This window comes from Acartia tonsa, chromosome 6 (genome assembly GCF_053477335.1).
Source record: "Acartia tonsa isolate MP-2025a chromosome 6, ASM5347733v1, whole genome shotgun sequence".
In the NCBI taxonomy this organism is placed as follows: domain Eukaryota; kingdom Metazoa; phylum Arthropoda; class Copepoda; order Calanoida; family Acartiidae; genus Acartia; species Acartia tonsa.
This window is the reverse complement of record NC_137265.1, coordinates 28,194,088-28,304,792: the sequence shown is the minus strand read 5'-3', so window position 1 is coordinate 28,304,792 and position 110,705 is coordinate 28,194,088. Positions and strand designations below refer to the sequence as shown.

The 110,705-nt window shown below is 32.3% G+C and overlaps 6 protein-coding genes across 7 annotated transcripts; 2 read left to right on the top strand and 4 right to left on the bottom strand.

The window, feature by feature from the left end:
* The first annotated feature begins 11,566 nt into the window (after positions 1 to 11,566).
* Positions 11,567 to 13,455, top strand: LOC145322303 (uncharacterized). The gene is made up of 4 exons (XM_080164253.1): positions 11,567 to 11,699; positions 12,182 to 12,278; positions 12,465 to 12,890; positions 13,340 to 13,455. The coding sequence occupies exons 1-4, from the start codon at positions 11,628 to 11,630 to the stop codon at positions 13,345 to 13,347; spliced, it is 603 nt and encodes a 200-aa protein (XP_080020379.1). The 5' UTR covers positions 11,567 to 11,627; the 3' UTR covers positions 13,348 to 13,455.
* A 2,803-nt stretch (positions 13,456 to 16,258) lies between these two features.
* On the top strand, positions 16,259 to 32,625 carry LOC145322294 (uncharacterized). The gene is made up of 14 exons (XM_080164185.1): positions 16,259 to 16,334; positions 17,309 to 17,384; positions 17,848 to 17,940; positions 18,575 to 18,615; positions 19,867 to 19,934; positions 20,560 to 20,622; positions 21,094 to 21,191; positions 28,717 to 28,774; positions 29,136 to 29,232; positions 29,679 to 29,720; positions 29,996 to 30,052; positions 30,591 to 30,672; positions 30,891 to 31,019; positions 31,801 to 32,625. The coding sequence occupies exons 1-14, from the start codon at positions 16,294 to 16,296 to the stop codon at positions 31,876 to 31,878; spliced, it is 1,023 nt and encodes a 340-aa protein (XP_080020311.1). The 5' UTR covers positions 16,259 to 16,293; the 3' UTR covers positions 31,879 to 32,625.
* On the bottom strand, positions 21,834 to 25,215 carry LOC145322262 (betaine--homocysteine S-methyltransferase 1-like). Its single transcript, XM_080164136.1, has 4 exons — positions 25,095 to 25,215; positions 24,382 to 24,542; positions 23,546 to 23,631; positions 21,834 to 23,175 (listed from the first exon to the last, which is right to left on the bottom strand). Exons 1-4 carry the CDS (start codon positions 25,107 to 25,109, stop codon positions 22,310 to 22,312), a joined length of 1,128 nt encoding a protein of 375 aa, XP_080020262.1. The 5' UTR covers positions 25,110 to 25,215; the 3' UTR covers positions 21,834 to 22,309.
* An 844-nt stretch (positions 32,626 to 33,469) lies between the features above and the next one.
* Positions 33,470 to 52,965, bottom strand: LOC145323047 (uncharacterized). Its single transcript, XM_080165433.1, has 13 exons — positions 52,933 to 52,965; positions 52,148 to 52,211; positions 51,729 to 51,928; positions 51,416 to 51,473; positions 50,951 to 51,081; positions 50,367 to 50,627; positions 49,884 to 49,940; positions 44,534 to 44,809; positions 39,006 to 39,158; positions 37,818 to 37,895; positions 37,429 to 37,475; positions 36,952 to 37,036; positions 33,470 to 36,583 (listed from the first exon to the last, which is right to left on the bottom strand). Exons 1-13 carry the CDS (start codon positions 52,963 to 52,965, stop codon positions 35,822 to 35,824), a joined length of 2,205 nt encoding a protein of 734 aa, XP_080021559.1. The 3' UTR covers positions 33,470 to 35,821.
* Positions 52,966 to 54,797: 1,832 nt separating this feature from the next.
* LOC145322293 (uncharacterized) lies at positions 54,798 to 75,428 on the bottom strand. 2 transcript variants are annotated; one of them, XM_080164182.1, is made up of 22 exons: positions 75,153 to 75,428; positions 74,394 to 74,494; positions 73,947 to 74,058; positions 70,032 to 70,064; positions 69,380 to 69,462; positions 68,900 to 68,983; positions 68,519 to 68,585; positions 67,602 to 67,680; positions 61,641 to 61,774; positions 61,403 to 61,459; positions 61,215 to 61,273; positions 60,683 to 60,776; positions 60,464 to 60,546; positions 59,967 to 60,044; positions 59,728 to 59,819; positions 59,420 to 59,518; positions 58,688 to 58,758; positions 58,136 to 58,222; positions 57,226 to 57,330; positions 56,621 to 56,750; positions 55,537 to 56,154; positions 54,798 to 55,437 (listed from the first exon to the last, which is right to left on the bottom strand). In XM_080164182.1, the coding sequence occupies exons 1-20, from the start codon at positions 75,303 to 75,305 to the stop codon at positions 56,685 to 56,687; spliced, it is 1,737 nt and encodes a 578-aa protein (XP_080020308.1). In that variant the 5' UTR covers positions 75,306 to 75,428; the 3' UTR covers positions 54,798 to 55,437; positions 55,537 to 56,154; positions 56,621 to 56,684. The 2 variants fall into 2 exon arrangements, with proteins under 2 accessions (XP_080020308.1, XP_080020309.1); XM_080164183.1 differs by lacking the exons at positions 68,519 to 68,585; positions 68,900 to 68,983; positions 69,380 to 69,462; positions 70,032 to 70,064 and having other exon boundaries at positions 75,153 to 75,397.
* A 7,481-nt stretch (positions 75,429 to 82,909) lies between these two features.
* LOC145323046 (nucleolar protein 4-like) lies at positions 82,910 to 106,777 on the bottom strand. The gene is made up of 11 exons (XM_080165431.1): positions 106,670 to 106,777; positions 105,494 to 105,629; positions 104,679 to 104,912; positions 104,166 to 104,283; positions 101,335 to 101,403; positions 98,838 to 98,893; positions 95,888 to 95,952; positions 93,972 to 94,076; positions 88,480 to 88,530; positions 84,714 to 84,785; positions 82,910 to 83,002 (listed from the first exon to the last, which is right to left on the bottom strand). The coding sequence occupies exons 2-11, from the start codon at positions 105,510 to 105,512 to the stop codon at positions 82,910 to 82,912; spliced, it is 882 nt and encodes a 293-aa protein (XP_080021557.1). The 5' UTR covers positions 105,513 to 105,629; positions 106,670 to 106,777.
* Positions 106,778 to 110,705: the final 3,928 nt, after the last annotated feature.

The window sequence follows — 110,705 nt, the reverse complement described above, 5'->3', positions numbered from 1 at the left end:
AACAAGGATGACAACATCCATAATTAGCGAAGCACAAATAATGATAGAATGAACAAAAGAACAAAGTAAGATATTATGTAGGCATGCCCAAGAATAGAAAGAGAATATGCATAAACTCAAAGAAAATCACTAAATCTTTAAAATATAATGTTTATGTTTTTTGAAGCGTTTGAAACAGTTTCAACTGTCTACTTCAATAACAGCTGAGAAAATAATATTACCTCAATAGCCTTACGTTATAATATAAATAATTATAAGGTAGCTTAGCTACTAAAAAATAGCACGAATCCATCCAATATTTATCAATTCTGGAATTTTGATGGCAGCTACTCCATAACTCAGTCCGTTGAAGTATTAAGGTCTATAAATGAACTCGTTGTTCTGATTTTCTTTTACATTAAATGACATTGACATTAAAACAATACGGTCAGATTTAATATTTTCTTTGTTACGAATATATTGTTTATTGTTTTTTTTTTTATAATTATGTTGTTAGATTGGCATATCCTTGTTGTTTAACAGACATTTTTTCTATTCTGTCTCATTTTATTGCATGGAGTTTCCTCCGTTATTGATTTTAACAAAATTACTTTTCGTCTGTCTTAGAAAATAATATCAGAGAATAATGCAATGAAAAAAGTTACTTATTAGCTTACCAAGTAAAATCTCGATATTTTGTTCCACAATTTTTAGGGAAGCTTAGTATAATTCTAGAGCTGGTTTTAGGTTATTTTGCAGGAAGTGAAGTCAACCCGTCTACGAGAGGAAATGTGACAATCATGTTAGGGATCAAACTACCCCTTCTGTATTTTAAAATAATTGGTTGAATTGTTTGAAAACTCAAAAGTTGTTATGCCAACGAATAATAAAATGTTATTATAAAACTTTGGGGACTAATGTAACAAACAGCCCATTGTCCACGGCCCTCTTTCTCTGCAATTATATCCTACCTTTTAATTTTAAAAATAACTTCAATTTTTTAGAGGAGGGGGGGGGGAATGCGAATCAGCCTTTTTATTATACAAGGAAGTACAAATATAAAATGACATTTAAATATCACATTAAATAAATAAAACATTTAATAAAATCAATTAAAGTTAAATTTATCTAAGATTTCATCAATAAAAACAAACTTACTTTATATTTACTTTTTTGTGTGTTTAAGAATTATATTTTTTATCCAATTTTTTATATGCATAATGTTTCTAAAGCTTATCCAATTATATGCATGTTCAATAAGAATTAGACAAATTCACTAATTGAATATTTTTAATTTATGTCACACACAACAATATTATGTTATCAAATGTTAAAACCGTTATGACTGGCAGAAAACTAGAAGTCTACATATTTTTCTTCAGATAAATTATCCCTTTCTGGTAACATAAGTCTCGTATACCCTCGTTATTGCTCAATTTATTTACTAAAGAGCAAAAATGTGAAAAATTATGATTTATTACTCTCTTACATATAGAATATAGTTTGTATTTATAACTAAAAGGAAAGAAATGCCATTGCTGAACATAAAAGTACGAAAATTGCTAATATAATCTACCCTTAATTAAACAAGGATGATAACATCCATAGAGGCGAAGCTCTAAAACGGTAGAACAAACGGACATTAACACTTGTATAATGTCAGAACTGAATAATCAGAATGCGAATGTATAAGAGTCAAAGCAAAATTGTAAGTAAATTTGTTGAAAAACTGCTTGATACAGGATAATGAATATGGACATACTTACATTTTTAGGACTTGATTATAGAGTTGCTTCGCTTATAATATTGTACTTTGTTGTCCCAGGAATCAGTATACCAAAAATCAGACCAATCGAATAATTAGGTCACATACAAATTTGTTGTTAAAAATGTAAAAAAATCAACATGTTTAAATTGAACGTAAGGACATTCTGGTAATGATTATAGAGTTTCTACGCTTTCTAACTCGTACCTAACTATTACAGGAATCACCATGCAAAATTTGAAATCGATAGGACAATTCTAACATGCCTAAATTAACGAAAAAAGCTATTTAAAAAGTAAAAAAAATCAACATGTTTAAAATGGACGTACGGACATTTTGGTAATGATTATAGAGTTGCTAAAAAATTTGAAATCGACAGGACAATTCTAACATGTCTAAATTAACGAAAAAAGCTATCCGTGACGAACGGCCGGACGTACGGACGGACGGACGGACCGACCCTAATGATAGAAAAGCTTCGCTTTTAAAAATACAAGTAGATAGTGGATTATTAAACAATAACATTATGAACATATGGTAATGAAATATGAATTGAAGGAAAATTTCCTTCTTTTCTATTTATCTTTCCCTTTATTCTCTGTTATTTTACTTATTTTCTTTTTTTTAGATTTTGTATTTGTTGATAGTAATAAATTAAAAAACCTTTGGTGAATTATTTATTTGAGTAGCTTTCTTACCTGACAGTGACCTTAACCTTATTGTAATAATAACTTGTAAACATCAGAACAGAAAATAAAATTGACTACAAAAAACAATTATCAAGAAAGTAATTTGTTTTAATTCCCTAATTGAATTACATAATCTAAATACAATGTAAAAATATTCTAGGCTTGCATGTTAACAATTAATTGTAAAACCTCAGCCCCGCAAGAAAACAATATTTTACTTCAGTTTCCAATTTATTTCAATTGGACACATGCCCTCCCACCTTTACTTTTGTTTATATGAACTATTTTCATGGCCGGAGTTGCAGGATATATATCCAATTTTAGGCAAGAAACTTGGTAACTAAAACAAACAATAGTTTAATCTGAAGGCAATAATAGTATCTAATTGGGTCAGTTACGAAGTAATGGCCGATAAAAATGAATTAGTTCGTATTGTTTAAAAAAGCTTATTAATCGTACACAACACACAAAAGAACAACACATTTAAGTTTAATAAAAAGATGGTTTCTGCCTGGTAGAAAAGTTACAAACTAATTTTTTTGTAACTTTAAATTACACTGAATTTCCCCCAACAAATTTCAGAAACGAAGTAAAACTAGGATGACAACATCCATAAAAGCGAAGCTGTAAAGCAGAGAGTAGGATAAACGAATTTTATTACTTAGAGTGTCAGAATTCGATAAGCAGAATATATATTCATTTTTGTATGTAAATTTGTTCCTTCAATACGGGATACTATTTAACTACTTTATTATAGAGATGCCTCGCTTATAACATCGTACCTTGTTGTCCTTGGAATCCTTCTTTAAAAAATCAGACAAACAACCGGATAATTAAATCATATTAAAATTTATTATAAAAATAACCAACTGCCTTTCTAGTATCGATTATAGAATTGCAACACTTTCTAAGTCGTAAAAGTTAGAGGAAGTTTATAACAATTAACGAAGAGCTATCCGTTAAGGACGTACAGACCGATTTTAATAAAAGAAAAGCTTGGCTTTCAAAAAGAAAGAGTAAAAGCACAACTTTTCACGTAAAACAAACAATAAACTTTCTAAAAATAGTACAAACAAAGAAAACCAAACATTTCATATTTCTCATAATTTCAAATTATTACTATACCTAAACGGGATAACTGCATTAATTAAGACATATCAATTAAAACCCGTTCCGATCCATTTTAGGATGACACAACTTTGAATATTCAAATTTCTAATTCTCCCGCTAAAATGAACCATTAACGTTTCTGCTTTGCCAAAAGACATCCAATAATATGCTTGAATTTTGACAAGGATATATATGATTGGTTAATATTATCGGCAAATTCAAAATTCACAGTTCTGCCATCTATAAGTGTTCAGAATTGCAGACAAATATCTCTTTGGTCGTACTATATTTGTCTTAAAGTTCTTAATGAAAATTTTTTATTATTTGAGTCAATTATCCGAAGCATTTATCTTTCTTATATTGTTTAGTCATTCGCCTTGCAAAGCAGCACTAGAAACCATTTAATGCGGCTTCGGCTTAAATCCGAAAACCATCACTTTACAAATTTAAGCTGAAGTAGCGGGAATTAACATGGACATAATAGTCCATGTTAATTTGTAAATAGAAAGATAAAATTAATCTAAGCACATGTACACAAGTTACTGTGTTACTTTTACCAGAAATAAGCGAATAAGCCAATGAAGGAAAACAGATTTTTACAAGAAAGCTTAGTTCAGAAAATGACCCAAATATTTTTTAAATGCAGTACATGCAGAATTTAGGTAGGTTTTCATCTTAAATTAAAAATAAATTTTTCCCTCGATTGCCTTCATCGATTTTATTTTGTTTGTGGGTGCAGATCTTTATTATACATCAAAACTAAAAAGGCTGCGTATGCATAATTATTTACATTAATTACTATGACTTATGAACAATTCCAAGTTATAAAGTAGACCTTTATATAGTAAGAAAAGCTATAATAGCATTACATACAATAACCCCAATAATGATACACAAAATTACTCCTTAGTAGTTGAAACGTTAAGACAATCAACTAAATCAACAATCCAATCAAAATTCAGCGAACGATTAAGAAAACTAGAAAAACGATTGGGGACTGGTGTAATAAATGTCCACTTCCTCCCTGCTTTACTTAAAAGAATTTGTATTTTTTTCGATGAAATCGGAAAACTAGATATAAAATCTTATTTGACCAATGTCAAATTTCTAAATAATTTTCCAGTTCTTTTCTCCTAAGTATGGCTTGGTCATTTGCAAGAAATAAAAAGCTCCCAAGCTCTGTGCTAAATGTTTGTCGCATAACAACAAGAATATATTCATGCAAAGCAAAGCATCATTTAATAAAATAATTAATCATATTAAGAGAGTATTTCATATGCGTAGATAAGGTTAGGTTAGGTTATATTAGGTACAGGATAGACCCGCAGGGTTAAGTCGTCGGTTAAGACATCACACCAGCACACAGAAAAAAATACCCCCATAATTTTCAATTTCAAAATAGAAAAGAGGAGGTACTGTGCTTGATAGGCACTTTAAGGGAAAGCACCACCAAATTTCAAAGATATTAGCTAATACACAGAATTCCATAAAAATAATTTAATTTACATTTCACTGTCCTTTCTCCAAGACTGATACTATTTAGAGATTTAAAATAGACTTGTAGTCTTATATAAGACAAATGATAATAAAAGCACTCCTTAAAAGAGACCTTACTTTTGAATAATATCACATAATAAATATAAGAGTACATGGTATCAAATAAATATTTTTTATGATATTTGGTCTACATAATACCATTCAAGAAAATTTCTATTCTCATTCTCTTTTAATTAAATCCTTTTCGATGATCTATCTATCTTATAGGATTATACTACTATTACTACAGAAATTAAAGATTTAATTCACATTCTCAAGAAAATAAAACTTTTTTGCAATATCTTTTTTTTTCCAGTTGAAATGTTTTCTAATCAATCGAAAATTTATCTCAAATCAACATTGCAACATACTTTTCAAGAAAAAAATCAAACTAAAAGGTTATCACATATTTGCTGATTGAAATCAATTTGTGCAAATACGAAGCTGTACTAAGAGAATATACGTTCATGCTGAATAACCATCAACCTCCCCCCCCCCCACCCTCCCCCCTCTTATTTTTATCTCGTCCTTAAATTACTCTTTCTTTCTCTTTTTCGCTCTCTTTCATTCTCTTTCGCATAGATCTCTCTATTGCTCTCGGAGTATTGTAGTGTGCATACACTTTCGCGTATTTTTACATCTACTCAGTGTTTCATTTTACTAAAATGCGCAAGAATAATTTAAATAGATTTTTTATCCAAATGCAAAGCTAAAAAGAAGAAATATTTTGTGCTGTTATGATAAAATTTTGTTTTGGCGATTTGCTATACTTTGTGCGTAAATGATAGAACACCGAGAATGGTATCGTGTTCCTCTCGTAACTTGTGACTCAGCCAATCCTTGCGGCCTATCCTTCTACACACAGTGTAATAATTTGGTGGATTTTTACAAAGATTTTGCAAAAAGTCGAAGCATACTAAAGACCGTCGAAGTTTTCATTATTCATTTCATTTTTTTGGTGGGGTGGGGAATTTATTCTACCCCATATTTTGATAATGCAATATTTGATTTTGCTATTATTGGATTATGTTTAAAGAAAATTGGTATTGAATATTCCTATTTAAATCAATATTAATATTTTATTAAAAGGAATAAAAAAACTCTGGGTTGATTTAAATTGGGTATATTAAAAATATCGTTATTACTTTTAATTTCCAACTAATTAGGTCGGTCAATTACTAATATTAATTAATAACTAAACAATTTATATAATAGCTTCCTGAAGAAATTCATAGTGTCCTCGTTCCACTGAACTATACTGCCATACATATCTAACTCCAGGACAAAAATACCAGAAAGACGGTGGCACCAAAAAACAACAAATATGATATTTTACTGGTTATATTTTTTCACTTGTAGATTATTTCTGTATGGCATAGGAATGTTTTCTACTGCAATACATATCTTGAGTTAGGAATTTGATGCTAACCACAACATTACTATAACAAAATGCCAGGGGAAAATGTCTTAGCCACTAAACAGTTACAAATGCAATACCATGTTGTTGCTTCAAGAAACATATTGTAATATTTGAATTAGGATTGAAATCAAGCCTCTACTTTGGGCGGTAAAAAAAGGCTTTCACTGTTTTACTTTTTTAGCGGTATTATACGATGACTCTAGTCCTAGATATTTCCATTACGCATTTCTCTTCCTTATAAACTAAATTTATAGAAATATTTCAAATGTTATTAACTTATTCATGAATACATTTTTTTGGTCTGAAGTTGAGATCTCAATTACTATTGGATCAATGGGGTTCTCTATTCTAGGTAAGTTTTATATGATGGTTTTTGACTATTTTATCTTTAGATTTAAGTCTTGGGATTGATTCAAGCTATTTTATTTACAGGTCACCTAGATGCTAGGGACGTGACAATTTTTAATAAAACTTTGGTTTTCATTTTACTCAAATATTAATTTTGTGAGAAAAGAATACATGCCAAGGAGAAATATTAAGTTCTTTATTTCAAGAAATATAATAGGCTTACTACACTAGATACACTAGACCTATATTTAAGAAGAAAAATATATTTTGACTGTTTATATAGAAATGTATCTGCAGCTAATCCTATATTAAGTTTTATGCTAGGTAAAAGTGTCACGAAAAACATTTACCTTATTTATAAATTTAAACCTTTCGTTAGAGAATATAAAAGCTCTATTTTGTAAGTCTATTAAATGAAACTTGGCCGGGACATTAAATATTATGACTGACTCCATTTTGTAAATCTATTAACGGAAACCTTTGCCAATTTCTAGTTGCAAGATATCTACATTAGTTCTTTCCAGGAAGGTAAAGGATAATGGTGCTCAAAATAACCTGAACCACTTGCTTCTCCCAATAACTATAAACTTTCAATGAATATACATAAACAGGAATTCTATAAAACATAAATTAAAAGTTCATTGCCCTATCTTTGTAATCCCTGAACTGAAGATCTACACATTAGTTTCTTTATACATCCGGATTATATAATATTTCTCTGTTGTAGCGAAGCTACTACGTCTGAGTTTTGTTTGTTTGTCTTTTCTTTTGTCTTCTTTTAATATTTTTGTTTCATCTGGTATACTGAATTCATACTAAATTCTGTATTTATGTTCATATAGTGTCAAACTGTCTGTTGCTTTTAAGCTAGCTGCTAGTAGTACGTTTTTACTTCAATAGTTAAATTTTAAATCCCTTCTTTAATTTGAATTTGTTTGTCACATATTTATGATATATTTGTTCTTAGGCTGATTGTTTAAAGATCTCTGATTTAATTAGCTTTAATCTAGCCTTGTTAAAAATATATCTTTGTGATGTAATAAAACAAATTACTTGGTTAGATTTTGCATTTCTATATGGTAAGACAGTAGAGACTTTAAATACACTATTGTATATTAGAGGAGCTCTTCTGTAGTACATCAATATCTATTTTTAATGGTGTATATCAACACTATCGCATACGCCCCTAGAGGCCCTTTGGGGGCACTTAAAGTGGGGGGAGTTCGTAGTACCCTACCTAAAATAGCTAAGAACCTTCACAGGACCTATGAGAAGCTACACTGTAACGGAGAACCATATGGGTTAGGCGGTTAGCGAGATTCTTTGCTATAGACAAAAATTCCTTATTGCTTTATATTATAGGATTAATAACATATTTGTCATGACTGTCCACTCTATTTCATCAAAAATCACCCTAAAATCCTCAATGTAAGATGAGCTTGCCATTTAAAACTAGTTCAGGATTTAAAATAATTCATGAGAGTCAAAAATTGGGTAATGTACTTGGTAACTAAAGAAAGCTATACGAGTATATAGTTTACTAGCGTTTAGTGGCACTTTTTTTGTAAGGGGGGGGGGAGGATTCAACCCCCAAGAAAATAGCCTAAAACCACCACAGGACCAAGAGTTATATACCCTGAAGAGTAGAATCCGATCGGTTCAGTGTTTACCGAGATCCTAAGGGACAGACGGACAGACAGACAGACAGACATTGTTCTAGTTTGTATTATAGATAAACTAATATAGCGACTAAGTACATTGCCTAAAGGGACTTCAGAGATTGGGGAAGTTAGCCTGGACCTTTAAATATTTAAATCCCCCCCCCCCCCAACTACATTTTAAGAGCAGTTTGACAATATGTCCCTAAAATAATGAATCCAAACAGTCAAGTTTTCGCCAGATTTCATGGTACAGATAAACATTATAACTTATTAAAAGAAGGATTTTCTTAGAATTAACAATTTAGATATGAATTAAATCCACGAAAACGAGAAACAAAGATCTTTTCAAATTCTAGGCAATATTAGTTAAACTTGTTAAGAATAATAAAAAAATCTTACTAGACCGAAGTGGATAAAAAGAAGTTATAATTTTTTATGACATCGACCAATTATAAATTATGTATAGAATAAAACTATTTAGAAATATCAAAGAAAAAGACTGACAAAGTAAGTTAAAACGTAAATGCAAATTAATCAAAAAATAGTTATTCATCATTGTATTATAGACAGATATCCGCGGATATTAAAATGAAATATTATTATTAGAATAAAACCATCTTTTAAGCCCTTAGTGGCCGAAGGAACGTGCTAACTAAACTGTTACTATTATTATGATTTTTATTTCAATAATTATAGAAAACTGGTTATAATATGCTGCGATACATGATTTTTCGGTACACCGACAAACCTCCAAAAGGGATAAACGCATTAGGAGGTTTGTCCAGGGAGTAAGGGAGGGGACAATGGATCGAATATTCTATTTTTAGGAGTCTCAGACTTTGGGTACTGGCTTAAAGGGAATGTGCAAGAATTTAGCAGTTTCTGACTGACTTTGGGTACTAGCGCATAGAATGCCGCTAACTTTGCTAACTTTTGTTAATTTTGAATATTGCAGACAAGTATCAATAAACTTAATTTGTTATGATGTGGCTGGTTTTAACAATTTTTTTCTCTCCAGAAAATATCATTTCATTGATAAAAACTTTATTGTGATATTTGTTTAATAAACAATCTAAGAATCCAATTAAGTTTTTGGTTATGGGGCTATGGGTTGAATGGGTTCCAGGGAGATTTTTCTAGTTATTAATTACATAATGGTTACGTCAGTCTGATGTGCTGGTAATATAATTTTCAAATAAATGCTTTTTTCTTGGAACTTTCTTCTTATTTTATTGTTTCCTGTATTGTATTCCCTTTTAAAATTTCCTCCATATTTTCTTAATTAATCTGGATTTCAAGGTCTTTCAGCAAATACTCTTAAATTGAATTAATTGCCTTTTGTCCCCTCCCTTACTCCTTGGGTTTGTCGGTGTACCGATTTTTCAGTGATGCTGAGAATTGTTTCTTTTCCAGCGGATATTCATCGGTTTCAAAGCCATACTTCAGAAAAAAACTTCATACTAATGAAAATTACTGAACTTCAGAATCCCATTTAATTTAAATTACTTTTCCATAATAACTAAATGAAAATGTTTATGAAGCAACTTTAATTGAAATATTTTGACCAATGAGTTGCCATGTAAAGTAAAATCAAAGGTTTTCTTTCAGGGATAAAGGAATCTTAGTTAAATAAGAAAATGCATTTTTTTCAAAATTTGGCAAATTTTAAGTTAAAGAGTATAGCAGTTAGCGAGATCTTTAGACAGATGCCTTAACTTTTTTATAGTCTCTATATAGTTTCTTCAACCGGGAGGGATTACCCATTCTAATTGATATCAACAACCAGTTATTGGAAAAGCACAACTTTACTTGCTCAGTCCTTTAGGTTATATAAAACCTTCCCTGATTAGACATGATAAAATGAATCAACTAAAAAGGAGTGAAATATCAAGATGATTTAAGAATAGTGCATTAGTGTTCACATAAAACAGTGAAACATAAAATTAGCAAAAAACTAAATAAAAAATGTAATAGTAAAACATCAAAATGTCCCTTACAAAATTTTTATGCTTCCTTATGAATGGGAAATAAGTACACATACTTCTCCTATATTAAGTATTTTACATTAATATAAGTTTATAAAATGAATGAAAACTAATAAGCTAATAAGCTCAAAAAAGAGAAATCTTTTTTAAAGTACAACTTTGTTTAATACAGTCTGCGGAACATTAAATCGACTTAAGCTTTTAATACTGAGTTTAATCTTGCAAAAAATTAAAACAAGGCGAACTCAAAACTTATTAATTTCACCAAAATCTTGTGCTTTTGAAGAAACTCTAAGTATAATATTTTCTCTGAATGCTACAGCAGGGCACTAAATTGATTAGGAATTTGTAAAAATATATTACACAATTTTATTAAAATTATTTTTAACGCTACTTCTAAACTCGTATTTTAGACAGACAGCTTTCCGTGAGTAGTAATCCATACTGAATCGCATACCATTATTTTCGTGGTTGTTGAAATATTTTTTAACCAATTTTGGCTGACAGAAACGCTTTAGACACAATATTCATTTGTCCAGATGCAACATTCCTGCCTACCCTGAAATTGTTGCGCTGCACAGATATCAATAGATTTTCTCTGCCTCAACCAAATAACTAATTATTTTTAGCACTATCCTTCATCTTGGTAGTTTGGACCTAATAACACCCCTCCCGCCATCTTTGAAAACTAGATAAGAAGATGACACAAAAAGACAAATGCTTAGTTTAGTAAATATAAAAAGAACTAAAGCTTCTCTATAGCATTTAAATGTTTGTACGTCCATTAGTTGTTTTTACTTATTTGCAAATAGATAGGAAAAAAACATTTGTAGTTAACTGGACTTGTTGCGGCTCATATCACATATGGACTGAAAATATCTTTATAAAGGTGATAAAGATAGGGTTGAAAGGGATAGAGTCTCCTACCCCCTCCCTCCATGAACTAAAAGCATGTTGTTTTAAACAATTCAAAAAGGAATGTGAAGGGGGGTCGGAGGTCCATCTAAAGGCATGAGTGAAAGCATCTGATTTTGCAAATATTTTCTCTAGTGCAAGCAAAAGCAACAATTCCGTATCTGGTACTTCAACTCTACTATACTATGTCCAACACCACACCCAGATCCTGCTATAAAAATGCTTCCTGCACAATTTTTACTTCAGTATTCAGTTACTCAATTTATAATCAAAATGAAAGCTTTTGTTTTGGTAGGTTGCTTTTACCATTTTATTTATAGTTTATTTGATTTTTTTATATAACTTTTGTTTTGTTTGATACTGGTCAAAATTTATAGTAACCCAGCTGCGAATTTTTAACTTACAGACGGCTAAAGTTAAGAATACTTATATGAGGCTGCCGCTACTTAATGATTTGAATATACTGCCAACAATTGCTCAAAAATTGCATCTTGGCTGTTATGTGGATTATTGATTCACTTATAAAAGCAGCCAATAAAATAAATAGGATGTTCATCTGCGTTTGCGGCTTTGATTTATCAGAAAATGGTCTGCAGGATTCAGTTTCCATCTTAAACTTAATTTACTTTTAACTTTTCTACATTTATTTTCCCTTTTTCTTATCCTTTATTCGTTTTCTGCAAATTTTTTTCTATTATCTTTTTTCTTCCCTTTTAATGTCGGTTACAAACTATTATTTCTATTGGAAATAATTGTTCTTGATTTTTTTGCAGGCCTTGAGCGTGATTGCCAGCTGCAACGCAGCTCCTTGGCTCGGAGCATACGGGTTGTATGGATATCCTTATGCCGCTTATCATGTTGGAGGAGCAGGTATACCTTTATTTTTTCCGCCTGTCAAAAAAAACTTTTCTTTTTAATTAGTCTCATAGTTAGATTTCTGAAAATTTATTATAGACAAATTTCAAGATGAAATTATTTTGGGATGTATAATTGAAATTTTATTTACATTAAAAAATACTTTAAAGTATCCTCAATAAAAATTGTTGAATATTTTAGTTCACTCCTCCATCGGCGGTTACAAGGCTGTAGCCGGAGAGGGCGGAGCCGTTCATGAGGTTCCCGGCATTCTTCCTGCCCCTGCCCTCCTCAAGCAAGAGAGTGCGGGAGGTGTCACTCTTACTTCTGGAGCTGGTGTTGGTGTCCACTACATTGGCAAGCGTGAAGCTGAGGCTGAAGCCGGTCTTGTCCTCGGCGGTTACAGTTATGGCCTCCCCTACGCCCTGCCCTACGCCTACCACGCCCCTGCTCTTGTTGCCACTGGTGGTGCTGTGCCCGTTGCTGTTGGCGGCTACAAGGCTGTTGCCGGCGAGGGTGGTGCTGTCCACGAGGTTCCCGCCCTGTTTGGTGCTCCCGCTCTGGCCAAGCAAGAGTCTGATGGTGGTGTGAGTCTTACTACTGGTACCGGTGGTGTTCTTGTCTATGGTAAGTAACATTACATTTTTTACTTTAGAGTTGTTATTATAAAAACATACTAACAGCTGTGTTCCTAGAAGAGGCGATCTGTATTGAAAGGGTTAAGAGAGGGCAAAAAAAGACCCTAAAACCATCTCAGGACAAATAGAAAGCTTCTCTTAAATGAATAACTCAACCTGTTATTGAAATCTAAGCTTCAGATAAAAAATTGCTACTTTATACAATAGGTCTAGCGGCTTCGCCCCTAACATTTAGGAGCTTTGCAATTGATAGGTTATCACTATTATAAAGTTTTTATAGAAGGCTGTCAACTTTTTTAATAGTTAAAAGGAGCAATTTTTTCTGTAAAGATTTTTGACTAAAAAAGTAAAATTGTTGCGCGCGACAAGTATAAAACAAAACAGTTAATCTAGAATATTTTAAAGAATCATATTATTATATTAAACTTTTTATTTTAGGAAAGTAAACTGCAACTGCAAGAAAACAACACAATAAAAGAAAAAGACTGCCTCGTTTTATCATTCATTCTTCATTCATGAGCTGAACAAAATTTTAATAAATAATTGTAACAGAACTTGTATTTTCTTTATTATTTTTAAAAGCGAAGCTTTTCTATAATTAGGCTCCGTCCGTACGTTCATACTCACTCTATATAGCAAAGCAACCGTAATCGTAACCAGAAAGTCCTACGTTTTATGTGCGGAATCTAGTTATAGAGTGTAAAAGAAAACAACTCTCTCCACCCACCCAAAAAATGATAAAATTGTCGTCAATTTAGGTTGCTATTATGGACAGTATTTATTGGCCAGTTCGTTCATCTAGTAGGAGGGGAGGAGATATGGCAAAGAAAGTGGATTGAGGGATCGTTATTTTAGCCAGCTACAAGTTTCACTTTATTAGAGGAACTAATAATCTTGTAAGATCCAAGTAATAATAAATCAATTTACACACATCATATGTCTGACAGTCCTGTACAACTTAGAACGATTAAATTTCTTTTTAAAAATTAAATGCTCTTATTGCGTAGTTACGTAGTTATGATCTGATTTTTGCGTAGATAGAGGGAAATTTGATATATTATGATTAATGTCCTTCTTCTTCTTACCCTGACATTATAAGAAAGAAAGTCTTTAAAAATATTTTTTGTTGCAAACTTCGATTGTATGACTTATACGTCCTTAATGAATTGGATAGCTCATAATGAATCGTGTATTGTTTTTAACCTTTAATAAAGATTCCTGTAAAAAATAGGTATCATATGAAAGCGATGCATCAAAAAACGCTACCAGAATGTGTGAACCAAAAGAAGGGGTTATCTTTTAAAGTCGGAGAGTCTTAAACATCTCATGAACAAATCAAAAAATTTCTTGAAAGCTGTTTTTTGTATCTCATTCTCACTGAAAATACAAACTACTTCTTAGTCTACAAAATGTAATTGTAATTAGCTAGCGATAAGAAAATATTAAAAATTTGCTCAAAGATTAGGTAAAATAGTTTTCCTTGAGATGAATCATCCCTTATCTATTTCGAGTCACCCTAAAAATAAAATTAGGAAAAGGTAATAATAATTTGTATAAAAATTGTCCTTGTTATCTATAAACAGAGCTCCGCACACAGAAAGAGCCCACATCACAATTTTTAATTGCAAGTCTTTTAGTTGGGGGGAAAGTTTTCTGTTATTTTTATCAAACACACACGAGAGCCTTGCATAATGTATATAACATATATGTACGTGCGTCAGGAAAGCCCCTCCGGCTTGAATAGCCCAAATGTATGCTTTTAAGTAGCGATGCTACTCTATAATTCTTATATTGTTAGGTTTATTTGTCTATTTGCATGGAGCAGATATAGTATAATCAAAATCCGAGGGAGCGGGAGGATATTAGTCCGCAAGTTATTCTGTTACCAAAGTTCTCTTATTCGTTGGCTTAAAAACTCTGGGGGCTTTTATTACACCTTGATCGGTTATTTCTAACTAGCAATAATTTTATCTACTGAAAATTTGTCATCATTTGGGGTTTTTCTGCAATAAATCCTCTATTATCTTATCTTTAGATCCCTGGTTATCAACAAAGAGCGCAGCATTAATTAATGGGAACAGTGATTCTAATAAAAATAATGTACGGACGTACGAAAGATCATTACCTAATTATAGATGTGCTACGACACTCTAAATAGTGCAAGTTTTATCAATTTATGCAATTTAAAAAAGTGTTAGAGGACGAATATAACAATTAATTTTCCATACTTAGCTACTACAGGTGACTGCTAAGTTATTAAAGTTTAGTACAATTTTGTGCACACTTCTACAAACATTGTTAAAAAGCATACATAAACAAAAGCTTTTCATATTCCGTTTCTCAAAATCTTGTGATAAAGGCGCGAAGTAAAACCCTGAATAGAAAAATTTAAAATTGTTAATGACATATCTGCCATTCAGGACAAAAAAACACAAAAAAAGTTTTCAATTTTCCCTGTTAACTTTTAACTTAGTGTTGACGATAGAAATTTACTTTGGAAAACATTCCTCGTTTTTAATCCGTATCTATCATATTTAACTTTTTTATACTGATTCCTATTACAACAAGGTACAATGATATAAGCAAAGCATCTCTATAAACAAGTCCCAAAATTTTAAGTATTCCCTTAAACAGTATCCCCTATTTAATCAGTTTTTAAATAAAACCTACAATTTTTTTTAGATTTTATACATTTATATTCTGCTTGTTCAGTTCTGACACCCCGTTAATCATCTTCTTTGGCCGAGGCTACTGTTAATGATGCTTTAGCATGTCAGTACTAACAAGGATAACTAAAGGGAGCAAATTTCCCTTTTACTGAACACCAAACATCCGGGGTAAATTTGGTTAAGTAACGCACAAAAGCCTATCGACTCTTTTATGCAAAATTATTGTCTGAAATTCCTAACTGTGCACGGTAATAAGTTGCACCTGTTTTGGTACATGGTATTTTGACGCGGGTTTCAAACGGATTCGAACCCAACACCTCCCAAACGTGTTAAGCCGCGGTTGCAGATTGACACGCCTTCGATGATCAGCTTTGTTTTAAAGTTTAGCAGGAAAGAGTTAGTACATTGAGGCCTATGAATGCTGTTTGAGAGGGAGTGACCAGGGAGGGAGGGGACATTGTAATTTAAATTACACTTGTACCCGAAGTTGTATATTAATCACGTTATCTTATTCATTGGCACAAAAACAAGATGTGCTTAAATTGAATTGTGATTGGTTGATTTCCAACTAGCAGTGTTTATACTTTTTAACTATTAATTTTACTCTAAAGGAGAGGTAATTTTGTTTATAATCATTGGGAATGTACATCAATTTATTGTCCATCGTCTTATCCCTTACTATCCCTGAAGTGGGACAGTTTATATTTCAGATGAATTGTTTATATGAAAATGAAATGTTTAGTTTTCCCCCGGCACCTTCCAAGGTAGGTTGCAGAAATAAATTATTTTCATTTCAAATACAAATATTTATAGGATATAAGTATCAGAAGAATGACAACATCAATAAAAGAGAAGCTCTGAAACGGTAGAACAAACGAACATTAACACTTGTAGAGTGTATTAACTGATTAAACAGAATATTAATGTATAAGTCGAGATAAAATTTTAAGTATATTTGTTGAAAAACTGCGTAAATACAGGATACTGTTTGATGGAATACTTACATTTTATTACTTGATTATAGAGATACTTCGTTTATAACCTTGTTGTAATAGGAATCAATACTCCAAAAATCAGATCATTAAGATAAAATAAATCGCTTATAACATTGTACAAAACTGTAACATGACTCATGAATTTGAAATCGATTAACAATGAAAGCTAACCGTAACGGGTGGACGGATTACCCTAATCATAGAAAAGCTACTGTCACTCTCATACTGATAATCCTAATGAACTTTGATTTACAGGAAAGCTTCATATTATACATATATGACAACCATGAAATTGAAGCTTATAAATAAGAAAATCAGACCATAGCTATCATGAATAAAGCTATTAGAGAAACAAATTATTCTCAAAAATTTATTATAAAATACGTTTTTTTATTTTGTAACAAAATTAGGAAACTAAACAATTTTTATCAGACCTTTTTACGGACGTAGTGATCGAAGCACCCTCATTATGAAAAGCATTCCTAGATTATAAGCATAATCATTACATTCAATATGCTAATTGCTTTATACAATGTCTAAATCTAAGATAAAATCTAGAAGAATAATATCATGGGAGGATGGAGGTAACCTCCCCCAAAATAGTTATAAATCTTCCCAGACTTAAAAAAGCTTTACTTTAAAGGAGAATCATATAGGTCCAGATCTTTTGCTACAAATAGACAGACAAATACACTTTACTTTTATATAAGGATGAAACATGTTATTAAAATTTTACTTTTTAGTTTGTCAGCAGTTCCTGAGGAACAATTGATTGAAATAACAGAATTTAAAATTGAATTAGATCTCAAATATTATCAGGTTTGTTTGTTTTTACAAAGTTTACTAGCGACTTCCTCCCTACCCTCTATTGCTTTAAAAATTACCAAATGGCCTAAAACTTATCCTAAACTAATGGATCGAAAACATTTCTGAAAAAAATTTTAACGTTAGGTGATCTCAGCGGACAGGCGTTTGTACAGACAGACATACATTCAGTAGTTGAGCAAACCGACATAAGACCCATTGACCCAACCCATGTCGGTCTGTTTCTTCAGTGGTCAATGACCGATTTGATGTACATCCCCAATGATGATACCAAAAATAACCCCTTCTGTTGATTACATTTATTTGTTAAGGCGACGAATAAGATAACGCTATTATAAAACTTTGGGACTAGTGTAATTAACAGCCCAATGTGATTTGGTATGAAAAAAGCTCTCTGTTCATCTTGACAAACGGACTAACACTGAAAATTAAAAACAATGTTTGAAAATATATTAAGATAGAAGAAATGAGCCAAGCAGAAGATGTTGAAATTATTGGTGATGAAAATGAAACCGATGAAGATCTTTCTATAGAGCTTCACAAATTAAAGGTAATGCCTCAGCTTAAAAACAATCACATCTAACAGCACGTGTAGGATAAGGATAACTGATAGCTCTTAAAGTTAATTTTTGCATGTTTTTTAATTGCCTTTCACACTTTGCATGATAATTCCTATTACAGTTAGGTAAAACTTATAAAGTATAACAAATCTATAATCGTTACCATAAAGACCTTATTTCAATTTAATTCAAACTAATTTTCAACTTTTTGACAACAATTTTTTGTAATAATGACTTCTAGGACAAGATACAAGATCATAAGCGAAGCATAATCATAAAATTTTTAGTATGTCCTTAAACAGTATTGTGTATTTACGCAATTTTGCAACAAATTATATACAATTTTGTTTAGACTTATAGATTAATATTCTGATTATTAAGTTCTTACTCTTTACAAGTGTTAATTTTTGAGTGTCCTACCGTCTTATTTCAGAGCTTAGCTTTATAAATGAGTCATTTTTGTTTTGCTAAAAACATCATTATTTGTCATTTTATTTCTTAGAGTCTTTGATTATCTTCTTTATGTTGTTCATTTATATCTACTAAACTATGGCTTAGCTAAATATCAACATAATTGTCCTTGTTATAATGAATCTTTGACATTGATGTTTATTTTTGTTTTAGGAGAGAGCAATGAAGCTTTCGCAGCAGCTAAGACAATTTAGGTGATTATTTCATATAGCGCAGCAACTCTATCAGTATGTTCTGTCACTTGTATCACGACAGAGGCTTTAAGCAATATTTACAGTAAAATCTTGCTTATTGACAGATTAAACTACAAATTTATGATAAATAAATTTTCAAATAATTTGTAATATGAAATAAAAGCACTCTAATGTTATATTGGTTTAAAATTAAAAAGACTGTTAATTTCTGTGAAACTTTTGGACATAATTATTGTTAGTTTTATCCAAGTACAAAGAATCAATTGCATCGTGTTATAGAGAGGTTTCCGCGTGTATTAAAATGAAAAATTATAATATAACAAAACTGGTATGAATTCTATGATTTTAATTTAATTTTCCTGGAAATATCTCTGTAATTCGATGCTATACATGTTTTTTTTCAGTATGGCTGAAATATCCAGCAGATATTATATTGTTTCGAAGCCATACTTGAAAAGCAATTATTCGTATTTTTATCCTTGTACATTATTTCTGTTTTCTTTCTTTAATTGTGACTTTACGAATAAGAGCATTACAGACCAACTGACATAATCACTTTCAGAGTAGCTACTCTAAAAGTTAAAATATTTTTGGTGCTAAATTGATTTCTTACTTTTCAAAGACTTGTAATTGATTAACTATTTCCTGTAAATATTTGAGAAAATTATTTAAAATTTTCACTTAGCGAAGTACGTATTACATTGGTACAAATATCATTGCAAAAATATATAATTGTAACCACTTATTTTCTGCAAATTATTTCTATTTTAAATTAATTTTCTTATTGCATTTTGAAAATAAACCAAAATATACCATGATTAAATACAAAGCTCCCCCAAACATATATCTTTTGGGATAAGACAATTGGACATTTAAAAGATCTACTTACCCAATGATGCAAACTAAAAAACCCTTTAGTAGATTAAAATTATTGGTTGAAAACTTTGAACCAGTCAATTTAGATTAAATAAAAGTATCACAGTTTTCAGGCCATCGAAGGAGAAAGCTAAATTATAAAACTTTGGATACTATAATAATTTACATTTCAATTAGGTTTCCTACAATACTAAAAATAGAGTCGTTTAGCGAATTTAACAATCTTCATAACCTATCCTAACTTGCCCTAAAGTTTTATACAATCAAACAAAAACAACCATCGCCGATCTTATTTCCAATTTATTAAAAAATAGGGGAGGGGTTTAGTGCTCTATATACATATTGAGGGAAACCACCAATTTCCTTTTTATTTAGCGAAGATGCAGGGGAGGATAGTGAAATAAGTTCTGATCCAACTACTCCAACTACGGCTAACATACAAGGTATAAAGGAATGATAAAATTTTGAATTCGTCATTTACCGCTAAAATAAATTAATAACACGTCTCCTTGTACAAAAAAACAGTATGCTGAATTTTAAAAAAGACATTTGATTGGTTGATTTAAACGGCAAAATAAAAATTATAAAATTCTAATCTGTGTCGTGTATAAAAAGGACTGTTTTTAAAATTTTTAAAAACTTTTTTCTAAGGTACTTTTTTTATTGGTGATTTCTCCTTGGAGGCTAAAAGTACCCTCCCCCAAAATAGTTATAAACCAATAAGAACCATATCTCGGTTCAGCAGTTAGTGAGATTCTAAGCTAAGATTATGTGAGTAAATATGTATTGTTTTAATTAGGTCATATTTTCTCTTGATTTTGTCATTCTTATTTCTATTTTCATTAAACATTATATGATCAATATTATTGTATAAATCACCAAACCTTGGGCTTCTATTAAAGACTTTTTAAAAGCCATAATAGTAAATCATCTTTCTAATCTATTAAGAGTACTATAATATGATCACTAAAGAAAGGAGGGGGGGGGGGGGCCCGGGGGGGGCGTGCTCCAGAGGCACTTTGAGAGGAAGCACAAAATATACAAAATATATATCAAATTATATTTTAGAAAAAGCCATGATAAGCGAAGAAACAGTGAATGAAAAATCCGAAAACACAATCAATTTACAAGGTAATTATTAATTATAGTTATTATACACTCTATCATTACTTGATGCAATAATCTTTTAGACATTTGTTTGCTAAATTTGCATGGGGTTTGCATAAATCAAAATGTAGACGTAATTTTTATATAGAGTATTAGAAAATGATTTACATTCGTTGTGTTTAGTAGTTAGATGTATAAATTTCAATGTACAAGGATTGTACTGTATGTTTTAAATTTGACGTTTACCCGTTTTTAACTTTCTTTTTTCATGCCAAATGAAGTAACTAACTTTTATTACTAAACTACTTAAGAAGCTATTTTCTTTGAGGGGATAGAATGGCACGGCGCGCGACAATTTTTACCTGGGGGTAATTTTTTGAGGATTTTCTAAAGCGTAATTTTTTTGTTGGGGGTGGGGAGGACAAAAATTTATGGTTGGGAGGAGGGATCCAACCTTGGCGTCCCTGGAGCTAACTGCCCTTGTTTATAATATAGATGAAGATATAACAGTGGATGACAATGATGACACTTATGAAGTTGATGTTGTCACTGTTCAACATAACAAGGATGAATTTGATCATCTTATTCTAAAGGTACAAGTTTCATTTTGCGTTTTGTCAAATTTGAGGGCGAAATAGTTAATGCTTTGGATTAGATAAATATTACCATACAAACAATCAACGTTTAGATTAAACGAACTTTCTCTGTGTACAATACTGTGTAATCGAAACCTAATGTATATGTCACACGCCTGATATAGCTGCAGTAGGTACCTTGTTTAACGTTATAAGACTATCAACTCCCTCACAACTAGCAGATGTGTTACTTTTGACTTCAGCAAAGAAATTAACATCATAAAAGAGAACTCGTGATCGTGGCTCAACATGTAGCGCATCCGCTCGTCGCCGGGAAGGTTATAAGTTCGATTCTCGGGCGACACCGCGTCATAACTAAAGACGTTAAAATTGGTTATGTCAGGTGCGCGACATAAATAGTAAGTACAGGGGGAATGACTTGGCCCGAAAAAGGCGCAACTTACTACAATGCACAGTTAGGACTTCTCATACAAAGGTCGTGCAATCAAAGGGTTGGTGGTCTGATGGATGTTACTTAACCTAATATCCTTAAGTGTTAGAGTATCACATCACATTACACGTGGATGATGCTCTGGATTCTCTAGATGATCACTTAAATCGAAGGAGAATCCAGCCCTTACGAGGTAATGGTAAACATCATAAATGATATGTCAAACAAATTTATTTTTTGCTTAATAAGTTAAATTTTGTTACACATAAAGAAATCAACTAAAATGAAAAACCACAGCTTTGATTAAAAACTTAAAATTACATCAAGAATGGTATTTCATAATTATCTACATATTTGAGCATTTTAACATGTTTTCTATAAGTATATAAAACATAATTTTTTATCTAATGGGGCTAATTTAATCGTATTTTAGAATTAAACATACTACAGTTCATTTATTGCTATTAAAAGATTTACAAAAGAGGATTAGAGATAATTATTTTATGTGAAGAAGAACTTTTTAGCTTTCAACTTTTGCACCATTTTAAAAATATCAAGGAGTCAAAAATTATTTTCTTTTTACATGTTGCAATTGTTTACAACAAAGAAAATAATAAGTTATTTTGGGATTCTAAATAGCATAGCAAAAACATGAAACTGTATATTTAAAATTAGCCAACCCAAATCACATATGTCCCTTCTTTTTTTCCGCCCAGTTGTCCGGTTCCGACATGCCGGGGCAGTATGGCCGTCCACTGGCCGGCTTCAGGTTCTCCCAGTACTCCCTACTGGCTCTTGCTCTGACCCATGGCTTTGTGTGCATTGTAAGACCCCCACCCCACATATCATGCTTGATAGATCCTTGAGGCATTTTCCCGCCGCGTTCCGCAGATAGTTCTTCAGCAATGGCTCGGATATGATAAGGCTCGAACCCGCAACACCCGCCAATGTATCTGACGCCCAGCTCAAATGCCTCCCTGGCGTACCTGTGCATGTCCCATCTGGTAGCAATTCGGCCTTCCAAAGCAAAAGGAAACTCAGGAAGGTCAATAAATCCCTGTTTCCCAGCATCTGGGGTGTGGTAAGCTACAGGTTGCATCATTAGATATGGCTTCAGTCCAGCTGCATCCAGGCCTTGCTTCATACGTCGCATTGTCTCCAGTGCAACAAATGGATCATAGTGACAATTGACGCCCACTAAATCGGCACCGGAACGTGCCATTCGTATGGCACACTCAGCCGCAGAAACTCCATGCATGTCGCCCTCAGGACCGATGCACATAGTTGCTGCAACAGTTTTGCCAGACTCTTTACAAACCTGGATGGCCCATTGAATTTCCTCAACATGCTCAAAATATTCACACAGCAGAAAGTCGAGGCCTTCTTTGGTGAACACCTCCACTTGTTTTCTAAATTCTGACTTCACTTTTGCCTCGCCCTTTCCCTCCAGGTATGATGGACATTGGGACAGGCTGCCAAGTGTTAGAGCGTCGCCCTCAGCAGCCACTTCCTTTGCTATTTTAGCTGCTTCCCGGTTGATAGCTGCTACGCCTTAATCATAAATTTTTAGTCAAAAACTTTCATCTACTTTATGCTTAATTATTATTGCTTTAAAAATGGTTGATGGAGAAGCGCGCACTGAGTTTTGCAGGGGAGTGTGCAGCCTAAAAGAGTATAAAAAAATATGACAAACCTCCCACACAATGCAATGATAGAAATGATCAAAGTAAAAGTAAATTAATGCTATGGCAAAAAAAGTTGCAGCTTATTGGTATTCACAGTTGAGACTTTTATAAAAAAAATATTCTACATGAATCAAAAGACAATCTATAGTTTAAAAATACATAATAAGGCACCCAATACATAGTTACACATCTATACATTCAAGAACTTGTAGAATAGCTGCACTCCTAGAACCTACCTATTTTCTTTCCAGCAGTGTTTCCACGATCTGTCAGTTTATCCTCACTGGCATAAAAAGTAAATGCTTGCATAACATCAGATCCTTTGCAACAAACAATTAGATATTTGCAGGGAAAAGATTCACAAATAAAAAATTACATTCTAAAGTTTAATCTTGTACTTTTAAGTAAGAGATACTAAGCATATGTTTCATATATCTAATCCCTAATAATAATTCTAATCCCTCCCTCTTTTCTAACATAAAACGTAAAAGTCCCTTTAAAAATTTCGAATCAACTGCAGTTGACGGTAAAATATTCCTGGTAACGAATATTTCCAAAAATCTATGAATTTTAAAAACTGCTAGCTGCCAAACGGCTGAACGTGCAGATCATGCCCGCACACTGTCTTAAGCAGCATAAGAAGCCCTACAAATAATCTGAAATAGCTAAGATCCAATGATGTACAGGGAAAGCTTCACCGAAGATAAAACGCGTAACATATGTCTTTTTCGCGCATTTCTCTGCACTGCGAGATAATTGTGCATAATTGATTTATGGCTATTCCAGATTATTTGTAAGGCTTCTTATGTTGCTTAAAACGGTGTGCGGGAATGATCTGCACGTTCAGCCGTTTGGCATCTAGCAGGCTTTAAAATTCATAGATTTTTAGAAATTTTCGTTACCAGGAATATTTTACCGTGAACTGCAGTTGATCCAAAATTCCAATTATTTTATGGGTTACAATTATAGTTTTTGCTATTGTGCTTTATGATAATGAAATTTTAAACTAGCAGAAAATTTAAATGTTTTTTTTTCCTTAAAGGATAGTCTAATATCAGATTATTCGTTTCCTGCTCTAAGAAATTCTCTATGCAGCTGTCTGACTGCTTCTGGATGCTCAACCGTAGCCTCTGGCGTCCAAGGGCCAGCCTTGACGTAGCCACGCTTCTCCAGAGCAAAGATAAAGCCGCCATCGCCAATTACAGGCCCAGCTGCCAGACGCTCGAGAAGGCTCTAAATACATATAAATCAAAAAAGGATACTAGCACAAAAATTTTAAACCTGACATAAAAGTAGTTTTTTTTTTGGGTGCTTTCACTTAAAGTAAATTATTTCTTATTTTAGGTCAGGTAAGTTTAGGTTATTTTGAGTACTAGGTAGACCCATAAGTTTAAGGCAACGAAGGTATAGGAGCTGCAGGACCTTTGTCCCCAAGAGAGATAAAAAGAGGAAAAAATACCCTCCATTCAAATTTAAATTTATTCTAAAAATAAAGGGGAGGGAGTGGGAGGCGGGGGTTCATTTTTCAACAACAAAGTTTTTTTTGTATATGTTGCAAAAGTAAATTGAGACTATAAATAACGCATCAGTAATAAAGTGCTTGTTTGCAAAATTTCATTCTTGCTTCTTAAAAGAAAACTGCCTGAAAAAGAATTTTGTATTGTATTGCTATAGACCTATATATACCTAGTTTGCTGTACTTCTTTTAAGTCTAAATGCCGTTTGTTGTGTTATTTGAATTATTGCTACTCTAATAGTTTAGCTCTAGTGTCTGAAAGAAATTACCCTTTTTCCAGACATGGTAAATAAATGAGTGCTTCTGTAGAACTGAGTTCTCTAGTTAGCTGTTTGCATTCTATATAAATAAATACGTTTACGCATTGTATTAGACTGGTCCATTATTTTCACCTTTGAATTTCTCGGAAATATTTTAAAATTTCCAAATATTTAAATAAGAAGTGCTTCATATTGTTTGATTGATAAAATCTATCAATTTTTTTATACCCCTCCAAATCTTTTAAAATTAGGCGTGTTTTTATTAGACATTTCATATGCTATTAAAAAGGTTATCCCCTTCCCCTAAAAAATAATTTCGATCGTTATTATAAGATTTTTTTGTACACTCCCCAACTAAGTTGTTGAAGACAAACTTCATATCTGTATGTTAAGAGCTTTTTAAATATAAAAGGGGTTTCCTAAAAAAATTGACATGTCAAGCACAGCATCTCCCCAATTTATTACAGGAATAAATTAAAAATAAGGATGGGAGTTTTATTTTTTCAATTTCAACAAAAAATACAATTTTAAAAAATGAACATGTCTAACAGCCACACGGTATTAACACGCGCTTTTAAAACCCGATATTTTATTTTATCTATTTGAATGCAATTCTTTTACAGAATTAAGAATTTGTAAATAACGGATAGCACTGTCTGGCGTTTGAAACAGGATACTCTCTTTTATTTTGATAGTTGTCTTAGCATAACATTTTATATCCTTGTTGTTTGTGAGGATTTGTAAACAAAATATTTATGTATTCTCTCTTTAGGGGGTTTTAATCTCACTCCATCGAACTGAATCTTAAGTGGTACTTTTGATATATTTATTATTAAATATAAAAATGTAGCCAAATATATTAATCTCCCTTCCACTAAAATATCGCATACACTCTAAAATTGCATTATATGTTTTAATGCTAAATTTTGTGAAACTAACAAACGAATTAATTACATAAATAATTTGGATCTCAAATTTATCATGGAGTCGAAATAATTTTATAAGAGGTTTATGTTAAAGTTAATAATAATAAAATGGAGTAAACGATCTCATAAAAAAATTTATAATTTGTACAGATTTTATGTCTTTTAAATTATAAGAACTTAAAATTATGACTTTTTGCTTATTAAACCATGCGTTGTTGACTGAAAAATATCCTAACTTATCAAGTACAAGCCGCGCCTCTAAATTTTTTACATCCTTAAATAAAAGTAACAGGATCTGTGTCTGTTTGTCTGCGTGTACTAAAGGATAAAGCGAACATCTGAAACGATATGGTTCTCCTGGAAAGGTTTATAACTATTTTGGTGAGGCCTCTTAGAGGCCTCTAGGGACGTAACCGTTAGTATTGAACAATATATGTGAAGTGTCTCATCCCCCCCCCCCCCCGAAACGTTGATAAGCCTTTAATATTTACGCCAAACTACGCAGATTTTTGTCCTTGTGAGCATACTATGTTTACCTAGCAACCCAAAAGTTGTATTAATGACAATCCTACACACACATACCTCCTGATGTAGGCATCACAAGGTGGTTTTGTGCAAGTTAAAACAATAATATATAAAGATGCAGGTGTTCTCATACAAATACTAAGTTTTTCTTAAAGGCATATAAATACCTAAGCTGTTTTGGAAACCCTGTTGTACATACACAAAAAATATTTGAATCTGCTTTTTACAAGCCATGTTGACTTGACATTATTATTGCACATTTGCAAAAGTTGCGAATTGTTGATTTTTTTATCAGCTTTTTTGGCTTGTTATTCCAGCGGCTCCGGCTACTGCTTTACACATATTCAAAATCAACATTTTTCCTGTCGGTATTATCAAGAAATAAACTAATATTAATTGGGATATTAACAGCAAGTTTCAGACGTCTTTCTTATGGACGGACAGAAGGATGGAACGACCGGCCCTAACAATAGAAAAGCTTCGCTTATAAAAGACAACCCTATTAAATACAAGCTTATGTCACGCTAATTAAAAGTTGTCAGTATTGTTTTGACATGATAAAACCAGGGATAAGGGATGGGAAACGTAGGAAAATATTATTCCAGGCCTATTTCAAGCCTAGGCCTATTTCTAGCCTAATAAACCAGTTTTGGGATGGCGCAGTGCTTCGTATAAAACGCTAATAAAAAAGCTGTGTGTGTGTGTGTAGATAAAGTATAGAATCAAATTCAGGTAGCTAGTTTAAAGTAAAAAACATAACTTTTTATAAACCTATATATTAATGGCTTTTGTTAAAATGAAGTTTTTTCTCTCCCAAAATTTTTTTATCTTTTACTTTGGTAATTTGAACTGTCAGAAAGCTATTGTTGGGTTTCCCTCAGACAGATTTTAGTTTGTATTATTTGCATTTTTATTAATGAGTAAAAATTTTAATTGAAAATTTCATTGCTAATTAAAATTCAAAATAAATAAATTAATATGCACTTGGGTAACATTCTCTCAAGTATTCTTTGGATTCTATTATGTAGTGATATATTTGTACTGTGTTGTATTGTGTATTGTACATATATTAGGGTTAAAGTGTTGTATCATTTCCGTATTAAATTTTTAAAATTCAAAATACAACATCTAATTTATAAACTACCAAATGAAAATTCGTAGCTACCTCCTTTCCAAAAAATAATCCCGTTATTTTTGTTTTTTTTATATGGCCCTTTTTTAATGTTTAACTCTAAGCAGATTTAATAATTAAGCTAATGTGATCTAAAACCATTTATATTTATTTTTTAGTAGCAGACGAAATCATTATTTTTTCTAGAATGGTCTGCTTCTAAAATTTTCGCCAATTGGTGATTGGTTGTTAAAAACAGGCCGATTCTTATTGGTTTAGAGCTATAGCTACTTGGGAGCGTCCGCCAGTTTGATAGTAATTTGTAATAGTTGCAATATCCCTTTAGAATCTAGGCCGGGACCTAATTAATGGCCAGGTTTCCTATCCCTTATCCCTGGATAAAACGTCTAGGGAAAGTGGTTTTCTTGTACTCTATGTATAATGAGTTTCATTATATAAAATAGGTACTTTGTCTGTCTGCGTGTCTGTCTGTCTGTTCTTTAGAAGTATGACAGCTTCCAAATCGATTGGGTTTCTTCTTTTATAACCTTCTAAATAGGTTTTATAGTATATTAACAAAATTATATTCTTTCTTTATAACAATGTTCAAGGGTGTTGAGAATTATTCATGAAGAACTGATCCCTTTAAGCTATGGACGCAGCCATACATTTTTATTACTAGCCACAATGCATTGATTTGTATAAATACATGTAAAAACGGAAAAGGTTAAGGACAAATATTCTAAAAATTAAAAAAAAAAATTTTGGTTCTTAGGTAGATTATAAACCTCCTGCCACTAATAAATATAATATGGATGACAACAATCATAACATCGTAGCAATCAGATTTTTAAATTTTAAAAATTCAATTGGACAACGATAACAACTTTCCTTTACTGTCAAATGAAACGACCCTAAATGTAAAAAAGCTTCGCTCTTAACAACCTATAAGTGAGCTTATTAGCCAAAAGCAATAGCAATTGCAGAGTGACAAAGTATTTTAGTTTTTAATTTATTTTTATCCCTGACCCTGTCTTGTCACAAAATCACGAGTATTGTTGATGTTTAGAATGTTCAACCGCTTGACTTAGCAACAAGTTTGTGTTCTAGTCCATCACTGTCACAGGGTAAGTGTAAACAAGAACGATTATGTCCAATAATTAAAAATCATAGCAACGTTTCAATAGGTCTTCTTGCTTCCACTGCAAAAGAGTTCTAACAATTCTTGTATTATATGTATTTCTACTAGCAGATACGCACCTAGAGGTCTCTAGGTGGAGTTAGAATAGTCGAGAGAGGGGGTAGTAGGGATTAAATCGATTCTCCACTTTCAATTTTAAGGAAAAGTCAATACAATTTTTAAAGAGTGGTGTTGATTTTTTCAGAGGCAATTTCTGTTAGGAGCGTGATCTTAATCTGTAGACAGATACGCATACTGAGAGACAACCTGTTACTTTTACATAAGAATTATAAATATGAAATTTTTAGATGAAAAATCCAGGGAGAAATCAGATTCTAATACGAACAATTTGCAATCAGACCAATCATTTACAAACAAAAGAGGAACGTTTCTTAGAAAACAGAGGTAATTTTATTAGAGAGGAAAGGGACATTGTGCTGTTTATTACACTAGTCCCCCAAATCTATCATTAAAATTTACTTATTTGCTAGGGACTTTTATTGAATTTTAAAAAGATGGTTTATTTAGTTGAGTGTCCAAACGTTTCAACCACTAATCGTATTCTACCGAAGGGGTAGTTTTGTATATCATCATTGCAGATGTAAATCATTTTATCGGTCATTATCTTATCCCTATAGATCCCTGAATTTTATGAAGAATTAAGTTAAAGAAATCTTTAGGGAAAAGACAATTGGCGGTAAAATGATTTACATCTGCAATGTTCTTTAATTAAGTAATATATTGGGTTGGTATGTTTTTTAACATAACGAAAGTGATCGTAAAGTAAAATCTCACAATTAACATTTTATTCTATCATGTTTTGTTTTATTAATATTTCTGTTAAATTTTAGGCATCAATATTACGATTCTGGGATTTGGACTCTTCCGTTTCGGTAATCTTATTTTAGTTTAAGTTAGGAAATGCAAAATTTAAAAAGCCAGCAGGGGTTTTACACTGTAGGACTTTGAGTCTCGAAGGGTTAGAGCCCCTCGCAGTGCCTAAAACTATGATCTGTCAAAATAGGTTTTAGTGTAAACACTTAATTTCTATGCCTAACCCATAAAAAAGAATTGTTTAGTCAGAAGTCAACGTCATTTCTGTTTGACTGCTTCCGATCGCTGATTTTACGGAACATTTATCACTAAATTATGTTTTGTTTATTTTCAGTCAGAGTTTGTATGAGAAGTTCACAAATAAATCTAAAAATCATTCTTCCGATTCTGAGTAAGTTATTCAATTATCTACATGATTCATAGTAATTTATTACATATTTTATCATATGATATGGAATGTTAGTGTAAAATTTAATTTTTTAAAGAATATATTAGTCTACTTGTAAAGTAATTAGATAACTGGTACCTGGAAAACTAGCAAAAATATCGAAAGTTGACATTTCTCTTGATTAGTTATGACAACAAATGAAATTAATTTCATATACATTTACCTATCTCCTTGTCCCTGCTTTTCTTCAACCTACCCTCAAAATAGCATTATAAATATGTTTCTTTTCGAATATTGTACCAAATTCATTTAAGGGGTTAAGCTACTCTATAATTAACTTTGTCTGTCCGACCGTCAGTACGTCCGTAAGGCAGTGGATAAAATTGAATTTTCTCGGCTGTTAATGATTCCATATACCAGTTAGTATATAAATTACTTTTATGACACTGATCAATAAACAACTGCTTTATTAATCACGTTGTCAGTTTGTTTGTCCATGAAATTTTGTTTTGTTACATATGGATGTTGGTTTTAAATGTAGGGAAGAAGAAAAGGAACTTTTAGAAGAAACAGATGAAATAAGTATTTCTGTGCCATCCATCAACCAAAATATTAACAAGCAGGTATAAAATTCAACTATAAACAACTATGGAGGGGACATCAGGTTGTTTACAAAAAAGTTTGCTTATTCGTTGGCTTATCAACTTTGAGATCTTGATTTGTTCTTTAAGTTAAGTGTCCAAGCGTTTCAACCACTTGTAATCTACAGGATAGGCAATTTTTTTTTATCATTGGAGACATACATCAAATTATCGGCCATTGTATTATTATTACTAAATAGGAAATAAAAATAACAACTGTAGACGACGACATTCAGAGTAGCAGTGCCATGGATTTGGAAGTGAAAAATTTGGAGAGTGTTGATCCTATCATATTTGCACCAGTTGGAGATGTATATAGCTTCTTTCATGTAAGTAAAAATTCTGGCTCGCCAGCCGCACATCAGCCGCGTGTAACCTCAGTGATATCATCATAATTTAACTTTAAAACTAAGCTGGATGTCTGAACAGACTATCCATCTTTTCAAATAATATTTTTGTCACCATAGCGGGTTTAAATTTGAGGCTTATGTATACGTGGCGGTAGAGCCCTGGTAAAAATACATAATACACAACAAATAGGCAGGGACCTTAGGGGATAAGACAATGAACTAACTGATGTATATATAATTGATATATATAGACCCAATCAGGATAAACTTAATTACACTTTCTATAAATTAAAATATTTTTGATAGGTTAAACCAAATTTATGAAAACAAGGATAACAACATTCATAAAAGCGAAGCTTTAAAATCGGACTGTAGAACAAACGAACATTAAAATTTGTAGAGTAACATAATATAATAAGCAGACTATAAGTTTATTCGTCTAAACAAAATTGTATGTACATTTGAAGCAAAATAGCTCTAAAACAGTATACTCTTCAAGGAAATATTTACATTTTAGGACGATTATAGAGTTGCTACGATTTCTAAAATCACAAAAAAAAGGAATTACCATGCCAATTTTGAAATCGATAGTACGATTTTAACATTCCTTGATTAACTAGAAGGCCAACCGTTAAGAACGGACGGATGTACGTCGCCTTTTAAAAACAAAGCCACTTGTCTATTCGCTGACATTTACACACTATTTTATGGCTCAAATGGCTCGAATTGTCTCATTAAATATTTGTACTTTTTTATTTAGAGAACGAAGGGATTAAGACGAGGAGACAATAATTTCAAATTCATTCTGGATTCTAACAGTCAAACATTTGTTGTTTAATCAAAATTGGACTATTTCCTTCAAAGTGCCCTGTGGAGCAATACATTTCCCTCCATATTTTTAAAAATCAGGGGGGGGAGAGGTAGTTTTGTATTCGTTACTTTAGGTCAGGTAATGTTAGGTAGTATTTGGTACATGGTAGCCTTACAGGGTTAGTCATCTATAGGTAAAAAAATGATCAACCTTTTTTCAGATTCATTTAAAAAATAGGTGATGGGGGGATATTCGATAAGCACTTTGAGGTAAAGCACCCCAAATTATAGTAGAGTATCATTGTAAAAGTATCATAATATGAATGTTCTGTTTAGATTAGAAATATAATAGTTTGAAAACAAGCTTTTAAATCTAACTGTTACAATATTCATCAATTATAGAGAATTATTATACATAATAATTTTTGTGTTTTTAAATAATAATGCTGATATTATTCTCGCGTTCAATGCAGGCGAATGCAGATACCCTAATTATAGAATATTAGCGCTATCTAAGATTTTAAATGTTTTTAAATAATTAACATTTGCAAAGAAAAGTAATGATCTATCTTTGAAAAAAATGTACAATGAAATATCATCAGAACTGTCGATGAGTCAAATGTTTTGCTTGAATCAAAAGTACAGTTATTTCCAGTGACGGAGGAAAAAGTTAGAAAGAGAGAGAGAGAGAGATAGATAGATAGAGAGATAGAAAGAGAAAGATATATATATATATATATAGAGAGAGAGAGAGAGAGAGAGAGAGAGAGAGAGAGAGAGAGAGAGAGAGAGAGAGAGAGAGAGAGAGAGAGAGAGAGAGAGATAGAGAAAGAGAGAAAGGAGAAAAAATTATGCTGTTCTTATAATTAGAATTAACAAATACAATTTAAAGCGAAAGAATACTTATCCCGAATAGTACTTCATTTATATGTTCTAATTAGTTGATTCATCAGAAGTTTATTACTCTTTTTTCTTAAAAAGTTTATTTTTCGTCATCATTAATTAGATGTATGAATAGTCTTTAGATTTCTTTGGTGTTTCTAAATTCAAAGTGTCCTTCCTGTCTTGATTTAAAGTTAGAAAATTGAATCATATAATTTTCGTAATAACATTAATTAAGCCTTAATGGATAATTTAGTAATTAAACCAATAGGAACACAGTGTAGGGACAGTCCGACATTATTATTAGTTTTTAAAAATATCTGACAAAAGGGTAGGTTTATTCTCATTTATATAAAGTTTCATTTATTTTAATAAGTGGTGCTTGGGGAAATTCTTAAGAACAAAACATGTCGTCACTCGTTTTTGGAATTAACGGATTTTTGTTTCTGATTGATCACAGGGAGGGAGGAGACATTGGGCTGATTATTACACTAGTCCCCAAGGTTTTGTAATAACATTTTCTTATTTGTTGGCTTAACAGCTATAGGGACTTTAATTGAATTTTTATTGGTTGGTTAATCCAGTTAAGTGTTCAAAAGTTTCAACCAATAATTGTAATCTACAGAAAGGGTTAATTTTGTGTATCATCATTGGGGATGTACATCAATTTATCGCCCATTGTCTTATCCTGGATTGATCATCTAGGGGGTAATACATCTATTTTATAAACTAACAAATAATGTACATTAGTATTTATTTTTATTAATCTAACTTATAATAACAAATTATCAAAAACAAAAACAATATTAATCTTTATAATTCAAATAACATTTTAATAATTTTGTGATATTTGAGGTAAGTTTTATTATAGCAAAGAAGCCAGGAAAATAATTTTATGTTTTAAGAACCAATTAGATATGTGCAATAAAATCAAATAAAACTTATAAGTTGTATTTTTATGAACTATTTTAAATTTAACTAAGATAATAAATTTTGAAGAGAAATGAATATTTTTACATATGTGTAATACATCACATTTAGAGGATTACCACCATTTAACATGAAAGTGCCTCATAGTCAGGCTTCACTGTTACAAATGAAGAAGCTTATAGTGTCTAATAAAAATGACGTCATACAATACAAATGACCAATGATAGGACAGTATATTTTGTAATTGAACAATGGTAAAATGTATACTGGCCTATCATTGGCCATTTGTACTGTATTTTTATAGGCACTATAAGCTGCTTCTTCAAAATTAAAAAATTAAACTCAACCTCAAAAAGAGGTTTTTAAATTGTCTTAAATCGATGTTTTATTGTTGAGAAAGTAATGAAAACACAAGGGTTATGTCATGAATATAAAACAGCTTTATGTACAAACAACTTATGTACAAACAAACAAACTGTCAGGAATAGTTCATCTGAAGAGTAACTTTTTGACCAGTCATAAACAATCACGGTAGATTTTTGGTAAAAAAATGCTTGGGGTTCTAGAAAAATATTTCTATGTATGAACATATCTGTTATTTTTAACAGGTGGAAACATTGGAGGACAAATAATTATTCCTCAGATGCAAAATTCCTGCCAATGCAATGTATTACAAAAGCTGTGCATGTTTTATTATGTGCAAATAAACATTTAGACTTTTGGCAGATTTTTTTTGCTATATATTTGTTATTAAAGATGAAATTTAGTTGGTTTTAAATATAATATAATCAATTGCACTAAATTATTTTTTTTCTTTATAGCTTTGACTAGAAAAAATGTTTGCTACAACGGAAGACGAATAGAAAATATACCATTTATGATAAAAATTATTTTTTTTTTGTTAAAAAGATTCCATTGTATTTAGTTATTACAAATTATTTTTTTATTATAGCATTTAAATGGTTAGAATTTTAATTTAATTTTACTTTGTATGAAATTAACTTGAGAAAAGTAAATAATATGATTTTTTTTATTTTTAAAAATACTGAAACTGTATGTAAACAATTTTTTAAAATTCTACATTGATGGACCTTTCTATGTTTTTTTTACAATAAAATTATTTTAAGATGTTAATGATATAAAAATCCATTTCAAATTATGTCAAAATTTAGTTCTAAAATGTAAAAAAAGAACGTATGTAATGTCGTGATGAAAGATATGAGGGTACACACAGAGCTTTAAAAAGATACAATTCTTAATTTTGTACATTATTCATTACTAGCAGCTACGCCCCTATAAGCCTCTAGGGGCCCTTGAGGATGGAGGGGAAGTAGACAGACATCCCCACTTTTAAATGTAGTTTTAAAAAGAAAAAGGTCTTAAAAATTAAAGGGGTGGGGGGAGTTTTCTAGGGGCGATTAATAGTTATAAACCTATCCAGGACCTATGAGAAGCTACTCTGTAAAGGAGAACCATATCAGATTAGTGGTTAGCGAGATCATTCGCAACAGACTAAAAACCTTACTACTTTATATAATAGGATTACTTAATACCACAATTTTACGACATAAATACTTGTGTACGTAGCAAGTAGTACAAAAAGGATACAAATATTAGTAAATAGGAGGTACAGTAAAGTACATTACAATATTTAGACCGCCAATATTAATCTTAAAGATTTGTACACCAAAAATCTGCTTTTATATATTAGATTCATTTATTACAATATGTAAAAAAGAGTTTTCCGGTCATTTTAAAAATGGAAGTACAATTTCAAGGTTACATCCAGCAATATATAAAATTTTATACTAAAAAAGATATTTCACATTTCTTTTTTTTAATCTAATTTAATAATATAGTTAAATTAAATATAAAAATGCAATATTTAAAAAAATATTATATGGAATGTTTTTTTAATGCTTAATAGAAAGTTTATTTGTGACAATTGTCTACTTTCACAAAATTTATCTTTAAATTTAAAATATATCAAACATCTAAAATAGTTTCTATACAAGAAACAAAATGTAAACTAATATTAAGCTCCTATTAGATTCCTTCTTATTTTAGATAGATATATACATACATATAATTAATTTAAAAGAAATAATCCACTTAATAAACTTTCAAAGGAATTTTTAAAAGACATGACCAAAAAAGTTTTATATTTTCTGTTGCATTTGAATAAGATGCTCTAGCTCGTCAGCTGATCTTAATAAGAATGCCGCGCTCTCTCTGTACCCAGTAATCAGCTGTCGAACAGCCGCCATTTCTGTTCCGTTGAGTTTGTGATTCAACAAGGGCGGTAATCCGCCTCCCCCGCCACCCGCCCCCTTCTTCCCCGTGTCAATTTGACCGTTGGTCGGCAGCGGAAGGCCGATTCCGTTGGCCATCATAGGCTGCGGCGGCTGTGGAGCTGTTGGCTGTGTGTATACTGTAAGCTGTTGGGGTGGTGTGGGTTGGGGCGGCTGCTGCGGTTGAGGCTGTGCTGCTAAAACCTGACGGTATTGAACCGTTGCAGGAGCGCCGTTTACTGACACAGGAACCCCAGCACTCATTTGACTGCCAGCAGCAGCTGTCGCCGACAAAAGCGTTGCCAGATGCTCGGGTTTGTACTCCATCTTTGTTTTATTATCCGTCATTGTGACAGTCAATGTAAGTGGAGAACAGCTGACAAGACCTCCGCCAGCTGCCGCGGCCAGGTGAGCAGGAATTCCTGCTCCGCCTCCAGCCGCTGCCGCGGTTATTATATCCATTGGGGCAGCTGAGTAGGTGAGCTGTTGGTGTGAGGGGGCAACTGGAAGTGGCTGTGAAACGGGCTCCATGCCCATGCGCATGCGCTTGGCATTCTCCGCCTCGTTCTCGCAGGCGCGCGCCAACATTTGCTCCGCCTGTACGCTCGTCAAGTGAGGCGGTGTAGGTCTCTGCAAAATAAATGAATAATAATTTTATTATCTTAAACGGTTGTCATTTTAATGGACATTATGTGAAATATGATACATTTTGCCACAATACTACTAGTTTCGTTTCGACAAAAAGTTTAAATTTTGGTGCCATTTTACAAAATCATAATTCTGTTTTTAGAAAATTATACTATTTGAAAATAATAAAATCTAAATAAGATGAGATATGCAGCAGATTTTTTTTAGAAAATAATCTTTGAAAATTGACCTTAAAACCCTTAAATATTGATGATCTTTTTTCGTGGATTTTCTCAATTATTTGACATTTTGGAATTTTTTTTAGCTATTTCGTTGTAATGCGATAAACTAGCTTTAATGAAAACACTTACATTGTTGGTATCAAGTCCAGCCTGTTCTCTTGACCGTTTTGTCCTTCTACAAGATTTTAGATATGTTCGGATTCTCTTTCTTGCCCTAAATATTAAAAAAAATATATTATAGAGGTATTATTGCATTAAATTATTTGATTGTCTGTGAGTATTAAAATGAGTTTCTAAGATTCTAATAATTCCATAGACAGTTTTTAGGTATAAATGATGCAGAGATCGGTAGCCTACAGGTATGATTAAATTCAAATTTTGCGGCTGTGTCTAAGTATGGCTTAGGTTCAGTTTGTATTGGGGAGGTTGGGGAAAAATTTGGTAGGCAAGGCTGAGGTTAGCTAAGGCTAATAGATTCTCAAAGCCATTTTGATTGTCAAGGCTGCTACTGCACGTTTTTCAAAGGTTAAACATTGTTAAATTTTGGGGATTGCCTGCTTCCTAACAAAATGTGATTCCCAGATTATATTTTAAAGTATATTTTACCTGTCTGAATATTCTGGAAACTGCCTGGTACATGAGTCAATAATAGCCTAAAATAGAGAAAATCATTTTATGAAAAATTTAGTATTTTAATTTGATATATTGGAAAGCCTTATATATGAACCATTTTATCTGATTCATTTGAAAATAAAAAAAATCTAGAGGCAATGGGCGCAGCTGCTAGTTAGCATAACTACATTACATTTTAAAGATAGGCGTGATTACTTTCATTGCTGTAGGGCAAATTGACTTCCCAAAGGTTTGTCTAAAAAAATCAATTTGTTTTAGCTTAGATACATACTCCTGCGTTTATTTATATGTGAATAAAGAGTTGGCAACTCTATATTTAATAGTTGACAACATTATATTTAATAGTTGGCAACTCTGTTTACCTGAATTTTCTCCTTTGGCTGTTTTGATATGGGAACATGACGATCCAGATTTTCATCCACAAACAGACGAACAAACATCTAAAAACAACAGAATAGAGTTTAGTTTCCTTTCAGCATAGATGTGGAAAGAGAGCGTATTGATTGGGGGGAATTTACTCCAACCTTTGTTTATAATAAAACTCATTCTAGCCCTTTTAGCAAGCTCTAATCCATCCGGGATCTCTTGAATCTAACTTTACATGAACGAACATGAAGGAGCTTAAATCCTTTATCCAATTTTTTTTAAGGTTGGGAAAGTTGGAGATTCTGGGGAGAGGGGGAGTTTTTTTTAAAGGAGATTGCCAAAGAGTTTTAAATGAAAGAAAAATATATTGAGAAATGTAATAAGAAACAGTATCATAACGTAGATATTTTCTTTGATTTATGTCATCTTTGTGACTATCATAAAAAATTATAATCTAGATACATACTCTTTAAATTAGGCAATAGGAAAACAGTGGAGGAACAATCCGGCCATATCATTGGTTAGAAAGTGTAATTTCTTCCCTTGTTTAGTGGGAAGCATATGACAAAACACATAGAATAAGTCAGCTAAAAAAAGTTGAATTTCTTAGAATAAAGTAAGCCTTTGGAAAAGTTTGATGTATTATTGGGCCTGTTTGACCATCTAGATGTACTATATCTATTCTGACATTTCTATTTTTGGTAAAACTAATTTTATCCAATGACTTTTCATTTAATATGTTTGTTCTACAAATATAATAAGATAAGACTCAAAATAATTATCAAGTCATAGGTAGTGATTTAGAATATCTATAAACTATATTATACACTTTTCCTCTACACGAGCATGGGCGAAACCGCTATATTTTAAATAGCAGTAAATTTATTGTTTGTTTGTATAATAATAATATATCAGATTGGGTTTTGCTTTCAGTGATTCTTTAAGTTATTTCAGTTGTTTTAGATTTTTCTTCACCCCCCCCCCCCCCCTCTGTTCTTTTTTTAGCAAAGGTCCTTCAGGCAAGGAGGAAAAGCTGTATCAATTTGTTATTTCATAACAATCCTTTCCCCCTTTAAGGATTTAATTATGAGTCATAGTATGTCCCGAGTCATTAATATACTAACTAAATCAGACAACATAACCATCGATTGAACAACCTTTGTCAGTAAATCCTAACAACTTACATTAAATGCCTTCAATCTTTCTGGATCTCCAACATTTTCAAATTTGTCATCATTAATGTCGTCTTCCTCCTCGTCCTCGTCCTCCTCCTTGGCGCCAACAGATGAGGTATCATCTTTTCCCGCCATATCTTCATGCGCATCCATTCCAGTACCCTAAGAAATTTAGTGTGACTGTGTGTTTCATTATTTTTATTTACAATATTTTTTGTATTTGATATACAATTCTAATAGAAGGATACTATTTAAAGCAATGAACAATTGTAAAAGCTGTTTTCGATTATTTTTGCTGATCTATATTTTATAGAATGCTCATGAAATCAATCAATCTGATCTCTTGGATTTTCAAAACTAATGAAAATATCAAATCATATATAACTTTATTATTTTTTTCTAAACAATTTTTCACCCCTGCCAACTTTTTAAAAATGTCAATTATGTCTACGTCAGTTACATTGGTCAGGCATAAATACCGATTGCTTTTCATTTCAAACTATATAGCTTTTGATCTACTACACGGCCTTATCTAAATTTAACTTCTTATAATTTTACAAAATTGCCATTTGAATTTTGTGTTGTATTCTTGAATTTTGTTAGTGTTTAGAAAATTTAGTAGCAACAAATACAGGAGTAAAAAAGGCTGCTAGCATGATTAATGAAGGCTTTAAACTTAAATACTCAGCTTTTCGGTGTGTACACATTTCCACACATGTAACACACTATCATATCATTAGATTGGCAAATCATAACAAAGGCTAAAATTCCCCTTTGCATTATAATATATCTATCATCAACACCAATCAATTTAATTAAGGTATCTTTTTGCGATTTCAAGCGCTATGTAAATGTGAAAATATGCGAATGTGCATGCACACCCAGCTTTACATCATATTTATAGGCACACGATGTTTTGTTCTTTATGCTTCTCTGACTAAATTATGTGTTTGCTAGTTTACAACATGCATAATATGTTCTATAGAGCCTACCCTCACTCACACTTTTTGTATTTTCAATAAAGCTTAGCTGCTCTAACTCTGTCTGTGTAAATGTTCTATGGGTATTAGCTTCACTAACACTGTCTGTATGTATGTTTTATAAAGCTTAGCCTCCCTCTCACTGTCTTAGTGTACATTCTATGAAGCTTAATTTTACTGAAAAAGTCTGTATGTAAGTTCTGAGAATCTTAGCCTAGCAAAATCTGCCGATATGTATGTTCTATGAAGCTTAGCCTCCCTCTCACTGTCTTAGTGTATATAACATAAAGCTTAACCTTACTGATAAAATCTGTATGTATGTTCTATGAAGTTTAGCCTCGCTAACACTTTCTGTACGTATGTTTTAAAGCTTAGCCTCCCTCTTACTGTCTCTATTAGCCTCGCTAAATCTGCCTGTTTGTATGCTCTATGAAGCTTAGCCTCCCTCTCACTGTCTTAGTGTACATTCTATGAAGATTAACCTTACTGATAAAGTCTGTATGATTGTTCTGTGAATCTTAGCCTCGCTATATCTGCCTGTATGTATGTTCTATGAAGCTTAGCCTCTCTCTCACTGTCATCGTGCATATTATATGAAGCTTAACCTAACTGATAAAATCGGTATTTATGTCCTATAAAGCTTAGCCTCCCTCTTACTGTCTAATTGTATTTCCTATAAAGGTCTGAGTGTATGTTCTATGAAGCTTAGACTCCCTTACACCGTCTCACAAATTAAGTTGTAATATAAAAGCTTTAGACAATTTTTTTATCCCTGGTTGCTTCTGGTGCAGCCACTTTTTGTTGTTATGTTAAATTTTGCGCAGTACACTTAGAAATGTGTTACTTTAGTAATTACTTTGGCGTTTAACAATAACTGTTATTATTATTATCATGTATATAATAAAATAAGTAGCGATACTTCTATATAGCTAACTATCATATGGGGTATGTATATGTTTTTCTTTGATGCATTCGTTTTTGGATATTCATCAAATGCTTTTCTTTTAATTTAAATAGCGCCACACCGATGAGTGAAGAATATTTCACAGAAAATATAATAAAACACTGCATAAACATAGAAATCTCATGACTTTTTCTTTAAAATTTGATAGTTTGGTCAGGGATAAGGGATAGGAAACCTGGCCATAAATTAGGTCTCGGCCTGGTTTTGAAAGGGATCATGCAACTTTTACCATTTGCCTAATTTAATTACCTTACTGGCGGACGGCTCATATTGGCTACCGCTCTAAACCAATAGTGTTCTGTGATTTGGGCTTGCCCAAATCACAGATGGCGGAAATTTTAGAAGCAGACAATTATAGAAAAAATAATGATTTCGTCTGCTACGAAAAAATAAATATAAATGGTGTTAGATCACATTAGTTTAATTATTAAATCTGCTTAGAGTTAAACATTAAAAAAGGGCCATATAGAAAAAACAAAAATAACGATTATTTTTTTGGAAAGAAGGTAGCTACGAATTTTCATTTGGTAGTTTATAAATTAGATGTTGTATTTTGAATTTTAAAAATTTAGTATGGAATTAATACAACACCTTAACTCTAATTTGTGTACAATACAACACAGTACATATATATCATTACATTATAGTATCCAAAGAACTTGATAGAATGTTACCCAAGTGCATATTTATTTATTTATTTTGAATTTTAATTAGCAATGAAATTTTCAAATAAAATTTTTACTCATTAATAAAAAAGCAAATAATACAAACTAAAATCTGTCTGAGGGAAACCCAACGATAGCTTTCTGACAGTTCAAATTACCAAAGTAAAAGATAAAAAATTTTGGGAGAGAAAAAACTTCATTTTAACAAAAGCCATTAATATATAGGTTTATAAAAAGTTATGTTTTTTACTTTAAACTAGCTACCTGAATTTGATTCTATACTTTATCTACACACACACACACAGCTTTTTTATTAGCGTTTAGGACGAACCACTGCGTCATCCCAAAACTGGTTTATTAGGCCTAGGCTTGAAATAGGCCTGAAATAATATTTTCCTACGTTTCCCATCCCTTATCCCTGAGTTTGGTAGCTATAGTATCTAAATCAATTCATTTGCTCTATTTTTCATCAGGAAAGTAAAATTTAACAGTAAATTTCGAAATATCAAATCTTAGTCTGTCTTGTTATTGCCATAATATTTGTTTATAAAAAGATTCTTCCCTTCCCTGCCAAAAGATTTTGGACTCAGAGAAACCATTTTATGAAAAGTGGGAGAAGGGGAGGGGGATATTTTGGTTGTGTGGGTTGGGGAGCAATATTTCTACGAAAAAGAAGGAAGATTGAGATGAACAATGAGAGGGAAGGTCCGAAGGGGAAAGGGAGGTCGCTAGGATGTTCCACTTATAGGATACGTTTGTGTAGCGTGTGTGTATGTCTGTGTGTGTGTGTGTTAATACCCAGCAGATAGCGGGATAATCTTGCATGGGTGCAGGGAATATGCCCGCTACGGCCTTCCACCTCACACACACACACACAAACACACACACACACGCAAACACATTTTTTCGTTATCCTAATGGACCTCGATGATATGTTGGAAGGGGTGCTATCAACAAAATCACACCCCTATCACTAAAAGTAACAAATCTTCAACTCATAACCCAGATTTTAATTAATGAGGTTATAAGAAAAATAAAAAAGATAACCACTAGATATCATAGTTTATTTACATTAAAGTTAGCTATATCTTTAGTTAGGTATAATAAAAAAGTCAATAAGTTTAGTGATTTGTGAGATCTTAACGAACAATTAAATAACCTGCAACTATAAAAAGAATCACCGCAAAGGAGAACCATATCAGTCCAACGATTTGCGAGATATTAAGGGACAAACACACAGAGATAAACAAACGAAAAACATCATGTTACTTTAAAAAAAAAGTAAAATATATATTTCTAATTATCCTGTTAATTTTGCAACTATTACTAGAAGAAACCTTGTACAAGATGTATGTAAACAGAAGTGTGCCAACCAAGAGGAACATGTAATGGACGCGGGGGGACTAGGAAGGGTGCTTGGGTTACCCTCCGATGGGGGCGCTAGGTTACTCTCGGAAGATATTCGGACCTCTCTGGCACTCTGACAAAATAGAAGAGAGAGAGAGAGAGAGTTGGGTATAAGGTGAGCTCTTTCTCAGGAATACAGGGATATAACAATTGGAAATATTTAAACCTTTACCCAATTTTTTTAGTGCAATAAAGCTTTTGGTAGCCATTTTCAGAAAATAATTGCCGTGGATTTTTTTATTTCCAATGCCCTTTTCCTCCCTGGAACTTTATAGTGCCACACATTTCATGCGGTTTCAGCTTAAATAGAGAAAGCTAAAAAAGATTTTTAATAAATAATAAAAAGAGCAAATTTTTTAATGGATAGAATTATAGGTTTCCAGAATTGAATACTATTATCATTGTACAACAATAACGCTTATTCTAATGAAGAGAAAAACTAGAGACTTTAAAAACAAGGATGACAATCTCCATAAGAAGTGACAGCCGAAGTGAAAGGGTAAACAATACACTGGAATGCTCAATAGAAAAATGAAGCCCACTATCTTAAATAGCAGTAGTGAAAATAACGTATTATCCTAAACTTAGTTGACAGACAGACTGACGTAGAGATGGATGGAATATAAAGTGTTTTGTGCATTAAATTTCAATAAATTATTTGGTATGAAACTAATGTTATAAAATGATAAAAATCCGCCAATGATAAAAAAAAAGGAGGACATACTCTGGTTATAGAGTTTCTTCGCTATCAAATCAAATAAAAATTAAGTATCACACATTGATGAAAGATAAGAATGAAAAAGTTTCTGATATTTTTTTTATCAAATATCAAACAAATCTAATTCTCCCTATCTTAATTAATTAAAATTAAGTAAATCATGCTTTTAGCATAAATATTGATACTTTATATGATAGTCTTGTTATTTACTACATATACCTAAAGATTTAAGACACAAAGCAACTCTATAATACTATAATGTCAACCTTATATACAACTTATCATCGAAAATTATCGAAAAAAAGTTTCATTGCTATTATACTTAGTTATCAATCTAAATGTCCGTCAATCTCTCGTGAAACTTGTATTTTCTTGGCTACTTTTTAAGTTAGACGACAAAAAAATCTTTATGCAGATTTTCTTTAACGGTTTACTTAGTCCGTTAGTTTGTCAGTCATGCTACAAAAGACAGAAATATGATTTTATTTAAAACAAAAGGTATATTACTATTCAATTTCTCTCTATTTTCTTTCTCTTGTTTTTTTTAAAAGCCATTAAATTTATGAACTATCTGTTTATCCAATCATGATTTTCTTGTGCTTCGCTAATTATTGATGTTCATCCTTGTTTTAACATGAGCAGCTCTAAAAAGTGTCATGTGTTACGTCATAAAAATGCTTCCTAAAAGGAGAGATGAGAGAAGAAGTGGGAAAGGAAACCCCTAAAAAAGAGATGGATTATTGACATATTTTTATGACGTCACACAAGACACTTTCCAACGCTTCTTAACATGATAAACTTACCACATTTTGACTATTTTGATTAGGCTGCAGATGAAACTGTCCAACATGATTCATAGTTGCCACGCCAACCGTATTCGTCTCCGCCGTAGAATTAACCCCGCCACCGGCGGCCATGCTCAGCGTCGTTTGAATGGCGGCTGTTGAGTGTGTAGCAGCCGTGATAAGACCGCCGGCTGCTGATGATACAAGCCGCCAAGGATTTGTTACAGATGGATTGGATGTGATTGTATGTATGCCTCCGTCTATGTTTATATTCTCCTCATTCTCGCTTTCTTCCTGCAATAGAATGAAGTGTAGAGTAGATTCGCTGTTGAATATTGCAAACTATCAATTCTAAAACTCAATTCCGTCATTCTGTCAGATGTTGTAAAGATGTATCTCATTCTCATGTACATAGAAGCTACTAGTAGATTTTAATGATAATAAATCATATTGGTCTAAATTGGTTTTTATTTTTGTTAATTCCAAAAAGTATATCATCAGTTTAAATTCATTGAACTTCTTAATACTATTAATGAATCAATTAATAGACATTTTACTAATTTGCTAAAGCAATATATGGCAATAGATAAAACTAACTCAGTATTGACATGTTGTCATGGCTATTCCGCCTGATATGAACGCAAACATTAAGTCAACATTACACCTAGAAACCTTGATCTACCATATCATACCTTATTTTGTAATTTTGTATTATTGTCTTTTCGTTTACCGCTCATTTCATTACATCTGTATATGTTTTAAAATAATATTTTAAAGTATTTATAATTCACAATGATTACTATAACATTTATATCAAACAAATTTTGACAAGTTTTGCAAATCTAAAAGATTATTTATCTAAAGAAAAAATATTTAGCTTCCAGTGAAAATAACTATTTACTTTAAATTTTTCATTATCTTGTTTTTACTTTTGATGCAAACTTGTCTAACAAATGATCATATTAGACTAAAACTTGAAGACAAAATAATTGTTCTTTAGATTGAACATCTCTATTTGAGGGTTTTGTAGAAAAGAAATATTTAAGGGAGTCAAATAATAAATAAAAACTTTGTCAATCATAACTGTCTTGCTATCAAAAAATTATAACTTTATATATATTGAAAGTCACATTGTAAATGTACAGAATCAAACTGTAGGGCTTCACTGAAAAGAGAGAGAGAGTTGTCTTTAGAATTGATCCTGAATATGTCCTAGTGGCCGGAGAGAGGAAAATATTCCAGTATGATGAGAGAAAAGTATCCCACATATCAGAGCACCCCCCCCCCCCTATCCTTCTCCCACCTCTCCAAGATGAGAGAATATCCCACATATCAAAGCAACACCACTCTCCCTCTTAACGCCCCAGTCGAATACCAAAATAAATGCCCCCCCCCCCCCTCTTTTTTTACATACCCAAAGCAACTCCCAACTCCCCGAACGCTCCTAAACCAGGCACCCCTTTGGTACACCCTTGCACCCTATTTTAAGACACTGGCACACACGCACGCACACACACAAGAACACACACACACACACATGTTAAGATATAAAATGTAACGGAGGCTGACAGAGTCAAATCTGAGTACTCCCCTCTCCTCACACACACACATACACACACACACACACACACACACACACACACACTCACTCACACAGACAAACACAAACAGAAACTTGGTGAAACCATCCTTTTCAAAATATTCTTCTTAAAAGAGGCCGATATATTGAGAAGACAGGGCCAAGGGGCGTGAGAGAGGAGGTGTAGGGACGTGGGGAGAGGGGTGCACCTCTTGGGATAATAATATATATCATCTATATAGGGGCATTCTTATACACCCCCCCCCCCCTCCTTCCACCAGTAAACAGTGAAGGGGTAACATAAATAAAAGTTGGCAAGATCTCTGAAAGGGAAAGGGGGGTGAAGTTTGCATAAAAAGGTGGAATAAAAGGGAATTGACAAACGATAATATCTTCAATACAAGAAATAAGGATATGTAGTTAGGGAAAGTGTTAGGGGGGGGGGGGGGCTAATCTAACACCCCCTTTCTTTATCCTTGTCTACTCCGACTATATTTATCATGGTAAAAATCACTTACTTTACCTAAAATATTAATAATCTTGAAGAAAAACAAATTCATGTATTTTAAATTTTGTTTGTTATTTTAGTTTTTACAGTAATACTTATGTGGTAATCTATGTGCTCTGAATTTGAAGGGTAGGGTTGATCAGAAAAAAAGCCTAAAACCATATGAAACCTATAAAAACCTCTGGATATAAGTGAAGCTTCCTAAAAATAAAGAACATAATCGGTACATAAATCTTGAGCTACAGACAAGAAAACTTATTACTAAAGTCAGAGAGCTGAGTGAAAGGACTTTTAAAGAAAACTATTAATGGATAAACAAAATTAACAACAACCAAAACCAAAACAATAAGACAAAAAAAGATAAAAAAGAAATGATAATCAATTGCAAGTTTATGATTTAGAAAATCTTCGGGAAAAGAAATCTAAGCACCTTCCTTTTGATTGATGCCAATTATTAATTTGGAGAACATTTCGATAACCCCAAAGTGACTAGTTGAAAAAGTTACTACTCCCCCTTTTTTTTTTTAAATAAGTTAAAAATAGGTTTTTCTGTTTTAACCAGGGCAAGGTTAAGTTAGTTTATATTAGGTTCAGGGTAGTTCTGCAAGGGGATACACACGGACGTACGGCCCGACCTTAATTATAGAAAAGCTTCGCGTTTAATAAAATTTAAAATAAATTCTTCATAATAATGAATAACTATAACAGGCCTAACTACAGCTTGTCAGCTGATAACATCGGATATACGAACGTACAGCATAACAAACACTACCTATAGCTGCGCTACTGTGAATCATTATATGAAATAAAAATATAAAATAAAATTGATCACATCATAATTATGAGTAACTTGTATAGGCCTCGCTACAGCTTATCAACTGATAACGAATAATAAAGCAGGCAATTCTGATTAGAAGCAAAGCTGCTCTATAATCAAGGTATTATGTATGTCCGGGAGTTTGATAAGTTACCACAAAACAAGCTTACACTTTCATAAACAATCTTTGAGCAAAGATATACTGATAGTAAGGCATTTGCTTGTCCTATGAAATCTCACATATCATTAATTTTACTTTTTCCATTTTAATAAAGCTTTTTAATTTTCAACTGTAAATCTTTGGATGTTTGTAGGCTACATAGTACATACTCCATATCCCTTCGAACAGCGATCTTAGAACACGGTAAGGACGCAGCCAACAGTCACTTATAAATCATTACAATGGGCATTACTTTCGATTAATACAATTCAAATTGTTATGAATATTCCTATTGCTGCCCTACTTATGGACATAAAAGTTCTTGTACTTTATGTATTTATGTATAAATTCATAAAGGAATGTAGGGCAATAAATCTTGATTTTGAAATATCTTTAGATACTTTATTAAGCTCTTAAAGTTATATGATTTTCAAGCCAAATTTTAAGACCATAATTGTTATATAGTTCAGTCACAAATATATTTATTCGGTTTATCAATACATTTTATTCTTGAATTTTTAGATTTAACTTAAACAAATTAAGGCATACATAAAGATTAGAATTTCACCTAGACTCTAGGGTCATTGCTTCTAAAATGAGAGTGGAAGAAATAATAGCATAAAACCACCGATGGATATGCATATGAATTCTCATATAATGTTTTTATATTAATATTGCCATTTTCTTTGCAATTGGTACATTTAGTTGAGTTTCAAACTAAAAGAATATTTTCTTAATGGAGGTATTTAATCCCTAAAATCCGAGCCTAATCTATACAGCAGTTCTAAGATCTGATAGAATGACCGACAGGCATTGTTCTACTTTGTATAATAGATAGATTAAAGATTTAATTTTTCTTTTTTAATAATAAAAACTGATTGCATTAAACGACATGCTTGTTAATTAATTAATAAAGTTTAAAATCCCCACTTGTTAAGAGTTAATTCTATAATCTCTGACATAGATTTATATCAAAAGAAGTCTTTTATTTGCGCAAATCAATATACAGAGCAGAGATAAAGAATTTTCAGGGATAGAGAGAATAGTGAAAATTAAAACAATCCACAACTCCTTTAACCCCTAATGGCACTAATATCTTAAAGGTAGAAATACAAACAATATTGAATGTGGGAATGTTAAAATTTATCGTTCATTGTCCTATCCCTGTATCCCTGAGAATTCTTACTATCTTTCTGAGGGGTGAACAAAGATTAAATTTTATTATCACACAAAATGCATATCTTTATAATTTTACTAATTGACTTTTGTTTTATTTGAAGTAGCGCAGCTACTCTATTGCAGCTGTTATAATTGTGTTATATGTTTCACTAGAGGCTACGCTCTAGAGGCCTCCAGGGGAACAGTTACTCGACCCTTTATCTTCAGTTTTAGTTTTAATAGGAAAAAATCGAGGGCTAGTATTTCTTTCTAGGGGTGATTTGGAGAGTAAATAACGTATCCCAAAATAATTTTGAAACCTCCCGGGACCTATGAGAAGCTGTAAAAGAGAGCCATGTCGGTTCAACGTTTCGGTACAACCAATACAAAAATGCATCCTGTTACTTTATATGATAATATTCCTCTTTATGATTAAGGATTTATACTAATAGAAAAGCTACTAAAATTATCTTTTCTTTGACTTAAAGGATATAAATAATAATATCCAAGGAAAAAGTATGAGATTAATTACAATTGAAAAAAATCTCAGTGTTATTTTTCATGATTAAGAAGGGAACATTAATTTTATATCATCCTTCCTCAAGACGACATTTAGAAAAGTTTTCTGTGACTTTATTCAATAATATCTACAGTAACAAAACTAATCTTCTACATAGTTCTAAATAGTGTCGGGTTATTCGTCTTATATGGTTTGCAATATTTGGTATCAATACCGTTAAAATTTTATAAATGGTGAACTTCTAAGATTTATCATATTGATAAATAAGGATAAAGAATCCGCAACACCTTGAAATTTCCCCATTCTGGAAATACATTGAAATAAAATTTTACCAAAAACGCCTAGTCCTATCTAAGCAGTAGCAGATGTAAAGGTATTTTTAAAAGACTTATATAATTATATATCATATATGTGGAGCCTCAGTTTTTATAGACGGCTTCGTAAAATGTCCGGCTCCGACAAAATTAAGATGCCCGGCTAAACATAGATGTAGAAATGTGGAGGTTACTTTATGTCGGCTACACTTCTTTTGCAGCTCTAGCAAAAAATAGCCGGTACTACAAAGATGATGATGATATACTGAATCTAATCCTTAAAGTACTGCACAATTATTTGAAAAGACTCACCTTCTTGATAAAATTGATATGTCTGTCTTCAAAGCTTGAGAAGCCGTGCTCTCTTCCCTTAAAATAAATTCTTTAATAAGTTTAGTTTTAAAAAGTAAAATAACAATGATAATTATGTCCATTATCAAGTGATGAATATAATTAAAAATATACAATGCACTGTTATGTATATCCTTACTTATAATAAAGTAACAGGATCTTTGTGTATCTATCTGTGTGTCTGTACCAAAGGATCTTGTAAAAAAAATGTAAAGTAAAGGACTCTTGGGGTATAAAAAGAAAGAGACAGAGAAAGACAGACATAGACATAGTGGAACAGAAATGAGAGCGATATCAGTTTCAAAAGCGTGTGCATAGTAATAAGGAATGACAAGTGAAAATAAGAGACAGAGAGGGAGGGAGAGAGCCTAAATCGTCTTTGCTATTTGAATGAAACTAAGATTTTTAGAACAAGGTGTGCGTGTTAAACAAAAATATACTCACTTTAAGTCGTTTCAGATATGTAGACGTTATTGGAAGACTCAAATCTATTTCCAAATTATCCGGCGACGGAGAGGGAGGAAATATTGAAGTAGGGCTTGTATACATTCCTCCCAGTGCAAAGGGATGGGGGATAGGCGGCTGACCGCCGGCAGCTGCTAGGGTTAGGCCGGCCGCGTAGGGGTTGTGGGAGTAGTGGATTGATTGGTTAGGAGCTGGATGGTAGACACCGGATGCAGCCAGGGATTGCAGGGCACTAACTGCCTAAAAATGAACAGATCATCAACAATTTAATATATTAATATTGTAAATTATTCACCCCCTCCCGTCTATTCATACTCTATTTACCTTGGTTTTAAGCTAAACGAAAGGTTAAGAGCAAAAATATAAAAATTTGAAATCAGTGGCATGCGGTAAAATTAAAATTGCGAAGGTCTGACATCTTTTTTTTGGCCTCTAATGATATCACTTTGCCCTGCTGAATTGCTGTGCACGCCATGCTTAGGATATATGCATACATTCATATATTCATTGTGGTAGAATTTAAGCGTTATAGAACACACGGTGCGAGTAAAACCAAGGTATACCTGCACATAAGCCAAAGCTTGTTCATGACTAGAATGGTCAGGTACACAGCTTCCAGGTATGGGTGTGGCCGCAGGGCTGCCAGCTGCTGCCAGAATACCAGAGAGAGAGGTTGTAGGGGGGTGGGGGCCAACTAGTTTCAAGGATTTTAAATAATATTAAAAAATGAAAAAATATTTAACCAAACTCCAAAGATATCTTTGGAACAAAAAGAACAGTTAACTTTAACACAGTATTAGTTTAAGACAAAATATCAAATGCTATTAAAACGTCAAACAAACTATTATTGTAAAGTATAATTGAAAGTCACGAAACCTTTCAATATAAATCACAAAATCAATTACAGTTTACATTTATCATTTATGTTATTAAAAGGTAAGCAACTTACATGGCTATGCATAAAGAAATTAGGAAACAGAAAATTTGGCAAAAAAAGTCATAAAATCCAAATTATTTTCAATCCTTGCCTACACTAGTTACGCTGCTACTTATACTGTTTGATATGTCACCTTTTCCAAAGGAATTCTGAAACGAATAAAAATATTTATTTGCAATATGTAGTTTTACAAATTCTGATCAGCTGTAATCAACAACTGAATTAATTCGTAAAAATATTTGGCAAATTCAGCTGATCTTTTCGAGATTTTGGGAGGCAGCAAATCGTTGAAAGAGACGAGCTCTTTATCTGCCCCTAAATATTATTTTAGATTTATTTCGCTTGTTGGCTATACCTTCCTGTATTCTTATTCTGTTGTTATAAAATTGTTTAATTTTTATTACCTGTTGTACTTTGATATAATACTGATTGCCTCCGCTTTCTCCAGACTGATGTTGTGCACCAGTCTGTAGGATATGATCGCTTCCTGGTAGACTGCCAGCTACCAGCAGCTGCTGGTGACTGCTATTAAGAAGCTGTTGGTGGGAAAGATTTGTTTGTAAATAATTGTTGATTGTTGCAGATGATTGTGCATTGCTTGAGCCTAAATTTAAATGAATAAATATTGAACAAAAATATATATATAAGATTTATATAAGATAAAATATACTTGAACCTTATAGGTCCTGCTGGTCTGTCTGTATACCTGAACTAGATGTATGGTCCTGCTGGTCTGTCTGTATACCTGAATTAGATGTCTGGTCCTGCTGGTCTGTCTGTATACCTGAACTAGATGTATTGTCCTGCTGGTCTGTCTGTATACCTGAACTAGATGTATGGTCCTGCTGGTCTGTCTGTATACCAGAACTGGCTGTGCTTTCTTCCTCCTAGTCAACATTACAACTTTATTAGTAATTCGAATGTAAAGTGTAACTAACAAAAAGTTAATTCGAAAAAAAAAATAAAAACCTAAAACATATATTTAAGGTTATAAGAAATGAAATCAATCAAAGTGCCTTAAATAACCACCTTTATACCATTTTTGTATATAAAATGAAAGGGTTAGGCATAGGAACAACTACCCTCCTCTATTTCTACTTATTTCAAAAATAAGGTGTGGGGGGGGGGGGCGGGGGGGGGATTAGTGCTCAACAGACAATTTGTGGAAAAGCCCAAGAAAATTTATATAATATATAATTTGCATTATAGTTAGAGGGTTCGAGAATAATTAGAGTAGATATTAAATTATGTACATACGGACCCCAAATATAGAGTAGCTTTAATACTAAAAATGTTGTGACCAAAAGAAAACAAGGTTTTATGGTTGCTTATACTAGGATTAAGGTTAATACTACTTGATAACTACGCACACCACACACACAAAGACACACACAGACACACACACACACACACAAACACACACACACACACACACACACACAAACACACATACAAATAGAATTGAGGAAATAGATTCTGTAAAATAAAGTGAAGAATCCGCTAGTTTTATGATATGTCAACTACCACAGACAATTGAAAGTTACTGACAAAACGTGCAGTTAATTAGTTGGTTGTTTTCATACATATGTAGCATATGTCTATTATCACATTCGTTGGATCAAAATCTAGGAGACATCCCATTTTGTCCCTTTTTTGTATCATTTTGAAAAGTGCGACACCCTATGACGTCATCAACCTTTTGGGAAAGAGAAAGGGAAGAGGGGAAGAAAATCTCTTCAAAAGAGATGGGAGAAAAGGGGGCTTTCTTACTATAATAGGCTGAGTCGATTAGACAAAAAAAAATCATATATAAAGATGCAACGAGTGCAAACTGCAATATTTGCTATGCTCTTTGTAATTCTACTTTATGTTGCCTTTCCATAGAGAAATTAATTTGTACTTTCTAGAAATTAATTAACTTTTAAATTCATCCAGCTTGGAAATGATTTAGGGATAATCTCGTATTTTGCTGGTTTATTGCCCCTACAGGGCCATATCCTAACCTGCGTTCGACTCTTACCCTGCAAGAACCTAATTTAACCCTGCGGGGCAAATCTAACCTTAACTTAATTCTTCATAGTTACACACTATACCTCTTAATATTAACCGCCATGCCAAATTTTAGTGTTGTAACTATTTTTTAGTTGAGTTCCTTTTACTTTTGGTATCTTTAAGTGTCACACCCTCCCTCCCCCTTTGAAGGCTATAGATAAGTAGTTGTGTTGTTTGCATAATTTTCATAATACAAGGATAACCACATCCATAAAAGTAAAGCTCTAACAGTAGGATAAAAGTACATTTACACTTGTAGAGTTTCAGAACTGAATAATCGGAATATAAATGTTTAATAGTCAAAACAAAATTGAAAGTAAATTAGTTGAATAACTGTCTATATACAGGATAATGTTTAAGGACATTCTTACATTTTTGGGACTTGATTATAGAGATGATTCGCCAATAGCATTATAACTTTCTTGTTCTAGGAATCTGTATTCCAAAAATCAGATGAACCATAAGGATGACAATATCCATAAAAGGGAAGCTCTGAAGTGGTAGAACAAACAAACATTAACACTTGTAGAGTGTAAGAACTGAATTATCAGAATATAAATGTACAAAAGTCGACAAAACATTATAAGTAAATTTCTTGAAAAAATGCTTAAATACAGGATAATACTTACATTTTTAGAACTGATTATAGAAATAATTTGCTTATAACATAACACTTTGTTGCCATAGGAATCAGTATTCTAACAATAAGATCAATAGGATTAATACATCATATAAAAATTGTTGTTAAAAATATAAAAATAAACATGTCTAAAATGGAAGTACGGACATTCTAGTAACAATTATTGAGTTGCTACGCTTTCTAAATCCTACCAACTACTACAGGTATCACTATGCAAAGGTTGAAATCAAGAGGACAATTCTAACATGCCCAAATTAACGAAAAAGATATCCTTTCCAGACAGACACACCCTAATTATAGAAAGCTTTGCTTTAATATTTAGTGGTAAAAAAGTTGATAATGTTTCAAATGGGCGTACGGGCATTCTGGTAACATTTATAGAGTGGCTATGCTTTCAAAGTTATACCTAACTATTATAGGAATCATCAGCTAACTGTTCCGACGGATGGGCATACGTAAGGACAGACCCTAATTATAGAAAAGGTTTAAAAATCAGACATCTGTATTACATTGCAGGGAAAAAAAATTTCCGCTTTGTTGATATCATGTTTTCTAGCGCACTACAGACTGGCTGACCAAGTGGGTTGTATAGTAAACGCAGATATTATAATCTTCACCTAAACAATCATTTGTAAAACCAGCTGAAAAAAATTCATTTTTCTTACGGAAATTAAGTTTAGTCTCCAATTTTTGTTTTCCCCTAAACATAGCTAACAGACAAACATTTCTAATCTTAGAGTAGCCACGCTAGTAAAGGCTAAACATCACAAAAACAAGTAAATCTTTCAAAAATGTTTTATATTTTAAATTAAAATGGATTGTGATTAATGGCATTTAGGAACAGTTTTGGCATTCTCCTCTTAGAAATATTTTTTTTCAATTTTGAAAATTTTTATACCCTCCCCCTTCCCCCCTGACAAAACAACTATTTTAGGTTAGGTTAGGTTTTAGAATAGGGAGCCGAGCGCTGCGATTAGGTAGGCAAGGGTGCCGAGCGCCGCGGCCAGAGTTCATAGTTCTGTCAAGGGGGGGAGAGGGGGGGGGGGAATTTTCAAAATTAAATAAAATATTCCTAAGAGGATATTACCACAGCTTTTACATAAAGGGATAGTTGCATGAAGTGCATTTCAGAAAAACAATTTCAATTGATATTTTTAAAACTACATGTACAAAATTAAAATCTTTTTAAATATATGCCCTATAAATATAGCTTAAACCATTTAAAAAGAAAATATATGCAGTTCACTAATTTCATAAATAAATGCATTTCGTGCAACTAACCCTTTAAATATACAACAAGTAACATTTTGATATTACATAGTATATAGTAAATATAATTATAATTCAACAGTTTCACAAAATTTTTAGTGACCTTAAATTTTATAATTTCAATATATTTTGTTTGTAAAATTCATTATTTTCTAAATTAAAAAATTATTTAATAAAAAATCCTTAATTTTAAGTTACAAATGCATGGAAGAAATGAAAGAATTAATATTTAAATTTAAACTTGTTCTTACCTACTTACAAACTATGAACAATATTATTTTAACAAAATAGTTTTTACTGAGAGAGAAAAATTTACCCGAAGAAAAACAATTTAACTATTTGAAATTATCATTTTTAGCAAAATAGCGTAGACTACTGTACACTATTGTTTTAGATTATAACTAACGAAAAAGTTTGATTATAAAGAGTTTTTCATTGGATTAAATATCGCCCCCTGTATTTTTTTCTTACATGTCTAGATTCTTAAGAAAATACATTAGATAATGTTCTGAAAAAAGATGTGTTAAATGTAGTTTCACTAAGTATAACACGTTTTTTATGCCAAATTATTAATTATGACTTAATAGATTAAAAAATGAAGACTGAAAAACTGTAGTTTCAAGTTTTGATAAACAAAATTATATAAGGATAGATAAATAATCATTGATTACAACCTTGCATTTATAAATCTTGTAATAATTATAGTTTTCTGTATGACCCGTACAAATATTAATAAGCTTTCAATTATAGCTTAATGACAAACCGAAATGACTGTTATGTTAACTAAAATTTTACAGATATAAAAAGTCTGTTTTTTATTGTGATGTAGGTTGCGATTAGAAACCAGTTTTCTGCAGGGCTGTTAGCATCTGAACAAAAAATGATATTTAATACAAAGATTTATAATAGATGAAATGACTTCAATTTTTAAAAGAGAACTTAAAGGTTCGCTTTGTCCTTCATTAACGGTTAGCACTTTTCATTAATTTTTTTTAGGTAGTTTTCGAAGTACATTCTTGCAACTTTTAATGGTGTATATGAATGAATAACCATGCATAAACTCTATTTTTTCCTAAGCAATTTTAAAAAAAGGTAATATCACCTACGAATACAAAAATTTCGTGACATCATTTCGTTGTCATGTCATGAAATGACAGACTGATGAATAAAACAATGAAACAATTCAAAATCATATTCATCCTATATCGTTACGGATTGAATGACGGACAGACAGAAGAAAATTTTAGAGTGGCTTCACTTAAAAAAGTAATTTGAGTAATTTCACTTATGATGATAGCAACGAATCTTAATAAACCTTAAAATAAAAGTTTATACCTGAAAATAATGGCAGGTTTGGTGGTTGTGTCTATGTGAGCGGCCGCCAGGCTGCTTTTAGGTACTACGCAATGCGCGCTAGGGCCGAGAACACGCGGACAAAGGCTAGCTGTCTTGGACTGCTGGTCTCCTAAAACAAAAAAAAAATTTATTTTCACGACAAAAATATCTTAAAACATTTCTTTAAATAACAAAAAAATAATAAAGAGCTTTAAAATTATTTGTTGAAAAGTTTTTACACTTCAGGTTTGGAACCAACCAATCAAAATTAAATTAAAGTATTGAATGTTTTAAGCCAACGAATACAATAACTACAATAGCGTGGTTGTTATACTTTGGGTTCTAGTGATTTTAGTAAATATGATTTTTGACTTTCTGACTTTCATCTGACCGTATAAATGAAAATATTATATAACTAATGTTAACTCATCAATGTTTATGCACAAAATTACTCCTACTGCAGATTACAATTAGTGGTTGAAACTTGAAAATAAACCAACATATCAAAATCTATTAAGAGTCACCAAGTTGTCAAGCCAACAAGCCAAAAACATTTTCTTATAAAACTTTTGGGACTAGTGTAAAAAAAAACAATTTTCCCGGACCTCTAAGTACCTGTACTGGCCATTAATAGGTGGATTGAATGGCAGGTTATTGGAGACTGGAATGTGATTATCCTCAGGATGAGGAACTGGCCGGCTATCTTTAACCTGGACAGAAATTAATTATTTAAAGGGGGGGGGAGGGGGCGAAAGTGACACTTTTTGAAACCAAAACTAAAAGTCAAAGGAACTCAACTAATTAAAGAGTTACAGATCTGACATTTTGCATGGCAGTTGCTTTATAGGGGTACAATATGGAACTGTGAAGAAACGGCGTCGCAACCGCCGAAAACCGCCGAGAAAAGGCAAAAAAAATTAGGCGGGAAACGGCGGTTGCGCCGCCGTTTCTTCACAGTTCCATATTTTACCCCTATAAAGCAACTGCCATGCAAAATCTCAGACCTGTAACTCCTTTTTTAGTGGAGTTCCTTTGTTGACTTTTAGTTTTGGTTTCAAAAAGTGTCACTTTCGCCCCCCCCCCCCTTTTAGTTTTAAAAATCTCAAGAAGGAAAATAAAAACAAACTAGGAAATGTATTTAAAGAACAGATAGAAATTTTTTGAGCCAAGCTACTTCCAGTAGCGACTTCAACGAATAAACAAAAAGGTAGCGTTTTAATATTTTTAATTAAAGCGTTTTCCATTCAACTTAACATTACAGGAATATGTATTCGTTATGAATGGCTGAAGTAAAAGATCTCAAAATTTCAAAGAATTTTAATTCCATTGGTCAATATAGGGCTTAAAGCTATTTTGAGGACTGAAAGGAAAATAAAACAGCCCAACCTATAAAGTATAGAAGTAACACCCAAATAACCTAATAGAACATAATCGCTCAAAGCCACATGAACAGAAATAGGTAAATAATAGCTATGATGAGATGATCACAGACTCAAGAAAAATCAATTTGTTTACCTTGACAACGTCGAGATAAAGATTTCTGTTCATTTCAGTAGCCAGGTTCATATTGAACATATCACTATCCTTCTCAATATCTTTAACCTAAAAACAACAATGTATAATAAAGATGATTGTAAAGTGTAATCCTAATAAAAGGTCTGCCATTTTCGGTATGAAAGTGCAAGAGTGTGTATGTGTTTATATTCTCTTTAGGTCCCTGAAGGGTTTTAAACTATTAATAAAAGGTCACGTCTACCCTCCCAAGATCAAATAAATCCTAAAAATCTCCAATCTAATTTTATTATCCCTAAAATTATGTGGCGAAGTCAATCTCACCTTCGGGAAGAAGTATTTGTTGTACATTTATGTTTTATTATCTCTGCTAAAAAATGAATGGGGAGACAACGACTAATTAAAAATAAAACAACTATAATGAGCTTATTTTCGCTGGATTTTAAACCTTTAGTTATATAAAAACAGATTGAATTTTATACAAATATTAAATAAGAAGAATGAAGGAAACTAAACATTACAGATAAACTTTTTATCACAACAATAAATATTCACCTTAATTTGATTCCATTGATTGCCATTCAGATTTTGAAAACTTGTATTAACAACATCATTCTTGTATGTACCTTAAGTAATATTTGATCATTAATAATTAACTAGGGTGACAACATCCTCCAGTGGCGAAGCACAAAACATTCGTGTGTGTACATTTATGAAAATAAAATACATGCATTCAATATTTTTTAAGTAATAAAAATTAAAAATGTCCTAATCAGTGAAGTTTCAACAAACTAATAAATTAAGTTATTAACTGTCTTCCCTGACATTTTTTTCTGTCCTAAAATAAGACGCTTTTAACTTAAAAATTATGCCCTATAATATTAACTAGGGTTGGGCCGGATATCCGGTGTGGCCGGATATCCGGTGTGGCCGGATATCCGGCCATTTTCAATATCCGGCCGGATACCGGATATTGAAACTATCCGGCCGGATATCCGGTTCTATAATTTTTAATACTTTACACCAAAAATCTCTGCTTTTAAAAATTTTAAATGGCTATAATTTTCTTATTATTGAAGCTAGAAGAACTTTTTTTCTGAACAAGTTTAACTTTATGTAAATTTGTATAAGATTTCTTAAGAAATTTTTTTTGCTACTGTAGTATCTAGTAATTTGGCCGGTTATCCGGTAATTTGGCCGGATAACCGGATATCCGGCCCAACCCTAATATTAACGTCCTAGAAATTGCTCTATACAAATAGATCTTGGGACCAAAACTAAGCTTACTTATGTCTAGCTTCATTCTCTTGGTGTTGATGATGTCCAGATCTGGCATGTTGATTGTCTTGTTGAACATGGAGGTCACCTCGTACGGTTCAGACTGACCTAAATTTAACGGAACGTGTTTAAGCTGGACTTTAACGAGTAGTAAAATATTACTAGATTTAAATCAGGAATAAGGTATATTAATATTAATCTAAGAAAATTTGGGTGGGAGGGTGGCAGTCAATAGAACAAAGATCAATTATCATATCCAAATTGTATACCTGCTTTTTACAATATAAAAAAATGTGTTTTAATTTAAATTTACGTACCTAAAGCCCTGTTGTAAACATCGTTTACATCAACACCAGAATCAGCACTGGATTCGCTGGATTTCCGCAGAGATTTCGTTGGCATCAAAGGTCTAAACAATAACAATTTTTATTCAAAATTTTAACATTCGTTAATAATTAAGTCTAGTAATAGAAAACTAGTCTTTGTTAGAAATAATGAAATAATATTTTCTTTTCGCACAGGAAAAATAGCTTTAAACCAAGGTGTAAAAACTCACCTGAATCCAGATTGATGTTCTCCAACTCTTGTCTTCTCTGCAATGTGTTGCTCCTCTTCCTGGTGAATGAAGTTGCATCTGAACAATTAAAGTTTGTGAGATTTCAAACAAAATACATAATTTTAAATTTTTTAACTCTTTGAATAATGAATCCTTTGGATAAATTCTGTAAAAGTTAAGATTATGTTTGATGTAATAAAGGTAAATCCCTGTACTAATAATCAGGGATCTAAAGGGATAAGACAATGAATGATAAATTGATGTACATCCCCAATGACTACCGTTCTGTAGGTAACAATTATTGTTTCAAACATTTTGACATTAATCTTTATGAACAAACTACCTAATCAAAATTTAAGTAAATGTTACTCCAAAACTAACCAATAAGAAAACTTAATAAAAAATTTTTAGGAGACTAGTGTAAAAATTATAACAGTCCAATGACCCCCTCTTGACTTATTAAACTAATAGACAGGTTGCATAAACATGGAAAGTACCTTGTGCCATAAGCACACCATCCCTTGATCCAATATTTCTGGCACAGCTTTGTCTTGTACTTGTTGTGGCGGATCATATCATGCTGAAAGTAATTTACGTATTTTATACAGCTTTCTGCGGATACTAAAATAAAAAACTTAACTGTTTTAAACCGGATTTAAACTTCTTTTTTAGCCCTTTCGATATTGGATATTTAAAATTTTTATTTAATATCTTACCCTTAATTTTGCTTTGCCATGAGCGAACTGGCACTGATTTCCATAAATGCATTCACCCTTCTCTCTAAAGTTGCGACAAAACTCTGTCTTAAACCTTAAAGACAAAAAATATGTAAAAGTGAATAAAAATAATCTCGAAATACTACCTATGGAAGTAATACAAAGGGGGGGGGGGGGCGGATGTGCCACTTTTTGAAACCAAAACTAAAAGTCAACAAAGGAACTCAACTAAAAAAAGAGTTACAGGTCTGAGATTTTGCATGGCAGTTGCTTTATAGGGGTACAATATGGAACTGTGAAGAAACGGCGGCGCAACCGCCAAAAACCGCCGTTTCCCGCCGAATTTTTCGGCGGTTGCGCCGCCGTTTCTTCACTGTTCCATATTGTAACCTTATAAAGCAACTGCCATGCAAAATCTCAGACCTGTAACTCTTTTTTTTATTTGAGTTCCTTTGACTTTTAGTTTTGGTTTCAAAATGTGGCACATCCGCCCCCCCCCCCCTTTATAATGATTAATAAATTGTGTCTATACCTGGGATTTGGGGATATAATCTGGCCAGGCTTTCCATCCTGTGAGATCATTTGACTTCCCTAAATTAAAATAACAATTTTAGACCAGCTAAACGACGGATTTTAAAATACATAAGTTTCTTGTGGTGGCAAAGTAATAAATTAGGAATAAACAAAGATTTTATTGAAAGCTTCGTTAATTAAACTTACATCTTTAGATTCATTATCAACTCCACTGGCGTAACTAGCTGTATCCATATGCTGAACCTAAAAAGTAACATAAGTTAACTGAACGGAAACCCCAAAATAAATATTAGAATAGGTATTTAAGTGGCTAAATAAACCGCACACTTTTCATAGAACTATTACATATTTATGAATATAAAGGGGATATTTCCTTAACACTAGTTTACACTTAATTTACCTTATAAAAATAAAATATATAAACCTGTAATAATTTTTGTGCCAGTCTAGTAGCACTGTCATGGTCCCATGTGTCAGGATTACTGTCCCACAATGGAGTCTCTTCGTTTGTACCCCAAATTTCCTGGGAATCACCGAGAGTGGACCATTGAGATTCGCCTAAAATTCAAATTCGCAAGAAAATTTTAAAATTTGGTTGGGTTCATACAGGTACTGCAAGACCTGATCATATAAATACAACTTAGTTAATAATAATAAAATGCAACCTTATTTTATACGTCGCCCCTAGTTTCTAGAAGAAGGTAAGGGAAATAGCTTAAAACCACTCTAAGATATCCACTTAAATTACATCAAATTAGGACCAGCAATTAACAAGATCTTTAGCTTCAGACAAAAAAAAACTAACTACCTTAATTACAGGTTAGTCGTGCGTTAGTTGACAGGGAAACTACTTGAACATATTTCTATTACCATTCGGCAACTACTTGTTAAACTAGTGTCTATAACGTATGGGGGGGGGGTAGATTCTAATGGTAAAATGTTGTTTACTTGTCAGCAGCACGATGAGCCAAGCCCTCAAAATTTCTTTAAAAACCTTTAATCTATTAATAACGCTATGTGTAAAGCTTGATTTCATATGACTGATATTTAAAATTTAGGAAGTAAAAAATAACCTGTTTGTTGTTGTACTATAGGTAAACTAGAGGCATTTTCTGCGGGTGTTGTTGAAACAGGAGCTGTTGAAACTTGTGGAGTTGTTAGAGGCGTCTCTGATTCTGTGCTTACTACTGTTGTACCTTATCAAAATCATAATTTGAAATAAAATCTTTTAAGTTTTTTATTTAACACAAATAGAAACTTAAACTCATATCAGAAGTTCATTTTATGAAAAATAACAAAAAATTTGGCGCGAGAGAGGAATTTAAGCTTTAATGTTCTTATCATGGGGAGTAATACTATGAACAAAATGAAGTAGAATGTTATACATACCTGATTCTGTGCTCTGTTCAGTAACCTCCTGGCAGTGGCGGCAGTGGCTGCTGTTGCAGTTGCAGCTTCGTCAGTAACATCTCCAGGATCCCCATCAACTTGAGAACTGAACATACACTCTCCGTCCAGTTGGGAATTAAACATTGACATATATTCAGCAAGATCTATATGATGAAATTCGGTGTTGACATCGCCCTCTTGAGGTGTCACCATGCCCCCGTCAACCTGGCTGGCACCAACGGGTGCTGGCAGCATCACTAGTTACAGGGCCATCAACGGAACCTAGGAAAAAAAATATACATTTTAAAGGACATTCAAATGTAAACCTTATTTACTTACATTAATCTATAAATATCTTTCCTTAAAATATATGTTTCAACTTCCTTTGAATTTTTCTAAAAAGGTTAATTAAGAAGTCTCAATACCTGTAACACTAGCTGTAGGTTGGTTGCCAATACCAGCCGCCGACATAACGACCATCTGCTGGCCGCCTCCTGCGCTGCTGCCAACAACAACCTGTTGGCCGCCAGCGGTAACTAGCTGGCCGTGGTTTGATGTTGGTTGGCTGCTGACTGTGTTTACTAATTGAACTGTTTTACCTCCGTGAGTGGCACTGCCAGCTATGCTGGTCAAAACTGTTACGGGTTTTCCTCCTGAGAAAAAGATCAATGTGAAGTTGAACAAACAAGTAATGCATTGTATTTTTAAGAGATAGATCTTAAAAAGTGAATTTTATAAATAATCTTTTGCATGATTTGTTATTTCTATTTTATTTGATAATAGAATTTAGGTGTGATTGTAGAAAATTAAAATTAACATACCAATCATCATAGTCTGTGTGCGGCCAGGTAGAACTCCCTGGCCTGCCGGCAGCGTCAAAATTTGTCCGGCTCCGCTGGAAATTATCTGAGATCCGCCCCCCGGCTTACCCAACACATTCACTGTCTTCACCCCCTGCTGGTTAGGTATGCTAACCATAACAGGTCTGGAGAATGATGTTCCAGACAATTGTCCACTGCTCACAACAATCATTTTAACACCGCCCCCGGCGCCCTGTGTAGCATACATTGTCTGTCCCGGACCGCCGGCGGTTGAATATTGGGCGCCCAGTGATTTGACCGCTGCGCCGCCGGCTGTGGTCATCACAATGACCTGTTAGCCACCGGCGGTGCGGATGGTTTGACCGCCAGATTTGTTTCTAACTATAGTTTGTTTGCCGCCGATATTTTGAACTTGTCCTCCTTGTCCTAAAATTTACACAAAAAAAATAATTTTTAAGATATTGTCATTCTTATGTGTTATGCGTGGAGCTCATACACAAAACATACGTATAAACCTAACATCCTATATCATTATTTATACACATATTAGTCAAAACAACGTTAGCTTTTGAAAAAAAAGTGGGCATCATCGTGAGTACACAGTAAAAATACGTAGGTATAACAATACCATAAGTTTAGAGTTATAGCCAGGGATATGAAGTCATAAGACAATGGACTATAAATTGATGTACAATACATTCCGCATGCAATGTTAATGCACAAAATTACCCATACTGCAGATTACAATTAGTGGTTGAAACGTTTGGACACCCAACTTAATAAACCAACCAATCAAAATCCATTAAGAGTCACCAGGTTGTCAAGCCAACGAATAAGAAAACGTTATTGTAAAACTTTGGGGACAATTGTAATAATCAGCTCATCTCTCTGGTTATAGAACTGCCATACAAACAACTAAAAATAATGTATACCTGTACGCCCTGAATGCCTCCAGATTTAACCATTATGCCAGCTGTATTTATTGTCTTCACACCAGAAACTGCTGGTTTTGTCAGCTTTCCAACTAAAGAAATTAACACATTAAATTAATATAAATAAATGTTCCCCCCAAACTTCCAGAACTCGATTGTTAGATGTAAGGTGGTTTAAGGTTGGGAAGGGACAATTCTAAACAAAATAGTATCAAAATCTATTGAACTATTGGTTCATCATTTACAATTGAGGTAAGGAATAATTCCCCCCCACAGGGTTGGTTATAAGGGGAAAAATTTTTCAAAATAAATGCAATAAAATTTTTTTTGGCGGCGGTGGCGGAAAACGGCGGCGGAAGTTAATTAGAAAAGTTAATTTTCTCTAAAAATACACATGAACCACCAGAAAATTTTTTTACGTCTTTATCTGTAACAGGAGCCGAGATAGAGGGGGGAGGGGCTCTTGGAGCCCCCCCCTCCAATCTATTAAGGTGGGAATTGGGGCCCGATCTATAAGGGTTAAAGGAATGTGTTAACATTTAAATGCATCTTATTTTGATGGTCTCTACCTGGCGCTCCAGCTGTGGGTCTACGGAGCAGTGGCCGCCGTCAGAGGACTGCACAAGTTTTTACTCAGTTAATTTACATTACATAATTACATAACAATAACAATAGCAACTTAACAAGAGGAGCAATTTATAACAAATGATAATTAAATTTTTAGCTTTAGCTAATAGGAAAAAAATTATATCACTATTCATCCCTTAGAAACCTTTAATTAAAGGAACACTGCAAGAAATATACCACTTTAACTACTGATAGACTGCCACGAGTAGACCCAATACCCAAAATTATGGTTTATTTAAATTGGTCATTGACAGTTATTATTAAAAAATCACGCACTTTGGAAAAACCAGTTTTCAGGCATAATATGTTGAAAACAATGAATTATTTTGTTCTGATTCAAAATGTCCCATTTCAATGAAGAAAATTAGACATTGATTATTGAAAATTATGATAATTAATTTTTGTACATGCCTATCTTGAGTCACTAGAAAACAAATCTCTAATATAATTTTTTCCTTATTAGAAAAAACTTCTTTAAAATATGTAAAAATACACATTTTTATTTTATGTCCATAGAACTTCTTAGCCATTTTCATTCGGTCTGCCATGCGTTTCAATGTTTCCAACTTTCGTCTGGGGGCACTCCATTTGTATGTACTTTTTGAAGCCTCCAACCAGGGATCACATGTCAAAATTTTTTGTTACACTACTTTCATACAACAAAAACACTACTTTACACAACTTTTTTTTTTTTTTTTTTTTAACCCGCGACCGTGGCTCAACACGTAGCGCATTCGCTCGTCGTCGGGAAGGTGATAGGTTCGAATCTCGGTCCGACACCGCGTTAAAAACTAAAGACGTTAAAAATGGTTCCCACTGCTACTATGTCAAATGCGCGATGTAAATAGTTAGAGTGGGGGGAATGCCTTGGCCCAAAACAGGCGCAACTCGTTACCATGCACAGTTAGGACTTCTCAGACAAAGGTCGTGCATCACAGAGAGTTGGTTGTACTGTACCATGGGTATGAGGTGAAGGACCAAGAGTCTAGCCTTGAGTTGACAAGTTGACTGTTCAGTCCAGGTGCAACTCACCCATACGACATTAGCATTACACGACTTTTTAAAAAGAGAAGGGGGAGGGAGAAAAAAGGGGGAAGGGGATAAGTAAAAAGGGGAAGGGGATAAAGGGGGAAACTTTTTACTTGCATCCAGATTTTTAAGTAAACATAAGTAACATTCAAATTAAACTACAATATCGATTATTTCCTAAAAATCTGCTGTGATTTCATAGAAGGAATGTTTTAAATATTTGTATATATGTGTTCCAAAGGAGATAAATTTAGAGAATTGCTGGATGAAGTTTATAATACCCCCTAGGGTGAAATATAACTCCAAACAATAAAAAAATGTGCACTTCATTATTCAATTTTGGTTCAAAGAGAATTTTCTTTGGACATATTCAAAATTTAAGAAATACACAATAATTTTGGAAATTACATGACTTTTAGCCAAAAAAAAGGTTGTGTCATGACTCAATAATTTTTAATTGCAACCAAAGTGAAATACACAACACGACATTGTGATCCATGCCTCTATCATATCTTCGTGTGCCTGTATGTCAAATTCTAAAAAAATATTACAGGGGTGTATATTTTGCACAAGATTCATTTTTTCCCTTGCTGCCAAAATTTTAATTTTTTTTCTCATCCTATTTTTTCCAGCAAGGAAGGGTATAAAATGAAAAAATATTTTCAGAACTCTTTACTTTATTCTTATTATCCTCCCTCCCACATATTTTTTTAGTTGTTTTTTACCAATACTTATAGTTTTCTTAATTTTTCCATTTTTCCCCCCAACCAAATATTATTTTTTACGCCCCTTTAGCAGGGTAAAATTTGCAGAAATTACACCCCTGAAATATTATCACTCCTCAACTTAAACCTTGTTAATAGCATTTCCTTATTGAACAAAATATATCATCTATTATTAATACTTTTTGTAAACATACAAGCTATTTAAAAAACAAGTAGCGAAGCACAAAAATCATGTATGGGAATACATAAAAGTAGATTTAAAGTATATTTATTAAAATCAAGAACAGATTTATCGAAGAAAATAAACACATGTTTTGTATAATAATGACGGTCAAAGTAAATTACATAAAAGATGCTCATAATAATAGGAAAAATTATTTTGATATCCCAAAAAAGTTTTAAAATTGAACCAAAAACACCAAAGACATGGGGAAATATGTAAACTATATAAAATTAGCCGAAAACCTGATAAAATACAACCTGACCGCCATGGTTGTTTTCTTCAAACAACAGGAAATTTAATTTTTATATCCTTAACATAAAAAATTTTGAAAATCGGACTATATACATCAGAGATATGGAAAAATAGGGAAAAAATTTAAAAATAGCCAAAAACCTGCAAAAATCCCGGCAGTCTGACCGTCATGGTTGTTTTCTTTAAATGACAGGAAATTTAATTTAAACTAAGACATAGGGACATACGGACATATTGACATATCAAATTATAGAGTAGCTTCGCTACTAAAAATAAAATCTAATAACACACACTTGTGAGAACAGCACAACAGTGAGTACCAATTAAAGAGTAGCGCTGCTACTTGAAATCAGATTTAACTTTTACACAAATGACAAGATAAATTACCTTTAAACCTTTCAAATGTATTGCATATGGTAGGCTTGCCTATCTGTCTCCTGTTGTATCGGCTGAAAAAAGTTTCAACCTGAAAAATTACAAATTATTAAGTTTATCTTTTTATATAAAAAGGAAATCTTTTCTATAATTAGAGTAGGTATGTCCTTCCCTAACGGATAGATTTTTCGTTAAATTAGGCATGTTCGAATTGTCCTATTGCATGCTGATTTCTGTAGTAGTTAGATACAATTTAAAAAAGTAACAATTCTACAATCATTATCAGAATGTCCGAATGTCCTTTTTAAACATGTTGATTTTTTAACTTTTTAACAACAAATTTTTATGCTTTTCCCATTAATTCAGGCATGTTAGAATTGTCAAATTGATTATAAACTTTACATAGTTTCCTTTATTAGTTAGGTAAAATTTAGAAAACGTAGCAACTTTATAATTGTTACCAGAATGTCTATTTAAACATGTTGATTTTTTAAATTTTCTATAATTAGGGTCTCCGTCCAAATAAAACTGATAGCATTTTTTGTTAATTTAGGCATGTTAGAATTGTCATTTTCAAACTTTACATTGTGATGTAGTTAGGTACGATTAGAAAGCGTAGTAACTCTATAATCATAAATTGAATTCTACCAATGAAATGTTAAAAATTTTCATGTACTTATAAATGCAACTTTGTTATTGAAGCTAGAGACTTCAAATTTTGGGTATTGGGTCTACTCATGGAAGTCTTTCAGCAATTAGACAGGTGTATTTCTTGCAGGGATCCTTTAGGCATTAATAGGGTTGGATTTGATTTTAAAAGCTATCAGATGTTTGAAAACAAAAATATATAAAATGTAATGCTTTAAAAGTAAAAGCCATTAAAGGTTAGATCTATTTTACATTACCTTTAATTTTAAAAAAAAACTTACTTTATTGTTGGTTATATTCTCCTCATGTAAAATTCTTACATAGAGATTCCAATAAATTGGATTGAACCTATACAAGAATTTTGAATTTAAGTTTGTTTTATGTAAAAATAAGCCTTAAATTGATTAATGAAATAAATTATTCTGGAGCTCTATAAAAAAAATCTTAAAGTTGTGGGTATTTCATCATAATAGAATTATTTTATCTTTGTTAACATATCCTCTCAGTCCAAAGATAAAGCCTATACTCATGGTTTATGCAAATATGTCAAAACTTCACTTCCCCCCCCCTTAACAAAAATTTAACATAACATGTGTATTGACAACTTTTACATGTGTAGAAATCTGTGTGGGTTAAATTTCATTTTGACTATTCTTTCCTACCTTGTAAGCCAGGTTCTTTCAAAATAATCGCAAACGAACCTTCCCTCCGATGGACGTTGTAGCAAATAAGGGCGTACAATGCATCTGCAAAAAAAATATGCAATGATCTAAGAAACAAAGTAACTAATTTTAAAAGAAAAGTTTTTCTTTAATTATGGTCAGTCCGTAATGGATAGCTTTCATCGTTAATTTAGGCATTTTAGAATTTTCCTATCAATTTCAAACTTTGACAGGTGATTCCTATAGTAGTAAGGTATGTTTTAGAAAGCGTAGCAACTCTATAATTGATAGCAGATTGTCCGTGTGTCTATTTCAAACATGTTCATTTGTAACCTTTTCAACAAAAGATTTGTTCAGATTTTCAAATACTGATTCCCAATACAACAAAGTAAATTGTTATTAGCAAAGTATCTCTTTAATCAAGTCCTATAAAAAGTATGTCTAATATTCAAACAGACAGACAAAACACTAATAAGTTACCTGTACGCCCTTAGCACCTCATGGGGAGGAAAGAAGGGAAGGCAAGCTAGAAAAATCTCCCCTCTTTCAAAAAAGATGTCCCTTAGATTTGAGATTAAGTTACATACAAAATAGTACAAAAACAATATATTTATATGCCTGTAAATGTTTAAAAAAGGGAAAGGTGAAAGTGCTAATTAAAAAAATAATATGCTAAGATTGTATCTATTGATATCAAAAGTGACACAAAATTAGGGTTGGCAATCCATATCTGGTATCTGGAATCCGCCCATTTTTTGGTCAATGTTTTAATCTGAATCCGTATCCGGAATCCTTTTTTTAATAGCAGATTTGGATTCTTAATTGGTAGGCTAAAATTAGCTAGCGTCTTGAGTTTTTTCTTTCAACTCCCATTTATGAAGGCAAAGATTATCATCATTATATATAAAATCTTTGAAAATCTGGTTTGATTCTCAGAAGAAAATTATGAGAATACCAAGAACATTAATTTTTAGGACATATATAACACTTAATTTTTTTAAAAAGCCTTTTAAAATATTGGAAGAATCTAGAATCCGCCAATAATAAAAATCAAGAATCTGCAGGAATACGCCATTTTTTTTGTCGGATTCTTGGCTATTCCCTGATGTTAAATAAATGTATCTCAATTCCTGGCAATCAATTTTTTTTTCTTCAACTTTCTCATCTAAAAAAATATTGTTCATATAAACAAGATTAATGGAATTTTAACAAAACATTTTTAAATAATAGGGGGAGGCAAAAATGAAAATTTTTAAACAAAAACTAAAATTCAAAGGAACTCAACTAAATAAAGAAATACAGCTCTGAGATTTTGCTTTAAAGAGGCACAATATGGAACTGTGAAGAAACGGAACTGCCGTTTCCGCCGATTTTTTTTTTACCTTTTCTCGCCAAATTAGGCTATATTCACCTTAGATGAACCATTTTTATCAGTCCGTGTATTTGCACTTGACACTTTAATTTTTTTAATATTGACATAATTGAAAAATTCCAACAAAATTATCTAATTTTGCGAGAAAATGTAAAAATAATTCGGTAGGAAACGGTGGTTTTCAGCAGGAGCGGCAGTTCTGCCGCCGTTTCTTTAAATTTCCATGTTGTACCTCTTTTAAGCAACTGCCATGCTAAATCTTAGAGCTGTAACTCTTTATATAGTTGAGTTCCTTTTTGTTATGGTTTCAAAAAGTGTTACTTCTGACTCCCCCCTTTAACAGGAATCAACAATTTAAAGTTTAAATCAATCACTTGATTCTAATATTGTTAAATGAACTATCAGAACTACTTCATATAATAATTCAAACTGAACCTAATCTAGGATAAGCTTTACTTGAAAAACTTAACCTATGTGGCTATAAAGCTTAAAAGACAAACCTTTAACTTAACAGCTTTTAAAAAATGGAAATAACATCCATTGATTGAAGCTTTCTTAAACACATTTTTGATGCTGTTTATCACCTAAATGAGATAAAGGCAGTTATTTTTTTTGTTTAAATGGAATACTTTCAAGTTAGAAAATATGAAATTTTACACAAAGGATCAATATCATATATATAAATAAGATAGAAGTCTTTTTTTTAAAATCCAGGTATCTAAAGGGATAATGACAATGGCCGATAAATTGATGTTCATCCCCAATGATTATTCACAACGTTACCCTTTCTTTAGATTAAAGTTAGTGGCTGAAACGTTTGAACACTCAACTTAGTTAACCAACCAATCAAAATTTACTTAAGTCCCCAAAGTTGTTTCGCCAATGAATAAGAAAACGTTATTATATAACTATGGGGACAAGTGTACTAAACAGCCTATTGTCCCCTCTCTCTCTGATTTTAATCCCAAAAATGTTGTAAAATTTAAAAAAAATATTACCTAAATCGAAAGTTTTCTGAGCAGCTGTGGTTGTTGGTGGTGGCTGTGACGTTATCACTTGCGGCGGCGGAACCTCCTCAATATCTTTTTGCTGGCCACCTTGTTGAACAATAAACTGGCCGGGTTGAGCTGCTATTGGCACTAAAGTAGGCGTTGTTTGTAAGGGAGCATTGGGTCGTAACAACAACATAGGGCCACCACCACCCTGCTGTTGAATTATCATGGGAGTGCCAGCTGTCCCACCTCCAGACTGAGCCACCATTTGTCCCATTATAATTGGAGTGCCTCCAGGCTGGACACTACTGAGCACACCATTGGAATTAATAATTATGGAATGCTGAGTTTGACCGGCAGATACATTTGTTACAGGCGCCTGGTTTTGTGTGGTAACCATCGAGTTTAAGGTACTGGTAAGTCTTGTCCTGTCCTGGGGGCTGATTCCGGACACACCAACCGTCTGAGAATTAACAGGTGACGTGCTTTGTGGAGGATGATATTTAGCTGCAGTGGTATTGGTAACTATTGCTTGCCCTACACCAGTATTAGGTTGTAGTTGAATTTGAAAAACCTGACCCCCACTATTAACTAAAGTGCCGCTAGAACTAAATTGCAGTGGTTGCATTCCAGAAATTACATTTCCAGGTACAAAAGAGGCGCCAGGTGGCAGGACAGTAGCTCCACCACCCGGCCCTGAAGGTGCAAGTATAACAGAGTTTTGGGGCAGGGATACAGACTGAGGGGATAACACAGAATGGGGAACACTCACGCTTCCAGGAGATTTTACAGAGTAGTGCTTGTTTAGAGGTGATGAAGGTGGTATACTACTGGCTGGGGATTGAGGTGGAAGCAAGTTGGCAGGAGATGGCTGGGGTGTCATGTTGCTGACTGGAGACGGCGGCGGCGGGAAGGCGGCTGGTGATTTCATAGGAAGATACGTCACCGGTGAAGGAGGCTGGGCAGGAGACGGCGTGGCAAACTGGTGGGTAGCGGGGGACGGCGGCACACTTGCAGGAGATTGCATTTGGTGCGGGGATTGAGGCACAGGAGCTGGTGACGCATGCATGCTTGGGTGGGGAGAACAGCCAGGTTGACTGCTGCTGGATCTATGCAAGGAGGGGAGGCCCATGGGTTGGTTAAGCATTGGGCCACCAGGCGAGGGAAAGCTGCTGTACATAGGCACATGGCGGGGCGTCACATCAGCACTCTCAAAAATATCTTCATTTAGAACATCAAGGTCTGATGTATCATGCCCTCCCTGTCCCAGAACTCCAGTGTCCAAATCCTAGGTGAAAAATATGTGTTCTTGCAAAGTGAAGATTATTATCACAAACTATTTAAGCAAGACTAAACTACCTATATAAAGTTATTAAAGCAGTATTATTATTCTAAAATATGTATTTAACATCATAAATACTTTTATGTCCCTAAATAACCCATTTAAAATACTTTACTGGCAATTAGTTTCAAATCTTTAAATCTAAGAAGGAATTCAGACTTGTATATTTCAAAAGATTAATAATATATTATTATAAAGATAATTGTCATAAGTAATTTGAATTATATACGTCATTAATTGACCGCAAACGTTTTAATTATAATACTGGGGGGAGGCGGATGTGCAACTTTTTGAAACCAAAACTAAAAGTCAAAGGAACTCAACTAAAAAAAGAGTTACAGGTCTGAGATTTTGCATGGCAGTTGCTTTATAGGGTTACAATATGGAACAGTGAAGAAACGGCGGTGCAACCGCCGAAAACCGCCGAGAAATTGCAAAAAAAAATTGGCGGGAAACGGCGGTTTTCGGCGGTTGCGCCGCCGTTTCTTCACAGTTCCATATTGTACCCCTATAAAGCAACTGCCATGCAAAATCTCAGACCTGTAACTCTTTTTTTAGTTGAGTTCCTTTGATGACTTTTAGTTTTGGTTTCAAAAAGTGGCACATCCGCCTCCCCCCTTTTCTCACTGAAAACAAATATTCAGTTTTTCTTTTTGTATACTTAAAAAACATGACCTAAAAAATTGCTCATGTTCGTAAATTCCCACCCCTTATTAATTCCTATAATCCTTTAATTTGATTGACAGGTTAAGATATAACTTCATAATTTATCCATAATTTGTAATTAAATGCTTTAATAAAAAAAAATCAAACTTCAATAACTTTTTTGTCTTTAGAGATTTTTTTGTCAAATAAGAAGGAGTTTTTTTTCTTTTTACTATAACCTACGTTATTAAAGAAGATTCTTTTACTGCAAATGCATCACAGTCAAGAAATGTGAAAAAATGACAAATTGCAGTTTCTTAAAAATGCTTTTGTGAGGAGCTAAAAAGCATTTCACCTTTAAAACTCATTAAGATACTTTTCTTATACCTTATTCTAAATTAATATTAAAATTTTAAGATTTTTTTATACATAATAGAAGAGTTATTTTAATTAGTATTATAATAAGTATAGATGTATATTGTATACAGATAACTACCTGCCCCCCTTTTCCAAGAACCTTTTTGTCTGCTAGCAAATTATTTTTTCTGTTACTTGGCTGTGTTAATATTCCCGACAATATAGGTTGATTTTTAAAGACCCAATTGAAGGTCGGCACATAACAGTTATCTAACCCCTTCCCCCTCTAGTGTTTTACTCTGTAGTTTTGATTTACATTTTCATATTGAGATTTTTTACCTGGTTAGGGGTAGAAGGTGGTTTTGGGGTGTTGGCTCCACTCATTATTCCGCCATCCGTGGGGGGTCCTCCCATTTCTGGGGGCGGGCTGGTAGCCATGCTATTACGGGGACTGTTCCTGTATTCATTTGTGATTTTCAAACATTTTTATTTCATGAGAAATTTTGTGTAAATCATACCTATCTATAATTAAAGAAACGTCGCTTAATTTTTATCTCAAAGTGCCTTGTTTAATGTTTACTTCAAATACTCCCATACTATTGTGTATGAAATAAATTGAAAGCAAGGGAAGGGGGCGAATAATTTTTTTCTAATTCTTTAGGGCACTGAATCTATTTGCCCCGCAGGGGTTAGCAATAGGTATTTTTAAAAAACAGAATTTGGTACATTTGAAGAAATCATAATTCACAGATTATTGTTGAATCATTAAATCAAATGTATGAAAACCCATTCCTGTCATGCTGATTAGGGGGAGGTCCAGTGGAATCTCTGGGACTGGTCGACGGCTGCTGGTCATGAGAACTGCTGCCAGACTGCCGTCCGCGGTCCTAGATAGGTAATTAACATTAATGATATGGTGAAATGCAGCCAAAACAGTGATCCTCACTCAATCAGTTAGCATGTCACTGTTCATAAGTATTATTTTAAAATTATTAATATGTTTGAACATAAGTTAAGGCTATTATCTTGGAAGATTTTTAAAAAGTTTAAGGGGGGGGGGGGGGGGGGGGTTTAATGCAACCATCTCGTAATCAGTGATTAAATTGAACTGAAATTTTTCATGGGTAATCCTTGGTAGGTCTATTTTCCCTAAATCGAACAAAAAGTTGGAAAAGTAACGGCTGGCGGCTCAGCCATTTACCCGCGTTTTGCCTATTTTCAGGGCAAATTCATCATTAATTACGTAGGAATCAACTTTTAAAAACATATTTTTTTGTTTAATTCATGTAAAATGATAGCAATAGCCATTTTTTAAGTTTCTAGTACCAACAGCAACCGGCTAGAACTTAAATAAGATTTTTGAGCCAAAAAAAGTAATATGTGTTCTTTTTGTTCGAATTAGGGAAAATAGACCTACCAAGGATTATTCATGCAAAATTTAAGATCAAAATTCGAATTCTAAGTGTTATTCAATCATTGATTACGAGATGGTTGCATTAACCCACCCCCCCCCCCCCCCCCCCCCCTCCTTTAATCCTAACATACCATGAAGAGTAAGTTTCCTTCTTCCTCTCTTCTTTTCAACTCCTTTAATTTGTTTGTCCATGAATTTTTACCCATAGTTCTAAGTTCTGAAATAAAATATTTTATGCTGATACTGTTGTTCCTGCCTAAATACACTTTACGACTTCCAACCATTTTTAAGATTTTTAAAGAAACCAAAAGTGTTCCCAATTTTCAGCCCATTAAGGGGAAAAGGGAAATGGGCATAAACCGGTTATAAAATATCTGAATCAATTAAGATATCATATGCCCAAGACCGCTAAAACGCTAAAACGGGACCATGGTCAGAAAAAAACACCCCAAAGGAAGTTCCGGGAATGCCTGATTTTAGCAAACCAAAGGGGGGGGGGGTTAAATTTTGACATAATTTGGCTTAATGTGAATATTCTCATTACAAAATACCTTATTCTATCCTTCAACTTACTAAAAATATTACTTTAAGATAATAAGTATTTTAACATTGTGTAAAAAAATTTTAAATTCAGATTTTTTACCACTAGCACAACAAATTCACATTTTTAAAAAATTTTTTAATCCAACTCTTGTTTGGTCTTATTAAAGACTTATGTTTAAATTCAAGCCAGTCAGGTGCCTAACTCTGTACATCAGGCATGTAATGGGAATCCCCCTTCCCTTTCATCCTTTCAACCAGGAGGAAAAGTCATCCCCTCTCATGCGATGCTCCACCCTTTATTTTTGAATGAAATGTATTGCTCAAGTCTAACCGGCCAATAGAGGAAGAGGCTTCCACTTACCCCCTCCCCCGACCCTCTGCTTATTTGACCGGTTGTGTATAAAGAAATTCTATGGATTCTTGGATATCTTGAAACCGGTTTGTGACCATTTCCCTCTCCCCCTTTATGGCCCGAAAATGGGGAACACTTTTGCTTTCATGAAAAATCTTAAAAATGGTTTCAATAAGTGGGCTCATATTAACCCCTTAGCTGATGATAACGTGAACAGTCTTAAATAATTTATTTTAAAAATATTTTTTTATATTCATTTGGGGTTTATGGTTTTTAGTGTCGTTTTTTATGATTGTAATAAGTTTATTTGTATTCATGTGATATTAATGAAATTTTATTTAGAGACTACCAATTACTTTAACTAGCTATGTTTAAAATGTCATCGATCTTGAAAGGCCAACGAATTAACGACACTGAAAGACAATCAACATTTTTTATTTAATAGTATAAAAAAAGACTTTTTAAAATGTAGTACCTACGGACAAAGTTTGCATAATTAAAGGGATTTAAACATAAAAATGGATCATGAAGCATAAAAGAACTGCGATTCTCATTTGTCTAAAGAATCTACACAAAAAATTTCAGACTCCTTTCTTTATTTTTAGTGGTTTATTTTTGCAAGAAAAGTTAATGTAAATTTTGTTACAGGAAAAAAATAATTGATCCGAAATTTAAACCTACTAAATGAAAACTAGCATAAATCCTGCCCTGTGGGTCTGCCCCCAACCCCTTACCACTTACAAATAAATGAGGTCCATATTAGCAACCTAACTATACAACATGTTCTACCTTGTAAATATTTCAATGAATGAGGGATCTTTTATTTTTTCAGTACAGCTTTGCAACCGATAAATATAATGGATATAGAATAACGTTTTTCACTTCGTTTTTAAGTTTTTAACTCTTGTATTTTTATTTTAATATCTGCGGACAGCTGTCTATAATACGATGTGATAAATAACTATTCCAGTATGGCTTCCAAACCAATTTATATCCGCTGGATAAGAACCTGTTCTAAGCCATACTGAAAAAGTCATGTATAGCATTGTATTACAGACATTTCCCACGATTACTAAAATAAAAATCCTAAAGAATAATGTCAGTTTTTTTTAGCACAGGCCTTAGGCAGGGAGGAAGGGAGGGGACAATGGGCAATTAATTCAATTTTATAGTTGTGACACTGTAAGGTTGAAAAACCAGATAATTCCAGATAAAACGAGTATTTCTGATAGTGCAACTTTTATTGGAATTTTTTTCATTTTTTAATTAATTTTAATTCAAAATGCACCATCCCCCAAACGCTACTTTACTAAAAGCCTCTGATTATCAAGATAAAGAACTTGGTAGCAATTCATTTACTAAAGAATATTAGTTTTAGAATTTAGCGTAGAAAAATAGCATAAAACCATCTTCAGATTTTAATGATGAAAACGGTCTAAAAGGATTTTAGAACCTTTATGCATCTTCCCTAAAATGTAGAACTTAATCGGATCGGTAACCAAATTCTTAAGCTATATATGAACAAAGCTTACTACTTTTTATTGGATATTAGCGCAGATTACTATATGTGTATCAGCATATTATAAATGGACGTACGGATTCTATGGTTTCTAAATCGTAATAAATAATAAACAAGAATCAGTTAAAACAATTGTATTAAAAATTATTAAAATAACAACAAATTCTACTTAAATAATACATATATAAATATAAAACAATTGAATTAAAAATGATTTATGGGTATAGTCCCATTCATGGCAACGCCCCTTAAGTGGCGATTTGTCGTATTTTCAAAATTGCTTGGGGCTAGAAATAGGAGAAAAGCTACTGTGAAAATACAAAGAAACTCCCCTTAAGGGGTGTTGTCACGAAAGGGGCTACCCTGATTTAATTACAACAAAATAATAAATAAAAATAAAATCCATTAGATTAACTTTTTAAAATCTAAAAAATTTGTCAGTTTAAAATTTAAAGTGCTTGTATACGACGTACCTACACAGTTATATACACTAGGTATAAACAAATTAACTTGATTAAAAATGTTTATGAATAAAAAAGGTTGCAGAATAGAATGTCTCAAGGATATTTTTAGTTTTGTATTTAGATTTATGGTTCTAATTCTTAATTATATTTGGTCTAGTTACAAAAAATTTACTTTTTATTGATAAAGTCTTAATAAAACATATTTTGGAAAGTATCAGATAAAACAAATGGATATAATAAAATAAACTTATAAATGGCCCCCTTTTAAATAAAATTAAACAAGGATGACAACATCCATAAAAGCGAAGCTCTGAAATGGAAGGACAAACGAACATTAACACTTGTAGATTGTCAGAACTGAATTAGCAGAATATTAATGCATCAGTACAAACAATATTGTAAGTAAATTTGTTGCAAAACTGCATAAATAGATAATACTGTTTAAGGACATACTTAAATTTTTAGGACTTGTTTATAGACATGAAACATTTTTATGTTAATTCATTGATATATTATAAAGAATTAATTTTTAATTAGTTTTGATTGATAAAATCAAAACATGTAACTTTACTGTATACTAGCATACAATATTTATGACGCAAGACACTCTAAAAGCTGAGTATTTTACCCACAAAGGAAAGAAACATCATGATTCAGTAAAATTTATTGAATCCATAGTAAAAAATAAACTTTAAAATCCTAATAAAAATCGACGTGGGCAATTGTTCTTATTTTTGGCTTTGCAGTATGATTCTACAGGTGTCACAGTATGTTTTTTATATACCTTTCAAAAATAGTTTAAAAACAGTTTAATTTTCCATTTTAATATCCGTGGACAGCTTTCTATAATACAATGCAATAAATAACTATTCCAGTATGACTTCCAAACCAATTTATATCCGCTGAATAAGAACCGGTTCTAAGCCATACTGAAAAATCATGTTTAGCTTCATATTACAGTCAAATTTCCACATTTTCCCACAATTACTAAAATAAAAATCATAAATAATATGTCAGTTTTTATATCACAGGCCTTTATCACAAAACTGGTTTTAATCTTATAATTTTCCATTTTAGTATCCGCAGACAGCTGTCTATAATACAATGCAATAAATAACTAGTCCAGTATGGCTTCAAACTGATTTATATCCGATGGATTAGAACTGGCTCTAAGCAATACTGAAAAATCATGTTTATCTTCGTATTACAGTCAAATTTCCACAATTATTAAAATAAAAATCATAAAATTAATGTTAATTTTTTACCACAGGCCTTAGGCACATCAGGGCCCACAAAAATGGTTTTATTTGTATATTTTTTCATTATAAATAACTGTGGAAAGCTGTCTATAATACAATGCGATAAATATATATTCCAGTATAGCTTCAAACCGATTTATATAAGATGGATTAGAACTGGCTCTAAGCAATACTGAAAAATCATGTTTAGCTTTGTTTTACAGTCAAATTTCCAATTATTAAAATAGAAATCATAAAATAATGTTTAATTTTTTAGCATTGGTCTCAGGCACCTCAGGGCAAACAAAACTGGTTTCATTTGTATATTTTTTTATTCTAAATAACTGTGGAAAGCTGTCTATAATACAATGCGATAAATACCTATTCCAGTATGGCTTCCAAACCGATTTATATCCGCTGGATTAGAACCGGCTCTATGCAATACTGAAAAATAATGTTTAACTTGGTATTACAGTCAAATTTCCACAATTATTAAAATAAAAATCATAAAATTAATGCTAATTTTTTTACCACGGGCCTTAGACACCTCAGGGCCCACAAAACTGGTTTTATTTGTATATGTTTTCATTCTAAATAACCGTGGAAAGCTGTCTATAATATGAGGCGATAAATTGATTAATTTAAGCATGTTAGAGTTGTCCTATAATTTTCAAACTATGGATTTCCAGCCCAAAAGTTGTTGATCAACAGTGCAGTTACTCTTTAATTTATTTGCCTTGTGGCTTTTCTTGGATGTAATTAAATATCTAGGTTTACAATTCAAATATTATGCTTATTTTATTCTAAAATCTTTTAATCATTTTTAGTCTTTTAAAATCGCTAGGATTTGTAGTTGAACTTAAAAAAAGAGCGAATTATGAGATTTCCATTTTATTATTGTTATTATCATAAACCGGTTTCAAGATATCCAAGAAACCATAGAATTTCTTCTGCTACAACCATTTGACCTTCCCTGGTACACTGGAGAGAGTACCTCTCTCCCCCTTCTGGCGATTCCAGCTTCCGTGTCGCTGGGGCCCCCCCAAATTCTACACAGTGCCTAGGATGAGAGACTTTCCCTTTTCAGATGGAATCTTTTGGGTCCTCCACAACTTTACATATATGATCAAGGGATAGGATAGCCTAGCTGGCCTGGGTCCTTGCCAAAGAAGCTGGCCCCAACGTCATCAATTAAAATAAATTTCATCAAATAATATAAAGTTCTAATGCTGAGTCTTCCCTCCCCCCCCCCCCCGATGACCCCTTCGCCGCTCATTCCCCCCTCCGTCCGTACCCCATTCGACCCCATCCATAAAAACCGACAATTACTGTCAAAAGTATAATTTAAAGATGAATAAATAAACCCTTCTCTTACATCTACTTAATCAAACATAACCTAAACTGAGCATCATTTGTTGTCTAGATGCAATACAAATGGTATTTTTAAAAGTTTTCTTCAGTTTTGGTTTGTACTAAATTAGCTCTTATAATAATTTAAAGCTGGCAATATTATTCCTTTAATTATATTTTGTATGCATTAAGTAACAATAAATGTTTATAACGGACCTATTAATGATTATAAAGTACCATCACTTTCTATATTTTATTCTATATTTCTATAATTTTAATATTTTCAACAAATTTTAAAATTGTTATGAAAATTATAACACGCCTCTAATAACAATCAAAACAATAATAAAAAATAGAAATCAGCTGATGTGATGAACATTGAAGATTGAATTTATTTAAAAAGTAGCAAAAAAACTAATTTTGTTACAAAAAAAAGAAGCAAATACGTTTTATAGAAATTATGTATTGTTTTTAAGATTTTTAATATTTTTTTAAAGCATTAAAAATAGTTATTTTAAAAAAAGTTGTTAATTTTATTACGATCAACTCTTCCTATTTCATTGACGTCACAGGGTGTCGCACTTTTCAAAAGAGATACAAAAAAGGGACAAAATAGGCGGTCTCAAAATCTAGGAGTAATTATTAATCTTGATGACTGATTCAAACTAATAGCGTTCAAACTTTTCAACCAATAAGATTTACAGAAGATAAATTATTATAATTTGGATTCCTCATCAATTCATCATGTGTCTTATCCCTTCAGATCCCTGTTTTTTTATGTCCTTTCTACCATTTCTTTTCTATTAAAGTAGTCTTATTTTCATTCTTCACACAAAGACACATAATTTAATAGAACTAAGACAACAATTCTATTTTTGTGTGCAGCTCTTATCCTTACATATCCATGATTAAGAATGACAACATCCATAAAAGCAAGGTTCAAATCGGTAGGACAAACGAACATTAATATTTGTAGAGTGTCAGAATTGAATAAGCAGGTCATTTCTAACATGTCTAAATTAACGAAAAGAGGTAACCGTTACGGATGGATTGACGGGAGGATCAAAACTTACAATAGAAAAGCTTAAGTTAAAACTAAATTTTAGTTTTAAACACTCTACTACAATCATAGTAATAAATAGGTATATAATAGAATTCTAATTTTGTTGTGTGTAGATTTTCTTGTTATTGCCTCTCCATATGTGGACAAAGTCAAGGAGAGGGACATTGGGCTATTTATTATACAAGTCTAAAAAGTCTTAAAATAACGTTTTCTTATTCGTTGGCTTAACAACCTTGGGGACTTTAATTTATTTTTTATTAGTTGGTTAATTGAGTTGAGTGTCCAAATTGTTCAACACCCAATTGTAACCTACAGAAGGTTTATTTTGTGAATCATCATTGAGGATGTATAATTATATCCCTTTAGATCCCTGGGACAAAATTGTCCTTATATCCATGAAGTAAACATAATGCGATGAAAGAAAAAATATTGTTGTAGAATAATGTTTATACAGTTAAGATTGGATTTATATAACACAAGTGCTGTATAGATTAGGATAAGAATAAGTTATCAAAAGCGTAGCTTTTTAGACATTTAGGATTCAGTCCGTACGTCCGTAATAATAGTACTTAGACATGTGTTAAAATCGTTTTGTCTAAAACCTTTTAAGGCATTATTTGTGAAAATAAGGTACAATTTAGAAAGTTTGGTTACTTTACAATTATTTGATTTTTGGGCTCCACGTTATCATGTTTCTATAATACAAAAATATTCTATAAAATTTTAAAATAATAGATTTAACATCACAGCTTAACAGAAAATTTAATTTGAAAAAAGCAACGTACAATCTGACCATAAACACTTCATATAAAAACGCAATTTGGACAAATGTTTAGAACTTTTTGTTAGGAACTAAAAGATTTCTATGAATGCAATTTGAATTTTAACTAATTCAAATACTCAAAACTAAGTGGATTTTCTTATTGTTTTTCTGAAAACTGACTGACACATATCATGTTTCTTAATTATATATTAAAGGCTTTTAATTTCATGCTATCTTTCTATAACTAAGGAATAACCACCCAGCCAAGAAAAAATCGTTGAGTGAAGCTATTTAAGATCATAATATCCTACTACTTTCTACTTTTTGTGTAGAATTTAAAAAATATAACGATTAGGAGAGTGGATTTATTATTACTTAGATCGTACACCAGATTATCATGTTTTCTAATAAAGTGAAACTCGTAGCGGGCTAAAATTGCTATATTCCCCTTTTCCTTATCCCCTAACCCTTTTACTGGATATACGAACTGAACAATAAATGACAAGGGAAATAGCAATCTAAATCGATGACTATTTCCACCTTATAGGTTTCTATATCCACGTATATTCTACATCCGTTATTAGGAATTATGTTGTTTATGTTGCCTGATTAGGAAGGGTTGTTATGTTGGTTGTCTGCTGGGCTGCAACACAAATACTCTCTTGGGACTCTACTGAGGACACTTTCCTACAATTTTCTTCCAAATAATCCACAATTCAATGACAGAGATTTGTATCAGAGGATAACATTAATGATTCTTAAATTAATCTTTAACCCTTTTTTTATCATTAATTATAATCTTCATGTAATCAAAGGCTTATTACAAATATGTGTATCAAGATATAATATTTAATAGTTATTTCTCGCATCGTATTAAAAACGGCTTTCCGCGGATATAGAATGTACAATTATGAGATTAAAACTAGTTTTTTTAGCCCCGAGGTGCCAAAGGCACCGGCTAAAACAACTGGTTTTATTCTTATGATTGTACATTTTTATATTCGTAGAAAGCTGGATATAATACGATGCTAGACATAGTTTTTTCGTATGGATGAGAACCGGTTCCTATCCACCGGATTCGAATGAATACGAGAATAGTTATTTCTCGTATCGTATTATAAACGGCTTTCCGCGGATATAATACGCGGCACATCGGGGCTAAAAAAACTAGTTTTAATCTTATGATTGTACATTTTTATATTCGTAGAAAGCGGTTTATAATACGATGCTAGACATAGTTTTTTCGTATGGATGAGAACCGGTTCCTATCCACCGGATTCGAATGAATACGAGAAAAACTATTCTATAATTACTTTCTGTATATGACTGTCCGTCCGTCATTCCGTAATGCCATGGGGAAATGAGATTTTCTGTGCTCATACTCAAGATAGAAAACGGATTTTTTTTGTGCTATATAAATGAGAAACTAGTTTTTAATTTTGTTTATCCGTCGGTCCGCCAGTCATTCTAAAACAATTATGGCAAAAACACATGTGAAATGTTTGGTGATTTTTTCAAATATTTTTTCTTGATTCCTGAACACTCAGACACTGTCCGTTTTCCCATCTAAGATTTTTTGTTCTTTGCTACATGGTTATTGTCATTCTTGCTGATAATTTGATTGTGAAATATCTTACGTTTATTAACTGTACCTTAACTTCAACGTTTACTATAGATTTTTTTCAATTTTTCCTGGAAAAATTTATCTGTTTCTTGTAACACACAAATACCCACATAAAAACTCGTAAAGGCATTATCCCTTTCCATTCAATGTTTAACCTTTTTGGGGATAAACAAATTTCGATGGGCTTCGCACACCATTTTAAATCTTTCTATTGAGATTTTGTAAACGATCCTCCCCCCAAGGCGTCGTTGGAACTGGCCATTTTACAGATCTTATTGGATAAACAGAATAAAATCTTTCAGACTTAGTACTGAACATTTTCCCAGTCATATTTTTGTCTATAAAAGGAAGAGGGGTATTCTATGGATCACTTTATATACAATGGAAATTATTTACATACCCTTGCTCAAAACTAAACTTAGCAAAACAAACAAAAGAACAAAATATAACCATTGGCAGGGGGTAATACTAGAAATAACAACAGTGCAGAAAAGGTATATTTGAAGGGTTAACGGATGCGACAGTAGATTTAAACAACATTTGCTACAAAATGCAGTTTTAATTACCAAACTCTGCCTAACTTACAACAAATCTCCGGGTCCAAATGAATCCTAGCTTCAGAGAATCAGGCCTACCACAACATAAAGCAGTAAATCCCTTGTTTGAAGCCTGATTAAAGAAAACAAAGCAATGGATTCTTATAGCGGTAAATTTTGGCTTTAAATTAAAATAAAACGAGAAAATAATTTTTGATCCTGGATTATTTGAAATTTCCTTTGACACTGTGTACAGTAGAGAAGAAATTTAGATACTGCCTCTCTTGGTATAAATGCATACTGGTCTGCTACCTAAGAATAAAAATTTATATTAGAATTTTTATTTCAAAGTTTTTGGAGAATCTACATTAAAAAATACCTCTATCATTCATAGCCAGTAAGAACATCTCAATTTTATTAAGTAGGGACGAACGGACAACCCCGATTTATATAATAGCTGCGCTATAAAAGTGCATTTTGTTAATTTTTATTCTCTTCTATGTTAAACATAGGGAATGAAACTTAACTTAGCTTAATTGGTTGATTGTGGCACATTGTAATGTCTAATCTGTTTAAATAATATATTCGTACGTAATTCCCCCAAAATGTATCATAGTAAATAAAAGCTCTTAAAAGTTTAGTCATATTGTTTTTAAGCTTTTAACTTTTGGTATTGTCTAAATATGTATAAATTTGTGAATATTTTGTGGAGTAGAGAGAGTAGAATATCCCATGGGAGCTAATACTCAGACCGTTCCTTAAATTTTCAATTAAAACTTCCGTTATCTCACTCACTGTCTTAATCTTTTACAAACCAACACACTTACATCAGATTTTGTGTGTAAGAAAATATATTTTGTTCTATGGAAGCTAACACTCAGTTCGTTCTTTAAATTTTCAATTAAAGCTTCTGTTTACTAATTTAATCACTAAGTTTAAACGAGAAGAATATTGTTAAGGGGGAGCTTATACTAAGTTCGTTCCTTAAATTTATAATAAAGCTTATGTTGCCTACTCTCACTGACTTAATTACTTACGCACTTCCTCAGATTTTGTGTACAAGAACGAGAAGTATATTATTAAGAGGAAGTTAATACTTAGTCCGTTCATTAAATTTTTAATAGATCTTTGTTTTAAGTATTGGACTCAGGGACTATTTTAAGTATTGCCCTTGAAAAAGATGTTAGAATTTTTGGTCCATGAATTCCCTCCTTTTCTAACTATTTTATTTTTAGTATTGGACCTAGGGAAAGATGTTAGAATTTTGGGCCCATGATTCCCTTCTCTTTCTAACTATTTTAAGTATTGGACCCAAGGAAAGATGTTAGAATTTTTGGTCCATGATTTACCTCTCTTTCTAACGCAAGATTTCCCCAAGGACAAAACAAACTGTGTTTGTCTTACATAGCAAAATTTCCTAATGGTACGATACAAGAAGTGTCAAATTGAGTTTTTATTTTTAAAATCTTTTTTTTCTATTAATTGAAACATACTTTTTTATGTTATAGGTACTAAAAGTCTATTTAAAAGCTTTTTTACAGAATTGGATATATAGATTTAATTAAATGATGGATAGAGAAAAATGAAAAATATGTTTGATTTTGAAAATGTATAAAATTTAGAATTTTGGCTGGGTACAAACAAACAAAACATGGAAAAAACCTAAAAGGATATAAAAAAAAGTAAGAAAGAGATACAGTGCAATAATTAAAGCGGCTCCGAGTACACTATTTGACAGGTCATTTGTACAGAGAAAAGATTCAAATTTACAAAGTGAAATATTCATGTTTGGAAAAGCAACGTCCTTTAATATGGTTTTGGTATCAACACAAAAAGTCTCCTAAGTAATTGATTTTTAGCAACTCCAAATTTACTTTCTTTTTGTGGGACGCTTTATATTTGGCAAAAATAAATTCATTAATGATAGAATTTGCAAAACGATTCTCAATAGGCCCTTTAGGCATGGTATAATAATCTAAACCATTTCCGGAAAAAAAGTATTCCAAAAACTTTTCAAAATTAATATTTGAAAGTGCAACAACAGGTTTGTTTGTAGTTTTAACAGGTTAAAATTTTAAAATTCTATTATAAACAATAGGTACACACAGAAATAGCGAGGATATTTAAGCCTTTTAGTGCTTGCTTTGAAACAGTATGTATCATACAATAGCTTGTATACCATAAACATTACAAATTTAAATTGAACGCAACCACCACCCCCCCCCCCTCCATCCTCAGAAAATAAATTTTTCCATTTATGAAAATATTGAAATTATTGAATATCTGAGGAATAGAATATACCCCTCCACTCTACTCTACAAGTAATACTATAAAAAAATGTTTAAAACTTCTAATATAAAACTATTTTGGACAAAAACTATAAAATACTATTTACAGATGTTATTCTGTAATCTATTATATTATTACATTTTTCGTTATGTACGTCCGGACGTCTGAAGTTATAGTTATATCAGGCTTTACTTGGTTGGTTTCTTTTTAAGATTTTTGTAAATAAATTCCTAGTTTATAAATACCTGATACACATGAATTAATTTCTCTTTGGAGTGATGGAGAGACTTTACCCCAAAATAGTTAAAAACCTATCACGGACTTTAAAGGATAACCATATTGGTTCATCGGTTATCGTGATCTCTAATATGATGTCTCATAAGACAGTTAGGCATCTTGCTTGAAGTATTAAAAATATTAAATGTTTTTAAGAGTGTGTATAATGAAAATGGGGTGAGAAATGAGAATAAGGAAGATAGTATAAAAAAGAGAATGTAAGTTTTTTTTTGAAGTGCTGATATTCTGTATTAAATGTGTCCGTTACTTCTGTTTACGTCCGTCTGTTTACTATTCCTTAATGGCGGCTGCGCCCCTAACATATATGTGCTCTGTATTCGAAGGAGTAAGGAACAACATTAATATCCTAAAACCATCCTACGACTTAAATCTATAAATAGAATAGTCTAAAAACATCCCGGCCCATGAAGTATGTAAAAACTCCATAAAATAAATAACTCAATCAGTTCTGTAGTTATCGAAATCTTAAACACAGACAAACCAAAACCGTACTACAAGGAACATATAATAGGATAAGGAAGGTATGGAAAATGAGGGGTAGCTAGCTAATCTATTAGAATTAACAGGAGGTCTACAATTACAAAAAAAATAGATATATGATTGTTTTTAAACATAGTATTTCTGAGCACAAATAAGGAAAAAAATCACTGATTTAATTAGCTTTGCTTTAATGTATGTTGTCATCCTTGTTTATTTTGAAGGGAAGGGAGAGGACAAAAAAATTTGTATACAAGACTCAAAATATGGAAAATATGCCAACTTTTTACATCAAAGTTATGTAACCAGGAGCAGATTTTTCAATAAAAGTAAAACTACGCTTCCAATCAAAATACTACCTTTTTATGTTCAAAATCAATTGTATAGAATTGTACAATAATAAAGAAAAAAAACCAATAAATTTTTGACTGGCATAAAAATCGAAGAATTTTTTTGAGATGATATATCTGAAACAGTGCAGTGTATAACCTATATTATAACAAAAATCGTCTAATACTATAGGGTGGGTAAAGAAATATTCAAATTAAAGCAGGAGAGATGGGATATTGGACTGTAAGTTATAGTTATAATGGTAAAAACGTTGGGTACTTTGATAAACCTTGATTGGTTGGTTCAAAATATAAGTTTCTAATGTTACAATCAACAATTGTTTATTATTTTGGATGTATCAATTTATTGTACATAATATTATCGCTAAATTACAGAAGCGAAAAATAAGTGTAAGAGTTTTTAACATAAGAAATTTGGGTTTTTATGTTTTAATAATAAGCCGAGACTAATAACTATTTTTCCTTCACATTACTTCTGGTTATTTCTCAACATCTTATACATTTTTTTTACAATTAGTGGCAACGCTTTTGAATCTAAACTCTGGAATAGCTACGCTTGAGATGTAATGACAATATATATAAACAAAAGTTACCGCTCTGTAAGTTCTCTTCTGTCCACAATGTTTCCCAGCTCGTCCACGTAACTGAAAATAATAAATTCATCATCAATGCATTTCAACTAAAAACTAATGATTAGATAAAATTGAATAAAAACAGAACGTTAGGTTTATCTTTAAAAGTTATGATATGTATGTCTGTTTGTTAGTATGTGGCAAAGGATATAACTAACTGCTGAAACAATATGGTTCTCCTTTACTTTAAAGCTTTTTCTACGTCAAGTTATAGTTTTATAACTATTTTGGGGGAGGGTACCTCAATCAAAAAAATTATCAAACCTTTCAATTAACCTTTAAAATTAACTAACAAAAACATTTAATTTGTGTAAACATTTAAAATTCTGCTCGTAGCTCTTAGAGGAAGGGTGTACTGTTCATCTATTTAAGCTTCTGATATTAAGTCCTTTACCTCTCCCAGAAAACTGTTAAACTTTTTTGATAAAAATTTAAGTCATTGTTTGCTTTTACCAGTGAGATTTTAAAAAGTTTTTAAGTTATTCAAATAGAGCAGAAAATTTTTACAGTAGACTCAGGATAAATACTCTTGTAAGGCCAATCAGACCATTTTGTGTATCTGTAGAATGTTCAAAAACAAAAATATTTAAAATATCCTAATATATAAAGAAGAAAGCTTTTTTGTCTGTAGTGAAGAAATTCGCTAACCGCTGAATCGATATGGTTCTCCTTTACAGTGTATAGCTACTTACAGGTCCAGGGAAGGTTTATGAATATTTTTGGAGATAAATCGCAAAAATTACTCCATTTCCCCCCAAAATTTTTGAATATTAAAAAAAAAAAATTGCAAGTGTAGGGAGGGCCCTCCCCCCATCCTAGAGGCCTCTAGGGGCGTATCCGCTAGTCTTATAATAAAGGAACAGGGTCCCTGTCGGGATGTCTGTCTGTCTGTAACGAAGGTTCACGCAAAACACTGAACCGATTTTGTTCTCTTTTTTAAGGTAGCTTCTCATAGGTCCTGGGAAGGTTTGTAACAATTTTGGGAAAGGGTGCCATTTTTTATAACATTTTCATTTTAAAGCTTCTGTTGAAAGTGGGAGGGGACGACCCTCTCCCCCTCAAAGTGTCCTCTAGGTGTGTAGCCGCTAGTTTAAAATATTGGACTAAAACACTGTGAAGGAGAATTATATTGATTTATCAGTTAATAATATCTTTTAGTACAAATACTCACATACACACCCTGTTTTTCTTATATAAGGATAGATAAAAGAACAGACATAATTAGAATTAAAGGGATAAAGAAGGGATTCATGGATAAGAAAATGGACAATAAATTAATCTAATTTTATTCTGTCAGTTTCTCTAATTTCCATTGAGGATAAGAATGGATTGCAGATTAATTTACCAATATCCCTCTCCTCCCTGGTTATAAGGTATGTTTATGATAGCACTAGAAATTAAATCATATAATACATGATTCAACCATACATACATATACAGGGGTTCAAAATAAATATTCAACTTTACTGTTAGTTTCCTCAAAAAAGACACTAAACTAAATAAATAATTTGAACTAAATGTAAATACCTATGTAAAGAAATTAAACGTATTATGAAAACTTCATTAAGACAATTTTATGGCGTTTTCCCTAAATTCATAGATGAAGAACATTTGACTTTTCCTATTATTACTCGATTATAACCATTAGTCAATAGGAATGTAAATTCCAGTTAAAAATAATTTTATTAGCCTACCAACATTTTGCTACAATATTTCAACTGCTTTATTACAGGAAAAAGATAAGTAAACCTAAATTTAATTTATTTCGATATTGTTTATTTTAAAACTATTCTATTGGCGGTATTTTAGTTTCTAAAGTTAATAAAAATTATCACCATATTAATTAACAATTGTTTTTTTAAATCACTCACTTGTTTTGTCATGACTATTTTGATAGTGAGTAATATATTATAGACGCCTAGCAAGAAATTTGATAACTAAGTATAATATAATATTCTTAGTTTATTATAATTAAAGAAATCAATTCATTCAAGAACAATTAGGTCTACAAGGAGCAAAGTAAAATAAGTTTACAATAATCGAGGCTCTGCTACTCTAGGGACTAAAACATCAATCTCCTGTATTTAAAAGTAACAGAAGGTATGTTTTTTTTCTTTTATGATGGAGTAAAGGTAAAAACAAGGCCTTTGCAACTAGTTTGAAGCAAATTAACTCTAATACACTACTAAGCCGATTTAATTGTGATTTTTAGGAATTAAGCTCTAAATATGTTTAAATACGGTTTTCATAGAGCTATTTACCTTTACACCTATGCCGTCTTTTAAATGCCGAGTCGCTTGTATATAAAATGTACTTGCGGCTTCGCTCCTAGCCTCTAGGGGCTTTGCCAAAAGAGGTATAATTACATCTTCTATTACCTACCCAGCGGAAAAAATGCAAATGAATCGCAAATTTTCGCGTAAAAAAGAGAATTCACAAAATTTGTAAAAATGCATTTTAAAAATTGGAGGGGGATTTTGTTTTTTGTTTTTTGGGGGGTTGGGGGTGTCCCAACCCCCAAGAAAACCACCACAGGACCAGTAGGTACATTCCCTGAGGAGTAGAATCTAATCAATTCAGTGGTTACCGAGATCTTAAGGGACGGACGGACAGATATCAAGCTACTTCGCCCCTAGCCTCTAGGGCTTTGCCCCAAGAGGTGATTAAAAAAATAAGGCGAAATTCGTTAAAGTACCAAGGAAATCTTCTACAAAACCTAAAGAACCTAGGAAATCTTCTACAAAACCACAAGAACCTAGGAAATCTCCTACAAAACCTAAAGAACCTAGGAAATCTTCAGCAAAAAAAAAAAAAAAAAAAAAAAAATGGGGGGGGATTTTTTTGTTTTGGGGGGGGTTGGGGGTGTCCCACCCCCCAAGAAAATAGCTTAAAACCACCACAGGACCAAGAATGTTGCTATTCTTTCATTCAAAATAAATGCTGGAATAAAAAATAATAAAGGGCAGACGGACGGACGGACAGACAGACAGACAGACAGACAGACATCGTACTACTTTGTATAATTGATAATGGATATTTTTCACAGATAGGAAAATAAAATCTCTGCTATTGGTTCAAAAAAGATATTCATTTAATGATTGACTTCAGAACGATACAACACATGATTTCAAATCCCAAAGAACAGGTTTTAATCTAAAGGAAATTAATCGAATTCAATAAAACACACTGTAAGTATATACCTATGTATATGATTCTACATAAAGCTTAACAATTCAAGATTTCAAGATTATAATTATTACAATATGCTTCTTATTAGCGCAGCTACCCTATAAAAAAATGCAATTCCGTAGGTAAAATGTTCTGACTAATCCTTCGGGAGGGTAGAGGTGGTACTCTCCCATAGAATGTTATGTAAAATTTACCTGAACCTATAAGAAGCTTCACTTTAAAGGAGAACCATATCAGTCCAGCGATTAGCGAGATCTCAAGCTAAAGTCAGACACACAGACATCATGCCGCTTTTATATAAGGATGAAAATATTTACTATATTTTTAGTGATTTACATTATTTGGACCCAAGCGTACTTGGATTTTCATATTAATTTTTAATAATAAAAGGTCAAATTTTGAACTTTACTTTTATAAGGAGTAACATATTCAATTTATTTATTGATATTTTTTTAAAATCATCAATTTTGTACAAAAAATTATAAAAATATCCATAATATCAATGATTACAACGAATATTAACAAATATGTATAGTGTTAGCACTTTTATATTTGAACATTTTGTAACCTGAACAAAATTTTAAGGTTACATGTATAAAATTTAAAAAAAGGAAGTTTGATAAGAACTTATTCACACATAAGTCGTAACTATACAGAGCTGCTACACTTGTATCATATTTGGTGTCATCAATATAGGAAATCATTATGTTTAAAATTGACTTTAAAACAATTTTGTAGGTTATAGTTCGATTGATCGAGATCAAAAGAGTGATAGAGAACAGGGGTGAGGGAGAATACTATAAAGCAAAAAAGATAAATAGATAAAATGATAGATAGTTAGATAGATATAGAGAGAGAGCAATGACAAAGAGAGCAAGAGAGAGTAACATAAAGTAAAAGACAGAGAGAGAGTAAAGAGCCTGCAATGGATTTTGTGAAGATTATTTTTCAACAGAACATTAATCTTGGGATGAAGTGGACCACTTTTATTTCAACCAAATCTACAACAGAGATACAGGGATAGGACAATTGAAGTGAAAAACTACTTATTTCCTACAGGTCTTTGACTAGGCAGGATAAAGAAAACTTCCTACTATAAAATCTAAATTCTAACTATACCCTGTTTAATATTATATGGAGTAGAAAAAGATATAGATTAATTTTTATTTCCCGCTACTAAACATCATTTTGATAGCTTGCTGAATTTTATATTTGGTATGGGGAGAAATTCACTCAAAAATCAGCCACTTGACCTCATAAAAATGAGGGATTATCCTTCTCTTTTTTAGGGGTTTTCTTTCTCACTCCTCCTCTCATCTCCCTCAATTTTATGACGTCACTTGTCTTATTTTTGAGTGACTTTCTCCCCCTACATTTTCTATTACTTTCATTAAAAATTTTATGGTATGCCATTTAAGATTTTGAATTTTAAAAAAGGAAAGACATTTTTTGATGAAATCAAAAAAAATATTTTTTAACCTTCATATACAACAAAAATAATAGACGGAAAGTAATATGAAAAAGATTCTATATGGTGAAAGTAATAAGCAATGGTGTGCAAAGTGATTCACCAGGAGGGTGTGAAACCATTAGGGGATGAATAATGGGGAGGAAGGGCAATATTAACAAACCTATACCCACCTCCCCCCCACATACAGCACGTCACTGGAAATAGTATTATTGAACTAAAGCTTAGCAAATCTTAAATATTTGTAAAATGCTTTTTTATAGCTTAGTATTTGGTTGAGAATGTTTATTCTATTTTTTTACAAGTTATAATATAAAACTTTAACTTTACTCAAACGTTTATTTTAATTAATAAATAATTAACATTTAATTATGTGTTTAAAAACACATGAGGAGGGTTTAAGTATTTTAAAGTAGTTGAAGATATCTTATTCTTGCAAAATATATTAAAAAAATACTCGAAAATATATATTATTTGAATAAAAACATCACTTTAAAGCAAAAATTAAAACCCTTTTTTTTATAAAATTGCACCAAGCTCATAGAAGTAACAGGATATGTGTGTGTGTGCCTGAACCGTTATGGCTTTCTTTTATAGCGAAGCTTCATATATGTATGTATCATACGAAGGTTTTTTAAGGGTAGGGTACCTAAATTTTGCAAATGAACCCCCCCCCCCTCATTACAAGAAAACTCTGTTTAATTTTTAAAATTAAATCTTCATCTTCAACTAGCTTGTATTTCAAATCGGACGTACCCAAAATGTAAAAGTAGCTGGAAATCTAAAACATGCTTACCTGAGTATCTGCTGCTGATTCTACATGTACTGAGTAAATGATATCAAAGAAATTCTCTACTACGGCTACTTTCTTGTAAACAAAATGAACTTTACCATCACCGGTCTGAAACAAACAAACGCTTTGGTTAAGTCAAGCTGCTTCAAATTCTGCTGGTTTGAACGAATTTCTTGTAGCCCTAATATTTTGTAAACTTGACTATGACATGTATGACTCTGATTTTGACAAGTGATTTAACTGGGATGTTTGACTTTACAGACCACCGACCCTTTGTTAAAAATATTTTTTATTAAGATGTCAGCCATTATTCGAAATAATCACATAACCCGCGACTTTGGCGTAATGCGTGGCGCATCCACTCTTTGTTGGAAAGGTGGAAAATATAAATCTCGGCTTAACACTGCGTTTAAACTAAAGACATTAAAATTGGTTCTTACTGTTGATTTGTCAGTACCACGACATAGTTAGTTAGAGTAGGACGAATGCCTTGTCCAAAACATACACAATTAGAACTTCCATACAAAGGACGTAAATCAAAGGTTTAGTTGTCTGAAAGGCGTTTAACTATATAATAAAGTACATCACTAAGCAAATTTTGTTTAGAGATTCACCAAAATAAGATCTCGTGGTGTATTCCGTCCTCATAGACTATCCGAGGTTAAATAGCGGACTCACGTGATTGCATCAGCTTGTAAAAATGTAGGATGTTGCTGAAAGTTTAGGAAGAGGGTTAAACTTGTTAATTTTGGTTTTATGTTGTGCAGTTAATTTGTACATATTGTACACTGCAGAGTTGGAAAGTGAAATAACAAGAAAAAATGCAACACACTAGTTAAAAAAAAAAAAGAGAGAGAGAGAGAGAGATAGAGATAGTTAGAATATGATATATAATAACAAGACTAGTTTTCATGAAAACTGATGCCTTTTGAAAATGAAAAGACTACTGTACATTAGTATGTAGGTGTTACAAAACAAATTGTTACAGATAGAGAAACTTTTTTGAGGCCATAGTATTGAACCTCGTAAAAGTGTCTAAATATGACGTCAGAAAAAAATAACCAATGAGAAGCCAGTATTCACTGTAATTGACCAATGGTAAAATATATAGCGATCTCTTATTGGTTGATTGTTAATTTTTTCTGACGTAATAGTTCGACACTTTTACTGGGTTCCATAGTATTAGATGTCCTTTTTCAGTCAAAAGAATTCTAAAGGAATTAGATCCCCGCAGGGATAAAACCTTGCTGGGCTAGAGCATCCCACAAGTGATAAATCATAACAAATTTGAGGGAAAATGGAGTTTAGGTTTTCTATATAGGTATGAGCGAAAGTAATGAGAGCAATGAAGGGGTGGGGTATTTTGAAACAAACAAAAAATAAAACTATATATGAACATAAATATGGGTATGAAAATACAATTTAGAATGTTTTGAACCTATTTTAAAGAAAACTACATTATTCTAAGAAATTAAATTATAAAAATTCAGAAAAATATATAAAACAGAAAAAAAGAAACAAAAATAAAATAGCATCTTAAATTGTTGAAATGATAGCAGGTGGATAGAAATACACCATTACCATCAAATTGCATTATTTTCATTGGTCCTTGGTCATTACACAAAATTAAATAAGGCTTTAACATTCTTTCATAAAGACATAGAAGGGAATAATGTCTAAAAGGGAGCTAGTAGAACATTCTCTACTGTTGCTGTGCCCCTAGCCTTTAGGGTAAGTGATGGAAAGAGAAATAGATGAAAACCACCCCAAAGACTTAAACAAAATTCCAGGTACTAAGTAAAGTTAGGTTAATTCGGTAGATATCGAAATTTTAAGCTTCAGACAAAAACCTTACTACTTTGTATAATAGTAAAATAGCAATTTATAAAGAGCGGTTTTGCTGCTTTAAGATGACTTACCTTGTCCGTTCCGGATGGAACTATAAGATGTGGCTCTTGATCTGTGCAATCTACTACTCCCTCCTATTTTCAAACAATCATTCAAAACATGTTCTTTAAGATTTCTAAAACCGCTGGTAAAACATCTTTAAGGAAGAGATTTTCACAGAGAGAAACGGGACAATAGGCTATTTATTACAAAGTTCTCCAAAGTTTAATGATATCGTTTTCGTATTCGTTGGCTTAACAACTTTGGGGAGTTTTAATGAATTTTTTTTGTTTGCTTTATCAAATTGAGTGTCCATACGTTTTAACCATTAATTGTAATCTTCAGAAGGGGTTATTTTGTGTAATAACATTGGGGATGCACATAAATTAGTCCGCCATTGTCTTATCCCTTTAGATCACTGGATTTTTCATAAGAAATACTGTCAACTAATTAGTGATAATTGAAATTCAGTTAGTCATGCACACCCAAGTTGTAGAATAGCTGCGCTACTAAAGAATTAAATTGCAAAAAAGAAAACTAAAATGTGTAAGTTGTAAGAAGATGTGAGGTGATTTTGAAACTGTATCTAATGAAATATTCAAGATGGCCATATATACAGTAAAGTAACACTCACTCCACTCACATATATTTTACATTCACATTAAAGGATCCACAGATTTATATATATTAAAGTTCAAATACAGGATCACTTATAATGTAAAAAATCCTCCAAAAGCTAAAGTCCCAAATGAAGTTTCTTCTCTGATTTTTTTGTCAAGCATAAAAATTTCAACATAAATTAGATATTTAACACAATGCTTTGTATTTAAAGGATTTACCTTTTGAGCCAAAAAAAAATCTTTGCTTGATTTAATTGTCATTAGGACTTTTTAAATTAAATTTCACACATAATATATAGATATCAATTCAAAATTTATTGTTTTTTCTTCTGACAAAATCTATCTCTGTTGAGAACTGAGATATGCTGAGTTTAGCAGCCGCCAAAAAGCTGCCAGTATGATACCTTTTGACTGTTTAAATGTTATTGCATAATACTTGGGTTGATATAAGATTAAGCATGCAACTAATATTTAAATGTACAAAACAACGCTTATTGTCGGCTAAATGGCGGCTACCTGGCGGCTGCCAATCCTTGTAGAGACAGTGACAGTTGATATTTCTTTAAGAAGAATTGGGAAAAGTTGTAGTTGTAGTTGTAACCTTTTTCCAAGGAAAAAATGGTTTCTTTCTTTTCTCCAAGGAATGGAATAGTGTTGGAAATGTAGAAAATCCCAAATATACGGAAAGGTAAATGTTTTTTCAATTTAGATTTAATTAAAACATATGGGATGTTCGATGCTAAACAATTAGGTTCAGATATTCATATTAGGTCCCTTGATTTATTTAAATTTAACACAAAACCATTTAATTGAATGCTCTTGTATGGAATTCCTAATATGGTATTGGGTCAGTTTTATGATTATTTTCATGCATCTCAAATAGTAGCAGTTGGTGCAATTTTCTACGTCTTTTGTCATGGCAAGTTTTGTGCTTTAATTCTTATATAACTTTCTTTCTCTTTCTATAAAACAATTAACTTTCCATTTTGCCATGACGTAAATTGAGTGAGAAGGAGTGAGAGATAGAGAAATGAGTTTGAGAAGGTGTTCCTTCATTTCTACAAAATACTATTGTTGTTTTTATTAGCAAAAGCTATGAGAACAGCGTAAACTTATTACAGAGCAAGCTTAAATGTATTCCATTTGCCTTAATTTACTTATATGATATTTGCCATTTTTCGAAAATATGAATATTTTAAAGAAAGTTGATTTTTGCGAAAGTGTTGTCACACCGTTTGAATTGTTCCTCACTTAAAGAAAAGAAACTTTTCTCTTTGTCGATTCTTTTAAATGTAAATTTGATAGAATTTAGTTTGGAACCCATAAAAGGTATATTAGGTGGTATTTTCAAATACATTAAGCAATTAACATATTAGTGATATTTAAATCAAAATATTCCTAAAGAAAGGTTATATCAATTTTCTTGGAAGCTTTACATATTTCTCAGTGAGGTCTGTACTATAAATTAATTTATAGAATTAGTTTTAGTTATGTTAAAGGCTATTTTCTGTTGGATCGGTCAACTTTAACCCTTATCGAAGATGAAAATAATTTTTTTCTTCTCTTAAAATCTCTTGTGATAAGTGTTAAAAGCTATTTACAGTGCTTATAAAAAATACAATACAAATGTGTTACCCTTACTTGTGTATGTCAATTACATGTCGCTAGGGTCACAGCCATTTCTTTATAATAACAAGGATAAATATGTCAATAGTTAGCACAGAAACATAAAAAACGAACACTAATTGTTGCATTGTCAAAGATAGGCACAGATATGACAATGCATCTAAAATTGAGTTTTCTTGGATGCAACTTTTAATATTTTACTTTATTGTTAAGATTTTTAGTAATAGTTTAGAATGCCATTATATGATTATTATATAATGAGCGACGTAAAACTTAACAAAATAAAATATATAGTGGAAAGAAAAATACTAACCGACATAAATTATTTATGAAATAGCTTTGCTAAGAATAAATTACTTACATTCTTAACTTCTTCTTACTTAAACATTTTTAGCTTTTATATTTAATTACAAAGTTGGGATTTAGATTAGGCAAAGATTTGCAAAATTACACTGTATAATATTTCTATACTTTTTATACAATAAGTATTCAAAACAGGATACAACAATTGTAATTAAAATAATGAACGCAGTTGGTAACAACAAAACATTGTCTTGGAAAATGGATGTATCATCCTTCTGGAAATTATTACATAAATCCTCATGTCATGTATGCAAGTGATAGGGCAACTCTAACATGTCCAAACATTCAATCATCTACTGATGAACAAACGTTCACACCATAATTAAAGAGGAAATCATCATTCGATTTAAACTTTATATTTTGAATATTTCCTTAAGTTTGTGGTCATATTCCGGAGATAGCTGCAGTCCTTTGCTCTTCACCCACAATCTAATAAAAGTATTATTAGTAATAGTCATAGTAAACCCATGAATTTCAGGTTTACAAACGTACTTTTAGATTAATGGATTAATGGATGGATATTAATGTATTATGTAAAATGATAAGATTTTTTGTAAGTACCTTAAGATTTTAATAATTACTGAACTAATTGAGTTCTTTAATCAAGAAAGTTTAAGGCTATTAAATTTTATAGAGTTAAGTCTTGTTATGGTTTAATGTTATTTTTCTACTTTCCGCATAGCTTCAAGATGCAAGGGACGCAGCCGCTAGTTTAGTATATTGTGATTAAAAGTATACTTCTTTCCAGATATACTTTATATTGATTCTGTGTTGGGTTTTTGCTAATTTTATACAGTTTTTTATTCCCCATAACAAAATATTATTTTTGGGTTACACTAAAATTATTATAAGCTCATATGGGCTTAACTAATTAATATAATCATTAAATATGCAAAAATAAACACTGAAAAATATAATAGTTTTATATAAAAGATAATTCTCTGTAGAAAATGAAGTGGTTCTTTTTAAATTCTTCAACATTTTTATTAAAATCTTAATTTTGTTTTCACGAGAAAGAAAGATATCAGAATATTATAAAATGAAACCCCTTCAAATAAAACAGATATACCCTTGAACAAGGACGTCCAAGCTTTTCTATGTTAGGGGAAATTTCAAAGGTTTGAGTTAGGTAATCTAATGGATTTTTTTTTAAATTAGGAGGAGGTAAAAATGAGATGTTAAAAGTTTAAGGGGGAATGGATGTGGTTAACACACCTTAAAGCCCCCCCCCCCCTCCCATAGACATCCATCCTTTTGAATCACATTACAGTAATATATATATATCAAATGTGATAAGTATGTCTATGTGACGAATAGATAGACCTACATATAATTTTTAATTTTACATCTATTAACCTACTTTAAATTTAGCAAGCGCAGCCTACGTCACATATAATAAATAATAATCCTGAAACTTTTAAGATACTCATTCTCTTGTGGAGGGTATGATAACAGGGAAATAGGGATTGGAAACTAGGTTCAATAAAATTAATTCAACAGATTCTGAAAACCAGATTCTAATAGGTAAGACGAATGGTTACAGACCCAACATGTAAAATCCTCAGAATGAAAAACTCAAGGCATCAAACTTTTAAATTTATTCAACGTTTCGAGGGCAAAACTGCCCTCATCATCAGGAATTTTTTTCGTCCATGTACATTATTAACAAAACACAAATTGAAACTCTAACAGTATCGCCTCTTTCTCTATGATAAAATAATTACCACCAAGACTTTAAATGATTCTAGTTAGTCTATCTAGCCCTCCTCCCTAATAGCAAAATACTTAGTTTTATATTCATCCCTATATCCGTGAAATGATAATGACTTTATTATTTGTTTGATGGAGTTTATCTAAACTACACGTTCTTTCATTTACAAACTTTAGATTAGAAATAGAAAAACAGTATTAATCAGGGCTCGGCGACCATAGTCGCATACACAGAATGATTGTCTGATGTCAGGCTTACATAATCTATTATATAAAAATCAGCCGCGGCGTGCGGGTTAATAAAAAGAAATGGTAGCAAACATAAGCCACACTCACGGCCGCAGCCAGCAACCATATTTTTATTCAACAATCCTTAATTTTTACCAGTCCATGAAGAATTCAAAATTAAAAAAAGAATAAACTTATCACAGATGCAGCCATCGATAGACGTTTTTTTTAGATCAAACCATATTTAGCCAAGAGCACTAAAACAAGGACACCTTAGCCACGTACAGCCTAAGCCTCTTAGCCCCAGCTATATGGATAATAGTCGGATAAAGACACAGCTGCTGAGCCCTGGTATTAATCATAATACATAACACATTACTTTTAGCAGTTCAGCTGCTTGTTAGCTAACTTGTTGATTCACTAACAACACTTCTTCTTGTGACGGTTATTATAGGAGTGTTGAGGTATCCTCCCCCCCCCTCCCCAATAAATAAAAAAGTTCACGGGACCTATATGGAACTTTACTACGAATAAGATTCTTTTCGGTATAGTCACCGAGATATATTGTTACATCCACAGACAAACAGGATATTAGGATACAATTCTAAATCCAAAATTATTCCATTTATAAAAAAAATGTTGTTTGCTTAATATTGCTTTGCTATTTAAGTATTAACAATCCTTTGTGCAAATGTTAATGTTCTATAATAAAGTGAAATCTGTAGTGGGCTAAAACAACCAATCAATTGATAACTGAACCAGTTTTAAAGTTTAAACTTAACAACAAATTATGTTTATATTTATATCTTAACCTAACCTCTGAAAATATTTTTAAAAAAACTTAGTTTGTCCTGGAATTTTTATTACCACAAATCTTACTTATCACAAACAAATACAAGAAGTTCCGTGTGGCACCCATCGTTTAAGTTTACCTGAATTTAGCCGCTTCGCTTCCGGCTGGTTCAAGTCCTTCACGCCCGGATGATAACAAACCAACAATCCTAAAAATTATATCTATATTCAGTAAGGTTGTTACATAATTTTGCATGAAGGAAGGGGACCTTGAACTGTTAATTAAACTGGTAACCAAAGTTTTAAAAAGCAATCTCAATATAACGACCACCAAAATAACCATTAATTACAATATTCCTTATAGACCAAGATACAAAAAGATTCAGACGGACATACGATAATTATAGAAGACTTTTTACCAGGGAGTAAGGGAGGGGACAATGGGCAGTTAATTCAATTTTATAGTTGTGACCCTTTAAGGTTGAAAACCCAGATATTTCCAGATAAAACAAGTATTTGCAATATAGCAACCTTTAGTGGAAATTTTTGACTTTTTGAATCGTTTTTAATTGGAAATGCACCATCCTTAAACTGATGCTTTGCTACAAGTCTTTGATTCTGGAGATCAAAACCCTTGTTCACATTTCATTTCCATAATTGTTATTATTTAAACTTTGGAAAATTAAGGAAACTGACCATTTTACTTTTACAACTTCTTTTACCCAAATTTTTTTATTGTATTTATTAAAAAGCTTAGACATGAAAAAGCCTTTAAATAATTATATTATAAAACTTACTAAAACAATTACCTTCCTACAGAACTTTTAACTCAAGTTATTTCATTTAACGAAATAAAAATGAGATACCTTGCGTCAAAATTTCATACTACATAAATAAAATAGTTGAGAACATAAGTACATCTTAATTTTAAAGATCTTAAGGTTTAAGTAACATATCTTAGGATAACTGGTAGCTGCGCTCCTAGCATCCAGGACAGAAAAATAAAATAACACCATCTTGGGATTTTAATGATAAACAAACCTTGAACAACTCAGGACTTCGTGAATTTCCCTAAAATTTTGAAATTAATCGGATCATTAATTACAGAAATATTAAGCTAAAGACAAAAATCTTTTGCCTTTACATTAAATCAATAAGAAACATCTAATATGTCTAAAGTAACGAAAAGAGCTAACCGTTACGGACGTAGAAATGTGCGGGACCTAATTATAGGAAGGCTTTGCTCATAATAACTAGTAATCTTAATATAATTTCTTTCTACAACGCACTAATCGGAATGAATTAACATTAAACAAGAATTAGATATAAAAAATGAAATGATTCAATTTACAAAATAATTTTCAAAATCAAAATATTCTGTCTGCTTGTTATTGTTTATCTTTTTGTTGACGCGCTAGTTTGCCGCGAGATTATGCATGATTTTGCGTGACGTCATTCATAATTGGTCCCCAAGATTGGTTAGAAACTGCTAAATTCTTGAATGTTCCCTTTAAGCCAGTCCCCAAAGTCTAAGACTCCTAAAAATTGAATATTCGATCCATTGTCCCCTCCCTTACTCCCTGACTTTTTACTGAGATATATCATAAAAAAGTAAGGAAAAAACTGGATAGTATAAATTACATTATTATGATATAATTATAATATTATTATGTATAACTATTCAGATTAAATCATAACTTCTTGGTAATCTTATTAAGGTTAATACAGATGTACATATGTATTAGTGGACCCACAATATTTTTCATGTTAGAGTAAAGAAATCTAACCACATTAAATTCTAGATTCCAACCCAGACAGGATTTAATAAAGGCCACCAAAGTTTTGAAGTCAACAATTAAGAGTTTGTGCTTATAAAACTCTGGGAACCAGTTATGTTTACAGTCCAATGTCCCCACCTTCCCTGAATATTTTAACATTTTCTTATTATATCATGTATTATGCTCTGGTTTCTGTAGTTTAACTTGTCCAAAATCAATGGGTTCATTATTACACAAATACTATATGAACATATGTATGTATGTATGTCAAATGTATACTTTATTATGCAACAAGAACAAATTGTTCCAAATAAGCGCAACAATAACAGCAGAAAACTATAGAAATCATGGAGGGAAGACTGAAAATTATACAGGTAACCAAAGAATTATAAAAAAAAGATTTTGGTTCTTTATTAAATCCTGATTGGTTGGTTCAAATCAGAAATGTTGGAACCAATAATTTAAATTTGTTTATTTTCATTGGAGATGTACGTCAATTTACAGTAGATTGTCTTCTTCCCTAAGATTTCTTCTAGAAATATGTAAAGGCTAAAATTGTTTGGTGCTTGCTTACATGTGAAGACCGGAGCACCGAAACCCCCCCCCCCCCGCTTAGTTTTGACAAAAATCAAAAATAAGGGGGGGGTAGTTTTTTAACCCCCCGCTTAGTTTTGACAAAAATCAAAAATAAGGGGGGGGTAGTTTTTAACCCCCCCCCTTAATTTTGAAGAAAATCAAAAATAAGGGGGGGGGGGGGTAGTTTTTTCACTGTACAACACGCCAGAAAGTTGAGTGAGGTAAATCAAGAAAATCCAGGCAAAATTAAAACCTTTTACTGGCCAAAGTCAATAAATAAGGAAATTATGCCCCAAAACATGAATATTCCTGTAATAAGGTTTCCCCTCTGGTATACTGGATTTTCTTGATTTACCTCACTCAACTTTCTGGCGTGTGTACAGTGAAAAAACTACCCCCCCCTTATTTTTGATTTTCTTCAAAATTAAGGGGGGGGGGTTAAGTCTTTGCCTTGCTGAGCTTTTTTCCTCCTTGCCGTTTTCCAGACATTAAAAAACTACCCCCCCCTTATTTTTGATTTTTGTCAAAACTAAGCGGGGGGGGGGGGGGGTTTCGGTGCTCCAGTCTACCACATGTAAGCAATTACCAATTGTTTTCTTATGTTAGAAATATTTTACCTAAGTGCTTTACGTCTCGTGATGGTCTTTGTTTTGGCTGAGTCCCCGTAGGTATTAAGTACCCAGGGCTGGAACTTGGAGTACATGTCTTCTCGGCTAACTGCACCTGCTCCGTTACCTGTCAAACAAAACAAACGATTATTTGACTTTATACTCTTTATAAGCATCTCTTTTAATAAGCATAGTAAATCTATAATCAAATTATGGCGATGAACAGGTTTCAAGGCATTATAATCCCAAATTTTGCAGACAACAAACCCTTTAGCAGCACTTCTTTTGTCCATAGGTCCAAACTGTTCATGAAAATGAGTTGCTTCTTTCAATTGGCTAATACTGTAATACATACATAACCTGCGGAAACTATACCTATGCCTTACCTTTTACCCTATATAACCTAACCCAAACTAGCCTAAATCAATGATCGCCAAAAAAACAGAAAAAAACTATAAAAAAAAAGACTAAGAACTTTGAGGGAAATCACCACAGAATTGTAACAATATAAATGCATCTTGCCTGCTCCACCAGTTTTAAGAGTTCCATTTCCTTGCAGAGCAGGAGTAGGTACACTTCTTGCCATCCCAAGATTTCCTCTACCAACACCTCCCATAACTTGTACTGTACTGGTAGTTGCTGGTGCTGGTTTTAGAGCTGTTACATGTGTTATGGCCGTTGGGGGATTACTGGCTGATATGGTCATGATGGTGTTGTCTTTAGAACAAGTTGGACTTGCAGATGATATGCTCTCTTCTAAAATAGTATTTTTATTAGGTAATTATATTTCACCACCAAAAAAACACTTTTTGCCTACAAATTTCCGTCAGTTAAAAAAATACTGTTGTTTTTTTAGAAGGCAAAAAAATTTAAAATGGTTTGACTAGAAATTTAAACAAAAAGATCAGATTTTGAATTATTTGTTACTTTTTGAAAATGTTTTTTTTTACATTCTAAGATAAGTCCAAAACATGATCTAAGAATTATATTTTTGAGGCAAATATAAAGTGAACCAGAACTTTTTTTTTAAATTGAAATTTTTTTTTCTTCTAAGTTTAGGTTAGGTTCTGGGACTTTTTTATAGACATTATCCTATTATATAAAGTAATAAGCTTTTTTGTCTGTAGCAAAATATCTCGCAAACCGCTGAACCGATATGGTTCTCCTTTACATAGTAGCTTCTTATAGGTCCAGGGAAGGTTTATAACTCTTTTGGGGAAGGGTACCACCACCCTTCCAAGATAAATCACCCTAGATAAGAAAATCCCCCCCCCCAAAAAAAATTGTGTTGGTATAATTCATCAAGGGTAAATGCTATTTCGTCTTTTTCAGCATACCTATCTCCATTTTCTCCATGATAGCAGAATTTCCTTTGTTTCTCCTTCTCTGTAGAGTTGATATGTTTAATTCTGAAGATTGTTGTCAAGCAGAACTCATCTTTGTGTGTTGTCCCGTCCCACCACAGAACTTGCTCTAAACTTGGGTAACATCAGGAATTAAGGAATTGGTAAAGAGGTAAAATATAATGGATATAGAAAACGTAGATATTGTGAAAGATTCTCGCATACACTGATAATGTTTCTCCCTGCTGGCTAATATAATGATACCCCCTATCCCATCCTCTGACCAAATGATGTAACATATTGACCAATATCTGAGGACTATGTAATCAACCTAAATTTACGACAAAAATTCACCTGTAAAAGTATCCCTGCATTCTATATCCACTTAAACTATTAACCATACCAAGGTTTTTATGGGTCTACATAGACTTTGATTTTACGACCTTTGTAGGAAGTAATTACCGTGCAATTTTATGTGTTAAGCCTGTTTATGTGCTCAGACTACTCCTACTCTTAAAGTGTAGTTAACGTTAAGCTCCTGACCTAGCATAAGGGGAACAACGTCTATGGTTATGACACAGTTTAAACAAAGACTTGAACGCAAAGTCCTCGCCGAAAACGTTTACATTTTCAGGAAAGTTGCAAATACCTATCTCCCTGAACCTAAACTGAACCCGTATGTCTGTCCTGCTAGGGTGTGTGGCCAACAGCCTTCCTAGGTACGTGGGTGGGTGTGGGTGGCCAGCCCCTCGTTGTACGTGACCAAACTTTATAAAAGATGGACAAAAGAATTTTTGGTATGTCCTCTCATAATATCTTCTTTGTAAGGGGAAACTCTTGCATTTAGGATTTTCTGTATCAATTTAAAGAAATATTAGATCCGAAGAAAAACTGTTTATCTTAGATTTTTATAATGATAAAAATCAAACATATAAACACGCAAAAATAATTATTTTGGCTTAACCTAAAAAACTGCTATAAAAATTAATACATTATTAGGTCTTAATCTATGAACAAAAGCTTGATTGTTGCTTAACATACAACAGACAATCTACTATTTAGTTGCACGATCTTTGTATGGAAGTTGTAACTAACTATAGTAGAATAGATATACCTAACATTTATGTAATACCCATTATAAGCTAAAATATAATGAAACTATTTGGTTACCTTTATGTTATTCTATATAATAAAAATACTGGACTATTTCCACTAAACTAAGTTTGTAGTATAAAACTAATCTGTTTCAGCCCATTATAGCGGCTACATTTCACTTCTGAAAAAGATCATAAAATTACAAATATTGTGTTATAAAAGGGGTAGTTCCTTGAAGGGTATTATATGATTTAGTTACTTATATTGACAATAAGTTTTTGTAGTTTGTGATTATTTTATATTTTAAGTGTTTATTAACCTATTACTAAAAATATATTAAATAACACGATGTTTATCTGTCTGTCTGTGTGTAAAGTGAATGATATCGCTGACTGCTAAACCTTTAGGTTCTCCTTTACAGGTAAGATTAAGGGTACCTCCACCCTCCCAAGAAAAAATGGCCCCTGAAAAAATGACCTCCACTACAATTTGTTTTTAATTTTTTTCTTTCTAAAACTAAAATTGAAAATCGAGAATCGACTCCTGTTCCACCCCCCCCCCCCTCCCCTCCCTTTTCGTCCATGGAAATAAGCATTTCTTTAATTATTGAACATTCTATCAAATTTGCTGTTCAATATTTAAATAAAATACCAAACTTATATATTCTCAAAAATTTATTTTACTTAATGTAATTCATAACTAATCTTGATTAAATTTCAAATACAATTTCAAATAAATTTTGAAATTGATATTAAAAATAAAGAAGTTAGGAGGGAGAATGGACTGTAAATAAATCTTGTACAAAATTTAAACCTCGTTCTGCTATTTGTTAGTCTAAAATTAATTGATCGAGCTTGGATTGACAAATTACCTACTACAACATTTCCTCCAGTATTTTTCATCGGTACACCGAAAAACCTCCTAAAGTGACAAACGTCCTAAAACTCAAAAAAGGACAAACCTCCTAATGCGACAAAAATCCTAAAGGGACAAACGTCCTAATGCGAAAAACCTCCTAATGTTAAAAAATTATGAAATAAAAAAATCTTCCAAAATTTAATAACAAAGCCTTTTTAATCTATTAAAGTAGTATTTTTTACCATGATTAATTTATTGACCGTGGTCCTATCCCTATTTCCACGACAAAGTACAATACTTTATGAAAACAAGTCATGTTATGTCCATACATAAACAGCTTATACAAACAACGAAATTAATTTTTTTAAATCACGATTTGCAGCTGTCAAGGGGGGGGGCGGGTAGATATACCACACTTTTCTGGGATCTTGCTGTGTCAAGTATCAACTGTTGGGAATATCAAAGGATGACTCCATGCAAGTTTTGAGCCGGATCCGGCCAAAAACGGCCGTGAATTTTATAAAAAAAACCGGTTTTTTCCGGTTTTTAGGGGGTATCTGTAAATCGATTCAGCTGGAGCAAAACCGGTTGGAGTTACAAAAAATTTTACTTCACATGAAATTTAGCCAATGCAATTGCCTACAAAAATGTACTTCATCATCAACTTGATTGGACAACTCTTTCCCCTCCTAAATGTCCATTAAAACCTCGGAAACGGCAAAAATCGCCAAAAATCACGCCTTCGGCGGCGAATAACGGCTAAACGGTCAGTCGGAGGGGAATGAAACATAAATAAAGAAATGTCCGCCTCATAAAGTTGTTCAACATCAAAGAGATGCTTGAAGTCTCTAAAATGACTCCTTTCCCTCCTTTAAGGGGAAAAACTGAAAAAACGTGATTTTCAAAAGTATGCCCACTTCGTGGGTGTGGGGGGCACTGAACCCGTCACCCCAGGGTCACCAAATATAAAGTCTAGGCGGCCAACAATGCTGAATTTTCACCAAGTGAAAGTCTTGTGTCATTATCTCTTATGAGAAAAAAGTTATTAATTAATTAAAATTTCAAATTGTGATTTTTTGATAGATTTCTTTGATGAAATGACAGGCCGGTCAATTTTTAGGCCATTTTTTGCGGTTTTTGGGCCATCACGCCCAAACGGTTTGAGATAATCTCACGGGACCTTTTACAAAACCTAAGTCTGGTTATATGTGAGGTCTAGGGAAAAAAATCAGACTTACTCAAAAGATTATAATTATAATCTTTACACAGAAAAATGGCACGAGGTGAGGATTTTAGGGGGCAAAATGAGCCGACCAGCTATTTTTGATGGCGCGCAGCGACGTCGTGCTTCATCCTATCCAGGATTTTTTTTTCTTAGACCTCACAAATAACCAGACTTAGGTCGGGCCAAAGGTCCTGTGAGATTATCTCAAACCGTTTGGGCGTGGCGGGCCGAAAACAGCAAAAAATGGCCTAAAAATTGACCGGCCTGTCATTTCATCAAAGAAATCCATCAAAAAATCACAATTTGAAATTTTAATTATTTAATAACTTTTTTCTCATAAGAGATAATGACACAAGACTTTCACTTGGTGAAAATTCAGCATTGTTGGCCGCCTAGACTTTATATTTGGTGACCCTGGGGTGAGGGGTTCAGTGCCCCCCACACCCACGAAGTGGGCATACTTTTGAAAATCACGTTTTTTCAGTTTTTCCCCTTTGAGGGGACATTTCTTTATTTATGTTTCATTCCCCTCCGACTGACCGTTTAGCCGTTATTCGCCGCCGAAGGCGTGATTTTTGGCGATTTTTGCCGTTTCCGAGGTTTTAATGGACATTTAGGAGGGGAAAGAGTTGTCCAATCAAGTTGATGATAAAGTACATTTTTGTAGGCAATTGCATTGGCTAAATTTCATGTGAAGTAAAATCTTTTGTAACTCCAACCGGTTTTGCTCCAGCTGAATCGATTTACAGATACCCCCTAAAAACCGGAAAAAAAAACGGTTTTTTATAAAATTCACGGCCGGTTTTGGCCGAATCCGGCTCAAAATTTGCATGAAGTCATCCTTTGATATTCCCAACAGTTGATACTTGACACAGCAAGATCCCAGAAAAGTGTGGTATATCTAGGGGGGGGGGGGGGGCTAACACTTTGTACAATTGACGACCTTTTAATCTGACCGTTTGATATTACTTAGATTTAATTCGTTTGTTGGCTATACTTTATTTCTGATACAAAAAAGCGCAGCAATAACAAGATAACACTAAATTACACGAAAAAGAATTGGAATGAAATATAATAAATTTTTTTTAGAAAATGACAAAAATTGAAGCATTGATTTTTGAGAAAATAAAATGTTTTATATAGGTTTACAAGTTTATAATAGAGAAGCTCTAATACAAGTTTGTCTTAGGAGAACGGACGTACATATGTCATAATTATAGAGCAACTCTGTTTCTAAAAAAATGAGCAAATTCTGCAAATCGATCTAAAATTAAATTTTGAATTAGTTTTATGAAATTAAACTCTTTCAACTTTGGTCTTTGTGTTGGTAATGAAAACAAACTTGATGGTAAGATCTCTTAGATTTCAAAGTGGATCACACAATTATCCCCCCTTCCCAACCCACACCCAATAGATAACTTTCTAGACCATGCAGGGATTTGTAAAACTATAGGGCCCTAACCATGTGTGTACTTTTAGATATGTATTTAATAATTAACAAAATCCTATAAAATTTCTTAGACTACTCCAGGGTTTGGGGATTCCTATGTCTTACATTTTCCTTTGTAAGGCTAAGAAAACCCTAACTGTTAGGCTAGCCTAATAAAGTTATAGATTTTGGACTAAAGTGATTTTAATGATTCTATCATAAAATAAGTTTTATTAAATGCCAAAAAGTCGATATAAGCAATTGAAATAGCATGTAAACAAATTCTATAATAATGACAAGTGGCTCTAAACCATAACCTATACTGGACGAAACAATAAATTAAAAATAAATAAAATTTTGTGAAAAGGGGAGGTATATTGGTGGAACACTTTCGATCAAAGGAATATTGTCATAAATTTAATTTGATCAATGGGAATAAAGAAATTTAGTTTTAATTCAAAAGTTGATTCATGATTTTAATTAGACTAAATTCTAGTGAAATATAACTTACAAATATAGAGCAAGCATTTTATTTTGATTTACTCTACTAATTGTAAAGAAACGAATTAGTTTTTAACAGTACAGTTAATGTTATTACC

Bases quoted from the DNA above. Each gene is read 5' to 3' on its own strand.
- LOC145322293 (XM_080164182.1), bottom strand. From the start codon at position 75,305: ATGGTTGGAAGTCGTAAAGTGTATTTAGGCAGGAACAACAGTATCAGC. The intron at 68,984-69,379 runs GTAACTTATTAG...TTTTTTTTGCAG, and splicing joins GAGGTGCTAAGGGCGTACAG to ATGCATTGTACGCCCTTATT. The intron at 56,751-57,225 runs GTCCGGGAAAAT...TTTTTGTTTTAG, and splicing joins GCCAGTACAGGTACTTAGAG to GAGACCAGCAGTCCAAGACA.
- LOC145322303 (XM_080164253.1), top strand. From the start codon at position 11,628: ATGCTTCCTGCACAATTTTTACTTCAGTATTCAGTTACTCAATTTATA. The intron at 11,700-12,181 runs GTAGGTTGCTTT...ATTTTTTTGCAG, and splicing joins AAATGAAAGCTTTTGTTTTG to GCCTTGAGCGTGATTGCCAG. The intron at 12,279-12,464 runs GTATACCTTTAT...TGAATATTTTAG, and splicing joins TTATCATGTTGGAGGAGCAG to TTCACTCCTCCATCGGCGGT.
- LOC145323047 (XM_080165433.1), bottom strand. From the start codon at position 52,965: ATGGGATGTCTCCTAGATTTTGATCCAACGAAT. The intron at 52,212-52,932 runs GTGATAATAGAC...AATGTTGACTAG, and splicing joins TAGATTTTGATCCAACGAAT to GAGGAAGAAAGCACAGCCAG. The intron at 51,929-52,147 runs GTATACAGACAG...ATTTAAATTTAG, and splicing joins GGACCATACATCTAGTTCAG to GCTCAAGCAATGCACAATCA.
- LOC145322294 (XM_080164185.1), top strand. From the start codon at position 16,294: ATGAAAATGAAATGTTTAGTTTTCCCCCGGCACCTTCCAAG. The intron at 20,623-21,093 runs GTAATTATTAAT...TTTATAATATAG, and splicing joins AAACACAATCAATTTACAAG to ATGAAGATATAACAGTGGAT. The intron at 29,233-29,678 runs GTAATTTTATTA...GTTAAATTTTAG, and splicing joins ACGTTTCTTAGAAAACAGAG to GCATCAATATTACGATTCTG.
- LOC145323046 (XM_080165431.1), bottom strand. The intron at 98,894-101,334 runs GTAAACTTAAAC...TACTTTTATTAG, and splicing joins AGCGAAGCGGCTAAATTCAG to ATTGTGGGTGAAGAGCAAAG. The intron at 94,077-95,887 runs GTAAGTCATCTT...TGTTTGTTTCAG, and splicing joins TTCCATCCGGAACGGACAAG to ACCGGTGATGGTAAAGTTCA.
- LOC145322262 (XM_080164136.1), bottom strand. The intron at 23,632-24,381 runs AGGAAACGAATA...TGTTTGTTGCAA, and splicing joins CATAGAGAATTTCTTAGAGC to AGGATCTGATGTTATGCAAG. The intron at 23,176-23,545 runs GTAGGTTCTAGG...TTTATGATTAAG, and splicing joins CACTGCTGGAAAGAAAATAG to GCGTAGCAGCTATCAACCGG.